Below are 144,179 nucleotides of genomic sequence, written 5' to 3'. Positions count from 1 at the left end.
GCTGAGGTAACTACATTGGCAGGTAGGGCATTCCACGCCCTTACCACAATCTGAGTAAAGAACCTGCCTCTGACATTTGTCTTAAATCTATCACTCCTCAATTTGTAGTTATGCCCCCTCGTACAAGATGACATCATCATCCTAGGAAAAATACTCTCACTGTCTACCCTATCTAATCCTCTGATCATCTTGTATGTCTCTATCAAATCCCCTTTCAGCCTTTTCTTTGCAATGAGAACAGGCCCAAGTCTCTCAGCCTTTCCTCATAAGACCTTAATACAGCATGGAAACAGACCTTTCAGTTCAACTCGTCCATTATGACCAGGTTTTCCAAACTAAATAGTCTCATTTGGCTCATATCCCTCTAAATCTTTCCGATTCATGTACCTGTCCAAATTTAAATTTTGGAACTGCACCTGCATTTAAAACTTCCTCTGGCAGTTCCTTACACGTCCAAACCACTTTCTGTGTGAAAAGGTTGCCCCTAGGTCCTTCTTAAATCTTTCCCTCTCACTTTAAAATTATGCTAGCTAGTTTTGAACTCGCCTACCTTTGGGAAAAACATCTTGCTAGTCACCTTATCTATGTTAAAAATCACACAACACCAGGTTATAGTCCAGCAGGTTTATTTGGAAGCACTAGCTTTTGGAGTGTTGCTCCAAGTGGTAGTCTGGCGCACTGACCTCTACACCGCTGAAGCCAAACGTCAACTCGAGGACATCTCTTCCTACTGCCCCCTTGACCATGACCCCACCCCCCATCACCAAACCATCATCTCCCAGACCATACAGAACCTCATCACCTCAGGAGATCTCCCACCCACAGCTTCGAACCTCATAGCCCGGGAAACCCACACTGCCCGGTTCTACCTCTTTCCCAAGATCCACAAGCCTGACCACCCTGGCCGACCCATTGTCTCAGCATGCTCCTGCCCCACTGAACTCATCTCTACCTACCTCGACACTGTCCTATCCCCCCTAGACCAGGAACTCCCCACATACGTTCGAGACACCACCCACGTCCTCCACTTCCTCCAAGACTTCCGTTTCCATGGCCCCCAACGCCTCATCTTCACCATGGATATCCAATCCCTCTACACCTCCATCCGCCATGACCAGGGCCTCCAAGCCCTCCGTTTTTTCCTCTCCAGACGTCCCCAACAGTACCCTTCCACCGACACTCTCATTCGTTTGGCCAAACTGGTCCTCACCCTTAACAATTTCTCCTTTGAATCCTCCCATTTCCTCCAGACCAAAGGGGTAGCCATGGGCACACATTTGGGCCCCAGCTATGCCTGTCTCTTTGTTGGCTATGTAGAGCAGTTGATCTTCCGTAATTACACCGGCACCACTCCCCACCTCTTCCTCCGCTACATTGATGACTGCATTGGCGCCACCTCGTGCTCCCGCAAGGAGGTTGAGCAATTCATCAACTTCACCAACACATTCCACCCTAACCTTAAATTTACCTGGACCATGTCTGACACCTCCCTCCCCTTCCTGGACCTCTCCATCTCCATTAATGACGACCGACTTGACACTGACATTTTTTACAAACCCACCGACTCCCACAGCTACCTGGATTACACCTCTTCCCACCCTACCTCTTGCAAAAATGCCATCCCGTATTCCCAATTTCTCCGCCTCCGCCGTATCTGCTCCCAGGAGGACCAGTTCCACCACAGAACACACCAGATGGCCTCCTTCTTTAGAGACCGCAATTTCCCTTCCCACGTGGTTAAAGATGCCCTCCAACGCATCTCGTCTACATGCCGCACCTCCGCCCTCAGACCCCACCCCTCCAACCGTAACAAGGACAGAACACTCCTGGTGCTCACCTTCCACCCTACCAACCTTTGCATAAACCATATCATCTGCCGACATTTCCGCCACCTCCAAACAGACCCCACTACCAGGGATATATTTCCCTCCCCACCCCTTTCCGCCTTCCACAAAGACCATTCCCTCTGCGACTACCTCGTCAGGTCCACGCCCCCAAACAACCCACCATCCCATTCTGGCACTTTCCCCTGCCACCACAGGAACTGTAAAACCTGTGCCCACACCTCCTCCCTCACCTCTATCCAAGGCCCTAAAGGAGCCTTCCACATCCATCAAAGTTTTACTTGCACATCCACTAATATCATTTATTGTATCCGTTGCTCCCGATGCGGTCTCCTCTACATTGGGGAGACTGGGCGCCTCCTAGCAGAGCGCTTTAGGGAACATCTCCGGGACACCCGCATCAATCAACCACACCGCCCCGTGGCCCAACATTTCAACTCCCCCTCCCACTCTGCCGAGGACATGGAGGTCCTGGGCCTCCTTCACCGCCGCTCCCTCACCACCAGACGCCTGGAGGAAGAACGCCTCATCTTCTGCCTCGGAACACTTCAACCCCAAGGCATCAATGTGGACTTCAACAGTTTCCTCATTTCCCCTTCCCCCACCTCACCCTAGTTCTAAACTTCCAGCTCAGTAACTGTCCCCATGACTTGTCCGGACCTGTCCTACCTGCCTATCTTCTTTTCCACCTATCCACTCCACCCTCTCCTCCTTGACCTATCACCTTCATCCCCTCCCCCACTCACCCATTGTACTCTATGCTACTTTCTCCCCACCCCCACCCTCCTCTAGCTTATCTCTCCACGCTTCAGGCTCACTGCCTTTATTCCTAATGAAGGGCTTTTGCTCGAAACGTCGATTTCGAAGCTACTTGGATGCTGCCTGAACTGCTGTGCTCTTCCAGCACCACTAATCCAGAATCTGGTTTCCAGCATCTGCAGTCATTGTTTTTACCCTTCATCACAACCACCTAATGAAGGAGCAGCGCTTTGAAAACTAGTGTTTCCAAATAAGCCTGCTGGACTATAACCTGGTGTTGTGTGATTTTTAACTTTCTACACCCCAGTCCAACACCAGCACCTCGAAATCATCACCTTATCTATGTTCCTCATGATTTATGAACCTCTGTAAGGTCACTGCTCAACTTCCTACATTCCAGGGAAAAAAAGTCCCAGCCTCCCAAATCATCCAGCCCGGATAACATCCTTGTAAACCTTTTCTGCACCCCTTTCAACATAATATTATGCTTCCAATAGCAGGAAGGATGCACAGGACTCTACACTGTGCTCCAAAAGTGACCTCACCAATATCCTATACCACCACAACATGATGTCTCAATGGAGAAAGTGATGAAGACCTTCTGTTCGAAACATCGTGTCTCCTGCTCCTCGGATGCTGTTCGACCTGCTGTGCTTCTCGAGTGCCACATCTCTTGACTCCCGTTCTCAATGCTCTGACTAATGAAAGCAAACATGTTCTTCAGCACCTGTGATGGCACTTTCAATTAAATATATACCTACACCTTCTGGTCTCTCTGTTTGAAAACATACCCAGAGTCCTGTCATTTACTGTGTAAGTCCTGCCCTTGTTTGTCTTAACAAAATATAATATTTTGCTTTTATCTGAATTTAAACTCCACTTTACTCTCCTCTGCCCAGCTGTTCAAGATCCCATTGTACTCTGAGATATTCTTCTTCAGCATCCACTATTCTAGCAACTTTACTGTCATCTGCAAACTTCCTAAGTCATATATATTCCTCATCCCTCTGGAACACAGTTGGTCACAGGCTTCCGGTCCAAAACAAAACCTCCACCATTACCTTCTGTCTCCTACTGTTAAACCAATTTTGAATCCAATTGGCTCGCGCTCTCTGGCTCCTATGTGATCTAACTTTGCTAATCAGTCTACTGTACAGAACCTTGTCAATGGCCTTGCAAAAGCCATGTAGACAATATCTACAAATCTACCCTTATTTATCTTCTTGGTCACATCCTCAAAAAAACTCAAGCAAGTTTGTGAGACATGATCTCCCATGCACAAAACCAAACTGACTCTCCCAAATCAGTTCTTGCCTCTCCAACTGCATATAAATCCTGTCTCTCAGAGTCCCCACTAACAATGTTCCCACAACTGACATCAGACTCACCAGTCGCTAGTTCTCAAGCTTTTCCTTGCAGCCTTTCTTAAATAAAGGCATAACATTAGCCACCTCCAGTCTTCTGGCACTTTACCCATGACTGTAGATGAAACAAATATCTCTACTCGGGCTGCCGCAATTTCCTCCCTAGCTTCCCACAATGTCCTGGGATACTCGGGATTGTGGGATCAGGTCCCACAAATTTATCTACTTTTATGCTTTCTAAGAAATCCAGTACCTCCTCTTCTATAATGTGGATTGTTATCAAGGTATCGATGTTTATTTCCCCAAGTTCCTTGCTTCCATATCCTTCTCCACAGTAAATACTGATGTGAAATATTCATTTTGTACCTTTCCTATCGCTGCTGTTTCCAAACATAGACAGCCTCATTGATCTTTAAGGGACCCTATTCTCTCCTTAGTTGTTCTTTTGCCAATAATGTATTGTATGGATTCTCTTTAACCATATCTAGGTGAAGGTGAGGACTGCAGATGCAGTATTAAAAGTATTAAACAATCAAGAAAGGGAGGAAGTAAAGACAAAAACTGTCATAAGAGAAAAAGTATTAGGGAAACTAATGGGGCTTAAGACCAGTACATCCATTGCATTTCCTAGGATACATCCGAGGATATTCAAGGAATTAGCTACAGAGATAGTGGATGTAGTGGTCATAATCTTTCAAGAATCTCAAGATTCTGAAAAAGTCCCAGAGGATTGGAAAACTGACAATTTAACACCTTTATTTGAAAGGGGAAGGAGACAAAAATGATAGGGTAATTAGCTTAATGTTTGTTATTTAGAAAAGGTGAATGTTTATTTCAAAGGATGCAATAGCAGAGTATTTGGAAAAAATTAATATAATCAAGCAGAGTCAGCATAGCTTAATAAAGGAGAAATCATACCTAACAAATGTATTTGATTTCTTTGAGGTGATAACACCCAGGATAGATAAAGGAGAATTAGTGGTATTTAATAAGTTATTGCATTTTTGGCTACATAATAAGAGTCCACAGTGTTGGAAGTAGTACAGTAGTACAGTACAGCGCAGGAACAGGCTCTTTGACCCACTATTTCTGCACTGACCATGATACTATTCCAAACTAATTCCATCTGCCTGTCCAGAATATAGAGTCATAGGGTCACACAGTGTGGATACTAGCTCTTATGTCCAACTCATTCACGCTAACCACGTCTCCCAAACTAAACTAGTCCCTCTATGTACCTCTTATTTCCTGCCTGTTCATGTATCTGTCTAAATGCCTTTTAAACATTGCTATCATATCTCCTTCTACCACCTCCCTTGGCAGCATGTTACAGGCACCTACCACCACCTGTGTAAAAACCTTGCTTCACACATGTCCTATAAAGGTATCCCCTCTCACTTAAACCTGTGCCCCATAGTATTTGACATTTTACCTTGGAAATTGGTAAAGGATTCTAAATATCGATCCTATCCACATAATTTTATATGCATCTATCAGGTGGCCCTTCAAACCCCAATGCTCTAGTAGGAGATGATCTAAGTTTGTCCAACCTTTCCTTATAGCTATTGTGTCCCAATCTAGGCAACATCCTGGCAAACCTTTATGTCACCCTTGCTAAACCCTCCAAATCCTTTCGATAATGTGGCAGACGGAACTGGACACAATACTTCAAATGTGGCCTAACTGAAGTTTTATACAGCTGAACATGGCTTGCCAACTTTTAATACTCAATTCCCAATTGATGAAGGCAAGGCAATACTCTTTAGGGTCCTGCCATTTACCGTTTATTTTCCTCTTGCATTTAACCTCCTATTTGCATGATAGCCAATTTCCTGGATGACATAAAAATATATGGGAAGGCAAGTAGTAAGGATGACACACCATCTGCAGAAGGATTATATACAGGTTAAGAGAGTGAGCAGAAACTTGGTAGATGGAATATAATTTAGCAAATTTGACATTACACATTTTGACAGGAAGAATAGAGGAGCTGAATGTTATTTAATTGGGGAATGCTGCACCACAGAGGGGTTTGGGACTTATGGGATCATAATGCAGTACAGCATGGAAACAGACCCTTCGGACCAACTTGTCCATACCGACCAGACATCCCAATTTGACCTAATCCCATTTGTGAGCATGTGACCCATATGCCTCTAAACTCTTCCAGATGTCTTTGAAAATGTGTAATTATACCTGTCTCTACCACTTCCTCTGGCAGCTCCATCCATATATGCATCACCCTCTGCATGAAAAAGTCCTTTTTAAATTTTTCCCAGCTTAAACCAATGCTGTCGAGTTTTGGATTCCCCCGCACTAGGAAAAAAACATTGGCTATTCACTCTATTAATGCCCTTCATGATTTTATAAACCTTTACTCGGTCACCCCTCAGCCTCTGATGGTCCAAGGAAAAAAAACTACAGCCTATTCAGCGTCTCCCAATAATTCAAAACCTCCAGTCCAGGCAACATCCTTGTAACTCTTATCTGCACCCTCTCAAGTTTAGCTACATCTTTCCTAGAGATGGGAATTTGTGCATAAATCACAACATGTTAGTATACAAGTTCAGCAGGGAAATGGGAAGGTAACTAGAATATTGGCTTTCATGTCAAAGGCAATGGAGTATGAAAGTAGGGAGGTTTCAGTAAAACTACACAAGACATTAGTCAGACCACAGCTGGAATGCTGTTTTGATCCCCTTGTCTAAGGAAAGATGCACTGGCACTCAGGGCAAATCAGGTTCACTCGGCTGATCGTGGATATTGAGGGAATTTTTTTTGATGAGGGATTGAATAGATTGGGCCTAATTTAGAAATATTAAAGATGATCTGTTAAAACATATAAGATTCTTAAGGAGACTTGACAAGATAGGGATGGAATGGTTGTTTCCCTCAGTGGGAGAGTTTAGGATCAGAAGGCATAATCTCAGAGTGAGGGGTTGCACATTTAAAATACAGATAAAAGGAATTTCTTCTCTCAGAGAGCAGTGAATCTATGGGATTCTTTACTACAGGGGGTTATCAAAGCTGTGTTCTTAAGTATATTCAGGGCAGAGATAGGCAGAGCTCTTATTACTAAGGGAATTAGGGTTTACGGAGAAAAGGTAAGAAAGTGGAGATGAGATCAGCTATGGTGGAGCTATTGAATGGTGGAGCAGATTCGACAAGCCGAATGTCCTACTTCAGCTCCTTTGAGGTATTCTCTTATCATCTTATTGCGAGGCAAAAATCTGGTACTGAAAAGCTGGCCCAGCAACATTAGATCTTTTAGTAGGCCCTCTTTCCTATCATTTTCTATCCCATTGCTCCAGCCACAGAAAATTGCAACTGTTTAAAAAGGGCGGTAAAGACAAGCCAGGGAACTATAGACCAGTGAGCCTGACCTCAGTGGTGGGCAAGTTGTTGGAGGGAATCCTGAGGGACAGGATGTACATTTATTTGGAAAGGCTGATTTGGGATAGTCAACAGGGGTTTGTGCGTGGGAAGTCATGTCTCACAAACATGATTTAGTTTTTTGAAGAAGTAACAAAGAAGATTGATGAGGGCAGAGCAGTAGATGTGATCTGTATGGACTTCAGTAAGGTGTTCGATAAGGTTCCCCATGGGCGACTGATTAGCAAGGTTAGATCTCATGGAAGACAGGGAAAAGCAGCCATTTGGATACAAAACTGGCTCAAAGGTAGAAGACATTTAAAATACAGGTGGTGGTGGAGGGTTGTTTTTCAGACTGGAGGCCTGTGACCAATGGAGTGCCACAAAGATAGGTGCTGGGCCCTCTACTTTTTGTCATTTACATAAATGATTTGGATGCGAGCATAAGGGGTACAGTTAGTAAGTTTGTAGATGACACCAAAATTGGAAGTGCAGTGGACAGCGAAGAGGGTTACCTCAGATTACAACAGGATCTTGACCAAATAGGCCAATGGGCTGAGAAGTGGCAGATGGAGTTTAATTCAGATAAATGCGAGGTGCTGCATTTTGGGAAAGCAAATCTTAGCAGGACTTATACACTTAATGGTAAGGTCCTAGGGAGTGTTGCTGAACAAAGAGACCTTGGAGTGTAGGTTCATAGCTCCTTGAAAGTGGAGTCGCAGGTAGATAGGATAGTGAAGAAGATGTTTGGTATGCTTTCCTTTATTGGTCAGAGTATTGAGTACAGGAGTTGGGAGGTCATGTTGCGGCTGTACAGGACACTGGTGAAGCTACTGTTGGAATATTGTGTGCAGTTCTGGTCTCCTTCTTATCGGAAAGATGTTGTGAAACTTGAAAGGGTTCAGGAAATATTTACAAGGATTTTGCCAGGATTGGAGGATCTGAGCTACAGGGAGATGCTGAACAGGCTGGGGCTGTTTTCCCTGGAGCGTCGGAGGCTGAGGGGTGACCTTATAGAGGTTTACAAAATAATGAGGGGCATGGATAGGATAAATAGATAAAGTTTTTTCCCTGGGGTCAGGGAGTCCAGAACTAGAAGGCATAGGTTTAGGGTGAGAAGGGAAAGATATAAAAGAGACCTAAGGGGCAACTTTTTCACACAGAGGGTGGTACGTGTATGGAATGAGCTGCCAGAGGATGTGGTGCAGGCTGGTACAATTGCAACATTTAAGAGGCATTTGGATGGATATATGAATAGGAAGGGTTTGGAGGGATATGGACCGGGTGCTGGCAGGTGGGACTAGATTGGGTTGGGATATCTGGTCAGCATGGACGGTTGGACCGAAGGGTCTATATCCATGCTGTACATCTCTATGACTCTGTGACTAGATCATTTCCCAAACTCCTCTCAATATTGTTTTCCAGTGAAATTGAGATATCATTTACCATTGTATTTCTTTTTCAACATACCCTATATCATGCATATAATGGTACCTGTTCCCTAATCCCATTCCACAAATGTAAATTTGTCCTACCAAGGTAAAATCTGGTTAGTGTCCAGTAACATTTCATTTGAAAATAAACAAAGTGTGAGATCCCAGCTTCTTTTTTAAGACAATAAAGAGATAAGGTTGTAAGCAAAAGATAATAAATATTATGTTACAAAGTTAGAAAAGTAAAACAATCTGTGTTGACACAATTCATATTCTAATATGAACTTGACATGACATAACTATGAAAAGTGACAACTTTGATCAAACATTATACTGAGCAGAACAACTAGCAAATGAAGTTCAGACAGATCTCGCAGATTCCTAATCAAACACTGCACCCAAATATTATTGACAATATGGGTCATCAAATCTCATTAAATTTTTCCAATAAATTCAACTTCCTTAATTTTTGAAAACATTTAGCTTCGGAAATTCCTCAAAAGCTACAACATCTTGCATTATCTTAATGACTGTTCACATTCCAATACTTCACTCTCCTTTCCTAAGACTATCGTTCCATATTTTCTTGAACCTGAACTCTGGTAAATACTTGTAGAATTCAAGATTCTTCAAAGACAGCTAACTTTATCAAGTTGATCCTGTTCCTATTTTTCTCCAATCACTTGTGCAGTACAGTTGTGCAGTACAAAGACTGCTTACTTCACTCTTGCTGTCAGTTGCACAGAGCTAATATGGACACATAGATTCTCTGAACCTCCACATTCCTCAGGCTTTTTCCTGATCTCAAGCACTAATATTTAGCTGCACCTTTTGGCTTCAAGTACTTCTCCTGAATCTTAATTGCTTGAAGTTTTCTGCAGCAGCAACATTTATGAATGGATCCTCTTCATCCTGCTCCTAGATAAATGACTGACTAGCAAACCCAAAGGTAGCAACCTTCTCTTCTAACTGCCCCAATCCAAATGATTAAAACTGACTGTTCAGTCATCCTTGACCTGTTCTACATGACCTACTGAAATCCTCATAATAAAACCTATCCTTATTCCTGCCAGCCCTGAATTTTGCAGGAAAACCCAGTTTCTGGACTATAATAAAATTCAGACTCTTGGTTGACTCAATACAAATGGATGCAAAAGTAATGAATTGCATCACACCTGCATCACACCTTGCATCATCCCCACCTGTTGGTGGGGCTTTCTCTAATAATCACACTTCTCTTAATGGGGGGGAGGAACAGCAAGAAGGAGCAAATAGATTTGGAGTTGGCAGGAACAGAAATTGAAAGATGATTCACAGAACTTTACTATATTATTTTAATAAAAATCAAAAATAAAATAACTAATATTTTCTGAAGAAAGTACATGGGTAAGATGATGACCATGTTGGTGTTATCCTATAAGATTGAATCAATCTGCACATGGAATAAGGGCAAGTGGGAATGTCTGGTGGGTGGAATTAAGGTCCGTTTCTTAAATCATAAGAAGTTGGAGAGTATTAATGTCCAAAGAGACCAGGGTGTCCTTGCCCAAATGTCAACTCACATTTATGTGATTGAATTCCATTTGCCACTGATCAGTAAATCTATATCTTCCTGTAATCTAAAGCTACCTCCTCACTGTTTACCACTCCAACAATTTTTGGACCATGTGCAAACTTACTGATTGAACCTCCTACATTCAAATCTAAATAATTTATTAGTATCGTAAACATCAAAGGTCCCAACACTGACCCCATGGGATGCAAATGAATACAGACTGCTGGTCAGTAAATGATCCTTCAATCATTACCCTTTGCTTCCTGCCACTCAGCCAATTGTGTATCCAGTTTACCAAATTTTTGGATCGCATGGGCTCTTACTTTTGTTATCGTTCTCCCTTATCAAAAGCATTGTTGAAATTTGAGTGGGTTATATGAAAAGTATTGCCCTCCCCTAGACACTATTAACCTTCAAAAAATTCAAACAGGTTGGTCCAACATGACTCCTTTACAAAACCATTTTGACTGTTCTTGATTAATACCTACCTCTCAAAATTTAGATAAATTCTGTGCCTCAGAAATGCTTCCAGAGTTTGTCTGCCACCAAGGTTAAACTGACTGGCCTTTAGTTTCCTAGTTTGTCCTTTGGATTTCCTTCAGTCCTCTGGCACCTTAGCTGCACTTAATGGCAGTTCTCTATTTCTTAAACTCAGCTTATGTTCTGACACCAAATTTGGCATTGGATCAAAGCTTATGAGGATGGAGCAGATTTGTTGTCAAATGCTTTTGCTATTGCATGGCAATTGTTGGTGAGAATCTGTGAGAGAGCAAATTATATTCTACAGTTAAAATGAAGAGTTACCATACCATATTCTCTGATACAAGATAGAAGAAATACTCAAATCCAGAGACTCTGTGGCACCTGTGGGAGAAGTTTCAGTTGTCTTGCCAGGTTGATATTGAGAACAGGGTGATAGACATTTGATGTAATCACTTGCTCAATGGTAGACTAAAGAGTTTTAATTCCTGTTGGCAAAGAATTCTTCCATGCAGCAGAATCCAGCAGAATTCGAAAGTTCTCTCAGAGAAATGCAATGCTTTCAGCAATTGCTAGTGCAGAGAGATGTTCTTACCTTTAAATGCTGCAACCTTGAATTGGAAGCTCTGTCCTCTTCAGCAGAGATGTAATGAAAGCTACTCTTATTGCTGACTATGCTTGCTGCTATTAACTTGTACTTGGTCAATCCTTAAGCACAGTTTTCTGGAGCTCGCTATTTAAGTTACAGAGGAGGATTTATTTTCTTTACTGTAGGCCTACAAAGTGAAAAAGAAGGCTGAGAGAGATTTGATAGAGATCTTCAAAATAAGTTAGTTAGGGTTAAGGTATTCCTGATCATAAGAGAAACAAGAATGAGACAGCATAAATTTAAGGTGATGTGCAAACAAAACAAGGATATTATAATTAAAATGTGTTCACTCTGTGAGTAGTTAGAATATGGTGCAATGGATGTATTAGTTGTAAATGTGATGGAGGTATTTCAGTTGTGGCACTCAAGAGGATACTGGATGATTACTTGTGCAGAAATGATATGGAGAGATATGAGGAAAAGCCAGGAGGAGCCAGTGCAGGCATGATGGAACAATAGCCTCTTCTGCACCATCACAAATCTGTGTTTCTGTTCAATGGCATCAGGAGTTGCCTCATATATCTCTCTGCAATTGGTCACCAAGCCACAAAATTGCCAAGAGAAATGTGAAAGGGATCCAAGTGAGAGTGTAAATTGCTGAAGTGTACAGCTAAAAAGACAGGCAATATTTCATCAATATCAGCACTCCTGCTTGTTGGAGCTTCTTATAAGCAAATTGAGTGCTGATTTTCATATGTTACAGCAGTGACATTTCGAATACACTTGCTAGTTTTCTGCTTGGAAATGAAGATAACCCCCAAATCCCTCCAGCTATCTCTCTGTTTGAGACATTTTTATCAGTTTGTCCATGTTTTTTCCAACAGTTGCAGATGGAGTTACAACTTTGTTCATGGATGTTGATCCTTACTTGAGAATTCTTTAGACAGCAGGCATTGCCTCAGGCAGAATATCATATTTGTACTGTCTATTGATTGGAGATGCTAAAAGTCAACATTTTAGTCGTGTGCCTTTTAAATTCCACATTTGGTCTTTTAATCCTATGGCTTTATTTTACTGAACAGATAGAATTCCATCTATGATTGGTGTAGTCCAATCTCCGGGGAATTCTCAGGACAGAACACAGAGTGCAGTGAGCCGCAAAAGCCTCATCTTTACACAACAGAATCTCAGTAAAATCTCATCTGCAAGACTGTAGCACATTCCAGAGGAAATTGATTGACATAAATCTGGCATAATTTGGCTTAAGCTGGTACATGCACATGCCACCCTTTCGCCCTGAAAGGAGCTTCTAAAATAAAGGCTGGAATGAGTTTGACAACTCTAGACATCACGAATTTCGCTGCGCAAACTTCAAAGTGGCGGCAACAGGCTGGAAAAGCCGATGTGGATTGCGCGCTCAGGTGCCTGTTTAGCGCCGCAAAATTGAGGGGTATTGGAGAGAGCTGTCTTCGTGTTCTGGGGCAGTCCGTCTGATGCAGGAACAACCATAATACTGTGGCAGAGGCAGTTCGTGAGGCGTCTGAAAGAGAAATTTTCCGAGGGCGTTATTCGGCACCGTTTGATAGCTGGCACAAAACACATTATAATAACCAACTGCCATTAATTCATCCTCAATCCAGTTTCCAAAAACTTCAAATCTCTGCGCTTCCTCTGTGTTTGATATTCACGTGATGTTGTGGAGTCAGTTCCATGCAAATATGTGTTTCCGACAATGTGCCATCTGCAAATCAACAGCTTTTCTGTTTCCTTTCTGATTAAGTTATTGAAAATTATTTGTCACCTCATTTTACTGCAGTGCAGTTGACATTTGATATTAGAGTACATGTCATTAATGTGATTAACTTTAATAAACAATCTGGAGTGAGCAAGTTGTTTTGTTGGTAATTGCACGGTAAAGTGAGTTTGTAGCAAAAATAGAAATTGTTGGAGTAAAGCGGAGTCAACGTTTCGGGTCCAGTAACTAACCCAGTGTTCTCCAGCAGTTTTCCGTATTGTTTCAGATTTCCAGCCCGGGGACTTCGAAATCATTTCAAATATGTTTGAGCTAGTTGGAGCCGCGTAAAGTTTTTTTTTCAACTTGACGTGAAACCGAATATGCAGTTGTGTTTAGAATATGATGTGACTGGATAAGGCATTCCATAGGGGACGGTATCTAGGTGTGTAAATCAAATATATGTATTAACATATTTGCATGTGCAATATGTTGGTGTGTCCTTTTCAACTTTAACCTGGGTATATGCTCACTTTGTAAAACTGCAGGATGGTTTTGCAAATGGGGACACATACATTTCTGTGGACCATGCCTTCAACAAGGGTCATGTGAACTGTTGCTGGGCGTGACCCCACAGGTCTCCTGCTGTATGCTGCACGGTTTAAATATTGCTGAAACTAAATACCGAATGCTCAGAGCCCACCGTTTTCGAGCTGTGCGAGATCAGCCCGTATCAATCCCCAAACTGTGTCCCAGGATCCCAGCAACCAGTGAGTTTGAAGTTCAAATTGCCTTTACATCGGCAAGGTGCCAAACTAATGGTGGTGAAATTAACTTCGAGGAGGTGTTCGGTTGGAAAGCGCTATGTTTCCAGTTGTGGTTTGTGTGTTGTTTGTTCGGGCTTTTGGAATTAATTTATTTTGTCTTAAAAATAAACTTGCTTGCGGAAGTGTGGGAAACCAAGTGCAGGAGCGGGCGCGACAGATTTTTGATTGCGAGATAATGCATCGTTTGCAGTGAAGTAAAATTAACTGAATTACCACCCCTTCCCCCTCCCCACACCACCGTCCTTTCATTCAAACCAAATGTATTGTTTTCTTTAAAACAGGTGAGCAATGGGTGATTGGAGTTTCCTTGGGAATATTTTGGAGGAAGTGAATGAGCACTCCACTGTGATCGGGAGAGTGTGGCTGACAGTGTTGTTTATTTTCCGCATCCTTATCCTTGGCACGGCGGCCGAGTTCGTGTGGGGGGATGAGCAGTCTGACTTCGTTTGCAACACTCAGCAGCCGGGCTGTGAAAACGTCTGCTACGATGAAGCGTTCCCCATCTCGCACATCCGCCTCTGGGTACTGCAGATCATTTTCGTATCCACGCCGTCCCTGGTGTATGTGGGCCATGCGGTGCACCATGTCAGGATGGAAGAGAAGAGAAAGGACAGGGAAGAAGGGGACAGACAGCAGCACATGAACACTGAAAGGCTCCTCTTAGCTCCTGAAGAGGCTCTGAAAGACATCGGCAAGACCAACAAGAGATTTCGCCTGGAGGGGACCCTGCTGAGGACCTATATCTGCCACATCATTTTCAAAACCATCTTTGAGGTGGGTTTTGTGGTTGGTCAGTACTTCCTGTACGGGTTCCGCATCTTGCCCCTGTATCGCTGCGAAAGGTGGCCTTGCCCCAACTTTGTTGACTGCTTTGTCTCCAGGCCAACGGAGAAGACGATCTTTGTGATTTTCATGCTGGCCGTAGCCTCGGTGTCCCTCTTCCTGAATTTCGTGGAGGTAAGTCACCTGGGCTGGAAGAAGATCAGGTTTGCTTTCCGAGAGCCTGGCCAGCAGCCTGAAGCCTACCCAGAACCCAAGCCATACCATTCCATTGATGTTGCTTCGGTACCGAAAGCGAAAGGGTACAAGCTCCTGCAAGAGGACAAACCTACTCCCGCTTTCTTCCAACTGACAGCAGCTGGGGTAGACCTGAGCTCGGTGCCGTCCATCACCTATCCGGAGAAAGCAAAGGGTGTTGGCCCGGTAGATAACCTGGTAAAGATTCATAACGAGACTTTGCTGTCCTACCAACAACATGAAGATGCTGATCCCGAGCAGCAGGCTGAACCGGCGGTACAGGCTGAGCCCGAGCCCGAGCCCGATCCCGAGCCCGAGCCTGTCCCGCTCGCAGAACCCGAGGAAGAGGGAGAGAAGAGCGAATTGGAACCTCTGACAGCAGCCAATGAGAGCCTGGCGGATACACGGCCCCTCAGCAGATTGAGCAAAAGCAGCAGTCGAGCTCGCTCTGATGATTTAACTGTATGAGGTAAATACCCCTCCCCTACCAAGAGTGTTCGAGGAACCTCAGTGTAAAAACCACCGGGGAAACTGATAACCGGCCTGGACGAATTCTGCGAAGTCTTGAGAACAGATGCAATGAGCTCAAGACGGAAAAAAATGTTCAACTTTTCAGCCTTCGTTTTCACTGAATGGCATCGCAACAGTTACACAATAAGAAACCTTTAACGTCTTTAGAAGAACCAACAGGACCCCGGTGTTTTTGTTTTTTTTTAGATATTCTCGATGTTTAGTATCAAAAGTGTTCAAAGTATTTGCAACTACATGTATATTAACCAGACCGCTAACTCCCAAATCGATCTGGATCCGAATTCTCACACGTTGAGGTGTGTCATTGGGATGCAAAAGTGCCATTTGAAAGATCAGAGAATTTTAGGCTTTAATGATGTGTTCTCAGTTATTCTCGGTCTTTCATGACTGTGCAGTTAAACCTTTCATTCAGAAACTTGACCAACCCTTCAGCTGTGGAGTGTAGCAACCTTGTGATGACGATCATTTTGAGGAGAGTGGGGAGGGTGTCGCTTCGTAGCATCGGCAAATTCCTAGCCTCAGCAGAAATGCGACTCTCCTGTTGTTTTATAGAAAGGTCTTGGTTATTTAGGTAAATGTTTCCACACTAATACCCATTGCCAATCCACCCCACCCCTCCCCCTTCTTTGAATGGGAGTTTTGAACCATTTATGTACCGATAATTCGAATAAACTATAATAATTCAAGAAAGCAGTTCACCACCACTTTCTCCAGGGCAACTAGGGGCGGACAGTAAACGCACACATCCATTAATGATTTTTATTTTTAAAAAACACGCGTTTGTAGATTTCATTATAAAGTATCCCGCCCCGCACTCAGTGTCTATGCGTAGACATGTCTGGTACATTTACTGGAATTTACATTGCTTGCAGTATCCGCAAAAAAGCACACTTCACGTTTTTTCAAATATAATCAGCAATATCCGAGAAAACAGTCAAAAACCGAAATCTAGCTTGTCTACGGAGAGGGAGGGTTATCTGCCCTTTTTCCCTCATCCGTACAATATTTAAAAAGATGTAAATGTAACTGGCCCTGAAATCTACTCAACGGGTAGATTGCATCAAATTTGGACACAATTAGTTATGGCGCAAAATGTTCACATTCGAGTGCGAATGGTAATTTAGAAATGTTCAATATGTGAACAGTCAGCTGAACTTCGTCTCTACTAATACTTGAATTTTGGAGCTTTACAATCACTAGAATATTGAACAATAACTAAACTAATCCAAATCCTGGTGTTCTGGAATATTAGAACATCTTTATCATTGGATTCTACTGTAGCACTCAAATTGCTTAGACAAGGGCTAATGGTGCAGCTGCATCAAGTTGGTATAGTTAAGTGCTTCATTGAGGCACTAATGCAGTCTATGAACCTCAACTCATCTGAAAGGAACCTGGATTTGGACCTGAAGTACTGTAATCAGCAAAAGTAGGAGGCAGGTGCTGAAAAATGGACACAATGGGTAGAATGGCCTCCTTCTAAATTGTAAAATTCTATGCCAAATGGCCTATTTCTGTTCTGGAATATTTCTATAAATAGAAAAATGTGAACAGCATTTATAAGATGCAATCTCTTTTCACAAGAATATGGATGATTCTAATCCCAAAGAGGAATCAAGATTCCTGGGTGAAAGCAACAGATTGGGGATTGATGGAGTCAAGTGAATGCAGTACTCTGAGCTTTCATTGTGCAATACCCAACAGTGGCAATGATAAATAATCAGAAAAAGTCAGCTATCCTAGTTGAAAGACGTAAGTATACCCACAGTGCAACAGCAGGCTATTCAGCCCATTAAGTCCACACTGCCCCTCCAAAAAGCATCACACCCCACCTCTGTAACCCTGCATTTGCTATGGCTAATCCACCTAGCCTGCACATCCCAGCATACTGTGGGAAATTTCACATAACCAATCCACCTAGCCTGCCCATTTTTGGATTGAGGGAGGAAACTGGAGCACCCAGGGGAAACCCACACAGATACAGAATGTGCAAACTCCACAGAGTCAGTCACTCCAATCTGAAATCAAACCCAGGTCCCTGGTACTGTGAGGCAGTAGTGCTAACTGCTGAGCCATCATGCTGCCATAATAGTCACAACTATGATTGTTTATTAAATATTTGAGTAAACCTTTGATTTACTTTATTACCTCTCTGTCTAGTAATAATTCATCTTGTTTAACACTAAGAACTAAATTTTCACTAGTTCTTTGGATATTTAGATCATTGAGAGATTATTATTATGTACATTTCATCTTTGTCTGCCATCAAATGTTATATGCTCAAAACTTGCAAGAATGATATGCTCCAAATAAAGCATCATAAAAATGCAAAATACATGTTACAAATTGTGCTACCAATAACATAAGGTTTACAACTTGAGCTCTTTAGCCTGCTTTTAGTCATGTTATAACTTTAAATTTATAAATCAATCATGTTCAAAATAAAAAGTACATAATTTGTCTTATTACTACATTTAAAAATATACCCATTGTTGCCTTCATTACCTAAGTGCGTATGATAGACATTGGCATACAAAACCTACTTTTAAGACAGTCACAGTGTTACCTTCAAGGATGAGAGAGGCTCTTGTGGTGCACTGATGTTGTCCAGAAAATCTGTGTACAAATCTCACATTCCTCGGAGATAGAGGTTACAATGTGACTGCATAGGTTAATTCTATAATTTTATATCTGCGGACTTGAAGTGGCAATACTACACAGGCTTAAAAAGACTAACAAGGTTTATTGAAATATTGGATGTTTACATATTTGTATCTATAGTTTGCCTGGGGGTAATGATTGCTGCTTGGTAGCAGTAATATAGAATTAGATGTCCACTTCCAGGGACATAGGAAAAGAGCAGGGGAGTAACTTGAATTGGTAGTTCTTTCTGATAACCAGAGTTAACACAATGGACTGACTCATATTCTTTGTTGAATTTATCATGAATTTATTAAATACACAATTCTTTAGATGCTTGAGGTTCATTTAAATTTGCTATAGGAGGGAATAGTGGACAACAGCTGGGAACTCAAATCATTTTTGGTAGTCCCACCATCAGGAACAGCAGCATTCAAACTTTGGGACCCTTTAAGGTAAAGTTATCATAGTCACCATGTAAAGTTTTTTTTTCTTGCAACTCATGAAAATATTGGTTAGTGTTTTATTAAACTTTACAGGCACCATTAATATATTTGAAAACATCCTTATTCACAGTTATAGTTTGTCAACTCAGAATATAGGATTAGGCATAAAACAAATTTATACAAAATATACAAATGTTAAGTGCAAACTTGGCTGTTTTAGAAATTTGGATGGATGTAATGGGGATGCACTGTAGGTGTGGGATGATATGGGAGTTGGGAGGGGGGAGAAAGTCCAAAGATTACACAAGACTATAAGTGCAAGGTAGGCAACATGCCAAACTCACAGTAACTGTTTTCTGAAATTATTCAAGTGTGCAACTAGTACTGCCTTTCATTGCCTGCATGCATGTTCAGGGATTTGATGAAGGAAAGATATGCAACTAACACCTTTGGAAGAAATAGATACTACAAGCACGGCCTGTTGGACTACCACTTAAAATGGAAATGGCTGAAACCAGGAAGAAATGTTGCAGCTGTGGTGGTGTGTTTGAAAATGGGACCAGTGTGCAATCAGGCAAAAGGGCATCAACTCAACAGTGACTTGTACTCTCACCCCTAAGAAGTTTTTACCAAAGCTGAGTTATCAAGCCGTCCACTTGACAGCTTTAAGTAGATAATTTGAGTAACTAAGTGGACAGATTGGGACAGCAACAAGATCACCCTGGCATCACATGAGGCCCTCAAAAACCTTGGCACATGCCCAAAAATGACTTCCTGCTAGATTGCTGGGTGCATGGAAATATCATGACATCTTTCAGTCACCATTCCTTGGAAGTGGTTGCCAGTCCTCCTTCCTTGCCAGACTTGCACCCAGTGTCTTAACTGGTGTCACTCAGCCAGGAGCGCAGACTATTGCAGTCTTCATTCAGGATCCTGTCAGATGGAGAAGACCCAGACCTGCTGGAGGGAATATAATAGCCTCAGCAGTTTTTTCTTCTACAATCAGACAGTCATATCAGTACAGAGCACAGAAACAGGCCCTTCAGCCTAACTCATGTATGTTAACCAGGCTTCCTAAATTGACTTAATCCTAATTGTCTCACATCCCTCTAAACCTTTCCCAAATGTGTACCTGTTCTCTCTCTCTCTCTCTCACACACACATACACATCTTAAACCTGTAGTTTACCTGTAGTTTAGACTCCCCAATCATGGGGAAAACATTTTTGTTATTAGTCCTGACTGAAATGAGGTCAGCCAGGTGGATCTTATCGATTATGAGTTCCCTCATTGGGCCTGACAGATATAAACAGGAGTGTCAGTGGTTCTGCTTACTTAAGAAGCTGACTCTGAACTAGTTGGGTCAGTGTCATATATTGTGCACATCTGGAGAAAGGGTGACTTGGCAACAGGTTACTGGCCTTCATGGAGTTATTTCAATGGCATTGAGAAAGAAACATGACCCTCAAGAAATTTACTCGCAACAGTTGTCTTTGAGTTAGAATACGCATTTCTGCCATCATGACTCTATTTAGAAAGCTTGACTGATTCAATTCTGCTTTTGAAGACTGGACCCATTATGTGGAAAGAATGTGTTGTTTTGTACAGGCAAATGACAATGGGGCAGGTGGAAAGCAATGAGTAATCATTCTGACTGCTTGCAGAACTGCAGCATTTTGATAAAAGGGCTTAACGTTTCCAGAGGCACCAGAAACTAAAACCTTAAGAGTTGATGGTTTTAACTAAGGATTATTATGAACCCAATAAGCTTACTCTAATTCTGAGATGTTATCAGTTTTACTTGGTAGTTTGAGAACGAGGGAATCTGCACCTGGGATTTTTGTCGGGGTTAAGATAACTGGCAGAGGGATGTGATTTTTTTTGTTTAACTGGAAGTGAGTTGCTGAAAGGCTGTGTAGTATGTGGGATTAATGATGTGATCATGCAAGAGTGCCTATTAGCTGAAAACTGACTGGACTTCAATCAAGCACTACAACTGGCTTTATCATTAGGAAATGTGACAAGTGAGTTATGAGTTGTCACGAGTTATGCAAGTTGTTATGAGTTACAAGATATTTCAACAGAAGTGGACACCTTCTTCAGGGCAATTGAGCTTGTGGAATACCACTTGAGTGAACACAATTACATAGCCTCAATCAGATCATACCCTGAACAGGGGAATGCCAGATCAGCTCACAGTAAAACCCCATAACAAAGCCAAGGCTTGGCAAAATGGTAAAAATTTTCTTCAGGATCCAGATGGCAGACAATTGATTTGCTATCAGTATGTGCATTCCAGACAGCAAGAGAGTCCCATTTGGTCTGATCTGAGTAAGACAGCTCATAGCCTGATACACATCCTGTGAGTGTAACCTGTATGCTGTCCAAGGTATTTCTTTCACCCAATGATCTGTATTTCCTTGCATATTATGATCAGCTTATACTGCTTACAAACAAATTCTTTTCACTGTATTTAGGTGCACAGGACAATAAATCAAATCAAATCAAATCAAACGTTTGTGGTCTTTACCAAAATTTGCTCTGATGTCCAACCCTTAAGTTTTCATAAACCTCAGTCAGGCTGAGATATACTGGGGAACCCCTACAGCTTAATGATACAACTTCGGTTCTGGTCTCGTATGAGAAGCAGCAGCTTCAATTACCACTGATTGTAGTAAAAGACTCAGGTCCAAACATCCTCATAAAACTTTTCTGCACCCTCTCCAAAGTGTCCACATCCTTTTGTAATTGGATAACCAGAACTGTACATAGTATTCTAAATGCAGCTAAAGCAAAGTCTTGTACAATTTTAACATAACCTGCCAGTTCTTATACTCAATGCCACGTTCAATGAAGGCAAGCATAACATATGCTTTCTTGACAACTCTATCCACCTGTGGACCCACCTTCAGGGTACTATGGACCTGAACTCCCACATCTCTCTGCTCATCAATGTTTCCCAAGACTCTTCCATTTACAGTGTAATTCAATGAATTAGACCTCCCAAAATGTATCACTTCACATTCCTGGATTGACCTCCATCTGTCACTTCTCTGCCCAACTCACCAGTCTATCTATATTCTCCTGTATTATTTGACAGTCCCCTATGCTTTCTGCTACTCCACCAATCTTCGTGTCATCCGCAAACTTACTAACCAGACGACCACCAGATCATTTATGTATATCACAAACAACAGTGGCCCTAGCACTGATCCCTGTGGAACACCACTGGTCACCTTTCTCCATTTTGAGAAACTCCCTTCAACTACTACTCTCTGTCTCCTTTTGTTCAACCAGTTCTTTATCCACCGAGCTTGCATACCATGTGACTTCACTTTCTCCATTAGTTTACCATGGGGAACCTTATCAAATGCCAAAGATGTTCGTGTATATGACATCTACAGCCTTTCCTTCATTTATCAACTTGGTCACTTCCTCAAAGAACTCTGTTAAGTTGGTAAGGCACGATCTCCCCCACACAAAACAGTGTTGCCTATCACTGATAACCCCATTCCCTTCCAAATATAAATAGATCCTATCCTTCAGTACCCTCTCCAGCAACTTTGCCACCACTGACATCAGGCTTACTGGTCTGCAGTTACCTGGAATATCCCTACTACCCTTCTTGAACAGAGGGATCAACATTAGCAACTCTTCAGTCCTCGGCACTTCACCTGTGTTTAAGGATGCGACAAAGATATGTGTCAGGACCCCAGCTATTTCCTCTCTCGCTTCCCTCAGCAACCTGGGATGGATTCCATCTGGCCTTAATATCTACCTTAATATCCTTTATATTAAGGATTTATCTACCTTAATATCCTTTAGCCTACCCAACACATCCTCCCTCCTTATGTCAACGTGATCCAGAGTTAACAAACTTCTATTTCTAATCTCAACATTTATCATGTTCCTCTCCTCAGTGAACACAGATGCAAAGTAATCATTGAGAATCTCACCCATTTTCTCAGGTTCAATACACAACCCTCCTTCCTTATTCTTTAGTGGACCAACCCTTTTGCTTTTTATATATGAATAAAAGGCCTTGGGATTCTCCTTAATTCTGCTTGCTAAAGCTATTTCACGACTCCTTTTAGCCCACTTGATTCTTCATTTAAGATTGGTCCTACTCTCACAATATTCCTCCAAGGCCTGTTCTGTTCTTAGCTGCCTGGACTTTAAGTAAGCTTCCCTTTTTCTCTTGGCTAGTCGCACAATTTCTCCTGTCATCTACACTTCACAAATCTTGCCTTTCCTATGCCTTTTTTTCAAAGGGTCATGCCTATCCTGTACTATCTTCGATCTATCTTCGAAAGCCTCTCACATATCAAATGTGGATTTCCCTTCGAATAGCTGCCCCCACTCCACATCTCCCAGCTCCTGCCAAATTTTGACATTATTGGCCTTGGCCCATTTAGTACTCTTCCCGGGGGACCACGCTCATCTTTGTCTACGAGTATTCTAAAACTTACAGAATTGTGTTCACTATTCCCAAAGAAATCCCCCACAGCAAATTCTACCACCTGGCCTGGCATATTCCCCAACACCAGGTCCAATATGGCCCCTTACTACTCTAAAAAACTTTCCTGGATGCTCCTTACAAATTCTGTCCCAACCAGACCTTTGACATTAAGTGTATCTCAGTCAATGTTGGGAAAATTAAAATCTCCCAACATCACCACCCTGTTGCTTCTATATTTTTTCCATAATCTGTTCACTTATTTGTTTGTCATGCTCATTGTTGGGTGGCCTGTAGTACAGCCCCAACAATATAACTGTACTGTAACTCCATAGTGTCCTCCTTTAGCACAGCCATGATATTATCCATGACCAGCAATGCAACTCCTCCCTCCCTTTTACTTCCCTCCATGTCCTGTCAGAAGCATCTGCATCCTGGAACATTTAGTTGCCAATCATGCCCTTCCTTCAAGCAAGTCTCTGTGATCACAATAACATCATACTTCCAGGCACCAATCCAAGCCCTGAGTTCATCGACCTTACCAATTATACTGCTTGCATTAAAGCATATGCACCTCAGACCACCAGTTCCTTTGCATTCATCTGCTCTCTGCCTACTCTTCCCCTTGGTAATGCTAACTTCATGATCCTGTTCCTTACGGTCTCTCATTTTCACCTCACTGTTTACTAGTCTTCTCTTCTGGTTCCCAGCCCCCTACTACATTAGTTTAAACCCTTTCTAACAGCAGTAGCAAAAACTCTCCCAAACACGTTATTCCAGTCTGGTTCAAGTGTAGACCATCCAATTTGTAATAACCCCACCTTCCCTTCCCCAGAACCATCCCAATATCCCATGAATCTGAAACCCTCCCTCCTATTTCATCCCTCAAGCCATGTGTTCATCCTGCCTATTCTTTCACTTCTACCCTGGCTAGCATGTGGCACTGGGAGACATGTACAGCATGGAAACAGAGCCTTCAGTTCAACATGTCCATGCCGACCAGATATCCTAAAATAATTTAGTCTCATTTGCCAGCAATTTATCCATATCCCTCCAACCCTTCTTATTCACATACCCTTCCAGATGTCTTTTAAATGTTGGAATTTTACCAGCCTCTACCACTTTCAATGACAGCTCATTCCATACATGCACCACCACCTGCATGAAAATGTTGCTCCTCAAATCCCTTTTAAATCTTTCCCCTCTCCACCTAAACCTATGCCCTCTAATTTTGAACTCCCCTATCCTGGGGAAAAAACATTGGCTATTCACACTACACATATCCCTCATGATTTTATAAACTTCTGTAAGGTCATCCCTCAGCCTGTGGTGCTCCAGAGAAAATAGCCTCAGCCTATAACTAAAACCCTCCAACCCTGGCAACATCCTTGTAAATCTTTTCTGAACCCGTTCAAGTTTCACAACATTCTTCCTATTTAATTCCCTGAGACTAGAATTGAATGCAGTATTCCAAAAGTGACCTAACATAATGTCTTGTACAACCCTCAATTGACCTCCTAACTCCTACACTCTGACTAATAAACTATCCTGTCTACCTGCAACTCCACTTTTGAGGAAATATGAACCTGCTCTCCAAGGTCCCTTTGTTAGGCAACACTCCCCAGGAGCTCATCATTGATTGTGTAAGTTCTGTCCTGATTTGCCCTATCCAAAATGTAGACCCTCACATTTTGTCTAGACTAAACTCCATCTGCCACTCCTCGACCCATCAGCCCATCTGATCAAGATCCTATTGTACTCTGAGGTAGCATTCTCCACTGTCCACGACAACACCAATGTTGGTGTCATCTGCAAATTTACTAACCAAACTGCCTTTATTCACATCCAAGTCATTTATATAGAAGACAAAAAGCAGTGGACCCAGCACTGAACTCTGCGGCATACTGCTGGTCACAGGCTTCCAGTCTGAAAAGCATCCCTCCACCACCAACCTCTGTCTTCTACATCTGACCACTTTTGTATCTAGATGGCTAGTTCTCCCTGTATTCTATGTGATCTAACCTTGTTAACCAATTTATCATGCAGAACCTTGTTGGACACCTTACTGAACTACATATAGACAACGTCCATTGCTCTACCCTCATCATTCCTCTTCATCGCTTCTTTAAAAAAACTCAAGTTAGTGATAGACAAAGCCATGTTGACTATCCCTAATCAGTCCTTGCCTTTTCAAATACATGTAAACCCTGTGCCTCAGAATCCCCTCCAACAATTTGCCTACCACTGATGTCAGGCTCACTGGTCTATAATGCCCTGACTTTTCATTACCACCTTTCTTAAATAATTGCACCACATTAGTCAACCTCCAGTCCTCCGGCATCTCACCTATGGTTATCGGTGATACAAATATATCTCAGCAAGGGGCCCAGCAATCACTTTCCCTCCTTCCCACAAAGTTATAAGGTACACCTGATCAGGTTCTGGGTATTAATCCACTAATATGCATTTTAAGCCACCCAACACCACCTCCTCTGTAATATGGACACTTTTGAAGATAGAACATAGAACATAGAACATAGAAGAATACAGCGCAGTACAGGCCCTTCGGCCCTCGATGTTGCGCCGATCAAAGCCCACCTAACCTACACTAACCCACTATCCTCCATATACCTATCCAATGCCCGCTTAAATACCCATAAAGAGGGAGAGTCCACCACTGCTACTGGCAGGGCATTCCATGAACTCACAACCCGCTGAGTGAAGAACCTACCCCTAACATCAGTCCTATATCTACCCCCCCTTAATTTAAAGCTATGCCCCCTTGTAATAGCTGACTCCATACATGGAAAAAGGTTCTCACTGTCAACCCTATCTAACCCCCTGATCATCTTGTACACCTCTATCAAGTCACCCCGAAACCTTCTTTTCTCCAATGAAAACAACCCCAAATGCCTCAGCCTTTCCTCATAGGATCTTCCTACCATACCAGGCAACATCCTGGTAAACTTCCTCTGCACCCGTTCCAGTGCCTCCACATCCTTCCTATAGTATGGCGACCAAAACTGTACACAATATTCCAGATGCGGCCGCACCAGAGTCTTATACAACTGCTGCATGACCTCAGGACTCCGGAACTCAATTCCTCTACCAATAAAAGCCAGTACGCCATATGCCTTCTTCACTGCACTATTTACCTGGGTGGCAACTTTCAGAGATCTGTGTACATGGACACCAAGATCCCTCTGCTCTTCCACACTACCAAGTATCCGACCATTAGCCCAGTACCCCATCTTTTTGTTACTCTTACCAAAGTGAATCACCTCACACTTAGCTACATTGAACTCCATTTGCCACCTTTCTGCCCAGCTCTGCAGCTTCTCTATATCCCGCTGTAACCTGCCATATCCTTCCTCACTGTCAACAACTCCACCGACTTTCGTATCATCCACAAACTTGCTCACCAAACCTTTTAACCCTTCCTCCAGGTCATTTATAAAAATGACAAACAGCAATGGTGCCAAAACAGATCCTTGCAGAACACCGCTAGTGACGGCACTCCAAGATGAACCTTTGCCATCAACTACTACCCTCTGTCTTCTTCCAGCCAGCCAATTCCTAATCCAAACCTCTAACTCACCCTCAATGCCATATCTCTGTATTTTCTGCAGTAGCCTACCATGGGGTACCTTATCAAACGCCTTACTAAAATCCATATATACCACATCTACCGCTTTCCCCTCATCTACCTCCTTAGTCACCTTCTCAAAGAATTCAATAAGGTTTGTGAGGCACGACCTGCCCTTCACAAAACCATGCTGACTATCCTTGATCACATTCTTATCCAGATGTGCATAAATCCTATCCCTTACAATTCTCTCTAAGACTTTGCCCACAACAGAAGTGAGACTCACTGGCCTATAGTTACTAGGATTATCCCTACTCCCCTTCTTGAACAAGGGAACCACGTTTGCTAGCCTCCAGTCCTCTGGCACTACTCCTGTAGACAAAGAGGACACAAAAATCAAGGCCAATGGCTCTGCAATCTCCTCCCTTGCTTCCCAGAGAATCCTAGGATAAATGCCATCAGGCCCAGGGGACTTATCTATTTTCACCCTTGCCAGAATTTCCAACACCTCTTCTCTACATATCTCAAAGCCATCCATTCTACTTATTCGTGCCTCAGTATTCATATCGACAACAATGTCCTGTTCCTGAGTGAATACTGACGAAAAGTATTCATTCAGTGCCTTCCCAATCTCTTCAGCCTCCACACGCAACTTCCCATTACTATCCTTGATTGGACCTATTCCTACCCTAGTCATTCTTTTATTCCTAACATACCTATAGAAAGCCTTAGGGTTTTCCCTAATCCTACCAACTAAGGACCTTTCATGTCCCCTCCTTGCTGCTCTTAGCTCTCTCTTCAGGTCCTTCCGGGCTACCTTATAACTCTCAATCGCCCCTATTGAACCTTCACGCCTCATCTTTACAAAGGCCGCCCTCTTTCATTTAACAAGGGATTCCAATTCCTTATTAAACCACGGCTCCCTCACACGACCCTTTCCTCCCTGCCTGATAGGTACGTACTTATCAAGGACACTCAATAGTTGCTCCTTGAACAAGTTCCACATATCAATTACGCTCTTGCCTTGGAATCTACTTTTCCAATCCACACCTCCTAAGTCATGCCTCACCGCATCATAATTTCCTTGCCCCCAGCTATAACTCTTGCCCTGTAGTACACACTTATCCCTCTCCATCACTAGAATAAAAATCACCGAATTGTGGTCACTGTCCCCAAAGTGCTCACCGACCTCTAGTTCTAATACCTAGCCTGGTTCGTTACCCAGAACCAAATCCAGTATGGCCTCACCTCTTGTTGGCTTATCTACATATTGTGTCAGGAAACTCTCCTGCACACATTGGACAAACACTGACCCATCTAACGAACTTGAGCTATAGCTTTCCCAATCAATATCAGGAAAGTTAAAGTCCCCCATAATAACCACCCTATTACTGTCACTCTTCTCCTGAATCATCTTCGCAATCCTTTCTTCAACGATTCTAGGACTATTAGGAGGCCTGTAAAAGACTCCTAACAGGGTGACCTCACCTCTCCTATTCCTAACCTCAACCCAAACTACCTCAGATGGCAAATCTTCGTCCATCTTCCTTTCCACCGCTGTAATACTATCTTTGACAAGCAAAGCCACACCCCCCCCTCTTTTACCCCCACCTCTGACCCTACTAAAACATTTAAACCCTGTAACCTGCAACAGCCAATCCTGTCCCTGATCTAGCCATGTCTCCGTAATAGCCACAACATCGAAGTCCCAGGTACCAACCCACGCTGCAAGTTCACCTACCTTATTTCGTATACTTCTGGCATTAAAGTATACACACTTCAAGCCACTCTTCTGTTTACAGGCACCCTCCTTTAAGATTGATGCCATATTCCTAACCTCCCTACACTCCAGGTCCTGCACCCTAAAGCTACAGTCTGGGTTCCCATGCCCCTGCAGAGTTAGTTTAAACCACCCCCAGGAGCACTAGCAAACCTCCCCCCAAGGATACTGGTGCCCCTCAGGTTCAGGTGCAGACCATCCTGTTTATAGAGGTCCCACCTTCCCCAGAAAGAACCCCAGTTATCCAAGTACCGAAATCCCTCCCTCCTGCACCATCCCTGTAGCCACGCATTTAACTGTTCTCTCTCCCTATTCCTCGACTCTCTATCACGTGGCACGGGTAACAAACCAGAGACAACAACTCTGTTCGTTCTAACTCTGAGCTTCCAACCTAGCTCCCTAAAAGCCTGTCTAACATCCTCAGCACTCCTCCTACCTATGTCATTGGTGCCAATATGGACCACGACTTCAGGCTGCTCCCCCTCCCCCTTAAGGACCCGGAAAACACGATCAGAGACATCACGTACCCTTGCACCTGGGAGGCAACATACCAAACGTGAGTCTCTCTCGTTCCCACAAAACCGCCTATCTGTGCCCCGAACTATCGAGTCCCCAATTATTATTGCTCTGCTCTTCTCCACCCTTCCCTTCTGAGTAGCGGGGACAGGCTCCGTGCCAGAGGCCTGATCCCCGTCACTTACCCCTGGTAAGTCGTCCCCCCCACAAGTATCCAAAACGGTATACTTGTTCTTGAGGGGAACGGCCGCAGGGGGTCCCTGCACTGGCTGCTTCCTCACAGTCCCCCTCACTGTCACCCATCTATCTGCCATCTTTGGAGTTACTACTTCCCTATAGCTCCGATCTATGACCCCCTCTGCCTCCCGAATGATCCGAAGCTCATCCAACTCCAGCTCCAGTTCCCTAACACAGTCTTGGAGGAGCTGGAGATAGGTGCACTTCCTGCAAGTGTAATCAGCAGGGATGTCCATGGCATCCCTCACCTCATACATGTTGCAGGAGGAACATTGCACTGCCTTCACTGCCATCCCTCTAAAGCTAACCTTTATTTTAAAACAAAACTGGGTCTAAAGAATACAACAAGCAAAATTCAGCACTTACCTACTTACCACAACGGATCTTATTATTAGGTTAGAGGAGGAGGGCGGGTGGGAGGCACTACCTCCGTAGTGCCTCGGGTTCTTCAGCTGCGCGCTTTTAAAGGGGAAACAAACCTACCCAGATAAGCTTACGCTCTACCTGCTTCCGGGTCTCGGCTGCCTCTCTGGTCGTCGTCACTTCCCCCTGCTGCTCCCGCTCTTTCTGTGAAGACAGAGTGAAAAAAAAACACCGCTGCCCGCTACCGGTCAGTACTTTTAAAACAAACAGTCTTACCTTAGCTGCTGCTCGCACTCAAAGATATCATTATTTAATTCCCCAAGCTCTCTAGCTTTCATATCCTTCTCCACTCAATGTAAGGTCATGAAGAGTTCCACAGTTTTGACCCAGTAACCGCTGAATAAATGGTGATATATATTTTGAGTCAGGATAGTTGTGACCTGAAATAAAATTTTCAGCTGGTTGCATTCCAATATACACTGCTGGAAAGTGCTGTCTTGGGGGTTAGTGAGTTGCTGTAGTGCACACTTTAGGTAGTACATACTACTGTCACTATGCATCAGCGGTGAAGGGAGTGGATATTAAAGGTGATGGATGAGGTGCCAATCAAGTGACTGCTTTGTTTTGGATGGCATTGAGCTTCTTGAGTCTTTTTGCTGGAGGTTACATATTGCACTCCTGACTCATATCTTTCGGAATGTACTGAGCAATGTGTCAAGAGATTCTTTGCAGGATACCCTACCTCAGGCCTGGATTTCCAGTCACAGTTTTGTTCTGATTAATTCATGGGCTTTGGGTGTCACTGATAATTTATTGCCCATCTCTAATTGTCCAGAGGGGAGTCAACTAAATTGCTGTGTGTCTGGAGTCACATGTTGCTGGACAAGGTAAGGACAACAATTTCTTTCACTGAAGAACACTAGTGAACCATAGAGTCACAGAGTCATAGAGATATACAGCATGGAAACAGACCATTCAGTCCAACCTGTCCATGCTGACCAGATATCCCAACCCAATCTAGTCCCACCTGCCAGCACCTGGCCCTTATCCCACCAAACCCTTCCTATTCATATACCCATCCAAATGCCTCTTAAATGTTGCAATTGTACCAGTCTCCACCACATCCTCTGGCAGCTCATTCCATACCCATACCACCCTCTGTGTGAAAATGTTGCCCCTTAGGTCTCTTTTATATCTTTCCCCTCTCACCCTACACTTATGCCCTCTAGTTCTGGACCCCCCGACCCCAGGGAAAAGACTTTGCCTATTTATTCTATCCATGCCCCTCATAATTTTGTAAACCTCTATCACCCCTCAACCTCTGATACTTCAGGGAAAACAGCCCCCAGCCTGTTCAGTCTCTCCCTATAGCTCAAATTCTCCAACCCTGCCACCATCCTTGTAAATCTTTTCTGAACCCTTTCAAGTTTCACAACATCTTTCCGATAGGAAGGAGACCAGAATTGCACACAATATTCCAACAGTGGCCTAACCAATGTCCTGTACAGGAGCAACATGACCTCTCAACTCCTGTACTCAATACTCAGACCAATAAAAGAAAGCATACCAAACGCCTTCATCACTATCCTATCTACCTGTGACTCCACTTTCAAGGAGCTATGAACCTGCACTCCAAGGTCTCTTTGTTCAGCAACACTCCCTAGGACCTTACCATTAAGTGTATAAGTCCTGCTAAGATTTGCTTTCCCAAAAAGCACCATCTCGCACTTATCTGAATTAAACTCCATCTGCCACTTCTCAGCCCATTGGCCCATCTGGTCCAGATCCTATTGTAATCTAAGGCAACCTTCTTTGCTGTCCACTACACCTCCAATTTTGGTGTCATCTGCAAACTTACTAACTGTACCTCTTATGCTCACATCCAAATCATTTATGTAAATGACAAAAAGTAGAGGACCCAGCACCAATCCTTGTGGCACTCCACTGGCCACAGGCCTCCAATCTGAAAAACAATCCTCCGCCACCACCCTCTGTCTTCTACCTTTGAGCCAGTTCTGTTATCAAATGGCTAGTTTTCCCTGTATTCCATGAGATCTAACCTTGCTAATCAGTCTCCCATGGGGAACCTTGCCAAACGCCTTACTGAACTCCATATAGATCACATCTACTGCTCTGCCCTCATCAATCATCTTTGTTACTTCTTCAAAAAACTCAATCAAGTTTGTGAGACATGATTTCCCACGCACAAAGCCATGGTGACTATCCCTAATCAGTCATTGCCTTTCCAAAAACGTGTACATCCTGTCCCTCAGGATTCCCTCCAACAACTTGCCCACCACCGACGTCAGGCTCACTGGTCTATAGTTCCCTGGCTTTTCCTTACTACCCTTCTTAAACATTGGCACCACGTTTGCCAACCTCCAGTCTTCCAGCACCTCACGGTGATTATCGATGATACAAGTATCTCAGCAAGAGGCCCAGCAATCACTTCTCTAGCTTCCCACAGAGTTTTCAGGTACACCACCTGATCAGGTCCTGGGGACTTATCCACCTTTACCTGTTTCAAGAAATCCAGCACTTCCTGCTCTGTAATCTGGATATTTTGCAAGAAGTCACCATCTATTTCCCTACATTCTATATCTTCCCTATCCTTTTCCACAGTAAATACTGATACAAAATACTCATTTAGTATCTCCCCCATTTTCTGCAGCTCCACACAAAGGCCGCCTTGCTGATCTTTGAGGGGCCCTATTCTCTCCCTCGTTACCCTTTCATCCTTAATGTATTTGTAAAAACCCTTTAGATTCTCCTTAATTGACACTGGATTTGTAGTTGTCTTTAGATGATAATTCCAGATTTTAAAAATTGAATTCAAATTCAAACATTACAAAGCTCAGAGGCATAGAAGGATCTTGGGTTCTTGTCTGTAGATCCCTGAAAGTTGTACAACAGGTTAATGGAGTAATTCTAATGGCATATAGAATGCTTGCCGTTATCAGTTGTCATGATGTGGAGGTGCTAGTGTTGGATTGGGGTGGACAAAGTTAAAAATCACACACACCAGGCTATAATCCAACAGGTTTATTTGAAAGTATGAGCTTTCGGAGTGCTGCTCCTTCATCAAGTAGCTGTGGAGCAGGACTATCAGACACAGAATTTATCGCAAAAGATTGGTGTAATTCAACTGAAATTATATCAACTGAAATGATATATTGAACAAACCTAGATTGCTGTTAAGTCATTCATCTTTTAGGATGGGTTGCAGGTTTCGGTTTATTAATATGTAAATTCCAGAACTTCTTTTAAGTCATATTCTTGAGACAACTTAAGGTTTTATTAAAAAAAGGTGACATCTCAGCTCAGACATTGCATTAAAAGTGTAAGGTTAGACTTTGTCTGTATCCTAACCTGAGTCAGACTGGTTCTATTTCCAATGTAGGAATTGATAAAATGTCACATGGACTGACTGCCTACAGATTGTGTGCTGTTTTTATCAGTAGTGGCATTGATATTAAAAACAAGGAAGTCATATTAGAGCTGTACAGAACTTTGGTTTGGCTAAAGTTGCAATACTGTGTGCAGTTCTGCACACAGGATAGGAAGGATGTGATTGCTCTGGAGCACGCACAGGAGATTTACTAGGATGTTGACTGGACAAGCTTATGTTGATTTCTCTGGAGCAGAGAATGTTGAGGTGTATATAATTATGAGGAGCATGGACAAGGTGAATAGAAAGCAGCTGGTCCCCTGAGTAAAAGGGTGCTGTCTGGAACAGGGTGTCTCTAAAAACCTGCAGACTCCTCGACCAATGTACGCAGAATTACTTTACACAAGTATCGGGAAGGGACTACACCACATGAGTCTGCAGTCAGTAAACCATGTGACAACTTTATTTGAAATCATCAAAGATTAAAAGTTAAACTTTATATTTTTAATAACCCTATATCAAACTATCCAATTCTTTAGAAACCTAAAGTGTGTCCCAGATGTTCGTAACTTGTGATGGTATGTCAAATTGTTCAATCTTTTCCTCTCTTACGGGTTGACTATCTCCCTGGTTGGACAGTAAGCTGCTCTAATCACTGCTGTATCCCAATGTACCTTTAGATAGGCTGGAGATTGGGGTACCCCAAGTCCTGCTGAGCTGGGTTCTTACACCCTCCTAGCTAACTTTTGGAACTTTCTAAGAACTTGACCAATCAGAGGTATCAAATTAATTGGTCTTATCACTTTGTAATGCTGCTAATGGCTCTCAATGTCTTGCTATACAGTGATCCCTTGATGTGTCTGCTCTTGGTCCTGGAAGTCTGGTTTTGTCCCAAATATACATCCGGTCTTGGCCTTACTGAGACATGTCTGCCCCAAGCATCTTGTGTTGCTTGTCAGGAAGGGTTAAATTGCCTTTTTATATTTCCTAATGTTTTCTGTTGCCTCTCTGGTTTCAATTGTCTGGGATTGAATCTTACAAGGACATGTCCTGAGGTGGAATTGTCTCATGTGCCTACCTTGACTCAGACATTCCCATCATACTTTGCTTTTTGGCCAATTTTGTAATCCTGTTTATTTCAGTTACTGTGCCTGTATTTCTGGCCGCCTTTCTTCACAATTTTTATTTCATTTGAGCAGTCCTAGGCTGCTACAAGGGTCAATAGCAAGGGGCATAATTTTAAAGAGAAAGGCAGGAGCTTTAGAGAGGATTTGAGGAAACTTTTTTTTTTGAAAGTCAGAAATGCACTGCCAAGGGGGGTAGTTCTACTGGGTTTCCTCACAATCTTTAAAAAGTATTTGGATGAGCAATTGAGGTGTCATAACATTTAAAACTATGGGCCTAGTGCAGGAAAGAAAATCAAGTGTAGGCTGCATAGCTATGTTGGCAGTACAGACTTGATTGGCTGAAAAATCTTCTGTATGATCACATGAAATTCTGCTGTCCATACAACAGGATAGGATTGGATGCTGAGTCCCAGAAAATTAGCTGGTTTTCCAAATGAATAGTTCAATGTTAATATCATTAGACCATCACCTTCCCCTAGTGTAAATTAACCAGCTGGTCCAGTGAAAGTTCTGGACAATACAGTCCCCAGTATTTTGATATTTTGTTAAATGCTAATGGCATTGATTTTTAAGAATTAATTCATGGGATGTTAGCATCTATTACATGGCCAACATCTATTACTTATCCTTGAATTGTCCGTAGGCCAGTTAAGAATTGTAGCATCCCTATAGTGCAGATGGCGACTATTTAGCCTACCTAGCCTGCACTCTATAAGGCAACTTAGCATAGCCAACCCACATGTAGTCTAGACCAGGTAAGGACAGCAATTTGTTTCCCTAAAGAACATTCTTCAATCAGAAGGAGTTTCCCCATCAATTGACAATCATTTTATGATCATTAGGTTCTTAATTCCAGATATTATTGAAATTAAATTCCACCATCTCCAATGGCATGATTTGTATTTGGGTCCCCAAACTATTATCTAAGTCTCTGGATTAATAGTCTGGCAATAATGCCACTGGACATTCCCAGTTGACCTCTCCTGTTAAACATGATCATTGTCTGACACGTGTGTGGTACAGATGTTATCTGCCAATTATCAGCCTGAGTCTGAATGTTGGCAATGTTTTGTTATAGGCTGGCATGAACTGCCCTGATATTCTTAGAGTTCTGGGTGGAACTGAACATTGTGAGCATTTCCATTTCTGATCTTATGATAGAGGTAAGATCATTGAGGAAGCAACTGAAGATGGTTGGGCCTGGGACACCTTCCTGGGGAGCTCCTGCAATGATCTCCTGGAATTGAGATGACTGATTCCCAAAAACCAGATCCACCTTTTTCTGTGCTTGATACCACACTCAGGTCAAAGTCCTATCATGTTGTGAACTGTCACATACACCTCACCTCTGGAAATTAACTCTTTCTTCCAAGGCTGCATTGATATCTGTAGCCAAATTGTCCTTGTGAATGCTAAACTGAGTCGTGTTAAGGTAGTGTTGCTTGAGAGCACACTTAGGAATATCATCCAACACTTTGCTGGTGAGATTGAATTGGTTACATCCTGCTTACTGGAAGAAGTCTTCTGCACTGTCAAATTGTTGCTCTGTTTCAACTGTCATAGAACTGATTGACAAGATGTGCAATTAGTTCAGGACTGCAAGCCTTTGATATATCAGTGTCTTCAATATTTCTTGCAGAAGTCTGAGATGGATCGTCCTTTTGCTACTTCTGGCTCATGATAGTTGTAAATATTTTAACTTTTTTTGTCATAAGGTGCTGGACTACTGAATCATGGAGGATGGGGATGTTTGTGGACTGTCCTACTTGGGAAAGTTGTTTAGTTGTCCACCATCAGCCCCAGTGCACATGGCAGGACGTTAGATGTTTGATTTGATAGGTTGGGTTGTGGGATCACTAGCTCTGAGCATTTTCTGCTTATACTGTTGTTTAGCATAGAAGATAACCCTGTGTGGAGTTTTGCCAGCTTGGTAGTCTGTTTTTCAATATGATATTTTTTGCCATTTTCAGTTTTTTGCAAGATATTGGGTATTATGGTTTGTATCAAACTGCATCTATTGCAGCAGTTTGATGCAGTGATTAGTATGCTGGATCATTCAAAGGGTTGTTAAGAGTTGAACTTATTACTTTGTGTCTGGAGTCACAAGTAGGCTAGATCATGTCAGGCTGGCTGATTTCCTTCCCCACAGGATATTTGTGAACCAGATGCATTTTTACAATTATCATTGCCATTACTGATGTTAGCTTTTTAATCAAGATTTATTTGGAAAGATTGGAGGCTTTGTTAATTAATGATGATATTAGTACAATAGAAAGGGATGTCCTAAATTCAGGAAACCAAGACATAGAAGCAGTCTAGGTAGAGATGAGGAATTATAAAGACAAGGTCACTTGTGAGAGTTGTGTACAGTAACCACATAGTAGGACAGGTGTTTATCATGGAGGATTATTGCCTATATGTAAACTGGCTACGTTTCATTTGGTTTTCACCATCAAGATAAGTTTAGTTACTGATCTCATAGTGAAAGCACGTTTGGGTAGCAGTGACCATGACATGTTTTACATAAAATTTAAGGGAGAGGTCTGTGGGTCCAAGACAACCATTTTGAATATAAACCAGGGAAATTATGAGGGCATGAAAGCAGAATACGCAAAAGTGATTTAGGTTAAGGGATAGGTCAGTAGATATGCAGTGGCATAACTTGAAGGGATATTCCAGAGAGAGCTGAATGTATTTACATTCCAGTAAATAAGAAAAATTCAAAGGGATGGATCCGTCATACATGGTTAACTAAAAAGGTCAAAGATAATATCAAACTCAAAGAAAAAACATATTATTGTGCAAAGATAGGAAGGTCAGGAGATTTGATTGAATATAATAATTAGTAAAGAATTACTAGAAGATTAATAAGCATGAAAAATATTAAAGAAAGTGAGTCAAAAATAAATCTTTAAATCAGTAACTGAAAGGCAAATAGGAACTCAAGAAAATTAGTTTCCAGGAAAGTAGTACTGAGTAAACTGTTGGAACTGCAAGTTGACAAAATGTCCTGATGTTGATAGATTTCAACCAAGGGTCTGAAAAGAAATAGCTAGTGGAACAGTTGATGAATTGGTTTTAATTTTCCAAAACTCATAAGATTCATAGTTGTGCTTTCAGATTGGAAACGAGCTAATTATTCAAAGTATTATTCTTTTATTCACAAACAGAGGAAGCAGAAAGCAATAATTTACAGGTCAGTTTGCTTAACGTTTGTCATAGGGAAAGCGTCAGAAGCTATTATTAAAGAAGTTATAACAGGTCACTTGGAGGGGTTCAAGTGCACAGATCCCTGAAAATTGCCACCCAGGTTGATAGGGTTGTTAAGAAGGCATACAGTGCGTTAGCTCTTATTGGTAGAGGGATTGAGTTTCAGAGCCATGAGGTTATGTTGCATTGTACAAAACTCTGGTGCGGGCGCATTTGGAGTATTACATACAGTTCTTGTCGTCACATTATAGGAAGGACATGGAAGCATTGGAAGGGTGCAGAGAGGATTTACCAGGATGTTGCCTGGTATGGAGGGACGGTCTTATGAGGAAAGGCTGAGGGACCTGAGGCTGTTTTCATTTGAGAGAAGAAGGTGAAGAGGTGGCTTAATAGAGACATATAAGATGATCAGAGGATTAGATAGGGTGGACAGTGAGAACCTTTTTCCTTGAATGGCTAGCATGAGGGGACATAGCTTTAAACTGAGGGGTGATAGAAAGTGGATAGATGTCAGAGATAGGTTCTTCACTCAGAGTAGTAGAAAGCCCTGCCTGCAACAGTAGTAGACTCGCCAACTTTAAGGGCATTTAAATGGTCATTGGATAAATATATGGATGATAATGGAATAGTGTTGGTTAGATGAGCTTCAGATCAGTTTCACATGTTGACGCAATGTCGAGGGCCAAAGAGCCTGAACTGCACTGTATTCTATGATCAAGGTAATCAGGCAGAGCTAACATTGTTTTGTAAAAGGGAAATTATGTTTCATGAATTCATTGCAATTTTTTGAAGAAGTGACTTGTGCTGTACTTAGAGAAACCAGCTGATACATTGTGTTTTGATTTCCACAATGCCTTTTATAGGCAACAAGGAATAAGATTTGGCCATTCAGCCCATCAAGCCTGCTCCACCATTCAATAAGATCATGGATGAACTGGTTTTAACCTCATAATTATATATCTGCATATGTCTGATAATCCTTTATCCATTTGGTAATCAAAAATCTATCTACCGCTGCATTAAAAATATTTAAAGAATCTGGATCCTTTTGAGGAAAGGAATTCCAAAGAATCACAACGTATTGAGATTTTCTTTCCGCTTATCTCTCTCTTAAATGGGTGACCACTTATTTTTAAATTACAACCCATTGTTCTAGATTCTCTCACAATTGGTAACAATCTTTCTACATCCACCCAGTCAAATCTTCTCAGCATCTGATTGTTTCAATCATCCCTCACTCTTTTAAACTCTAGATAACACAAGCCTTGCTTGTCTCGCCTTTCCTCGTAAGGCAAACCACTCATTCCAGGTATTAGTTTAGTGAACCTTCTCTGAACTGCTTCCAATGTGTTAACATCCTTCTGAAAATATGGTGACCATTACTGTATCCAATACTCCAGATATATAAAAAGAACAAGAGAGGTCAGAGTGAACATAGGCCCCTTAGAAAATGAATCTGTGTTGATAATTATGGTGAACAAGAAAATTGCAAAGGATTTAAACAGACATTTTGCACCAGTCTTTATGGTGGAAGATACTTCAAACATCCCATTAATACTAAACAATATGGGGAAGAAATTAAGTATCACCATCACTAGAGAAATCTTGTTAGACAAACTAATGGGCTAAAGGCAGATGACTTCCTCGGCCCTGAAGGCTTGCATCCTGGGGTTACAGACAAAGTAGCAAGAGTGATAGTGATTTGATTTATTGTTGGTATATGTACCTAAGTACAGTGAAAAGGTTTTGTTTTGCGAGTACAGGCAGATCATAACATACAAAGACATACAGATCAGAGGGTATTTACACAGAGCGAGGCACACAAGGTTATGGCTGCAAGGAAGGTGCACAAATGCAAGATCAACATTAACTTTCAAATTAGAGAGGTCCATTCAGCAGTCTAATAACAGCAGGGATGAAGTCCTTGAGGCTAATGATACATATGTTTAAGTTTCTGCATCTTCTGCCTGATAGCAGAGGTTGGAAGAGAGTATTACTGGGGTGGGAGGGGTCTTTGATGATGTTGACAACTTTTCCATGGCAACAAGAAGTATAGATTGAGTCCATGGATGGGAGGTAGGTTTGCATCGTGGTCTGGACTGTGTACACAAGCTTCTATAGTTTCTTATGGTCCTCGGCAGAGCAGTTGCTGTACCAAGCAGCTATGGACCCAGATGGAATGCTTTCTATGGTGCATCTGTAAAAGTTGGTAGTGGTTGCATTGTATTCCAAAAAACAATTCGATTCTGGAAAAGTACTGGAGAATTGGCAGAAAGCAGAAAGTAGGCTAACTAACTTAACATCGATTGTTGGAAAAACGTTGAAATGAATTATAACAGAAGTAGTAGCAGCACATTTGGAAAATCATAATTTAATGAATTAAAGTCATCATGAAAGGGAAATTGCATCTAATTAACTTATTATAGTTTTTTTGAGGAAGCCTCAACCAGAGGGGAAAGAGGGGAAGTAGTATTGTATCACGGAACCTCGATTATCTGAAGGACAGGAGCAGGGAGTATTTCATTCAGGTAATTGAATGCTGGGTAACATTGTTAGCCAAGCATTGGGACTTTACGATCTTGTTCAGATAATCTGAATTTCCATTAAATCGAATGCCGGATAATTGAGGTGCCTCTGTATTTGAACCTCAAGAAAGTATTTGACAAGGTACCTAATTGAAGGTGAAGTCATAAGTTAGGAGCCGAGGGTTTTGGAGGTAATATATTGGTATAGATAGCAAATTAGATAATGGGAAGGACATAGTGAGTAGTGATCAGGGGTCCTTTTTAAAGATTGGTAAACTGTAACCAGTGGAGTTCCACAGAGCGCAGTACTGGGACCACAACCATGTACAATGTATATTTGAGTCACCTTCGTCTCACCAGACCACAGGATTGTTCCCTCATTAAAGAGAGACAATTAGTGGTGATTTAACCTGAGGGCCACTACACCTTAGGCAAAGGGAGAGGTTGAGAAGGAGAGTCCTTCATAGTAACCTCAGCCAGTGAAAAGAATTGAACGCCATTCTGTTAGAATTTCACTGCTTTGCAAACCAACCATCCAGCCATCTGAGCTAAAACTCGCAATGACTTGGAGAAAGACAGCAATTGTACTGTAGCCAAATTTGCAGACACCATAAAAATAGGTGGAAAAAGCAAGTTGCAAAAGGGATGCAAACAATTTACTGTGAAATTGATAGGTTAAGTGAGCAAAAGGTCAGCAAATGGCATATAATGTGGGAAAATGTGCATTTTTCCATTTTTAAAAGGGAGAACAAAAGAGCAAAACATTACTTGAATTGATAAAATATTACAAAAAGTTCTAACAGAAAAAGTCAAAGCTGGCACATAGGTGCAAGATGTAATCAGGAAGGCTAAGGGAATGTTTGCCATTATTTCAGTTAGGTTAGAATATAGGAACATCTTGCTGCAATTTTACAATTGCAGTTGGGGAGACCATATGGAGTCATAGAATGATATAGCATGGAAACAGACCCTTCAGTCCAACCAGTCCATGCCGATCATAATCCTAAAGCAAACTAATCTCACCTGCTTGTTCCTGACCCATATTCCTCTAAACTTTTCCTATTAACATATCAATCCAAAAGTCCTTTAGGTGTTGTAATTGTACCCATGCTCACCACTTTCTCAGGAACGTCATTCCACACATGAACCACCCTCTGTGTAAACAATTTGCCCCTTATATCATCGTTAAGTCTTCTCCTCTCACCTTAAAAATGTGCCCCCGAGTCTTGAAATTCCCTATCCTAAGGAAAAGACAACTGTCATCAGCTCTAGCTATCCTTGTCATTGTTTTATAAACTTCTATCAGAACCTCATACGCTCCAGAGAAAAAAGTCCCAGACTATCCAGCCTTTTTTTATAACTCAAATCTTCCATACTCAACAACATTCTGGTAAATCTCTTCTGAACTCCCTCCAGCTTAATAATATCCTTCCTATAATTGGGAGAAATTGAGGACTGCAGATGCTGGAGCTCAGAGCTGAAAATGTGTTGCTGGAAAAGCGCAGCAGGTCAGGCGGCACCCAAGGAGCAGGTGAATCGACGTTTCGGCCATGAGCCCTTCTTCAGGAATGAGGTAAGTGTGCCAAGCAGGCTAAGATAAAAGGTAGGGAGGAGGGACTTGGGGGAGGGGCATTAGAAATGCGATAGGTGGAAGGAGGTTAAGGTGAGGGTGATAGGCCAGAGTTGGGCTGTGGGCGGAGAGGTCAGGAAGAAGACTGCAGGTTAGGAAGGTGGTGCTGAGTTCGAGGGTTGGGACTGAGACAAGGTGGGGGGAGAGGAAATGAGGAAACTGGAGAAATCTGAGTTCATTCCTTGTGGTTGGAGGGTTCCAAGGCAGAAGATGAGGCGCTGTCCCTCCAACCGTCGTGTTGCTATAGTCTGGCAATAGAGGAGTCCAAGGACCTGCATGTTCTTGGTGGAGTGGGAGGGGGAGTTGAAGTGTTGATGCCAGGGGGTGGTTGGGTTGGTTGGTCCCAGAGGTGTTCTCTGAAATGTTCTGCAAATAGGCAGCCGGATTCTCCAATATAGAGGAGGCCACATCGGGTGCAGCGGATGCAGTAAATGATGTGTGTGGAGATGCAGGTGAATTTGTGGTGGATATGGAAGGATCCCTTGGGGCCTTGGAGGGAAGTAAGGGGGGAGGTGTGGGCGCAAGTTTTGCATTTCTTGCAGTTGCAGGGGAAGGTGCCGGGAGTGGAGGTTGAGTTGGTGGGGGATGTGGACCTGACAAGGGAGTCACGGAGGGAGTGGTCTTTTCGGAACGCCTAGGAACCCTCCAACAACAAGGGATGAACTCAGATTTCTCCAGTTTCCTCATTTCTCCACCCCCCACCTTTTCTCAGTCCCAACCCTCGAACTCAGCACCACCTTCCTAACCTGCAGTCTTCTTCCTGACCTCTCCGCCCCCACCCCCACTCCGGCCTATCACCCTCACCTTAACCTCCTTCCACCTATCGCATTCTCCATGCCCCTCCCCCAAGTCCCTCCTCCCTACCTTTTATCTTAGCCTGCTTGGCACACTTTCCTCCTTCCTATAACTGGTCTGGAATACTGTGAGCAGTTTTGGCTCCCTTATCAAGGAAAAATATCATTTCGGTGGAGGCAGTTCAAAAATTGTACACTAGATGGAGCTCACTTATGAGCAGAGGCTAAACAGGTTGGGAATCGACTCATGAAAGGTTAAAAGAATGAGAGGCAATCTTATTGAAATACATAGGATTCTGACGGTAGTTGTCAGGATAAATGCTAAGAAGATGGTTCCTCTTATGGGAGAGTCTAGGACCAGTGGTTATAATCTTAGAATAAAGCCACGTCTACATAAAACTGAGATGAGGAGGAGTTTCTTCTCTCAGAGGGTTGGGAGTCTTTGGAATTCCTCGCCACAGTGAGCTGTGGGAGCAGATATTGTTAAGTTTGAGAGATTCTTGATCAATAGGGAATCAAGAGTTAATGGGAAAAAGCAGTGCAATTATATTCTTCACATAGTATCATGACCAGAACTGCATACAGTACTCCAGCTGTGACCTAATCAAAATTCTGTACAGCACAGTATAAACTAGATTGTAACATCTGGGCAGGACCGGGACTGATGTCTTAAGGCATATATTTGCTGGTGTGATTGTGACAGGCTTAAACTAGACTGGCAGGGGGAAGTGAACATAAACAGGGCAATGAGGGAAATAGAAAGAAATAAAGGAAAGAACAGCAACATGCAAAAATGGTAAACAAGGCAATGAGAGAAATAGGTCCAAATTGCAAAGAAAAGTTAGGATGATTAAAAATGGTGTAAGGCAAGTGTAGGAGTGAGACCTCCCCCCCAATACCACCAATTCAGGGACAAAGCCTCAGGAGGGAGACAGGATTCAGGCACATGGCAGACTTATATTCAAGCAAAAATTGGTGAATGCAGGGAGTGGGCCAAAGGCTCTTCCATGAATCTGGCTTTGACATGAGAACTCAATTGTTCCATTAATCTGCAACTCAGATCGGAAGACAGATCATTGACACACTCTGATGTTTACGACAAAAAAACAGTATTTTACAAATTTTGTGTTACAATGATCATAGACATTGTTGTTACTGTGCCCTCTCCTTCCCCTTTAGTGGACCAATAACGTAAAACACATGATCAATGATGGGCATTCCTATAGACAATCCTAGGTTCTCTTAGTCTTTAAACAATTACTGTAACCTCTAAGTTTGGGATCTTTCCATGTTGCATTTCAAAGTTACTGGCTGTTCTCTTTTGGTCATGACCTTGACTTGTTATCTCTGAGGACCGCTTGAATTCTATTGTTCATTGTACTAGCTATCTCTATCAAACTCCATTACTTTTTCTCTAAAAGACTGTTGCTTCTATTATAGAATTGGTAATATTCATTTTATTATTAACTTTACAATTAGTCCAACTATTATCACTCTTTAGCTAATGAAAGAAGATATGCCTGGCTTCTCTTTAATGTTTTCCCTTCATACTTTCATTACAAAGTTTTATAATTACATTGAAATCGATCTGTGTGATTATTTAAAGAACATTTAACTAGAACCTATTAATATTTTAAATAATTTCAAAGAAACGGCTAATTTCTGAGAGTTAACTTCAGCGGCTGTTTTTAAGGCTGGATAACATTCATCCCTTAATCAACTAGAATTAATTACTTTTTGTTGTTCAGTGATATTTCAAAGTTTTTTGATTTGAATCTCCTTATTGTGCTGACTCTGCATTGTTTGGAATCTTGCTGTCCAAAGGCACTATTGTTTCACTAAAAAGCTGAAGTAGGCTTTTTAAAATTTCAGCCATTTTGTGCCTTATTAAAACAGACAGTTCTAGCAGGCTTTTATTTAAATTCTGGCCATTTTGCATCTCTTAAAAATAGGGGCAGCTCCAACAGCAAACTTAAAGGCTTTGTATCTTAATGCATTAAGCATTTGGAATAAGGTAGATAAACTGTAGGTGCAAATTGAAGTACATGGGTTTGATCTCATAGCCATTGTAAATGTAGAATGGTTTCAATGAGATCAAACTGGGCATTTAGCATTCAGGGATTTTTGTCCTTTCAGAAAGGCAGGAGGAACAGAAAAGGTGGTGAAGTAGTACTGTTAATAAAAGATGAAATGAGGACAGTTGTGAGATAAGCTAAGCTCGTATGATGTATTGGATAGAAGTGATCAAGGCTCGGATCATCCAATGGTCGAAGGTAAAGGAGACACAGGTAGGAGTAGGACACTCAAATAGTCATCACACTGTAGGAAGCAGCATGATTAATTAATAATTGGAGTATGTAAATAGAAAATTGCAATAATTACAAATGACTTCAATCTTCATGTTGTCTGGTTAATTAAGTTGGATAGGGTAGCTATGACAACAAAATTACAGAATGCTTTAGAGATGGTTTCCTTGAGCAATATGTCGTGGAATCAACTAAGGAGCAGGCAGGCTAAGTTGGATTTGGTAATGAGTATTGAGGCAGGTTTAGTAAATGACCTCAAAGTAAAAAAGTCTGCGAGGAAGTAGTGACCAGGGGTCACAGGTCAGTGCACAGTGTGCATTTCAGTCTGTAGTAGCGGAACATCCACCTCAATGCCATCTTCTCAACTTTGCCTGACCATTTTTTCAATTGTTACTTTCCTCGTCTTAAGTGGTCATAAAAATACCACGAGTATACAGTCCTCATTGCTTTCACTGCTAGAGACCCTCTATTTCCCAAGGGCAAGAGCAATGTTTTTCGTGGAAGTCTCGGGGGATTGGGTAGGAATTCTGTGTGGGGTTGGGAATGGGTTTGAAGCAACTGACAGGACTATTATTACATCCTTCAATTTCTTGTTCTCTTTTTCAAGCTCCTGATTTTTAAGGTGAGCTGTTTCCTGTTTGGATCCATCTTGCTGCAGTTGTTCATACATTGCTTTTAATTGCTCTTTAAGTTGGGTTACTTCATGGTCATGGCATGATCAGGATATGACTTAATTTCGCTGGTGAACTTGTCCCATTAATGCAAGGGACCATTTAATTCTGTCTTTATTTTTCTGTTGGGTAGTTTCTCCCCAGACCCGTCTCATGTCATCTAGGGTCCACTGTCCTTGGGGCATATTATACTTCTGCCCGATTTTGGTTAGGGTCTTCCCTAATGAGAACTGTACCTCAAGGTAGATTTGTAACTACTGCAGCATGTTTTCCTCAGTTATGTCAGGAGGGGCTAGCCTGCCTCTGGATGTTGTAGGCAGTTTCCCAGAGTCACTCATGATCACCCTACTTCACGCATTGTGGGCAATTTCCTGCCATAGACTATGTCAGCCAATCTGAGGTCTGGGCGCAGGGGATTCAAAATAAAATAGAAAACTCACAAAAGGTTCAGGATCGTGTTCAAGGACTAGATCATGACCTAAGAAGGAAGCTTTTTACTCTAGAAGAACTGTCAGTCACCAGTCAGCTTAGACAGTGTCACCAATGATCCTCCCAACTATGCCAAGTTGTGGGATCATGTTCAAATAATGACTAAAATCAGTGAGTGGTAAAAATAGCCTCTTATATTCAGCAATCACAGCACAAGTTCAAGGCAGCAATAAAATCCCAAAATACAGTTCTTACATATATCAAAATTCCATTCCTTTGCTGTTACATTTTTTTTCTCGAGTATACAAAGGTTTGAAGGACTTCTGTCCTGGGAGACAGGAGATGGGTTAAAATACGTAGGCAAAAGTGAGGACTGCAGATGCTGGAAATCAGAGTCTAGATTAGAGTGGTGCTGGAAAGGCACAACAGGTCAGGCAGCATCCAAGGAGCAGGAAAATCGACGTTTCGGGCAAAAGCCCTTCATCAAGAATGAAGGTTAAAACATGTGTTAAGTGCTGGCTGCTACTTTTGATGGGATGTTTGTCTTATCTTGTTGCCTAATTCGGACGTGTTAGTCCTCTTGCCTTTTAAGTTAGTAAATATTAGTAAAAATGCTCGACCTATATGCCTAAAATAAGTTAAGAATTGCATCTATACTTAATAAAAGAATAAAGGACATCAAACTGATTACTGCAGCTGGCTTGCGAGATTTATTTACTATTTGCTAGTATGATTTTCATTCATTCGTGCAATTTCATGGAACCACTTAAAGGGACAATGGCCCAGTTAAAAGGTGTTTAACTGGTACTCAATCTATTCACGTACAGGAGATAGTTGGAAACGGCTGATTAATATTATAATGCTTCGTGGAGATTTGTTGAGGATGGTTTTGTTCTGTATGCTGCATTTATTCAGAGGGAAACACTGCTTGTAGGAAGGGGCTGATAAGGTATGGAAATGTGGTAACCGGTTTGAAAGGTTTGTTTTTAAATTTGGATACCACAGAACCAAAGTTTCATGAATGAATGAATGAATGAAACCGTGTTATAATAAATGATGGGTTAGTAAAAGCTTAAGAATGAATAAACGAGAACCCAGTATTAATGAATGTAGCAAGCTGGTGAGTGAGTCATTAAAGATAGCCTATAACACAATATCTCACGAGATCATAACAGGACAAAATGGATGGCAGGACACAAGAAAGCTCAGAGGAACAGATGAATCTTGGGTTGCTTGTCCACAGATCCCTGAAAGTGATAGGACAAGTTAATAGGCCAGTTAAGAAGGCATTTGTGATGCTTTGTCAGCCATGGTATTGAAAGGGGGTGGATAAGTTTGGAAAGGTTTGGAGGGATATGGACCAGGAGCAGGTATGTGGGAATGGTTTAGTTTGGGAATATATTCGGCATGGATTGGTTGGACCTAAGGGTCTGTTTCTGTTCTGTATGACTCCATGACATCTGGTTATAGTCCAACAGATTTATTTGAAATCACAAGCTTTCGGACCATTGTCAGGTGAAGTGAAGGAACAGCGCTCTGAAAGCTTCTGATTTTAAATAAACCTGTTGGACAATAACCTGATGCCGTGTGACTTCTGACCTTTATCAGTCGTGGCATAGATCATAAAATGTCAGTTTGGAGCTGATTGGTTAGGCCACAGCTGGAATGCTGTGTGCAATTCTGATCACCACATGACAGGAAAAATATAATTGCACCGAAGGGGATTCAGAGGAAGTTCACCATGACATTGTCCGGGGTGGAGCATTTCAGCTAAGAAGACAGTCTGAATAAGCTCGGATTGCTTTCTTTGAAGCAGAGAATGTTGAGGGAGTACCTTATAGCAGTATATAAGATTATGAAGATTATGAAGGGTAGGGGTACAGTGAATAAAAAGGGGCAGCACAGTAGCTCAGTGGTTAGCACTGCTGCCTCACAGCACCAGGGACCTGGGTTCGATTTCCGCCTTGGGTGACTGTCTGTGTGGAGTTTGCACATTCTCTCTGTCTCTGTGTGTGTTTCCTCCCACAATCCAAAGACATGCAGGTCAGGTGAACTGGTCATTCTAAATTGCCCAAAAATGTTATGTGCATTAGTCAGGGGTGGGCAAATGGGCTTGGGTGGGCTGCTCTTCGGAGGGTTGGTGTAGACTTGTTGGGCCGAAGGGCCTGTTTCCCTACTGTAGGGAATCTAATCTAAAAACTGTTCTCCTTAGCTGAAAGGTCAATAACAAGAGGTCTTAATTTTAAAATTAAATGCTGGAGTTTTAGAAAAGGGCCTGAAATACATTGACTGGGAGGATATTTGAGGTTGGAAACCTCACAACATTAAAAAAAAAGTACTTGGATGAGCACTTGAAGTGGGAAAACATTCAAGACTATTGCTGGAAAGTGTGACTCCTGTAGGTAGTACCATATTTTTGGAAGTACAGACATGATAGGCTGAAGGACCTCTTCTATACTGAATGTTTTTACAATTATAGAGTGACAAAGTCATACAGCATGGAAACTGACTCTTTGGTCAACGTGTTTACACCAACCAGATATCCCAAACTGACCTAGCCCCATTTGCCAACATTTGGCCCATATCCTTCTTAACCCTGTCTTCAAAATATTGTAATTGTACCCATTTCCACCACCACCTCTGGCAACTTGTTCCATACACGCACCACCCTCTGCATGTAAAAGCTGCCCCTCAGGTCTCTTTTAAGTCTTTCTCCTGTCACCTTAAACCTCTGCCCTCCAATTTTAAACTCTCCTATGCTGGGAAAAAGACTTTATAAACCTTGATAAGGTCACCTCTCAGTGTCCAACACTACAGAGAATAAAGCCCCATCTACAGAAACAAGACAAGTCAGGATAAGTGCAGGAAGGACGTTTCCAATTATCAGAGACTCCAGAACCAAGTCACAGGATGCAGATAAGCCATGTAGAATTCTCTGCCACAGAATGTGGTTGTAGTCAAAGTATTGAATGTTTTCAAGAAAGAATATGGTTCTTCAGGCTAAAGGAACAAAGGGTAGGAGAAAGCCGGAATGGAATACTGAGTTGGATGATCAGCCATGATTGTTCTGAATGGTGGACCAGGCTCAGAGGGTCAAATAGCCTACTTCTGTTCTCAATTTCAATGTTTCAATGCTGATTGAATGGAATCAGAGCAGCTGGAATTAACCAATAATACTGGTTCCCAAACTGGATGGTCAACTAGACTCTATATAGAGTATAGAGAGATAAATGCAGTCATGAAGACAGATTTGTACCCAATTCTATGGTTGGAAGACTACATTGATAGGAATCTAAGAGTGATCTATTGAAGGAGTAGTAGTGCTGACATCAAAGGCAAAAGACTTTTGTTATACCAATGGATAACAATGTTGATTGAAGAATGCCCCAGCTACATTGCAGAAGCCTATGAATTGATGTTATAGCATACAGTAGCACATGGGAAAAGCATTTAAGGTGAGTAGAAGACCTGTTTAAGCAATTACAGTCATCTGACCAAGTAACAAATTTAACCAAAGGTGAATTTGGGAAAACAAGACTAACTTAACTAGGATACATTGTAGAAAAAGAACAAGTGCTGTCAAAGACAGTGAAAGTGAAAGTTCTAATATAAATCATAATTAATCAAATTAAATCATATCAAATCCCTGTTCCTAAAGGTAAATGAACTATAAAATAAACCACCGCTCCATTCACCACCAACATTTTGGGAAATCAGACATAAGGCTGTGTTCCTTCCCCTGGCTTATAAGCAGAAATTGAAGTGTGGGGGTCTGGTGCAGAAAATCATATCATAATGGTCTGAGGTAATGAATGAGCTCCTCTGTGACTGCTTGGAGTCGGTAGACTGGTCCATATTCAAGAACTTAGTGGCCAAACTAAATGAGAATGACACTACAATCACAGACTTCCTTAGTAAGTGTAGAGAGGACTGTGCATGAAAGAAGTTAATATGAGTGCTCCCAACTGGAAACCATAGATAAACCAGGAGATCACTTCCGACTCAAGTCCAGGTCTGAGGTGTTCAAGTCAGGTGACCATGACCTTTCCAGGAAATCTAGGTACAATCTTCACAAAGCCATCAGGGATGTCAAGAGGCAATTCCAGTCTAAACTAGAATCCCAGACTAACCACGCAAATACATGTTGATAGTGGCAAGGCTTCCACGATATAATGGGCTACAAAGCAAAGTTGAATAGAATTGCTGACAATAATGCATCCCTCTCTGATGATCTCAATGCATTCTATGCTCATTTTGAACAGAAAGTCAGTGAAATGATGTTACCTGCCCTGACAAACTGCAGGTCCACCTGTACCCACAGTCATCACACATACAGATGTCAGATCGGCCTTCCTGAGAATGAACTCAGAAATTGATTTGCTTGGATGGATTCCACAGTCGTGCATTCAGATCCTGTGTGGACCAGCTGGCAGGAATATTCAGACATCTTTACCTCTGCTTACTCTAATGTGAGGTTTGCACCTGCTCTAAGAAGACTACTATCACCCCAGTGCCAAAGAAAATTTCGGCAACATGCCTTAATGCCTACCATCTGGTGGCTCTGATATCTATTATTATGAAGTGCTTTGAGAGGTTAAGTAATGGCACACACCAACTCCAGCCTTCCAGATTGCCTTGTTCCACTACAATTCGCTTAGTGTTACAATAGATCCATGGCAGACACCATCTCCCTGCTGACACTCATGCCTGGAACATCTGGGTAATAAATACACCTATGTCAGACTACTGTTTATTCTTTAGCTTCACCTTCAACACCATAGCTCCAATTCATCTCCAAATTCTGGAGATCTAGGACTCTGCTTTCCGCCTTTGCAATTGTATCCTTGACTTCCTGACCTGCAGACAGCACCTCCTCCATGATAGTCCTCAACATCTGTATCCTGCAAGGCTGTTATCTCAGCCCCTTAATGTACTCTTTATCCACTTTTTATTGTGTGGCCAAATTAAGCTCTAACTCCATTTACAAATTTGCTGATGACACCACTGTCATGGGTTGGCTCTCAATGATGAGACAGAGCACAGGAAAGAGTTAGCGATCTTAGTAGCAATGTGTAAAGATAACAACCTTTCTTTCAATGTCAGTAAAATGAAGAAGCTGGTTATCAACTTTAGAAAGCAGAGTGGAGGACACGGCCCTGTCCATACCAATGGTGATGAAGTGGAGATGATCGAGAGTTTCAAGTTCTGAGCAGAAAATATCACCAACAATTTGTCCTGGTCCATCCCTACTGACGCTATATCCAAGAAAGCACGTCGATGCCTCTACTGCTTGAGAAGACTGAAGAAATTTGGCATTTCCACAATGCCGCTTACCAATTTTTACCGATGCAGCATAGAAAACATCCTACTCAAATGCATCACAGCTTGATATAGTAACTGCTCTCGACAATCAATTACAGAAAGCTGTGAACACAGACCACTCCATTATGAAAACCAGCTTTTCTTCCATTGACTCCATCTATACTTCCTACTATCTGTAAAGATGAGGCGTGAAGGTTCAATAGGGGCAATTGAGAGTTATAAGGTAGCCCGGAAGGACCTGAAGAGAGAGCTAAGAGCAGCAAGGAGGGGACATGAAAGGTCCTTAGTTGGTAGGATTAGGGAAAACCCTAAGGCTTTCTATAGGTATGTTAGGAATAAAAGAATGACTAGGGAAGGAATAGGTCCAATCAAGGATAGTAATGGGAAGTTGCGTGTGGAGGCTGAAGAGATTGGGGAGGCGCTGAATGAATACTTTTCGTCAGTATTCACTCAGGAACAGGACATTGTTGTCGATATGAATACTGAGGCACGAATAAGTAGAATGGATGGCTTTGAGATATGTAGAGAAGAGGTGTTGGAAATTCTGGCAAGGGTGAAAATAGATAAGTCCCCTGGGCCTGATGGTATTTATCCTAGGATTCTCTGGGAAGCAAGGGAGGAGATTGCAGAGCCATTGGCCTTGATTTTTGTGTCCTCTTTGTCGACAGGAGTAGTGCCAGAGGACTGGAGGCTAGCAAACGTGGTTCCCTTGTTCAAGAAGGGGAGTAGGGATAATCCTAGTAACTATAGGCCAGTGAGTCTCACTTCTGTTGTGGGCAAAGTCTTAGAGAGAATTGTAAGGGATAGGATTTATGCACATCTGGATAAGAGTGATGTGATCAAGGATAGTCAGCATGGTTTTGTGAAGGGCAGGTCGTGCCTCACAAACCTTATTGAATTCTTTGAGAAGGTGACTAAGGAGGTAGATGAGGGGAAAGCGGTAGATGTGGTATATATGGATTTTAGTAAGGCGTTTGATAAGGTCCCCCATGGTAGGCTACTGCAGAAAATACAGAGATATGGCATTGAAGGTGAGTTGGAGGTTTGGATTAGGAATTGGCTCTCTGGAAGAAGATAGAGGGTGGTAGTTGATGGCAAAGGTTCATCTTGGAGTGCCGTCACTAGCGGTGTTCCGCAAGGATCTGTTTTGGGACCATTGCTGTTTGTCATTTTTATAAATGACCTGGAGGAAGGGTTAGAAGGTTGGGTGAGCAAGTTTGCGGATGATACGAAAGTCGGAGGAGTTGTAGACAGTGAGGAAGGATATGGCAGGTTACAGCGGGATATAGAGAAGCTGCAGAGCTGGGCAGAAAGGTGGCAAATGGAGTTCAATGTAGCTAAGTGTGAAGTGATTCACTTTGGTAAGAGTAATAAAAAGATGGATTACTGGGCTAATGGTAGACTACTTGGTAGTGTGGAAGAGCAGAGGGATCTTGGTGTCCATGTACACAGATCTCTGAAAGTTGCCACCCAGGTAAATAGTGCAGTGAAGAAGGCATATGGCGTACTGGCTTTTATTGGTAGAGGAATTGAGTTCTGGAGTCCTGAGGTCATGCTGCAGTTGTATAAGGCTCTGGTGCGGCCGCATCTGGAATATTGTGTGCAGTTTTGGTCGCCATACTATAGGAAGGATGTGGAGGCACTGGAACGGGTGCAGAGGAAGTTTACCAGGATGTTGCCTGGTATGGTAGGAAAATCCTATGAGGAAAGGCTGAGGCACTTGGGGTTGTTTTCATTGGAGAAAAGAAGGTTTAGGGGTGATTTGATAGAGGTGTACAAGATGATTAGGGGGTTAGATCGGGTTGACAGTGAGAACCTTTTTCCACGTATGGAGTCAGCTATTACAAGGGGGCATAGCTTTAAATTAAGGGGGGGTAGATATAGGACTGATGTTAGGGGTAGGTTCTTCACTCAGCGAGTCGTAAGTTCATGGAATGCCCTGCCAGTAGCAGTAGTGGACTCTCCCTCTTTATGGGTATTTAAGCGGGCATTGGATAGGTATATGCAGGATAGTGGCTTAGTGTAGGTTAGGGGTGCTTTGATCGGCGCAACATCGAGGGCCGAAGGGCCTGTACTGCGCTGTAATGTTCTATGTTCTATGTTCTATGTTCTATCTTGGGAAAGTAGCCAACATAATGAAAGCCCCTCCCACCCAAGTCATACTCTCTTCCACCCTCTTCCATCTAGCAGAAGATACAAAAATTTGAAAACATACACCTTTAGATTCATAGACAGCTTCTTCCCTGCTGTTAACAGACTAATGAAAAGACTTTTCATACATTACAATTGATCTTTCGCTGCACTTTCACTGTAGCTGTAACACTATTCTGCATTCTGTTCTATTACTCATATGTACTAATGGAAAGTACGATTTGTCTGGATAGCACGCAAAATAATACTTATCATTATGACTGTACATGTGACAATAATTGATCAAATCAAATCAAAATGGGAAGTTTATTCAAACCGAATGCAGTGTTCCTGTCTATTTAATGATCAAGCCCGTGCTTGACCTCTTCTAACATCATAAATCATGTTTGTCCCTTTAACAATCTGCTCCACGGTTCGTGCGTTACACTTTACTGTCGCCGCCTTTTAATTCGTCATGTCGTCGCCGCGCCTTTAATGTCGGATAAGCTCCTCCCCGTTCGAGTTCGGGTCATTGCCATAGTGACGCCGCCATCATGCTCAGTAAGAAGTTGGTTCTGTCGCGAGCTCGGGCTCCCGATTTGGACACAGTCCGGAGACTGAACCTTTGGTCAGTACAGAGGCGGACAGGGGTGGTTAGGGAAGGGACGGGGTGTGTAGAGAGTGAGACGAAGAGGTAACCTTAACCTTAACCTGTAATGTTCACCACCCTAGACAGTAACTACTGTAACCAGTGAATAACCAGCAGAAAACCCAGAGGAATTTGTACGACCTCACTACAACTGGCTTAACCAGGGTTTCAAGGGATTTTGCCCGAAACATCGATTTTCCTGCTCCTCGGATGCTGCCTGACCTGCTGTGCTTTTCCAGCAACACTCAAATCTTGACTCTGATCTCCAGCATCTGCAGTCCTCACTTTCGCCTAGTTGATTTTAACTGTTACTGTCAGTCCAAGCTACTGTATTCTTGGCTAGTACCCAGGAGGCATTGTGTTGATGTAACCTTGGTCTATTCACTTCTTTTGAGCATCTTCTGTTTTCCTCCCTCTTTGTCTTGACTTTAAAATGCTATCTACTACCTACTTGACTTAGTAATAAACATCTTCCCCGCTTTCTGCCTACACCATCAGCTTGAAATGATTTCTCAGTCACTGTGATTATATCCTCCATCAACTAATTTTGCTTTCCTTCCACTCATTGCTCATTATCTTTTTTCAATCCCTCTGTTCCACATAAACTCACTGGGTAATTTTTGCAACTATTCTATGACCTCACTATCTCGCACAGCCTCACTACTTACATAATTTTAGTGACAAATTTGGCCATCTCTGATTACTGCCAACCAGTCTGCTCAGACATCCTGTTCACCCCTCCTTTTTCTCTGTGCTGCTCCTTGAAAAAAACTCTCCAAGTTCCAACACTCAGGCTGGAATCATTTGTTTATTGCATTATTTCTGTTGCTATTGATTTGCACAACTACTCCACCATATTTGGTAATATGGAATGTGACTTTGTTACCCTACTTGCACCCCTAGTACAACCTATGCCTTTGCTTCCTTTAGTCCAACGTAAGTAGGCTTAATGAGGTGTGGTGTATCATAGGTTTAGTCAATTCACAGCTAGGTTTGGCTGCACCACACAGTGCACTATTTGACTATGGTGTCCTCTGCCCATACAGCCAGCTCACTATTGCAGACTATCTTTTTCATTTGCTGCAAATTGTATTCTTAAACTTCCTGCCCCCTTTTTAGGAAGTGGGATGAAATCATAGATCTGATAGCTTACCATTGAAGATTAAAGCTACCTAATTAGTTCCGTCTGCTATTTCTTTTTTTTTTCCAACCTTCACCACTAGGGTCATGTGTCGAGAGCGTGTTGCTGGAAAAGCACAGCAGGTCAGGCAGCATCCGAGGAGCAGGAGAATCAATGTTTCGGGTCAGAGCCCTTCTTCATTTCTGCCTGAAACGTCAATTCTCCTGCTCCTTGGATGCTGCCTGACCTGCTGTGCTTTTCCAGCAACACTCACTCGACTCTGATCTCCAGCATCTGCAGACCTCACTTTATCACTGGGGTCACGTCCCTTGCCCTAGCCATGATTTCACAATATGCTGTACTTTGTCTAGTCTTTCTCCCACTTTCTCTGACCCATTCTCGAACCATTCACTGTTTACAATACAGAGGGACGTCACTCAGCCTGTCATGACCATGCCAGTGCTGTAGGTGTTATTTACTCAAGCCACATCCTTGCTTTCTGCCTGTCACCCTGCACGTTGTTCCTTTTCTGTTGATGATCCAATTCCCTTGTGAAAGCTTAAATTAAATCTGCCTCCAGTGTGCTCTTGGGCAGTGCATTCCAGACTACAATCATACTCAGTGCATGGAAATGCTTCTCCTCTGTCACCATTACTGCTTCTGATAAATTACTTTAACTCTGTTCTCTCTGCTTCCATCAATGAGAATAGTTTCTCCTGATCCACTGTGTCCAGGCTATTCATGCTTAGAAACACAAATCACAGTGATGGGCCGGGTGGTTGCAGGAGTATATAAATGGGTTGGTCAGATGGGAAAATAGTGGCAGAAGAAATTTAACCCTGAGAAGTTTGAGGAGTTGCTCTTTAGAAAAAAAAGCATAGTTGGTGAATGGCAGGATACAAGGAAGCTCAGAGGAACAAAGGGATCTTCGAGTGTTTGACAATAGATCCCTTAAGGTGGCAGGGCAGGTTAATAAGGTAGTTACGATATATGGACACATCTTTGTCAGTTGAGGCAAACGTAAGAACGGAGAGATTATTCTGTACATACAAAAGTTTGACCACCTCTACTATGTGCAGATCTGGTCTCCATGCATTTGGAAGATTGGTTGCACTCTAGGGGGAGGAAATGCTTCAGAATATTGCCTGGGATGGAGCACTTTAGCCATGAAGAGAGGCTGTATAATAGGTTTGGGTGAAGAGTCATCTACCGATTCCAGCATCTGCAGTACTTTGCTTCTCGATAAGTTTGGATTGTTTTTTTTTGGAGCAGAGAAGGTTGTGGGGGACCTGATAGAGGTGTCTAAGGTTATGAAGGGCATGGAGAGGGTGAATAGAAAGCAGCTATTCCCCTTAGTCAACAACAAGGGGACATAATTTTAAGGTGAAGGGCAGGAAGTTTATGCAGGATTTGAGGAAAGGGTGTAAAGAAGTGAGGGTTCTGAATGCACTGTCTGGGAGGGTAAGTAAAGCAGTTTAAAAACTACTTGGATGAGCACTTGAAACATTATAACGCTCAAGGCTTATGAGGCTTAGTGAGGGCAAGTGGCATTAGTGTAGATTTAGCACTTTCGGCAGTACAGACTTGATCGGCTGAAGTGTCTTTTCTGTATTGTATTTTTCTATGATCCCAATAAGGTTTCTAAATTTACAGTTTGATTAACACCTCAGAGATTAGTAGTTGTTGGAATGTGTGGAAATAAGCATACATTTTTTTCATAAGAGATTTTAAAATAGGCTTTCATGAATGGGAGCTATTTTAATGTAGTAAAATTGTAATAGATGTTTTAAACTTAATCATCCAGTCACATAGACCAAAGGGCCTCTTCTGTGCTATCAAGTCTGCGCTGACCTATCCAACCTAATCTGATTTTCCAGCCCTTTACCAGCCTGCCAGTGCCATCTGTGCCCATGAAAAGATTGCCTCCTTGATCCCTAGAAGGCCCTACCCTTCCTATGGTTATCCTCTTTGCATATCGAATATCTTTGGTTTCTCCCTAATTTTACTTACCAATGTTTTCTCATCCCCCTTCTTTGTTCTCCAAATTGCTTTTTTAAGTTATACCCTGCATTTACTATATTCCATTAGGTCCTCTATTGATTTGCTCCCTTTGCACTTGCTAAAAGCCTGCCTTTCCTTATTCAGTCCTGAATATTCCTACATATCCAGGAATCAGGAATGTCCCAACATAGTGCCTGAGGCACACCAGTGGAACATACTTGCTATGTCAGTATGTAGGATCTTCAAGGTCATTGAGTAGGTTACTATGAGTTGGTATGGGATTGTGGAGGTTTGTATGCAAAGTCCTGAGGGGATTTTGGGGTTGTGTGGGGAGAATAGGTTAGCATGAGTAGAACATCAAGTGTGAGAACTAGAGAGCTTAATAAGAGTCTCATCAAAAAGAATAGTACAGTAAATTTCTTGGTAGTGTAGTTGAGCAGAGATCTCAGTGTGCATGTACATAGAACCCTGAAAGTTGCCACCCAGGTTCCTAGGGTTGTCAAGAAGGCATACGCTGTGTTGTTAGCTTTTGTTGAGGTCATGATGCAGCTGTACAAAACTCTCATGTGGCTACACTTGTAGTATTGCGTGCAGTTCTGGTCACCGCATTGTAAAAAGGATGTGAAAGTTTTAGATTAGATTAGATTAGATTAGATTACTTACAGTGTGGAAACAGGCCCTTCGGCCCAACAAGTCCACACCGCCCCGCCGAAGCGGAACCCACCCATACCCCTACATTTACCCCTTACCTAACACTACGGGCAATTTAGCATGGCCAATTCACCTGACCTGCACATCTTTGGACTGTGGGAGGAAACCGGAGCACCCGGAGGAAACCCACGCAGACACGGGGAGAACGTGCAAACTCCACACAGTCAGTCGCCTGAGGCGGGAATTGAACCCAGGTCTCTGGTGCTGTGAGGCAGCAGTGCTAACCACTGTGCCACCATGCCGCCCAAAAGGTTCAGAGGAGATTTACCATGATGTTGCCTGGTATGGAGGGAAGATTTTACAAGGAAAGATTGAGGGACTTGAAGCTGTTTTTATTAAAGTGAAGAAGGTTGAAAGGTGACTTAATTGAGACATATAAGATAATCAGAGCATTAGATCAGGAGGATAGTGAGAGCCTTTTTCCAAGAACGGTGATGGCTAACACGAGGGGGCATAACTTTAAACTGAGGGGTGATGGATGTAGGACAAATGTCAAAGATAGTTTCTTTACTCAGAGTAGTAGGGGCGTGGAACACACTGCCTGCAATAGTTGTCGACTCACCAACCTTATGGGCATTGAAATGGTCATTGGAGAGGCATATGGACGAGAATGGAATACTATAGATAGATTAGATTACATTACAGCGTGGAAACAGGCCCTTCAGCCCAACAAGTCCACACCGACCCACCCATGCCCCTACATTTACCCCTTACCTAACACTACGGGAAATTGTAGCATGGCCAATTCACCAACCTGCACATCTTTGGACTGTGGGAGGAAACCGGAGCACCCGGAGGAAACCCACGCAGACAGTCACCTGAGGCGGGAATTGAATGTGGGTCTCAGGCGCTGTGAGATGTTAAATGGGCTTCAGGTCGGTTTCACAGGGCAGTGCAACATCAAGGGCCGAAGGGCCTATACAGAGCTGTTATGTTCTATGTTCTAATAGGATTCAAAGCTATTTATTGGCTTTTATAGGAATTACATTCACACTTCTTACCCATGATTAGATTAGTGTTTGGTATCATACTTCAGATCCACAGCGAGAATTAACGTGTTCCAGGTTTTTGCAATAATAGGTTAATGTGTGATCAGGCTGTCAAATTCTAACTCACTTCCTAAATCTTACACTTATGTGAGACTCCATGGATTTCAATGATATCTCTTCTGATTGCTCCCATAACTTAAATTCTGGCCCTACCTTATCGTACCTCAACTGTTGATTTAATTTGAGATCCAGGAGTTGACACTTGCTTCATGCAAATGCGTCCTTGGTGTTTGTTTTGCAGGTGATGGCTGAGATAAGCATCTGTCTGTTAACTTCAAATTCCCATTGAATGTTTTAATGCAATTAAAACGGATATTTTCAGCCTTTGAACAGAAACTTGATGGAGAAATGTCGATATATAAACTTTATTAACTCCTTTCAAGCAAAAGAGCTGAAATTGAGAGGATATAGAGAATTTAAACCCGAATTTGGGGCTAAAAGAAAACCAGTGAGAAATATTGGATTGAGAGAAGGAAAAATAAGGGAGAAAGTATTCAATTTAAATTTTGATCTTTTTAAGACCACCAACAATTCGCAACCTGACTGGATGTGATGCTTACTGAGAGTGAGAGATTGATATGGGGGATGATAGTATTGAAATGTCAGATTTTGAAGGGTTTGACAAGGCGGATGTTGAGAGGGTGATTCCCCTCATGACAGAGTCTACAAAAATGGGGCACAGTTTCAAAATATATGATCTCCCATTTTAGATGGTGGTAAATAAGAATTTTGTCTCATTGGTGGTTTGTTAGTTTTTGGAATTCTCTTTCCCAGAGAGCAGGGGCAGCTAGGTCACTGAATATATTCAAGTCTGAGTTAGAGACTTGACCCATAAAGAGGCGATGTCATTGAGATCAAGAAAGAAAGTTAAGTTAAAGCCATAATCAGATCAGCTATGACCTTATTGAATGGCTGAGCAGGTTTAAGGGTCCCATGTGTACAATAGGTGTCAGTGATCAGTAGTCATTTTAAATAATGATACAACAATTGCTGCATGGAATTGACTTTATTCGATTGAATTATTTAGAATAAGACGTAAATACAAAGACTTGTACTTATGAAGCATGTTCATAACCATTCAATACCATTATGGTAGTGTGAGGAATGACAAAGATCGCCTAAGTGAAAGAACATAGAACATAGAAAAGTACAGCACAGAACAGGCCCTTTGGCCCCGATGTTGTGCTGAGATTTAATCCAAATGTAAACTATAATAACTTAACCTACACACCCCTCAATTCACTACTATCCATTTGCATGTCCAACAGTCGCTTAAATGTCCCTAGTGACTCTGCTTCCATCACCACAGCTGGCAACACATTCCATGCATTCACAACTCTCTGCATACAGAACCTAGCTCTGACGTCTCCTTTATACCTTCCTCCTAATATCTTCAAACTATGACTTCTTGTACCAGTCACTCCTGCCCTGGGGAAAAGTCTCTGGCTATTGACTCTATCTATTCCTCTCATTATTTTGTACACCTCAATCAGGTCTCCACTCTTCCTCCTTCTCTCCAGAGAGAAAAGTCCGAGCTTCTTCAACCTTTCTTCATAAGGCAAGCCCTCCAGTCCAGGCAGCATCCTGGTAAACCTGCTTTGCATTCTCTCCAAAGCCTCTGTATTTTTCCTATAGTAGGGCGACCAGAGCTGGACACAATACTCCAAGTGTGGTCTCACCAGGGTCTTGTAGAGCTGCAACAAAACCTTGCGGCTCTTAAACTCGATCCCCCTGTTAATGAAAGCCAAAACACCATATGCTTTCTTAACAACCCTATCCACTTGGGTGGCAACTTTGAGGGATCTGTGTACTTGCACACCCAGATCCTTCTGTTCCTCCACACTGCCAAGAATCCTGTCTTTAATCCTATATTCAGCATTTGAGTTCGACCTTCCAAGCTGCATCACTTCACATTTATCCAGGTTGAACTCCAGCTGCCATTTCTCAGCCCAGCTCTGCATCCTGTCTGTCGCGCTGCAGTCTGCAGTAGCCCTCGATACTATCGTCGACACCTCCAACCTTTGTGTCATCTGCAAATTTACTAACCCACCCCTCAACCTCCTCATCCAAGTCACTTATAAAAACTACAAAGAGGCCCAAGGACAGAGCCCTGCGGGACCCCACTCAACACTGACCTCCAGGCAGAATACTTTCCATCTACAACCACACTCTGCCTTCTGTCAACCAGCCAATTCTGAATCCAGATAGCCAAATCTTCCTGTATCCCATAGTTCCTGACTTTATGAATGAGCCTACCATGGGGAACCGTATCAAATGCCTTGCTGAAGTCCATATACGCCATGTCCAGTACTCAACTGTCATCGACCTGTCTTGACACCTCAAAGAACTGGAAAGAGAAAGGAATTTGGAAATTAAATGTTTGGCCAACAGCTTTTGCTCAAAATAATGCTAAACGTGCAATTCTCCTTTCTTTGGTAGCCTCTAAGGAGATTACATGGACTGGAACTGTTTACCCAGCTCTAGGTTGGGAGGGCAGTTCAATTAGAATATAGAACATAGAGCTGTACAGCACAGGAACAGGTACACGATATTGTGTTGAACATGATGCCAAATGAAGCTACTCCCTTCTGCCTGCCCTTGGTCCATATCCCTCCATTCTTGTGCATATCTAAAATTCCCTTAAATGCCCTTATTGTATCTGCCTCCACCACTACCCCAGCAGTGTGCTCTAGACTCCTACCCCACTGTGTTTATTTTTAAAAACGCCTGTCCCTCCTATTTCCTTTGAACTTTTTCCCCCTCTCACCTTAAATGCATGCTCCCTGATATTAGACATTTCAGTTCTGGGGGGGAATGAATCTGATTGTCAACTCTATCTATGCATCTCATAATTTTATGAACTTCTGTCAGGTCTCCTCTCAGCCAGTTGTATGTAATCAGAATTTATTACATTGTTTCAGAGGATACTGATGTTGATAATTGCTAAGGTTTACTTTCTGTGGCGAGTTTGACAAGCAAGTAATGCATAAATGCAGTAACTCCTTGAATCTTCTGGAGTTTGGGCATGAGGTGTTATTTTGGTGAGACGAGTGAAGGAGGAACATACAACATCCAGCAACTTCATAAACCTTTTATAGTTCCCTCACTGGAGTATTTGCAAATTATTGACAGTGAGCATTGTCTACATACTCAGTCTTATGTCATTTGCAGACTTGCAGTTGAAATTTGATGTACTTCTGGATCTTTGAAAGGTCATTATTTTTAAACCAATTTTGGGGTTGACTATCCAGCTATAATGAGTATCAACAAGCAATGAGAATTATACTCCTCATTTTAGGGATTTAAAAATTGGGAGTAGTGTTGTGTGCAGTTCTGATCGCTGTGCTTTAGGAAGGATGTGGAAGCTTTGGCGAAGTTGCAAAAGAGGATATTGCATGGATCGGAGGGTATTAGCTTTACGGATAGATTGGACCACCTTGGATTATTTTTGCTAGAGAGTTGGAAGCTTGGTGGGGAGCAACATGGATAGTATGAATCTTTTTTTCAGGGTATAAATGTCAAAACCTAGGGTGTATAAGTTTAAGGTGAAAGGGGTAATGTTTAAAGGAGATTTGAAAGGCAAGTTTTGAAGCAGATACAATAGCAACATTTAAGATATGTTTGAATAGAGACATGAACAGGCAGGAAATAGGGTAGCTGGGATTAGTTTAGAATGGCATCATGGCTGATACAGACTTGATGGGCCAAAGGGCTTGATCTTATGCTGTACTGTCAATATTCTATTTCTATGTCCATTCATCTGCTGGGCAAGAGGCATAAAGCAAGCATTTGTGCTCATGAGCGATGACCTCTGGTGGATCATTCCATGTCAAGTTCTATATGATCTTAGAACAAAATGTAGCTTTTTGATAAACCATGGATACCTCCGAAAGGCGCTGAGAACAACATTTTGTTGCACCAGGCAAATTTATTTTATCATGATGCTTCTAAATCACTTATCAGTTCAAGTTAGGAGATGAGTTCTAAATTTTGAGGCAGTTGTGTGGTAAGGAAGTAACCACGATCTATATCTTGATGTCCTGTTGGCACAAAAGCTGGACTGATGTGTCCCCATCAGTTTTAGCTCATTCAGCTTTTTTATATATAAGTATAATGATCACTTGGGAGTATTTAGATTTGTTGGATTCACTCTGGGTTTCTCTCTTAATAAAGGTACAGCTACTCTTGTGTAGCATGACCTTTCTCCCTTAACTGACATTCCCTGAACTGACATAGAAATATTTTGCTAAATTCCCAGTTTACCAATGATAGATTGAAGGTATATACTAAGGTTAAAAAGCACTCTGTAACATTAGAAACTTGAAACTAGAAACAAGATGTTGTGACTTTGATGTTGTAGCCATTTTGGAGACATGGATAGAGCAGGGTGAGGAATGGATGTTGCAGGTTCCAGGGTTTAGATCTTTCATTAAAAACAGGCAAGGTGGTAAAAGAGGGGGAGGTGTGGCCCTGTTAGTCAAAGATAGTGTAACGGTGGCTGAGAGAACTTTTGATGAGGACTCGTCTACTGAGGTAGTGTGGGCTGAGGTTAGAAACAGGAGAAGAGAGATCACACTGCTTGGAGTTTTTTTTATAGGCCTCTGCAAAGTTCCAGGGAGGTAGAAGAGAGGATTAGCAACATTATCCTGGGTAGGAGTGAAAGGAACAGGGTGGTCATTATGGGGGACTTTAACTTCCCCAACATTGACTGGAAATGTTATAGCTGTAGTATGTAGGATGGATCAGTTTTTGTCCAATGTGTACAGGAGGGTTTCCTGACACAGTATGTCGAAGGGCCGACAAGAGGGGAGGCCACACTGGATCTGGTGCTTGGTAATGAACCTGGCCAGGTGTTTGATTTGGTTGTAGGTGAGCACTTTGGAGAGAGTGACCATAATTCAGTTACGTTTAGTTTAGCGATGGAAAGGGATAGGGATATGCCATAGGTCAAGAGTTATCGACGGTGTAAGGGCAATTATAATGCGATTAGGCAAGAATTAGGATACATAGAATGGGGTAGCAAAATGCAGGGGATGCAGATAATCGAAATGCGGAGCTGGTTTAAGGAACAGATATTGCGTGTCCTTGATAGGTATGTCCCTGTCAGGCAGAGATGAAGTGATAAGATAAGGGAACCGTGGTTTACTACAGAAATTGCATCTCTTGTTAAGAAGAAGGAAGCTTATGTTTTGATGAGGCAAGATGCTACAGATGAGGTGATGGAGAGTTACAGATCAGCTAGGAAGGATTTAAAGAGAGAGTTAAGAAGAGCAAAAAGAGGACACGAGCAGTCTTTAGCAAATAGAATAAAGCTTTCTATAGGTATGTGAGGAATAAAAGGATGATTAGGGTAGGAATAGGGCCAGTCAAAGACAGAAGTGGGAAGTTGAGTGTGGACCCTGTAGAGATCGGAGAGGTGCTAAATGAACATTTCTCATCGGTGTTCACTCAGGAAAAGGAAAATATTGGAGAGGAGAAGAATGAGGTACGAGATATTAGACGAGAAAGGATCAAGGTTAGTTATTCACAGGTGTTATCAATTCTAGAAGGAGTGGAAGTAGACAAGTTACCTGGGCCAGATGGGATTTATCCGAGGATTCTCTGGGAAGCTAGGGAGGAGATAGCAGAGCCTTTGGCTTTGATATTTGAGTTGTTATTGTCTACGGGTTTAGTACCTGAGGACTGGAGGATTGCAAATGTTGTGCCCTTGTTTAAGAAGGGCAGCAGAGATGACCCAGGTAATTATAGACCAGTGAGCCTTACTTCTGTTGTAGGAAAGGTTTTGGAAAGGATTATAAGAGAGAAGATTTATAATCATCTAGCAAGCAACAATTTGACTTCAGATAGTCAACATGGTTTCGTCAAGGGCAGGTTATGTCTCACAAACCTCATTAAGCTTTTTGAGAAGGTGACCAAGCATGTGGATGAAGGTAAGGCAGTTGACATGGTATACTTGGACTTCAGTAAAGCCTTTGATAAGGTTCCACATGGTAGGCTCATGGAGAAAATACAGTGGCATGGAATTGAGGGTGATTTAGCAGTTTGGATTAGAAACTGGCTTTCTGGAAGAAGGCAGTGAGTGGTCGTTAATGGAAAATATTCAGCCTGCAGTCTGGTTACTAGTGGTGTTTCACAAGGATTTGTTTTGGATCCACTGCTGTTTGTCATTTTTATAAATGACTTAGATGCAGGTTTAGGTGGATGGATTCGTAAATTTGCTGGCAACACTAAAGTCGGTGGAGTAGTGGACAATTTGGAAGAATGTTATAGGTTGCAGGGGGACTTGGATAAACTGCAGAATTGGGCTAAGAGGTGGCAAATGGAGTTCAGTGCAGCTAAATGTGAGGTGATGCATTTTGGGAAGAATAACGGGATGGCAGGGTACTTGGTCAATGGAAAGATTCTTGGTAGTGTGGATGTGCAGAGGGATCTTGGAGTCCATGTGCATAGATCTCTGAAAGTTGCTGTCCAGGTAGATAGTGCTGTTAAGAATGCATACGGTGTGTTAGGTTTCATTGGTAGAGGGATTGAGTTCCAGAACCACAATATGCAGCTATACAAAATGCTGATGCGGCCACACTTGGGATATTGTGTACAGTTCTGGTCGCCCCATTACAGAAAGGATGTGGAAGCATTGGAAAAGGTGCAGAGGAGATATACCAGGATGTTGCCTGGTCTGGACGGAAGGAGAAAGTGAGGACTGCAGATGCTGGAGATCAGAGCTGAAAATGTGTTGCTGGAAAAGCGCATCAGGTCAGGCAGCACCCAAGGAGCAGGAGAATCGACGTTTCGGGCATGAGCCCTTCTTCAGGAATGAGGAAAGTGTGCCAAGCGGGCTAAGATAAAAGGTAGGGAGGAAGGAATTGGGGGAGGGGCGTTAGAAATGCAATAGGTGGAAGGAGGTTAAGGTGAGGGTGATAGGCCGGAGTGGGGGCGGAGAGGTCAGGAAGAAGATTGTAGGTTAGGAAGGTGGTGCTGAGTTCGAGAGTTGGGACTGAGACAAGGTGGGGGGAGGGGAAATGAGGAAACTGGAGAAATCTGAGTTCATTCCTTGTGGTTGGAGGGTTCCTAGGCGGAAGATGAGGCGCTCTTCCTCCAGCCTTCGTGTTGCTATAGTCTGGCGATGGAGGAGTCCAAGGACCTGCATGTCCTTGGTGGAGTGGGAGGGGGAGTTGAATTGTTGATGCCACTGGGTGGTTGGGTTGGTCCGGGTGTCCCAGAGGTGTTCTCTGAAACGTTTCGCAAGTAGGCGGTGTAGGGGGACGAGCTGAGAAAAGTTCACAGGTTGGCGCAACATCGAGTGCCGAAGGGCTTTTTCTGCGTTCTGTGTTCTATAAGATTCACAGTTCTAGAAAAAGAAAGTATAATGATACAAATGACCCTCTCAACAATTCTGTGTTGCGTGTTTGATTCTTTAATGAACTTTCAGTAGTTTCAAAAACATTTCACCAGTTTTCTGTTATCAAGCTCAAGAATCTCTCTGTTAATCCTCTGTATTTAACTAAGAAGAGATACTCAGATTCTTATAATATCTCGTTTGTGCCATCTGGTTGAAAAGTGGTTAAAAAGGCTGCATGGTGCCCTCCTCAGCATGTTCCTTCTCTTAGTAGAGACTGACATCAGTGTCAAAGAGTGTGGTGCTGGAAAAGCATAGCTGTTCAGGCAGCATCCAAGGAGCAGGAGAGTCAACCTTTCAAGCATAAGCTCGCCATCATTCCTGATGAAGGGTTTATCCTCAAAATGTTGATTCTGCTGTTTCTTGGCTGCTGTCTGACCAACTATGCTTTTCCAGCACCACACTCTTTGACATTGATCTCCAAGAGACTGACATCAGTTCTTCAGACCCATTCAAGTGTGGGTAAGTTCTCTATTTCTTCAGTTAAAATGGAAGTGAACACATAATCCAAAATAGACCTAAATAGGGATAAAGTTTAGAATTCCTTCAGCTATATGAGACCACAAAACGTTGGAGCAGGTTTAGATAATTCGGCCCATTGTGTCTTCTCTGCCATTCGATCACCTTTTCTCTGTAACCCTTGATCCTCTTACCAATCAAGAACCTATTTATCTCTGTCTTAAATACCCTCGATGACTTTGCCTCCTCTCTGTGGTAATGAAGATTTACCAGCTTCTGACTGAAGAAATTCTTCCTCATCTTGGTTCTAAATCGTTGTCCCTTCACTCTGAGGCTGTGTCCTTGGGTCACAGTCTTTCCTACTTGTGGAAACATCTTCTCCATGTCCACTCAATCCAGGTTTCTCAATATTCTGTAAGTTTCAATGAGATTCCAACCCTCCCGCCCCATCCTTCTAAACTCAACTCTTCATCCCCAGGATCATTCTTGTAAACCTGTTCTGGACCTTTTACAAGGCCAGCACATCCTTTCTTAGATATAAAACTGCTTGCAATATTCCAAATGCAGTCTGACGTAAGCCTTATACAGCCTCAGCAGTACATTTCTGCTGTTGTGTTCTAGCCGCCTTGCATTGCATTTGCCTACCTAGCTGCCAATTGATACTGCACATAAACTTTAAGATAATCCTGAACAAAATCCCTTTGTGTGTCAGATTTCCGAAGCCTTTTCCCATTTAGAAAATAGTCCATATCACTCTTCTTCCAAAGTGCATAACCTCACACTTTCCCACATTTCTTTGCCCACTCTCCTTGCCTGGCCATGTCCTTCTGCAGTCTCTCCATTTACTCAATACTACCTGCCCCTCTACCTATCTTTGTGTGATCTGCAAGCAACATGTACTTTTTTATTGATATGTAATCTAGTGATTATTCTATCACCTTAACATTTGCATTTTATTGTTTGGAACATTGTGCAAACTACTGAATCTAGTTGCTCGTTCCTAGCTGAATGGTAATGCAAGTTATGTTATGTCTCTTGCAATTCTGTCTATGACTGCATCATTTCCTTTAAATTTGATTTTTGTTTTTTGTTACAGGGGAAGTAATCTGAAAGATGTAAGTATATTTTCTTCTTGTATTTCCCTTGATTGGTACTGTTTAAGAAAGATGAATATGTTTAGAAATCACAGGAAATGAATCTTTGCAAAAAGAGGTTAGAATGTAAGGGTGCCAAACATTCACCTAAACCTGTACAGGGATTGATAAGTTCTTTGGGAAAGTATAACCATAAATCAGAACTGAGCATATGGGGCCCTGCTGCTATTCATGACACCAGAACAATTCTTTGGAGTAATTTAGAAATATTCCTGAATTACTGAATCCTTTATCCTAAATGTTCATGAAATCTTTCAGTAAGATGGTAGGTAGAGTAGGGTTCTGAGCCTGGGACTCATCTGCTCAGTTCGCTTTTCGTTTCTTTTTTTCTCTCCTCTCGTTTCATTTTAATTTTTTTTCTTTTTATAAATTTTACTTTTTAAGGATCCCAGTCTGGGCTTGAGTGGGCCCAGCGTGGACAATGGCGGGGACATCGGAGGGAGGTTTGGGTTCCTGGCAGCTTCTGTATTGATGAGGCAGTCCAAGCACTGATGCATGTTTGACACAGTGGAGGCCATTTTGGCTTCCTGAGTCTATCCAATGCAGATTCATGGAGTTAGCAGCGGAGGTGAGTTTGGGCCCTGTATGAGAACTAGCAGCATCGGCAGTGACTGCATCAGCAAAGTGAACCCAAAACTGGCCCATGGCAGTGGTGTCACAAAGTCATAGAGATGTACAGCACGGAAACAGACCCTTCAGTCCAACTTGTCCATGCTGACCATATATCCTAACATAATCAAGTCCCATTTGCCAGCACTTGGCCCATATCCCTCTAAACCCTTCCTATTCATATACCCATCCAGGGCCTTTTAAATGCTGTAATTGTAACAACCTCCACCACTTCCTCTGGCAGCTCATTCCAAACACACACCACCCTCTGCATGAAAACATTTTCCCCTTAGGTCCCTTTTATACGTTTTCCATCTTGCCCTAAACTATGCCCATTAGTTCTGGACTCCCTGCATCTCACGGAAAATGTCTATTTATTCTATCCATGCTCCTCATGATGGAAGAGAAAAATTTCTGGCTGTAACAGCTGCTTTTTTTTTGAGGTATTTTAGGTGCTGGAGGTGATTTCCTCGAATTGCAGGAGCAGCAATTACTGTTTCATATGCTGTTGCATTGTTTTGGAACTTTGGGGGAAAAAATGTCAAAACAACAGCAGTTTTGAAAGGGAGAAGAACAGACAAAGGAAACACATGGTGAGGTCACTGCAGGGGAGAGAGAGAGAGAGAACCTGTGCAGTTACTGCCTTTGATGTTTGAATTCATATATCGCTGGACATTGGAGTGCATCTGGGAAAATGATCAAACAGTGAAATTCGCAACTGATCTTGGAGGAGCTGTTGGGCAAAGTTCACAGCACAGAATCAGATAAGTTAAGCATTGTTTTAAGTGTGGCCTACAGAGAATCTGCAGTAGTGAGTGGAGTAGGTTCTTTCTTGATTATGTTTTTGGAGATATGTCTCTTGATTAAACTTAAAGTATAAGCCATAACTATTAATGTAACCTGGGGCAGTGTTTATAGAGGAATAAGACAGTGTTATTTTCTGGGTCTGTGGATTGTGAAGGGCCAAAAATGGCCTTTAGTACAGTGATATGTACTACTTGTCAGATGTGGGGGTTTAAAGAGTTTAAGGGTTACTGTGGATTATATCTGCCATAAATGTTGCTGGCTGCGAATCTTATCAGATCAATTGGATCGGTTGGAGATACAGTTAGAAGCAGTGAGGAATTTGCAACAGCAACAGTATGTGATAGAGGGCAGTTATAGGAAGGGGGGGGAAAATCTCAGACACCGTCACGTAGATGGGTTAACTCCAAGAGAGGTAGGTAGCTAGTGCAGGAGTCTTTTGTAGATATATCCATTTCAAACAGGTATGCCGTCTTGGAAAATGTAGGGGTGATGGATTCTCAGGGGAACATAGCACGAACACCCAAGTTTCTGGTACTGAGACTGGCTCTAATGCAACGAGGGGTACGTCGGGTTCCAAGAAATCAATTGTGTTAGAGGATTCTTTAGTTCGAGGTACAGTTAGATGTATCTGTGGCCAGCAGCGAAAAAGCAGGATGATGTGTTGCTTCCCTGATGCCAGGATCAAGAATGTCTCTGAGAGGGTGCACAATGTTCTCATGGGGGAGAGGGGCAAGCAAGAGTCATTGTCCACATTGGAACTAACAACATCGAAAGGGAAAAGGTTGAGAGTCTGAAAGGAGATTACAGAGAGTTAGGCAGAAATTTTAAAAAGGAGGTCCTCGAGTAGTAATATCTGGATTACTCCTGGTGCTACGAGTTATTGAGGGCAGGAATAGGAGGATACAGCAGATGAATGCATGGCTGAGGAGCTGGTGTATGAGGGAAAGATTCACATTTTTTGAACCATTGGAATCTCTTGAGGTAGAAGTGACCTGTACAAGAAGGACGGATTGCACCTAAATTGGAAGGGGACTAATATACTGGCAGACAGATTTGTGAGAGCTGCTCAGGAAGATTTAAACTAGAAAGGTGACGGGGTGGGACCCAGGGAGATGGTGAGGAAAGAGATCAATCTGAGACTGGTACAGTTGAGAACAGAAGCGAGTCAAACAGTCAGGGCAGGCATGGACAAGGTAGGGCTAATAAATTAAACTGCATTTATTTCAATGCAAGGGGCCTAACCGGGAAGGCAGATGAACTCGGGACATGATTAGGAATATGAGACTGAGATATCATAGCAATTACAGAAACATGGCTCAGGGATGGGCAGGACTGGCAGCTTAATGTTCCAGGATACAAATGTGATAGGAAGGATAGAAAGGGAGGCAAAAGAGGGTGGGGGTGGGGCGGTGTCATTTTTGGTAAGGGATAGCATTGCAGCTGTGCTGAGGGAGGATATTCCTGAAATACATCCAGGGAAGTTATTTGGGTAGAACTGAGAAATAAGAAAGGGATGATCACCTTATTGGGATTGTATTATAGACCCCCGAAAAGTCAGAGGGAAATTGAGAAACAAACTTGTAAGGACATCTCCGCTATTTGCAAGAAAGATAGGGTGGTTATGGTAGGGGATTTTAACTTTCCAAACATAGACTGGGACTGCCACAGTGTTAAGGGTTGAGATGGAGAGGAATTTCTTAAGTGTGTACAAGACAATTTTCTGATTCAGTATGTGGATGTACCTACTAGAGAAGGTGCAAAACTTGACTTACTCTTGGGAAATAAGGTAGGGCAGGTGACTGAGGTGTCAGTGGGGGAGCACTCTGGGGCCAGCGACCATAATTCTATTCGTTTTAAAATAGTGATGGAAAAGGATAGACCAGATCTAAAAGTTGAAGTTCTAAATTGGAGAAAGGCCAATTTTGAAGGTATTAGGCAAGAACTTTCGAAAGCTGATTGGGAGCAGATGTTTGCATGTAAAGTAACGGCTGGAAAATAGGAAGCCTTCAGAAATGAGATAACGAGAATCCAGAGAAATTATATTCCTGTTAGGGTGAAAGGAAAGGCTGGTAGGTATAAGGAATGTTGGATGACTAAAGAAATTGAGGGTTTGGTTAAGAAAAAGAAGGAAGCATATGTCAGCTATAGACAGGATAGATAGAGTGAATCCTTAGAATATAAAGAAGGTAGGAGTATACTTCAGATGGAAATCAGGAGGGCAAAAAAGGGGACATGAGATAGCTTTGGCAAATAGAATCAAGGACAAAAGGGTAACTAGGGAGAGAATAAGGCCCCTCAAAGATCAGCAGGTGGCCTTTGTGTGGAGCCGCAGAAAGTGGGGGAGAGACTTAATGAGGATATTGCATCGGTATTTATGGTTGCAAGGATATGGAAAATATAGACTGTAGGGAAATAGATTGTGACATTTTGAAAAATGTCCATATTACAGAGGAAGAAGTGCTGGATGTCTTGAAACGGGTAAAGGTGGATAAATCCCCAGGACCTGATCGGGTGTACCCTAGAACTCTGTGGGAAGCCAGAGAAGTGATTGCTGGGCCTCTTGCTGAAGTATTTGTGTCATCGATAGTCACAGGTGAGGTGCCGGAAAACTGTAGGTTGGCTAACATGGTGGCACTGTTTAAGAAGGGTGGTAAGGACAAGCCAGGGAGCTATAGACCAGTGAGCCTGACGTCGGTGGTGGGCAAGTTGTTAGAGGGAATCCTGAGGGACAGGATGTACATGTATTTGGAAAGGCAAGGACTGATCAGGGATAGTCAACATGGCTTTGAGCATGGGAAATCATGTCTCTCAAACTTCATTGAGTTTTTTGAGGAAATAACAAAGAGGATTGATGAGGGCAGAATGGTAGATGTGATCTATATGGACTTAGGTAAAGCGTTCGACAAGGTTCCCATGGGAGACTGATTAGCAAGGTTAGATCTCATGAAATACAGGGAGAACTAGCCATTTGGATCCAGAACTGGCTCAAAGGTAGAAGACAGAGGGTGGTGGTGGAGGGTTGTTTTTCAGGCTGGAGGCCTGTGACCAATGGAGTGCCATAAGGATGGGTGCTGGGTCCTCTACTTATTGTCATTTACATAGATGATTTGGATGCGAGCATAAGTGGTAAAGTTAGAAAGTTTGCAGTTGGCTGCAAAATTGGAGGTGTAGTGGTCGGCGAAGAGGGTTACCTCAGATTACAACAGGATCTTGACCAGATGGGCTAATGGGCTGAGAAGTGGCAGATGGAGTTTAATTCAGATAAATGTGAGATGCTGCATTTTGGGAAATCAAATCTTAGCAGGACTTATGCACTCAATGGTCAGGTCGTAGGGAGTGTTGCTGAACAAAGAGACCTTGGAGTGCAGGTTCATAGCTCCTTGAAAGTGGAGTCGCAGGTAGATAGGATAGTGAAGAAGGTGTTTGGTATGCTTTCCTTTTATTGGTCAGAGTATTGAGTACAGGAGTTGGGAGGTCATGTTACGACTGTGCAGGACATTGTTGAGGCCATTGTTGGAATATTGTGTGCAATTCTGGTCTCCTTCCTATCGGAAAGATGTTGTGAAACTTGAAAGGCTTCAGAAAAGGTTCACAAGAATATTACCAGGGTTGGAGGATTTGAGCCATAGGGAGAGGCTGAACAGGCTGGGGCTGTTTTCCTTGGAACGTCGGAGGCTGAGGGGTGATCTTATAGAGGTTTACAAAATTGCGACATCCTTCGGCACTACCCACAACTCCACCGACCTTCGTGTCATTGGCAAATTTACACACCTATCCTTCAACCCCCTCATCCAGGTCGTTTATAAAAATGACGAACAGCAGTGGCCCCAAAAAAGTTCCTTGCGGTACACCACTAGTAACTGAAATTCAGGATAAACATTTCCCATCAACCACTTTTCTTTCAGCTCACCAACTTCTGATCCAAACCACGAAATCACACTCATTCCCATACCTCTGTATTTTGTGCAATAACCTACTGTGGGGAACCTTATCAAATGCCTAACTGAAATCTATATACACCATATCAATCGCTTTATTCCTGTATTCCTGATGAAGGGCTTTTGCCCGAAACTTGATTTTACTGCTTCTCGGATGCTGCCTGAACTGCTGTGCTTTTCCAGCACCATTCTAATCTAGACTCTGGTTTCCAGCATCTGCAGTCATTGTTTTTACCTCATCCACCTGTTTGGTAACCTTCTCAATGAACTCTAGAAGGTTAGTGAAGCATGACCTATCCTTAACAAAACTATGTTGACTCTCCCTAATGAACTTATTCCTTTCTCGATGATTATAAATCCTCTTATCCCCTTTTCCAACACTTTACCAACAACCGAAGTAAGGCTCACTAGTCTGTAATTACCAGGGTTGTCTCTCCTCCCCTTCTTGAACAAGGGAACAACATTTGCTATCCTCCAGTCTTCTGGCACTATTCCTGTAGACAATGACGACATAAAGATCAAAGGCAAAGGCTCTGCAATCTCCTTCCTGGCTTCCTAGAGAACCTGAGGATAAATCCCATCCAACTCGGGGGACTTATCTATTTTCACACTCTACAGAATAGCTAACGTCTCCTCCTTGCGAACCTCAATCCCGTCTAGTTTAGTAGCCTAAATCTCAATATTCTCCTCAACAAAATTGTCGTCTTCAATTGTGCATATCTCCTGCAGTTTCCTTCCCTCTTCTGCATCTAAATCTTGCCTAATGACATTATAATTGCCTTTTCCCCAGCTTTAATTCTCGCCCTGCAGTATATACCTATTCCTTCCCATTGCTAAAGTAAACATAACTGAATTGTGGTCACTATTGCCAAAGTGCTCACCTACCTCCAAATCTAACACCCTGATCAGGTTCATTCCCCAGTACCAAATCCAATGTGGCCTTGCCCCTTGTTGGTCTGTCTACGTACTGTCTGGAAACCCTCCTGCACACATTGGACAAAAACTGACCCATCTAAAGTACTCGAACTATAGTATTTCCAGTCAATATTAGGAAAGTTAAAGTCCCCCATAACAAGTAGCCTGTTACACTCACTCCTATCCAGAATCATCTTTGCTAGCCTTTCCTCTACATTGATTTGGAGGCCTATAGAAAACTCCCAATAGGGTGACCTCTCCTTTCCTGTTTCTAACTTCAACCCATACTTCCTCAAATATCCTTTCTGCCATAGTAATACTGTCCTTAACGAGCAGCACCACACCTGACCCTCTTTCACCATCTTCGCTGTTCTTACTGAAACATCTGATGTCATTAGGCAAGATACTGGAACCTGCAACAAACATTCCTATCCCTGCTTTATCCATTGAAGTCCCAGATCCCAACCCAAGTTCACCCACCTTATTCTGAATGCTCCTGGCATTGAAGTGCACACACTTCAAACCACCTTCCTGCTTGGTGGTGCTTGTGACCTTAAAATCTTATTTTTGATCTCTCTACTCTCAACTTCTTAGACACTGGAATAGGTTCCCACTCCCCTGTTGAATTAGTTTAAACCCTCCTGAAGAGCATTAGCAAAGCGTCCTCTTTCTCTTCCCCCAAAGATGTGATACCCCTCTGCTTCAGGTGTAGACCATCCTATTTGTAGAGGTCCCACCTACTTGAGAATGACCCTCAATTATCTAGGCATCTGAAACCCTCCCTCATGCATCATCCCTGTAGTCACGTGTTCACACTACTCTCTCCCAATTCTTCACCTCACTAGCATGTGGCAAGGTAACAAACCAGAGATATCAACTGTGTTTGTTCTAGCTCTAAGCTTCCACCCTAGCTCCTTGAATTTCTGCCTTAAATCCCCATCCCTTTTCCTACCTCTGTTGTTGGTACCTATGTGGACTACAACTTGTGGCTGCTCCGTCTTTCCCCCCTCAAGAAACCTGAAAATACGAGCTGAGACATCACTAGATTTGGCCCCTGGGAGGCAACGCGCCAATGGTGAGTGTCTCTTGTTCCCACAGAACCTTTTACCTGTCCCCCTAACTTTAGAAACCCCAATGATTTAATGCTCTGCTTCTCTCCTCCCTTCCCTTTTGAGCAACAGGGACAGTCTCTGTGCCTGAGACCTGTACTCCATGGCTTACTCCCCCCACCCATCCCCCAAACAATGTCCTAAATGTTATACTTGTTATTGAGGGGAACGGCCACAGGGGATCCCTGCAGTATCTGCCAGTTCTCTTTCCGTCCCCGACTGTAACCCATCTGCCTTGTTCTTGTACCTGAGGTGTGACTACCTCCCTGTAACTCCTCTCAGTAGCCCTCTGCGTCCCGAATGGTCCGAAGTTCGTCCAGTTTCAGTTCCCTAATGTGTTTTTTGAGGAGCTTCCTGCAGATACACTTCCTGCAGATGAAGTCAGCAGGGGCACTAGTGGTGACCCTTACCTCCTAAATTTTGCAAGAGGAACATTCAACTGTCCTAATCTCTATTCCTACTATTCTAACATGAAATTTACTCAAACATCAGTCCGTTTTCAATCCATGGTTGCTAGTCCCTCTGACCCTCATCCCTAAGACCACTCAAACTCCCAACCATTCCCAACTTAGCATCTTTTGGGCACAGAATTCATAAGCCATATGAATTCTGGTACGACTTTGAAGTGCTCATAGAATTTTTTAAAAATAGGCATTCAGCATTGATTTTTAACATTTTCCCTCTTGCATTTAAAATGACTGCACTATATGTAACAGTGAAAGTCTCATTGAAGAAACTTTAAATCCTCTTATTACCTCTTAATCTTACGTAAATAAATAAACTGGTATCAAGGAAAGAGCAACTTGGCAGGTCAGAAAACTCTATTAAACAAAACCAGCAATCCATGTCAAGCTCTCTAAACAGCCACCCACCAGCCTACTCACCTGCCTGACAGTACTGGTTGACATGTTGTCTTAACACTTTGGTTAACACTGCCTCAAGGACCTGGCTTCGATTCCAGTCATGTGTAGAGTTGACATGGGTTTCTTCCCATAGTCTAAATATTTGCGGTTTAGGTGGATTGGCCATGTTAAATTGCCCATAGTGTCCAAGAATGTGCAGGGTGGGTAGATTATCCATGGGAAATGCACAGTTACAGAGATAGGGATAAGGTTGTGGTTGTTCTGGGTGGAATGCTCTTTGGAGGGTTGGTGTGGACTCTATAGGCCAAATGGCTTGCTTCCACATCTAGAGATTCCATGATTCAGTGAATGTGTTCGCAAGATATGGAGCTCGGCTAACCATGTGTAATCAAACTACAGGGTCAACTACTGTGATATATGATCACTGCTGATGTTAGTATCAGACAAGTTAAATCCCAGACTCAAGCCTGGTTTGATAGCTCATATTTTGTTAATGAAGTGATTTCTGGCTGAAACATAAGCCTTCAAAATCAACGTTTCGGGCAAAAGCCCTTCATCAGGAATAAAGGCAGTGAGCCTGAAGCGTGGAGAGATAAGCTAGAGGAGGGTGGGGGTGGGGAGAAAGTAGCATAGAGTACAATGGGTGAGTGGGGGAGGGGATGAAGGTGATAGGTCAGGGAGGAGAGGGTGGAGTGGATAGGTGGAAAAGGAGATAGGCAGGTAGGACAAGTCATGGGGACAGTGCTGAGCTGGAAGTTTAGAACTAGGGTGAGGTGGGGGAAGGGGAAATGAGGAAACTGTTGAAGTCCACATTGATGCCCTGGGGTTGAAGGGTTCCGAGGCGGAAGATGAGGCGTTCTTCCTCCAGGCGTCTGGTGGTGAGAGACTGGTGGTGAAGGAGGCCCAGGACCTCCATGTTCTTGGCAGAGTGGGAGGGGGAGTTGAAATGTTGGGCCACGGGGCGGTGTGGTTGATTGGTGCGGGTGTCTCTGAGATGTTCCCTAAAGCACTCTGCTAGGAGGTACCCAGTCTCCCCAATGTAGAGGAGACCGCATTGGGAGCAACGGATACAATAAATGATATTAGTGGATGTGCAGGTAAAACTTTGATGGAGGTGGAAGGCTCCTTTAGGGCCTTGGATAGAGGTGAGGGAGGAGGTGTGGGCGCAGATTTTACAGTTCCTGTGGTGGCAGGGAAAAGTGCCAGGATTGGAGGGTGAGTTGTAGGGGGGCGTGGCAGAGTTGTGGACAGTGTAGAGGGCTGTTGTCAGTTGCAACGGGACATTGACAGGATGCAGAATTGGGCTGATAAGTGGCAGATGGAGTTCAACCTGGAAAAGTGTGAAGTGTTTCATTTTGGAAGGTCAAATTTTGAATGCAGAATACAGGATTAAAGCTCAGATTCTTGGCAGTGTGGTGGAACAGAGGCATCTTGGGGTCCATGTCTATAGATCCCTCAAAGTTGCCATTCAAATTGATAGAGTTGTAAAGCATATAGTGTGTTGGCTTTCATTAGCAGGGGGATTGGGTTTAAGGACCGTGAGGTTATGCTGTGGCTCTATAGAGCCCTGGTTAGACCAAACTTGGAATATTGTGTTCAGTTCTGGTCACATCATTATAGGAAGGATGTGGAAGCTTTAGAGAGGGTGCAGAGGAGATTTACCAGGATGCTGCCTGGACTGGAGGGCATGTCTGATGAAGAAAGGTTGAGGGACCTGAGGCTTTTCTCATTGGAGTGAGAGGTGACTTGATAGAGGTGTACAAGATGATGAGAGGCATAGAGAAAGTATATAGTCAGAGACTTTTTCCTGGGACAGAAATGGCTATCACGAGGGCATAATTTTAAAGTGAGGATTAAAAATTGTGTTGCTGGCAAAGCATGGCTGGTCAGGCAGCATCTGAGGAGCAGGAGGGTCGATGTTTCGAGCATAAGTTCTTCATCAGGAATGAGAAGCATAGAATCACATTTCTGATGAAGAGCTTATGCTCGAAACATTGACTCTTCTGCTCCTCTGTACTGCCTGACTGGCTGTGCTTTTCCAGCACCACACTTTTTGACGCTGATCACCAGTGTCTGGAGTCCTTGCTTTCTCCCACATAACTGTAAGGTAATTGGAGGAAGGTTTAGGTGAGGTATTAGAGGTTGGCTCTTCTCACAGAGTTGTGGGTGTGTGGCATGCACTGCCTGTGGTGATGGTAGAGTCAGATACATTAGGGACATTTAAACGACTCTTGGATAGCCACATAGTTGAAAGTAAAATGAAGGATATGTAGTTAGTTGATCTTAGAGTAGGATAAAGTTTGGCACAACTTCACAGGCAGAAGGGCCTGTACTATGCTGAACTGTTCAATATTCATTCACCATGAGCCTCCTACCAAAATTTGATTTTCCAAAATGCAAGACCTAGCACTTATCTATTGTAACCTTCATTTTGCCATTTCTCGACCCACTTCCCCAGCTGATCAAGGTCTGATTTCTGATAACTTTTCTCACTGTCCATGATGCTACCTATTTTAGTCTCCTGTAAACTTACTAATCATGCCTTGTACATTCTCATCCAAATCATTTGTTATAGATAACAAACAGCAAAGGGCCCAGCACCAACCCCTGAAGCACACCACTAGTCACAGGCCTCCACTCTGACAAGCATCCTTCTGTTATTTCCCTCTACTTTCTGCCATCAAGTCAATTGTATATTTAGTTTGCCAGCTTCCCCTGGATTGCATGCAATCTGACCACCCAGAGCAGCCTACCATGTCGAACCTTATCAAAGCCCTTATTGAAAATACATATAGACTATATCCACCACCCTACCCTCCTCAACCTTCCTGGCCCCTTCATCAAAACTCTGACAATTGTTTGAGGCATGATCTCCCATGCACAAAGCCATGTTGAATTACTCTGGCTTTTGCCCGAAACATCGATTTTCCTGCTCCTCAGATGCTGCCTGATTTTGCTGTGTTTTTCCAGCACCACTCTAATCTAAACTCTGGTTTCCAGCATCTGCAGTCCTCGCGTTTGCCTACTCCTAATCAAACCCTATCTTTCCAAATGCATATATATCTTATTTCTTTGAAACTTCTGAAGTGACTTACTGACCAAAGATGTTCGGCTTACTGATCTATCATTCCCAGGTTTTTCTTTATAGCCTTTCTTGAATAAGTCTACAATATTCGCTACCCTCCAGTTTTCTGGGACCTCACCCGTGGTTAACAATGATGCAAAAGTATCAGCCAGGGCCCCTTTGGCCTTTGGTCTTTTGCAGTGTTCTTGGATATATCTGGTCAGGACCAGGTGAATTATCCAGCCTCCTATATTCTACTACATCAAACACCACCTCTACTATGATATGGACTGTTCCCAAGATATTGTCACTTACTTCCACAGGTTCCCAAGTCGTCTTGTCTTGTCTTCATAGGAAACACACACAATTCAAACAGATTTGTCAAACATGATTTCCCTTCATAAATAGATTCAAGGATTTTTCCAAATTGATCTAATGGCGGTGGTGAAAAGTATGCTTGAACTATTGCACACTATTTGGTGCAGATATACCCACCATGCTGAGAGAGAATCTTTTCTGTGGTACATTGGTACAACTGAAAGATTTGGTCTGCCAATTCAGAGGTCAGTTGAGAGCCAACCATATTCTGCATGTTGAGAGTTGCATGTTGGCCAGGTCAGATTAGGATGGCAGTTTTACTTTTCTAAAGAGGGTTATTGACCCAGAAAGATTTTTATAGCAATCAATGGTGGTCTCAGTAATGGTACCATGAAACTAGCTTCGATTTTCGATTTATTAAATTGATTAGTTGCAATTTAATTTCCACCAGTTTTCCTGATGGGATTTGAACCCTTGTCCCCTGATAATTAGGCTGAGCTTCTGCATCACTAATCCATCAATGTTGCCACTATATCACCTTAATACAGGATCAGAGGAGATGGTGGGTTGGTGGAATTGAGGGATTTGGAAAGAATGTGGAGTAGCAAGTAATGGTTAGTACGTTAAGCTTAGGAAACCATGTGCTAGGTTGAGACACTGAGGGGATTTTGGTAGTTGTGATTGTGGTTATAGTTTAAAGGTGTGGTTGACTCAAAGGGTTTGGTGAGATGCAGGAATGAATAGTTTGTGGTGGTGTTTGTAGTTGAAGGATATGTTCAGAACCTGATGTGTTTTGGGATGCTGAAGAATGTTGTGAGAGATTTGGTGAGAATGAGGAGTGGATAGATAAGACCCAGCTGGATCATTAATTTCCAAGAGTGAAGAAAACCATCTAATGATTCCCAGTCTGGCCTAAATAAAGGTTATCCAGAGGTGTGTGCAGTATCAGCATGAAGCACTAGAGAGAGGCCAAAGAACAGGAAAGATGAAAATTGTGAGAAGCATAGATTCCCTACAGTGTGGAAACAGGCCCTTCAGCCCAACAAGTTTTCACTGACCCTTCAGAGAGTAACCCCCCCCCCCCCCCCCCAGACCCATCACCCTACCCTATATTTATCCCTGACTTTATCCCAGCATCCTACACATCCCTAAACACTATGGCCAATTTAGCATGGTCAATTCACCTAACCTGCACATCTTTGGATTGTGGGAGCAGTAGTTCAGAAATCCAGGTTGACCAGATGGTGGCACAATCGGATGCTTCAACTGGAGCTCCAACCACTCTTCTTTTTCTTCTCCTTTTCTTCCTCCTCATGCTTGTTTTCTTTTCCTATTTTCCATTCGATTCCTAGTGAGCGATGATCCCCGGTGGTGGCTCCCAGCCTGGCACAGCAGGCTCCCACTGTGGCCTCCCTGTGTGGCATTGTGACCTCTCGGCCTCTTTCATCCATCTTCTGGCATTGACATGATGGCATGTCAGCATTACGTGGCATGGCAACCTCCTGACCTAGCACAGTAGCCTCCTGGCGAGGCGTGGCGACCGCCCAACCTGGTGCAGCAGTCTCCTGGCATGGTGACCTCCCTTCCTGGTGCACTGGCCTCCCGCAGCAGCCTTCCGGCATGGTATAGTGACCCTCTGGCGTCCTGCAGCAGTCTTCCGGCATGGCATGTTGCTGACACGCTGGTGGAGACAGGGCTTGGTGCAGACTGGAAGCTAGGTGGCAGCGTGGTCTGCTTTACTGAACTTTTTTTTTCTCTCTCTCTCTGTAATGCAGGACATTTTATTTCTGTTTTATCTTCAAATCTTGCAACTAAAGAATCTGTGCCTAAGTACTTTTTTGTATCTAAATCAGCATTCTAGTTGGTGACATATAAACCTTTCACTGTACTCATTGAGTATATATGACAACAAAGGCTATTCTCTGTTTTGGTTCTCTGTTCTTTAGACATTCGGAGAACGTGCCAACCAAGGATTCGGAGATGTTTCTCCAGCGATGAAGATTTTTCAGTAGTTTCCACAAGGGAATGAGAGACTTTTGATAAATGGGATTTCTTATATAATGGAGAACTGCAGAAGGGATGAGAGATAAAGACCGTACACAGAAATAGTGTAGCAATAACAGTAGCATAAGAGGAATGTAAAGTGGTTTTGGAATACAAATAATAAAAAAGATTTGAACTGATTTGGGAGCAGAAGGTAGGACAAAAAGTGTGGATGAAGATCAAAATGAATAGTGTCTGAGAGGGAGAGGAACTAAACTTCAGAACCTCAAGCCGATATTTGGGGACATGAATTTGAAACCCACCATGGTAGATGGTGAAATTTGAAATCTGTAAAAATCTGAAATAAAGAACTGGCCTAATGGCAATAATGTAATCAAATTTAATTGCTTTTTTTATTTCGAAAAACTGGTTCTTTAATGCCCTGTACAGTAGGAGATTCATTATCCCTATCTGGTCTTATCTACATGTGTCTCTGGACCTATGATGTGATTAACTCTGGCCCAGACAATGACACTCACAGCTGTGTAGGAAGTAGAAAAAAATGCATCCCTAGTTAAAAAGTGATGAGGAATGAACCTAGCAAGTACAGCAATCTATAAAAATGTAAAATGCAGGGTGCATTTGCTGAATCACTCTGGTTGTGATGGCGTGATGATTTATGCAATCTTTAGCATTGGATGTTTTTAAAGTATAAGTTCCCTGCAACTATCCTAACTGTTCATATGTTTATTCCACAGGTCTCCATATTAAGGGAGATGTCCAACATAGAAGTGATTACATTAAGGTAATAAAGCTTAGGGAAGATGGCATTAGGCAGGCATCTTCCTCCTTTTTTTTGTATCCATTGCCTCATGTAAAGTTGAGTTGTCTGATAGAATTCGTTGGCTTGTTACAGGTGTTGCTACAGCAATGCCACTCTTGCCGCATGGCCTCATTTTGGTACCAAACGTATGTGTGATAGGAATGGAATTGTACAAACATACAAACAATAAGAATAGGGCACTTGGGCTTTTTGAGGCTGCATAGCCATTGAGCAAGATCAACTCTGCATTGCTGCGTATCTCTGATAATCTTTCATCCCCTTGATAATTAACTGTCTATCAATCTCCACCTTTAGGGGAAAAAAAACTTTAAAATGTTGCATTCTCTGCCTTTAGAGCACAGGAATTCCAAAAACTGTACCCTTGGAGAAGGAAAAAAATTTTTCTCACCTCTGTTTAAATACCAGCCCACCCTCCCTGCTAATGTTTAAACTATGACCCCTTAGATTGAACCTTAAGAGGAAACATCCTTTAGGGTTTTACACATTTAAATTGAATCACCTCTGACTCTTCTGAACTCTAGGTTACAGGCCAAGCCTTGTCAGGCAATCTGCTCATTTCAGGTATTAGTTCAGTAAACTTGCTTTGAACTACTTCCAGCACATTAACGTTATTACTGTAAGTACAGTGACAGTGCTGTACATAGTACTCCAGATGCAGCCTCACCAATGCTCTGTATAACGGAAGCATAGCTTCCCTGCTCTTGCAGTCAACTCGCCTTGCAATAAACATTATATTCTATCAGTTTTCCTGATTAATTGTTTTTCCTGCATATTGACCTTCTATGATTCATGCACTAGAACACCCAGATCTCTTTGCAACCTCTTTACCATTTAGGTAACATACTTTGTTTTATTCTTTCTGTCAAAATGAACACTTTGACTCTTTGTTGCATTGTATTTAATTTGTCAGACCTTTGCCTACTCACTTAACCTGGCTATACTCCTTTATAGGCTCCTAACGTTCTCTCCACAACTCCTATTCCAACCTGTCTTTGTGTTAACAATAAAATTTAGCTTCCTTACCTTCGGTCCTTCACCGAAATCATTTATTCAGACTGTAAGAAGTTAGGCCCCAGCACCAACCAACACCACTCATGGCATTCTGCCAGCTTGAAGAAAAAAACATTTATTGCGGATTTCTGCTTCCTATTAGCCAGCCAATTCATGACAAAGTGTTATTTTCTACATCATGAGCTTTTATTTTCTGCAATAAGCTTGATGTGGCACTTTAACCACCCTGTCTACTTTGGCACCACTTTCAACGAACTATGTACCTGTACCCCTAGATCTCTCTGTTCAACAAAACTCCCCAGGCCGCTACCATTAACTGTGTGAGTGCTTCTCTGATTTGTTTTATCAAAATGTAACACCTTGCGTTTATCTGAATTAAACTCGCTTATCTGCCATTCCTTGGCCCACTGGCCCAGTTGATCAAGATCCCATTGTACTTATAGATAGCCTTCTACCTTGTGCACTCTACCACCAATTTTGGTGTCATCTACAAACTTACTAACTATGCCTCCTATATTCTTGTCCAAATTGTTTGCATAAGTGACAAACCAAAGTGGATTCACTGCTGCTCCTTGTGGCACACCACTGGTCACAGACCTCTAAGCCTGAACCACCAACACTCTGTTGCCTACCATTAAGCCAGGTTTGTGTCCAATTGATCCTGTGTAATTTAGCTTTACTAACAGGTCTACCATACATATCATGTTGATGGCTTTGCTCAAGTCCATGCACACAATATCTATTGCAACACCTTATCTTGGTCAGTGCTTCAAAAAAGCTCAATCAAATTTGTGAGATATGATTTCCCATGCTCAAAGCCACACTGACTACCTTTAATCAGTCCTTGCCTTTTCAAATGCAAGTTGATCCTGGCAGCACTGATATTAGCCTCAGTGGTCTGTAATTTCCTGGCATTTTCTTGCAGCCTTTGTCAACATTAGCCACTCTCTAGTCTTACAGCACCTCCCTGTGGCTGTGAGTGATACACATGTTTCCGCTAGGTGCACCACAATTTCTTCCCTAGCTTCTCTCAATGCCCTGGGATCCTGGGGATAATTCAATCATTTGCGTTTTAAGATCTCCGCATCACCTCTTATGTAATGTGGATTCTTTCTGAAGCATCATTATTTATTTGCCAATGTTCCCTCGCTTTCATGTCTTTCTCCATGGTAAATACTGATGAGAAATGCTCATTTTGGATCTGACCCATCTGTGACTCCACATGATTACCTTGCTGATCTTTTAGAGGCCCTATTCTTTCCCAAGTTACTCTTTTTCTTTTGCCCTTGATCTGTTTAGAGTATTAGAGCTGTAAAACATGGACAGTCTAACTTATCCATGCCGATCGGACATCCTAAGTTAATCTAGTCCCATTTATAGAGTCTTAGAGCTGGACAGCATGGCAACAGACCTTCTGGTCCAACTCATCCATACCTATCAGATATCCTAAATTAATCTTGTTCCATTTGCCAGCATTTGGTCCAAATTCATCTAATCCTTTCCTGTCCATATACCCATCCAGATGCTTTTTAAATGTTGCAATTGTACCAGGTTGCACTACTTCCTCTGGCAGTTCATTCCATACATGCACTGCTCCCTGTGTGATAAAGTTGCCCCTTAGGTCCCTTTTTAAATCTTTCTGCTCTCACCTGAAACTTATGCCCTCTCCAGTTTTGGCCCCCCACACCCCCACAACAGGGAAGAGTTTGTCTATTTGCCCTATCTATGCCCCTTGTGATTTGATAGACTTCTATAAGACTCTAAGGAAAATAGCCCCAACCTATTCAACCTCTTCCTTTAGCTCAAACCCTCCAACCTTGGCAACATCCTTGTCAATCTTTGCTGAATCCTTTCAAGTTTCACAACATCCTCTCTATAGCACAGAAGCAAAAATTGGAAGCAATAATCCAAAAGTGGCCTAAGCGATGCCCTGTACAGCCGCAACAAGACCTTCAACTCCTGTACTCAAAGCACTGACCAATAAAGGCAAGCATAGCAAAAGCTTGTCGAATCTGTTGAAGTCTCCTTTTATCTTATCTGCCAAAGCTATCTCGTGTCCCTGTTTTGCTCTCCTGATTTCCATCTTAAGTATACTTCTATACCTTCTTTGCTCCTCAAGGGACTTGATCGCAGCTGCTCCCGCTTTAGATGTACATCATTTTTCTCAATAACTCTAGTCATCCATTGTTCCCTACTGCCAGCCTTGTCCTTCACAGTAACAGGAACATGCTAGCCCTGAACTCTTGTTAACTTGCTTTTCAAAGCCTCCCATTTTCCAAACGTCCCTTTACCTGCAAACAGCCTCCCCCAGTCAATGTTTGGAAGTTCCTATCTAATACCATCAAAATTGGCCTTGCCCCAGTTTAGCACTTTAAATTGTGGACCAGACCTATCCTTTCTCGTAACTATTTTGAAACTATTAGAATTATGGTCACTGGTCCCAAAGTCACTTGCCCTGCCTTATTTCCCAAAAGGAGCTCTGGTTTTGCCCCTTCTCTGACTGAGCCGTTTATGTAGTGATTAAGAGTTTTCCCAAACGCGCACAACAAATGCCTTCTCGATTTATTGTCACTTAAGTACAGTGAAAAGCTTTGTCTACAAGCAATACAGCCAGGTCATAGTAAGCAAGGACATATGGGTGAAAGATGGCTTGGACAGAAGCACAAAGCTACATTGCACAGGGCATGTGCTAACCAGGATCAACATTATTTGAAGTTAGAGAGTCCATTTATTAGTCTAATGACAGCAGAGAAGAATCTGTTCTTCAGCCTGCTCGTGCATGTGCTCAAGGTTCTTGTTTCTTTCACCTAACGGAAGAAGTTATAGGAGAGCTTTGCTGGGATGCAATGAGTCTTTGATGTTGGCAGCCTTTCCGTGACAATAAGCCATGTAAATTAAATCAGTGGGTGGAAGGTTGGTTTCCATGATCTGGGCTGTACACAAAACGTTCTGTAATTTCTTACAGTCCTGGGCAGAGCACCTGCCATACCAGGCTGTTATGCACCTGGACAGTATGTGCATCTGTAAATGTTGGTGAGGGACTTGTGGATATGTCAAATTTTCTGAGCTACATGATGTGTTGTTGTGCTTTCTTAACCATTGCATCTGCATGGCAAGTCCAGGTTGTCGGTTGTCATCACTCCTAGGAACTTGACGGTCTTCGCCCTCGACACATCAACTCCGTTAACGTAGATGAGGCGTGTTCTCCTTTCTTTCTAAAGTCTGTGATCAGTTCTTTAGTTTTACCAACATTGAGAGAGAAGTTGTTCTCATAACACCATGTCAGCAACTATTTATTTTCTGTATTCTGACTCCTCATTGTTTGATATCCATCCTACCACGGTGCCATCGTTACCAAACATGGAGATGCCATTCATTCAGAATTTAGCAACACAGTCATGGGTGTACAATGAGTCCTGAGAATGCATCTTTATGGGGGCTCCAGTATAGGGTATTATCATGGAGGAGGTGCAGTTATCTGTCTTCACTGATGGTGGTCTATGGGTCAGAAAGCTGAGAAACCAGTTGCAGATGGCAGAGCTGCGACCTAGGTCTTACAGTTTTGATTGATTACAGCTCCGCCTTTAATGCTATGAGCAGGAGTCTGATGTAAGTGACCTTATTGTCCAGATGTTGCAAGGATGAGTGCAGGGTTAGGGAAATGGCATCAGTGTGGACCTTTTTTGACGATAGGCAAATTGTGGAGGACCAAGGCAGCCTGGAAGACTAGAGTTGATGTGGACTATGACCAGCCTCTCAAAGCACTTCATGATTATTGAGATCACAGCCACTGGGCAGTAGTCACTGGGGCACAATGTATGTGCTTTCTTAAGTACTGGGCTAATGGTGGTCTTGAAGCAGTTGGGAACTTTGGCTTGTCAGAGGGAGAGGTTGAAGATGTCAGTGAATACTGCTGTCAGTTGGTCCATGTAGAATCTAAGTGTTTGGCCAGGGACTTGGTCTGGGCCTGTCACTTTCATTGGGTTGACTCCCCAGAAAATCGATCTGATGTCTGCAGCAGTGACAGTGGGCAGGAGTCTGTATATTTGGTTTGGCTCTCTAAATTGGTCAGGTACTGCCGCTTGGCGTCCCCTGATAGCTTTGTGGAGGTCACATCTGGATTTTCTGTATGGGTCTGCGTTATCCAATTTGAATACCGCATATCTAGTGTTCAGTAAGGAGTGCATTTCTTGGTTCGTCTGAGGTTTCCAGGAGGAGAACAGCTGGATTGACTTCTTTGGTACAGAGTCCTACACACATTTGCTAATGAAGTCAGTGACAGTGGTAGGATACTAGTCTATATTTTCCATTGAGTACTTGAATGCTGTCTGGTCCACCAATTCCAGGCAGTCCCAGTGATGGTCTTCTGTTGCCTTGGATCAACATTGTACTTCATTTTGTGAAGGATTCTCCCATTTTAGCTTCTGCTTGTGAGCTGGGCATTGTGATCTGATTTTTCTGAAGTGTGGGCGGGGAATGGAGCAGTAGGTGTCTTTAGTTGTGTGGCAGTGGTCCAGGATGTTTGGTCCTCCAGTGAGGCAGGCGATGTATTGATGGTACTTTGGCAGCACTTTCTTGAAGTTGGCTTGGTTGAAGTTACCAGCCATGATGAATAAGGCTCATCCAAACCCTTAATTGTGGCAGTCCCAGTCTATGTTTGGAAAATTAAAAACCCTTATATTACAACCCTATTAATCTTACAGCTATCTGCAATCTTCCTACATATTTTTTCCTTGCGTTCCCACTGACTGTTGGGGTGGCCTTTACTACAATCACATCAAAGTGATCATTCCCATATTTCGTAGCTCCATCGACCATAGCCTCACTGAGTAATCCTTCAGGAATATCCTAAATACTGTTGTGACTACTTTCCTAATCAAAAATGCCACTTTCACCCCTTTTCTTATGGAGTCATAGAGATGTACAACACAGAAACAGACCCTTTAGTCCAACTTGTCCATGCTGACCAGATATCCTAAATTAATCTAGTCTCATTTGCCAGCACTTGGTCTATATATCTTTTAACCCCTTCCAGATGCCTTTTACATGCTGTAATTGTACCAGCCTCCTCCACATCCTCTGGCAACTCATTCCATACACGCAGCACCCTCTGTGTGAAGATGTTGCCCCTTAGGTCCCTTTTTATATCTTTCCCCTCTCACTCTAAACCTCTGCCCTCTTGTTCTGGACTTCCCCCAACCCATGGAAAAGACCTTGTCTATTTATCCTATCCATGCCCCTCATGATTTTATAAACCTAATAAGATCACGCCTCAGCCTCCGATGCTCCAGGGAAAACAGCCCTAGTCTCTTCAGTCTCTCCCTATAGCTCAAATCCTCCAGCCCTGGCAACATCCTTGTAAATCGTTTCTGAACCCTTTCAGGTTTCACAACATCCTTCTGATAGGAAGGAGACCAGAATTGCATGCAATGTTCCAAAAGTATACATAGTCCTATTCATCTGCCTTACTTGTCAGGCTTCTTGCATTGAGAGAAATACAGTTTAATTCATCAGGTTTCCCTTCTTCCTTGCTATGCTCTTGCCTGCCTTGTCTATTTAACTAACTTCCTTGAATTCTATACAAGCCTCAATCTTCTCTTTTGTCTCACTACTGTTTATGGTCCCACCACCCCCTCAAGCAGTTCTAGCAAATCTCCCCCTGAAGATTCGTCCTTTATCATGATCATCACAACATTTTAGAAGTATTTAGGTAAATGTTGAAATGTAATAGCATACAAAGTTAAGGGCTATGACATTAGGGGTATGGGTAGGGTAAATAGACAAGGTCTTTTCCCTGGGATGGGGGAGTCCAGAACTAGAGAGCATAGGTTTAAGGTGAGAAATGAAAGATTTAAAAGGGACCCGAGGGGCAACTTTTTCATGCAGAGGGTGGTGCATCCGTGGAATGAGCTGCCAGAAGAAGTTGTGGAGGCTGGTACAATTACGACATTTAAAAAGCATTTGGATGAGTATATGAATAGGAAGGATTTAAAGGGATATAGGCCAAGTGCTGGCAAATGGGACTAGAGTAATTTAGGATATCTAGTCAGCATAGACAAATTGGACCGAAGGGTCTGTTTCCGTGCTGTACATCTGTATGACTCTATAACTAGAAAATGGGATTAGAATAGATGCTTAATGATTAGTGTGGCCAAAAGACTCCTTTCAGTACTGTAAAACTGATTCTGTGACTTTTTGGTTACTGAAGGAGTGATCATGGTACAGTTCATGTCAGTCTGCTTCCCCACCACCCCTCAAAAGGAAGAGTGAGTAAAAAGATACGTGATGGAGATTTTTTTTTCTCTTGACAGAGATAACAATTGGAGTATGGGAGAGTAGGAAATCAACCAAGATTTTAGGTGTGGATCACTCTCAGAATCATTGTGAAAAACAAAAATGGGTTTGACTGAAAGGTCCTTCACAGTTGTGTAATGGCTGCTTAATTGTAGAAAAAACGGGTACTTTGATTGAAGTGCCATAGAGCTACTGAAACTGTAGTGGAACCAGCCTCTAGCAAGTTCATAGAGATGTTTCACTTACTGGGTTTTCTCTGTGGGTTTTCTTAGGTAAACACTGAGAAATTTGTTTTTTTTTCTGTGCAGTGCGAACAACATCTCCTCTCTAGTAGATTTCCAGTACTGTCAGAATATTAGTGAGCTTTACCTCCGCAAGAACAATATTCAGAAACTGGCAGAGATCTGCTACCTGAAGGAACTGCATCGCCTCAGAGTACTGTGGTTATCGGAAAATCCTTGTTGTGGGGCAGACCCTCACAAGTACAGAATGACTGTCCTGCGCAACCTGCCACACCTACAGAAGCTGGATAACCAAGGTACAGAAGAATTCTGTTTCTGTCCCAGATTTGGAGATATTTAGAATTGTTTTGTCTTGGAGATCTAAAGCACAGAAAAAGGCCTTTCAGCCCATTGTGTCCATGCTGGACAAAAAACCACCTTACTATTCTCATCCCATTTTTCAGCACTTGGCCCATACCCTTGTAATCCTTAGCATCGTAAGTGCACATCGAAATACTTCTTAAATGTTCTGATGTTTTCTGCCTGTTCTGCACTTAAAGGTATTTCAGATTCCCACCACCCTCTGGATGAAAGTTTTCATTCATATCTCTTCTAAGCACTCTGTGCTCACCTTAAATCATTGATCCCTCTCCAAGGAGAAAAGCTTTTTCTTTTCTACCATATCTATGCCCCTAATCATTTTAAGCATGTCAGTTATGTCCCCTCTCAATCTCCTTTGCTCTAAGAAAAGCAACCTTAGTCCGTCTCTTCTCTCTTCATTACTGAAATCAGGATTTGTTTGTAGGACCTAAATATTTTGTTTAGGAATGGGGACAGGCATTACTGACTCCTGAGTCACTGCAGTACATTTTAGGACTAAAGTTACTAAAACATTTCAGGGAGTCTCCTTACCTGAGACTCCACACTATACTGATAAAACTATATTTAAAGTTTACAGTAAGTTAAAATATTTACCCTGTTCAAACATTGTTGCAAGCTGTGGGAATTATTCAAATGGTCCAACCAATATCAAGATATAGTTGCATTGTCTTACCAGACCATTGGACTGCTCTCTAATGAGAGAGAGAGAGATGGCTGGTGGTCGATTAATGTGAACATCACCATGCTTCAGGTGAGGAGAAGGAGAGTCCTCCATGATAATTTCAGCTGGTGCAGAAATTGAACCAACACTGTTTGCATCACTGCATCACAAACCAGTAGTCAAGCCAACTGAGTTAACTGACCCCCAACCGATATATTGAATTGGTAAAATGTGATTCACTCTAAAAAATAATGTAACTACGCTGGGAGTGTTGACAAGACTTTGCAATGGAATCTGTTTGCATCTAATGGTGACCATAATATAATGCACTTAAACATGATAGTGAAAATGATGAGCAGCAAGTTAATACAGCTGTTTTTGAGGAAATTTGATAGAAATATAGTTTAAAGAAGATTTGTAGCTCTGGATGTAGGTTTGGTCGCTGAGCTGGAAGGTTCACTTTTTCAGAAGTTTCGTCACCATGCTAGGTAACAGCTTCAGTGAGTCTCCAGACGAAGCACTGCTGGTGTTTCGTGTTTTCTATTTATATGTTTGGGTTTCCTACAGTTGGTGATGTCATTTCCCGTTCTTTTCTCAGGGGGTGGTAAATGGGGTCCAAGTCAGTGTGTTTGTTGGTAGAGTTTGGTTGGAATGCCATCCTTCTAGGAATTCTCATGCGTGTCCCTGTTTGGCTTGTCCTAGGATGGATGTGTTCTCCCAATCGAAGTAGGGAGAACACATCCTTATCTGTATGTAAGTTCTTTGTCTGGAGGCTCGCTGAAGATGTTACCTAGTGTGGTGACGAAAAGTCTGAAAATGAACCTACATCCAGAAATATAGTACATATCAAAGCAGAATTATGGAAGGTCAGTTAGCTCACTTAGCTGATTTGTGATAGTAATTAGAACAGCACTGGCTGAGGTTACCATGAACGACTCTCCTTCTCAACCTGTTCCCTCACCAGAGGCGTAATGACCCTCAGGTTAAAGCACCACCAATGTCTCGCTAATGAGAGAGCTGCCATATGATTCTAGTAGGATGATGACGATTTTATCATAAGACTATAACAGAGGAATAGGCCATTATGTTCCTTAAGCCTATTTTGCCATTCAGTAGGATCATGGTTGATCTGGCATTCTTCCCATTCACTCTTTTGCATTTCACTGTGGAGCATCCGTGACACTGAATAAACCATGGATAACATGTTCAGTGAGATGGTCACACTACAGATGTAGATTGAGTAGGTAGGAAGGATGGCCACCAGATAGCGTAGAAGAAAGCAGGATAGTGCAGATGTTCCCTGTTGCCATCCACCTGTCTAACAGATATAACGTTTTGGATAGTATTGAGAGAGATCATAATACAGGGGAAAACAATGGAGGCTAACTTAATGGCACTACGCATGGGTCTGCTGCACAAGAGGTGAGGAACAGGAATGGCAGGGCTATAGTGGTGGGAGGTTCTGTTGTGGGAAGAGACAGGTATTTCTATGACCACAAAAACTTTCCAGGATGATCTGTTTCCTACCTGCTAAGTGCAGGCACATTGCTAAATAGCTGCAAAACATTATGAAGATGGAGGGCAGATAGACAAGAGATTGTGTCCACAAGTCCCTCGCCAACATTTACAGATGCACCATTGAACACATACTGTCCAGGTGCATAACGGCCTCATATGGCTGCTGCTCTGCCCAGGACTGTAAGAAATAAGAGTTTTGTGCACAGCTCAGATGATCACAGTAGTTTTGATCTCAGAAGTTTCATTACCATGCTGGGTAACATCAGTGAACCTCCATTGAAGCACTGGTGTTGTGTCCAGCTTTCTATTTGCTTCTTGGTCATTTAAGGTGGGTGATTTTTCTGGTTCTTTTTCTCAGAGGTTGGTAAATGGGGTCCTTATACACTGATGAAGGAGGGCACCACTTCAACTGGGACAATACATCCGTCCTAGGACAGACTAAACAAAGATATGCATGGGAATTCTGAGAGCCTGGCATTTAAATCTGAACGCCATCAATAAACGCATTGATTTGGACCCCATTTATCAACCTCTGAGAAAAAGAACGAGAAATTATATCACCCATCTTAACAGACCAAGACATATAAACAGAAAGCAGGACAGAACACAAGTGTGGCCCAAACCAAAGTCTTATAAAGCTGCAACATGACATCCTGACTCTTGTACTCAATACCCTGACCAATTAAAGCAAGCATTCCAGCTGCAGATGAATCTGTCCTTTTCAGTATCCGTATCAGTGACCACTGCACAGTCCTTGTGGAGACTAAAGTCCTGCCTTCGCATTCAGAATAATCTCCATTGTGTGGTGTGGCACTATCACTGTGCTAAATGGGACAGTTATGTCTTCTGGGACCCAAGTAGTACTGCTGAGCTACTTTTGGTGGTGGAGATTGAAACTCCTCCCCCCTCCCAGAGTACATTTTGTGTCGTTGCCATCCTCCGTGCTTCCTCTAAGTGTTGTTCAACATGGAGGTATACCAGTTCACCAGCTGAGGGAGGATGGTACGTAGTAATCAGTAGGAGGTTTCCTTGCCCACATTTAACCTAAAGCCATTAGATTTGATGGGTTTTGAAGTCAATGTTGAGGACTTCCAGAGCAATTCCCTCCTGACCATACACCATCGTGCCAGTACCTCTGCTGGGTCTGCCCTGCTGGTGAGGCAGGATGGTGATGGTGCTGTCTGGGACATAGTCATGCTCACAGAATCATACCTTGCAGACAATGTCAGTCTGTTGCTTGACTAGTCTGAAAGACTGCTCTCCCAATTTCACTACTAGCCCCCAAACGTAAGCGAGGAAGACTTTGCAGGGTTGACAGGGCCGTTTCTGCCATATCATCAGTAGAGTGAAGAAAGGTTCATCAACAGTGCTATCAAGTAGCACCTGCTCAGTGATCCCATGTTTGGGTTCTGCTGGGGCGACTCAGCCCCTGACCTCATTACAGCCTTGGTTCAAGCATGGACAAAAGAGCTGAATTTCAACTGTTGCACTCAGCCATGTGTAGTGTCAAGGAGCCCTAGCAAAACTGGAAACAATGGGTATCGGGGGAAAACTCTCTGGTGGTTAAAGTTATACCTGGCATGTAGGAAAGTGGTTGTGGTTGTAGGAGGTCAGTCATCTCAGCTCCAAGATATTTCTGCTGGAGTTTCTCAGGGTAGTGTCCTAGGGCCAACCATAGAAGAACATAGAACATAGAACAATACAGCACAGAACAGGCCCTTCGGCCCACGATGTTGTGCCGAACATCTAACCTAGATTAAGCACCCATCCATGTACCTATCCAAATGCCTCTTAAAGGTCGCCAATGACTCTGACTCTACCACTCCCACGGGCAGCGCATTCCATGCCCCCACCACTCTCTGGGTAAAGAACCCACCCCTGACATCTCCCTATCTTCAACCATCTTCAACTGCTTCATCAGTGATCTTCACTCCATCATAAGGTCCAAAGTGAGGATATTTGCCAATGAGTACAATCAATGTTCAGCATTTGTGATGACTCAGACACTGAAGCAGTCTGTGTCCAAATGCAACAATATCTGGACAATATCCAGGTTTCGGCAGACAACTGGCAAGTAACAGTCGTGCCACACAAATGCCAAGCCAAGACCATCATCAACAAGAGATGCTACTTTCAGTGGTGTTACTGTCACATTTACCCTCACTGTCAACATCCTGGGAGTTATCATTGATCAGCAGCTCAACTGGACTCACCATATAAATGCAGTGGCCACAAAAGCATGTCAGAGGCTAGGCATACTGTGGTGAATAACTCTCACCTCCTGACTCCCAAAAGCTGTCCACCACAAGTCAGTAGGATGATGGACTTGCCTGGATGAATGCAACCCCAACAATACTGAAGAAGATTGACACCATCCACGGCAAAGCTGCCTGCTTGATTGGTACTCCATCCACAAGCATCCACTCCCTTCACTACTGATGCTCAATAACAGCAATGTGTACTATCTACAAGATGCACTACAGAAATTCACCGAAGATCCTCAGACAGCACCTTCCAAACCCATGACCACTTCCATTGAGAAGGACAAGGACACCAGATATATGGAAACATCACCACCTTGAAGTTCCCCTTCAAGCCACTATGTTGGAAATATACCACTGTTCCTTCACTGTCACTGAGTCAAAAATTCTGGAATTCTCTCCCTAATGGCATTGTGAGTCAATCCACAGTAGCTGGACTGCAGCATAGAACATAGAACATAGAACATAGAACAATACAGCGCAGTACAGGCCCTTCGGCCCTCGTTGTTGCGCCGATCAAAGCCCACCTAACCTACACTAACCCACTATCCTCCATATACCTATCCAATGCCCGCTTAAATACCCATAAAGAGGGAGAGTCCACTACTGCTACTGGCAGGGCATTCCATGATCTTACGACTCGCTGAGTGAAGAACCTACCCCTAACATCAGTCCTATATCTACCCCCCCTTAATTTAAAGCTATGCCCCCTTGTAATAGCTGACTCTATACGCGGAAAAAGGTTCTCACTGTCAACCCTATCTAACCCCCTAATCATCTTGTACACCTCTATCAAATCACCCCTAAACCTTCTTTTCTCCAAAGAAAACAACCCCAAGTGCCTCAGCCTTTCCTCATAGGATCTTCCTACCATACCAGGCAACATCCTGGTAAACCTCCTCTGCACCCGTTCCAGTGCCTCCACATCCTTCCTATAGTATGGCGACCAAAACTGCACACAATATTCCAGAAGCGGCCGCACCAGAGTCTTATACAACTGCAGCATGACCTCAGGACTCCGGAACTCAATTCCTCTACCAATAAAAGCAAGTACGCCATATGCCTTCTTCACTGCACTATTTACCTGGGTGGCAACTTTCAGAGATCTGTGTACATGGACACCAAGATCCCTCTGCTCTTCCACACTACCAAGTAGTCTACCATTAGCCCAGTAATCCATCTTTTTATTACTCTTACCAAAGTGAATCACTTCACACTTAGCTACATTGAACTCCATTTGCCACCTTTCTGCCCAGCTCTGCAGCTTCTCTATATCCCGCTGTAACCTGCCATATCCTTCCTCACTGTCTACAACTCCTCCGACTTTCGTATCATCCGCAAACTTGCTCACCCAACCTTCTAACCCTTCCTCCAGGTCATTTATAAAAATGACAAACAGCAATGGTCCCAAAACAGATCCTTGCGGAACACCACTAGTGACGGCACTCCAAGATGAATCTTTGCCATCAACTACTACCCTCTGTCTTCTTCCAGAGAGCCAATTCCTAATCCAAACCTCCAACTCACCCTCAATGCCATATCTCTGTATTTTCTGCAGTAGCCTACCATGGGGGACCTTATCAAACGCCTTACTAAAATCCATATATACTACATCTACCGCTTTCCCCTCATCTACCTCCTTCGTCACCTTCTCAAAGAATTCAATAAGGTTTGTGAGGCACGACCTGCCCTTCACAAAACCATGCTGACTATCCTTGATCACATCATTCTTATCCAGATGTGCATAAATCCTATCCCTTATAATTCTCTCTAAGACTTTGCCCACAACAGAAGTGAGACTCACTGGCCTATAGTTACTAGGATTATCCCTACTCCCCTTCTTGAACAAGGGAACCACGTTTGCTAGCCTCCAGTCCTCTGGCACTACTCCTGTAGACAAAGAGGACACAAAAATCAAGGCCAATGGCTCTGCAATCTCCTCCCTTGCTTCCCAGAGAATCCTAGGATAAATGCAATCAGGCCCAGGGGACTTATCTATTTTCACCCTTGCCAGAATTTCCAACACCTCTTCTCTACATATCTCAAAGCCATCCATTCTACTTATTCGTGCCTCAGTATTCATATCGACAACAATGTCCTGTTCCTGAGTGAATACTGACGAAAAGTATTCATTCAGCGCCTCCCCAATCTCTTCAGCCTCCACACGCAACTTCCCATTACTATCCTTGATTGGACCTATTCCTTCCCTAGTCATTCTTTTATTCCTAACATACCTATAGAAAGCCTTAGGGTTTTCCCTAATCCTACCAACTAAGGACCTTTCATGTCCCCTCCTTGCTGCTCTTAGCTCTCTCTTCAGGTCCTTCCGGGCTACCTTATAACTCTCAATCGCCCCTATTGAACCTTCACGCCTCATCTTTACAAAGGCCGCCCTCTTCCATTTAACAAGGGATTCCAACTCCTTATTAAACCACGGCTCCTTCACACGACCCTTTCCTCCCTGCCTGATAGGTACGTACTTATCAAGGACACTCAATAGTTGCTCCTTGAACAAGTTCCACATATCAATTACGCTCTTGCCTTGGAATCTACTTTTCCAATCCACACATCCTAAGTCATGCCTCAACGCATCATAATTTCCCTGCCCCCAGCTATAACTCTTGCCCTGTAGTACACACTTATCCCTCTCCATCACTAGAGTAAAAATCACCGAATTGTGGTCACTGTCCCCAAAGTGCTCACCTACCTCTAGTTCTAATACCTGGCCTGGTTCGTTACCCAGAACCAAATCCAGTATGGCCTCACCTCTTGTTGGCTTATCTACATATTGTGTCAGGAAACTCTCCTGCACACATTGCACAAACACTGACCCATCTAACGAACTTGAGCTATAGCTTTCCCAATCAATATCAGGAAAGTTAAAGTCTCCCATAACAATCACCCTATTACTGTCACTCTTCTCCTGAATCATCTTCGCAATCCTTTCTTCAACGATTCTAGGACTATTAGGAGGCCTGTAAAAGACTCCTAACAGGGTGACCTCACCTCTCCTATTCCTAACCTCAACCCAAACTACCTCAGATGGCAAATCTTCATCCATCTTCCTTTCCACCGCTGTAATACTATCTTTGACAAGCAAAGCCACACCCCCCCCTCTTTTACCCCCACCTCTGACCCTACTAAAACATTTAAACCCTGGAACCTGCAACAGCCAATCCTGTCCCTGATCTAGCCATGTCTCCGTAATAGCCACAACATCGAAGTCCCAGGTACCAACCCACGCTGCGAGTTCACCTACCTTATTTCGTATACTTCTGGCATTAAAGTATACACACTTCAAGCCACTCTTCTGTTTACAGGCACGATCCTTTAAGATTGATACCATATTCCTACCCTCCCTACACTCCAGGTCCTGCACCCTAAAGTTACAGTCTGGGTTCCCATGCCCCTGCAGAGTTAGTTTAACCCCCCCCCAAGAGCACTAGCAAACCTCCCCCCAAGGATACTGGTGCCCCTCAGGTTCAGGTGCAGACCATCCTGTCTATAGAGGTCCCACCTTCCCCAGAAAGAACCCCAGTTATCCAAATACCGAAATCCCTCCCTCCTGCACCATCCCTGTAGCCACGCATTTAACTCTTCTCTCTCCCTATTCCTCGACTCTCTATCACGTGGCACGGGTAACAAACCAGAGACAACAACTCTGTTCGTTCTAACTCTGAGCTTCCAACCTAGCTCCCTAAAAGCCTGTCTAACATCCTCAGCACTCCTACCTATGTCATTGGTGCCAATATGGACCACGACTTCAGGCTGCTCCCCCTCCCCCTTAAGGACCCGGAAAACACGATCAGAGACATCACGTACCCTTGCACCTGGGAGGCAACATACCAAACGTGAGTCTCTCTCGTTCCCACAAAACCGCCTATCTGTGCCCCGAACTATCGAGTCCCCAATTATTATTGCTCTGCTCTTCTCCACCCTTCCCTTCTGAGTAGCGGGGACAGGCTCCGTGCCAGAGGCCTGAGCCCCGTTACTTACCCCTGGTAAGTCGTCCCCCCCACAAGTATCCAAAACGGTATACTTGTTCTTGAGGGGAACGACCACAGGGGGTCCCTGCACTGGCTGCTTCCTCCCAGTCCCCCTCACTGTCACCCATCTATCTGCCATCTTTGGAGTTACTACTTCCCTATAGCTCCGATCTATGACCCCCTCTGCCTCCCGAATGATCCGAAGTTCATCCAACTCCAGCTCCAGTTCCCTAACACGGTCTTGGAGGAGCTGGAGATGGGTGCACTTCCTGCAAGTGTAATCAGCAGGGATGTCCATGGCATCCCTCACCTCATACATGTTGCAGGAGGAACATTGCACTGCCTTCACTGCCATCCCTCTAAAGCTAACCTTTATTTAAAAAAACTGTTCAGGAAGGCAGCTCACCACCACCTTCTCAAGGGCAACTAGGGATGGGCAATAAATACTGGCCAGCCAGTGACTCCCACATCACACACAATTAATACTTTTTAAAAAAAAATGTACTCTGCCTTTACCACCCTATGTACCTGTGTGGCCACTTTCAAGGAGCTATGAACTTTGTTGCTGTTCAGAGTTCTGCCCTTAATTGGATACTTTTCCTTAACATTTGATCTCCCAAAGTGCAGCACCCAGATTAAACTCCATCTGCCATTTCTCCACCCATATCTGCAACTAATCTGCATCCCACTGTAAGACATGACCTGTCCTGCACAAAGCCATGCAAACTGTCCTTAATTAGGCATGCTTTTCCAAATGTGCATAAATCCTATCCCGAAGAATTCTCTCCAGTAGCTTCCCAACAACTGTTGTGAGACTGAACAGGTCCACACTTTCCTGGAATGTCCCTATTTCTCTTCTTGAACAGAGGAACACCATTAGCTATTCACCAGTCCTGCGGGTCCTGTGGCTAGCAATGATATAAAGATCTTGGTTAGTATCCCAGTAACCTCCTCATTTGCCTCTCTCTGTAACCTGAGGTTGATACTTTTGGGCCCTGGGGACTTATCCACCTTAATGCTCTTCAATTGATCCAACACCACTTCTTGATTTCAAAATGCCTGAGCATATTACAATGTTCCACACAAATCTCACTATCCTCCATATCCTTCATCTGGGTGAATGCCGATGCAAAGTACTAATTTCGGATCTCGCCCATGTCTTCTGCCTCCAAGGACAAGTTCCCTCCTTTTATCCTTGAGTGGTTCTATGTTCTCCCTACTTATCCTCTTCTTTTTAATGTATCTAAAGAATGCCCTGGGATTCTCTTTAAGGTCTTGCTAAGGTCATTTAATGGACCCTTTTTGCATTCCTACTTTCCTGCTCAAGTACTTTCCTGCTTTCCTTACTGGCCCTGTTAGATTTTAACTTCCTACACCTTGCATGTGTTTCTTTTTTTTAAATTATTAAATTCACAACCTTGTTATCCAAAGGTTCCTTACTCTTGCCATCCTTGTCCTTTCTCCTTACTTGAACATGCCAGTCCTGACCTCTCATCAGCCAGTCTTTAAACAATTTTCACACGTCAAGTGTGGACTTGCCTGTTAACAGCTCTTCCCAATTAACATTCCTTAGTCCCTGCCTGATACTGGGATAATTTGCTGTCTGCAGGTGCTAACTTATCTTTATCCATAGTTATCTTAAAATTCAAGGAGTTGTGATCACTGTTTCCAAAACACTGTCCCACTGAAAGGTCAGTCACCTGGCCAGGCTAAGTAGCCAATACAAGGTCCAATATGGCTCCTACTCTAGTTGGACCATCCAAATATTGTTTCAAAAAACCCTCTTGGATGTACTTAACAAATCCTGCCCCATCTAAGTCCTTTCCTCTCAGTCCCAGTCAATATTGGCGAAGTTAAAATCACCCAATTTGACAACTCTATTTTTATTGCATCTTTCCATAATCTGTCCACATTTGTTCCTTAATGACTCGGTGACTGTTGGAGGACCTTCAGTATAATCCTATCAGAGTGATTGCACCATTGTTGTGGTTCTGTTCGCCAAGCTGGGAATTTGTGTTGCAGATGTTTCGTCCCCTGTCTAGGTGACATCCTCAGTGCTTGGGAGCCTCCTGTGAAGCGCTTCTGTGATCTTTCCTCCGGCATTTATAGTGGTTTGAATCTGTCGCTTCCGGTTGTCAGTTCCAGCTGTCCGCTGCAGTGGCCGGTATATTGGGTCCAGATCGATGTGCTTATTGATTGAATCTGTGGATGAGTGCCATGCCTCTAGGAATTCCCTGGCTGTTCTGTTTGGCTTGTCCTATAATAGTAATGTTGTCCCAGTCGAATTCATGTTGCTTTTCATCTGCGTGTGGCTACTAAGGGTAGCTGGACATGTCGTTTCGTCGCTAGTTGGTGTTCATGGATGCGGATCATTAGCTGTCTTCCGGTTTGTCCTATGTAGTGTTTTGTGCAGTCCTTGCATGGGATTTTGTACACTACATTGCTCATGAGCAAAATCAATGTAGTGTATAAAATCCCATGCAAGGACTGCACAAAACACTACATAGGACAAACCGGAAGACAGCTAACGATCCGCATCCATGAACACCAACTAGCGACGAAACGACATGTCCAGCTATCCTTAGTAGCCACACGCAGATGACAAGCAACATGAATTCGACTGGGACAACATTACTATTATAGGACAAGCCAAACAGAACAGCCAGGGAATTCCTAGAGGCATGGCACTCATCCACAGATTCAATCAATAAGCACATCGATCTGGACCCAATATACCGGCCACTGCAGCGGACAGCTGGAACTGACAACCGGAAGCGACAGATTCAAACCACTATAAATGCTGGAGGAAAGATCACAGAAGCGCTTCACAGGAGGCTCCCAAGCACTGAGGATGTCACCTAGACAGGGGACGAAACATCTGCAACACAAATTCCCAGCTCGGCGAATAGAACCTCAACAACAAGCACCTGAGCTACAAATCTTCTCGCAAACTGTGATTGCACCATCTTATTTTTGAGCTTGACCAATATTGCCTTAGTGGCTGAGTCCTCCAGTATGTCCTTTCTGATGGCATACATAACATTCTCCCAGATGAGTAATACAACTGCTCCACCTCATTTACCTTTGTCTCTATCTCATCTAAAACAATGAAACTCTGGAGCATTGAGTAGCCAGTCATGTCCCCCTCTCAACCAAGTCTCTGTTATGGCCACAACATCATAGTCCCATGTACTGATCCAGGCCATAAGCTCATTGCCATACCTATAATACTCCTTACATTGAAATATGTACACTTCAGCTCATTAGTACCATCATGTTCATTTACCTGTCTCTACTTGTCCTTTTTTTTTCTAATTCACTTGTCCCAAAATCTGTTTCCCCGCAATCCCTCTACTTGCTGATCTGCTGGTCTGGTTCCTAGCCTCCTGCCACTCTAGTTTAAACTTTCCCTAGTAGCACTAGCGAACTTCCCTGCAAGGTGTAGATAGATTTTTAGATTTAGATTCCCTACAGTGTAGAAACAGGCCCTTCGGTCCAACAAGTCCACACCGACCCTCCAAAGAGCAATCCAGCCAGACCCATTCCCCTACATTCACCCTGACTAATGTACCTAACACTACAGGCAACTTTTAGCATGGCCAATTCATCTAACCTGCACATCTTTGGACTGGGGGGGGGAAACCGGAGCACCCGGGAGGAAACCTACGCAGATACTGGGAGAATGTGCAAACTTCACATAGTCACCCGAGGCGGGAATTGAACCCGGGTCTGTGGCGCTGTGAGGCAGCAGTACTAACCACCATGCCGCCCTGTAGGGGTAACAAAGTATCAATGGGGTGGAGCACTTTAAGGACAGCAGTCATAACAATCATAAATGTTGTGGAGGTATGGAAAAGGACAAGGCTATGTCAAAAATCAAAGTTCTCACCTGGGGAATGGTTGATTTTCATAAGATCCGATATGATTTGGCTAGAGTGGACTGGGAGTAGATACTTTTGGGGTAAATCTGTCTCAGAACAGTAGGATGTATTGCAAGAAGAAAATATGGAGAGTATAGGGTCTTCATATTCCAATAAGGAAACAACAAGTGGGACAGTACACCAGTGCTTCATCGGAGGCCCAGCATGGTGACATAAAGTCTGAGAACAAATCTTCTAGTTCAGCAAGCAAACTTACAATCTCTTAAGTCTCTTTATGTACGTATTTTTTGGAAATGCAAATATATTCACCTGCCAGTTCCCCCTTATCCTGTCTCAAAGAATTCTAATAAATCCCTTTTAATGAAGCCATCCTGACTCTGCTTGCTTATATTATGTTTTTTCGAAATGCTCTGCTATTGCATCAATTATCATACATTTTAACATTTTCTCACTGACATTTTTTTTTCTCCCTCTCTTTTTGAATAAGGCTGTTACAATCCCTTAGACCTAGCCCAAATGTAGGAATTATTCGGTGTTTAGTATCATTGCATCCATCATCTCAGGTGTTTAAAAGTTGCAACTACAATCAGCCTCTGAACCCATAGTTTCCCTCATTAATTTTCAGTACTGTTAGTTGCTGAGTTTATTCAATCATCTCTCAGCTACCCCATCCTCTGCTATGAAGATTGATGTAAAGTACTTAACCGTAATTCTAAGTTTATTGTCACATTAATCAAGTACAGAGATACAGGAATACAGTGAAAAGTTTACAAAGTCTCCATCTTTTTCAACTCCTCTAAATTTTTTTTGGTTCACCATTATTATTTCCCTAGCCTCATAATTGATGGCCCCCTCCGTTCTTTTATATTTAAAGAGACTCTCATTTTTATGTGATTTGCTAGTTTCCTTCATAGTTTACTTTTTTCCTTTTTATTACTTTTTGGATCATTTTATATTGGCTTTTTTTCTATTTCCCGCTAACCTCTTCCCAAATTATATACTTTTTCGTTCAATTTGATGTTGTCCTGAACTTCCTTGGTTTCCCATAGGCAGTTTTCTCCATTCCTGGAATAGTTCTTCCTCACCGGAATATACAGTTGTGAAATGGAGACAGACAGCCTAATCAAATCAGATTCCTTATCTCTATTCACAATACAGTAAAATGAAAACCTTCAAAGACACTAAAAGTTTGACTCCAGTAATACCTGCCAGTCCTTTTTGAAGAACCAATCCTAGAATTTGTGAATATTTAAAAACCGGTGCCATGTTTATAGTTTAAACAACAGACTTACTAATATATTAACCAAATAGTAACTTTAACAGAGCAAACTTAACAAAGTAATCTAATGAATGTCTGTGATTTTAAACTTAATAACCTTTGTTTTCAGTCCATTCACACAAAAGCCTAGATAGACAAACACAATTAAGGGATAATTTAGAAAAAATGTAAAAATAGCAAAACTGGCCAAACTACTTCCAAAAGATGATAGCAGGAAGTTAGGCAGGGACGTCTCAAAACGTCCGGCACGGTGGCACAGTGGTTAGCACTGCTGCCTCACAGCGCCAGAGACCCGGGTTCATTTCCCGCCTCAGGCGACTGACTGTGTGGAGTTTGCACGTTCTCCCTGTATCTGCGTGGGTTTCCTTCGAGTGCTCCGGTTTCCTCCCACAGTCCAAAGATGTGCAGGTCAGGTGAATTGGCCATGCTAAATTGCCCGTAGTGTTAGGTAGGGGGTAGATGTAGGGGTATGGGTGGGTTGCGCTTCGGCGGGGCGGTGTGGACTTGTTGGGCCGAAGGGCCTGTTTCCACACTGTAAGGAATCTAATCTAATCTAATCTAATCTAAAGTAACATCAACAATCAAATCTCTCAAACTCGTCGTTAAAAACAATTTAGAAAAAGCCCTGGACATATCTCTGTTTGATCGTCATGTTTTCTCTCACGCTAGCTGATGCTACTTCCCATGTGCTGACCTCATTAATCTGCCATCTGATTATACATACTATCACTGTGGCGTAGAAGAGTCTATAAAATTTAGGGTGGCACGGTGGCTCAGTGGTTAGCACTGCTGCCTCACAGCACTAGGGACCTGGGTTTGATTCCAGTCTCTAGCGACTGTGTGGAGTTTGCACATTCTCCCTGTGTCTGCGTGTGTTTCTTCCGGGTGCTCCAGTTTCCTCCCACAGTCCAGAGATGTGCAGGTTAGGCGAGTTTGCCTTGCTAAATTGACCCAAGTGTTCAGGGATGTGTGGTTTAGCTGCATTACTAAGGTGTAAATTATAGTATTAGGGTAGGGATCTGGGTGGGTTACTCTTCAGAGAGTCAGTGTGGACTTGTTGGGCCATATGGCCTGTTTCCACACTGTAGGGATTCTATTCTATTCAAAATTATTTGATCAATTCTTTAAGCAATCTGCATTTAACTGTAGCCTTTGTCTCAGAACCAAACATCAGCTTAGATCAAAGGTCACCTCTCAACTCCCAGTTCACAGCTCTGAACCAAAAATGATTTTTAAAAAAATACAGTAATGAAATATCAGTGAGGATTCTAATATGCCTCCACTTTCAAAAACATGAAACACCATTTTAAGTACACTTAAGTGACAAACAAACACAAAACTCTGTCATTCGTTCTTTCTCCCACCAGATTACTCCTGTCCATCCAACATTTTGTCATGTTCTTAAATTTTCAACAGTTTATATTCTGGATAAAGCATCAGGAGTTACATTTTCTTTCCCTGATGTAAGTACAGTTTCTATGAGAAACATCTGCAAGATTAAGCTGTATAAAAATAGTCTTGGAGTTTTAACTTTCATTGAAAGATTCAAAACTACCTGATTTTAGTGAGAGAGTCATAAAATGCAGAAACAGACTCACTGGCCTGCCATGAGTATGTCGACCAACAAACACCAAACTACACTAATTACACTAATTCCAATTACATGCACTTGGACCCTAGCCTACTATGCTCTGGCAGTTTAATTACTCATCCAGAGTTGTCTTAAATACCGTGAGAGTACCAACCTCCACCACCCTCTCAGGCAACAGTTTCATATTTCTACCACATTCCTCTCAACACTTACTCTGACATAGCCCATATCTGTGCCGACTGATAGGATTAGTTTAAATCACATCTGCCTGCACGTGGTCTGTATTCCTCTATTCTCTGCCTGTTCATGTATCTACCTAAATGCCTCTTAAGCTTTACTATATCTGTTTGCACTAACTCCCTTGGCAGCATGTTCCTGGTCCCTACTGCCCTCAATTTAAAATAAAATTCTTGCACATCTCTTGTTAGCAATCCCCCTCTTTCAGTCTATTCTGTCTATGCCTCTCACAATTCTGTCTACCTCAGTCAGATCACCTTTAGTCTCCTCCGCCCAAGGAGAACAAATCCAGCCTATCTGATCTCTCCTCATAATTGAGAATTTTTGTCTCGGACAGTATTTGGGTGAATCTCCTCTGCTCCTTGTCCAATGCAATTGTGTCTTTCTGGCAACTAGAAATGCACACAGTATTCCATCTGTGGCCTAATTTTATAAAGTTTTAACAAGATTTCCTTGCTCCTACATTCTCCATCCCAGCTAATAAAGGCAAGCATCCCGAATGCCACCTTCATCACCCTGTATATTTGTGCTAACATCTTCAGGAATCTGTGGAGTTGTACACAAATGCCCTTTTGTTCCTCAGTACTTCCAACGGACCTGTCTTTCATTGTGGACATCCTTCCCCTATTGAGTGTCCCAAAATGTAATAGCTCATACTAATCAGGATTAAGTACCATCTACCATTGCTCTGACCAGATTGTCACCTGATTAATATCGCTCTGTAATCTGGAACCATCCTCCTCACTATCAACACCACCACCAATTTTCATGTTATCTGCAAACTTAATATACATAATAAACAGCAATGGTCCTAACTCTGATTCTTGTGTTATAGTACAATCAGCAAAACATCCCTCCCTTTGCCTTCTGTTTGTAAGCCAATTTTGGATCCAGTTTGACAACTTGCCTTGGATCCCATGTGCTCTTAACTTTTGGACCATTCCATGGGGAATTGTGTTAAAGACCTTATTAAAGTCCATGTAAATGTAAATATTTAGTAACCTTTTGAAAAAAACTCCATTAAATTTGTCAGACAGAATCTCCTACCATCAAATTTGTGCTGATTGTCCCTGATCAATCTGTACCTTTCCAAGTGTTGACTAATCCTGTTCTTTGGAGCCTTTTCTCTTAGTTTCCCTACCACTGACATCAAATTAACTGACCTATAATTACCTGGCCTATTCTTGCTGCCCTTCTTGAAAATACTAACCACATTAGCTATCCTCCAGTCATCTGTCACTTCACCTGTGGCCAGCAAAGTATTAAATATCTCTATCAGATCCCAAGCAATCTCCTCCTTTGCCTCTATAGCAGCCTGGGAAACATCTCATCAGGCCCTGGGATTTATGCATCTTTATGCCTGCTAAAACATCTAATACCACCTCCTCATTAATTTTAACATGGTCTATAATCTCATTCCTGTACAAGGGCTTATGCCCGAAACGTCGATTTTCCTGCTCCTTGGATGCTGCCTGACCTGCTGCGCTTTTCCAGCAACACATTTTCAGCTCTGATCTCCAGCATCTGCAGTCCTCACTTTCTCCTATAATCTCATTATCCTAGCTAAAAGCCTACGATGTCTTTTGCTTCTGTGAATACGTATATGTTAATTTAAGACCTCCCCCATGTCACTGGCTCCAAGCAATGGTTGCCCCTTTGATCTCTAAGAGGTTCCACTTTTTCTCTTCTAAAATGGTTTGGGATTTTTTTTTTGGTACTATGTACCAGAAATATTTTGTGGTCTACATTTGCCCTCCTCTAATTTCCTTTTAAAGCAACTCCCTACGCTGTATATTTTTGAGTGGTCTCCCCTGTTTTTAATATTCTGTACCTGCCATATGCTTCTGTCTTCTTTATCAAACTCTCAATATCCCTTGATGTCCAGGGTTCCCTGGACTTGCTTCCCTGCCACTCGCTTTTAGAGAAACATGCTGGTGCTGAACTCTCACTGCACTATTTTTAAAAGATTTCTACTTTCCAAATTTGGACTTAACTGCAAATAGTCAGTCCCAATCAATGTTTGCCAGATACTGTCTAATGATACTGAAGTTAGCCTTATCTGAATTTAGATGTTAACTTCTGCACCATCTTTAACTCTTTCCATAATGACTTTGAAAATTATGGTTACCATAGCCAAATTGCTTGCCTAGTGAAACTTTAACTGCTTCATCAGTATCATTAAGTAGGATTAGGCTTAGCACTGCCCTGTCTGGAGTAGGCCTATAGGTATCCCCTGCTTTTCGAAAGTTTGTTTTACACCACTTTGCTTTTACAAAAGACCCACATTAGTAGCTGTTTTCGCTAACCGAAGGAAATCTGAAAAGGATTTTCGCTTTTATGAAGCAAGGTAAATTTTTTCCCATATAAATTAATGTTTCTTCACTTTACACCATTTCAGCTTACGAAAAGTTTCATAGAAACTCTCCACTTTCAGATAGCAGTATGGATAGGCACTAAAATGTCTCCTGTTTGCACTTTAAAAGTTCCATCCCGTCTAATCCTTTCAAAGAAAGGCAATCCCAGTTAATGTTAACAAAGTTGAAATCCCCTACATCTTTGTTTCTTTTGCAGCTTTCTGTGATTTACCCACATGTCTATTCCTCTACCTCCCTCTGACTGTTGGGAGACCTATGATGTAATCCCAACATAGTAATCATCCCATCTTTATTTCTAAGCTCTACTCAGATGGTAGGCCTCTCATCTATGATATCCTCCCTCATTACTGTGATGATGGTTTCCATTATCAATAGTGCAATGCCCCACATGTCTTGTAAGCACTGTATGTCATGCCGTAAGCTTCTGTACCCTAGAATGTTAAGTTGCCAGTCCTGTCCTTCCTCAAGCATGTCTCAATGATTGGAACAATGTCATATTTTCACGTCCTGCTCAATGGTCCAACTTCATCTGTTTTACGAGTCAAACTCCTTGCATTAAAATAGATGCATCTTAGCTTTCTGGACCACCTATGTGCCTTCTGCCCTTATCCGAGCATTCCTTCTGTATCTGTGTCAGAGAATTGAGCCCAGTGGGTCAGAGACCACAAATGAGGATCATAGTGAAATTAACAAACGGTTTATTAAACAAAGTAATATTGCGGAAGGGCAGTTAACCAGGCTGATACAGAACTGATTCTGTGCACAGATGGCCAAATGCTCTTCCCAGAACAGAAAGTGCAGGTATATTTTATAGGGGTACAACACAAAGGTGATAATTGTAAAGCAGTTACAGTATAATGGTGAAAATTGTAAAGAGATTAGATTAGTTACTGTTACAGTGTGGAAACAGGCCCTTCGGCCCAACAAGTACACACCGACCCACCGAAGCGCAACCCACCCAGAACAAGGGGGCATAGCTTTAAATTAAGGGGGGGTAGATATAGGACAGATGTTAGGGGTAGGTTCTTCACTCAGCGAGTCGTAAGTTCATGGAATGCCCTGCCAGTAGCAGTAGTGGACTCTCCCTCTTTATGGGTATTTAAGCGGGCATTGGATAGGTATATGCAGGATAGTGGCTTAGTGTAGGTTAGGTGTGCTTTGATCGGCGCAACATCTAGGGCCGAAGGGCCTGTACTGCGCTGTAATGTTCTATGTTCTATGTTCTATGTTCTAACCCATTCTCCTACATTTACCCCTTCACCTAACACTACGGGCAATTTCGCTCAGCCAGTTCACCTAACCTGCACACTTTTGGCCTGTGGGAGGAAACCGGAGGAAACCCATGCAGACACGGGGGGAATGTGCAAACTCCACGCAATTCCTGAGGCAGGAATTGAACCCGGATCTCTGGCGCTGTGAGGCAGCAGTGCTAACCACTGTGCCACCTTGCTGCCCACAAAACAAGATTAAAACAAGAAAAAACTGAATGGAAGTCAGCCAAGCATTTGGCAGTGGCAATTCATTTGTAATTGACACAGGAGTGGGTGAGAATGTCTTCTAGAAGATTCTTCATTGTATTTCCCATCTGTGTGAATACGTGTAAATGTTACTTCTCCAGGCATCCAGGTCTATCCATTGTGTTCCTCCTGTGAGCGAAGTATTCCAGGGTCTCCCGGTCTGCCTCGTTTGTTTATGCGGTATCAGTTTCAATGGGAAAGGAACCTTCCCCTTAGGATGTTGGGACTGCAGTGCTAATCTGGGCTAGAGCTGCTTATGAAACCTGTTTTAGGAAGTGTATTCTCTGGTCTGGGGATGGCTTGGCCATGTCTGGTTTTTATTTGCCTTTTTTGCCAAGACTAGGGTACTCTGCATAGTTTCTGTATGTGTTGGCAGGCTTGATTACTGTGTTTTGCAGGCCAGCTTCTGTGTTTTTTTTATGTGATCATGCTGTGGATTGGCAGGGTGGTATATCTTTTTCCCACAATCTGATTGAACCTTGCTCCCAGCTTGCATCTATGGATCCCCCTGCTAAATTAGTTTAAAATCTCCCAGGCAAGGGTAGTGGACCCATTCCAGCTCAGGTGTAACCTATCCAGCTTGTACATGTCCCAACTACCCTTTACCTTACTTTCTCTCAATTCCTCTTGCAGTACCTGTTTCTTTTTTCACTCATGTTTTGGTACTAACATATACTACGATTGTCCTTCCCTTTTCAAATGCTTTGCAGCTGCTCTAAGACATCTGTCACCTTAGCACGGGGAGACAAAATACAATTCGAGAATGTTGTTTGCTACCTCAGAACCACCTGTCAGTTCCCCCTACGATCAACTTCCCTCTGACTAATGCTCTCCGAGTCTTTTTCCTCCCCTGCTGTGCAACAGAGTCAAGTGGTGCCACAAACATGGATGAAGTCCAATACTCACCCACCACACTCCACCCACCAAAAGTATCCAACACAGTATATATGTTTGAGAGGGGAAATAGCCACAGGGAACTCCTGCACTCCCTGTCTATGATTACTAGTTTTCCTGGTTGTCACCCAATGCTTTTTTGCCTGTGTAGCCCTTACTTGTAATGTGACCAGCACACTTGGCATGCTACCTATGACATCCGCAGCATCAATAATGCTCCATACTGAGTCCAGGTGTAGCTTCAGCTACCTCATGACGCCAAACTGGAGTTATGGTTGGACATTCTTAGTAATATATTAAAGTAATCCTGGAACATTTCTGTTTCATTCTAATTTCATGCTGATCTGTACTGTGAAAGAATTGAACTTCCCAAATGGCCCCAATGGAAGAAACCAATCAAAAAGATATTAATGCTTCAAACAATTAAACTAAAACTAACAGACTAAAGCTGAAAGTAACCGGGAAATATTATTCAATCAAAGTCCTGAATTGCTCTTTAAATACCTGCTTCTGGTCGGTCTGATTTTTTGGGCCATACACAAAAATGTGTAGCACCACATGCAGTCCCAGTGTCTCTTTTGACTATCTTTCTTCAGTAATGTTCAACTACTCTCCTAAAAATCCGGTGCTCGGAAAGCCTCAGGTTTTTTTTCTGAGCTCCACAGGTATGAACATGCAGGTGTAGCAGGTGGTAAAGAAGTAAAATGGTATGTTGGCCTGAATAGCAAGCGAATTTGAGTTCAGGAGCAGGCATGTCTTGCTACAATTAGTCAAGCCTGTGGTGAGATCACACTCTAATATTGTATGCAGTTTTGGTCTCCTTATCTGAGGAAGGATGCTCTTGTTATTGAGGGTGTGTAGTGAAGTTTTACCAGATTAATTCCTGGAATGGCAGAACTGATGTATGAGGAGGGATTGGAGTTAGGATTATGTTTGCTGGAGTTCAGAAGAATGAGGAGGTTCTTCTAGAAATCTATAAAATTCTAAAAGGACCAGACAGGATAGGTGGAAAAGGCCCTTCGGCCCAACAAGTTTCTACACTGTAAGTAATCTATTCTAAAAAGAAATGTACAAAGGATGTTCCTGATTGCTGGTGAGTCCAGAGCAGGGGTCACAGTCTAAGGATTCAGGGTAGCTATTTAGAACAGAGATAAGAGAGATTTATTTTTTAACTCAGGGAGTGGTGAACCTGTGGAATTCACTATCATAAAAAGCAGTCAAGACCAAAACACTGATTTCAAGGAGGAGTTGGAATTAGCACTTTGGGACAAAAGGGATCAAAGGATAAGGGAGGGGGTGGGAGAGAAAGCAAAATTGGCAATTGAGTTGGATAATCCACCACAATGAATGGCGGAGCAGACTCAAAAGTTTAAATGGCCTATTCCTGGTCCTACTGTCTCTGTTTCTAGGATGATCTCTCATCAAGTACACTTGTGAATCCCTCTCATTGCTCAATAATATTCTGGAACTCTAGTAAGAATCACACAGTTATTTAACTTCAGAAGCAAAAAGAGAAATTGCTGGAAAAGCTCAGTGGGTCAAGCATCATCTATGCAGAGAAATCACAGTTTACGTTTTAGGTCATGACCATTCCTCAGAGGAAGGGTCACTCGACCCGAAACATTAACTCTGATGTCTCTCCACAGATGCTAGACCTGCTGAGCTTTTCCACAACTTCTGTTTTTGTTTCTGATTTACAGCATCCACAGTTCTTTGTTATTTATCAAGCCTGGGTAGCTCAGACGGCTTTCTTTTGATTTCAGCTTATTCAGCAACACATGCACCTTTATAGCCACACTTCTGCTCACTTTCTGTTGAGAAATAAAATTAGATTTTCAGCGTTTTTATGTCTGTTCTGATCACGGACTAAAAAGTACTTTCTAAATCTTAATTATTAATCCCAAGTAGCTTTCACTTCCATCCCATTTCTTTAAAGATTGCTAGCGGTGGAAATCCAATTAACAAACTGAGAACCTGAGTTTTTGGGCTTCTGTTTCCGCTCCGGACATCTCAGAAACAAAATACTGTGTTTAAAATAACAGAATTTGTTAGCTCTTTCACAATAGTGTGTGTGTCTATTTTTAAAAACCAGGTGCAGTCTCTGCTTTAGAAACCAAAAAATGCAATGGGGTGAGAGGTAATACCAACCAATTCCTATTTGATGCTGTGAGCTACATTGGAAAAGATGGCTTGTAAGGAAGGTTCACTCAATTAATGCATGAGGAAAATTTGGACAGGCTGGTCCTGTTTCTATTAGAGTGCAGAAGAATAAGAGATGAATTTATGATCCTAAGGTGACTTGACATGGTCAATGCTGAAAGGGCATTTCCCCTTGTGGGAGAGTTTAGAAATATAAGACATTAATTATCACTATTTCACATTTAAGACTAAGGTAATGAAGTTATTTGGAATAGATTGACATTTGGAACCATACTCCAGTCAGCCATGGTCATATTGGATGGTGGAAAAGAATCAAGGGGTTTATTGACTTTCTCTTATTCCCTAATTTGTATCTAAGAGTCACACAGAATACAAATCTCCAGGATTTGATTCTTGACCTGTTAAAATTTTCTGGTTTCTTGGTAGTTGGGAAATCTGGATAGTTGTGGCTAGATATTCCCTGGAATTGGTGAGCTTAGCAAGTAGAAAACCTGTCAATTGTTTGGAGGGAGGGAATCTGCATATTAAATTCTCTTATTGGTCAGGCCAGCAGTTAAGTGTCATCAACCTTGAATTATCATGGAGAGTGTTAGGAGACTATCTTAATTTAAAACAGTTTATGTTTTCGAAATACTATTCCTCAAGTGGTAGGTGAGACCAGACATTTGTGTATTCAAAAACGGATCAATACCAGTACATAAATGATTGACAAATGGCCTCCTCCCTGTGCATGTAACACATGTTTGGTGGTTTCACTGTTGGCTGTGATCTGGTCTAAGATATTTTTGTATCTTTGTTAGCATAGGATCTGATACAGCTGTGATCCACTAATTGTCTTGGGTCATACAAATGCAAAGTGGCTGAGGATCAGAACGAACTGAGTTAGACAGAGGTGCTGAAAAGGAACATTATTCTGCAGTTAATGCACGTTTATAAAATTGCTCTTGCTGAAATGTTCTCATTGATCTGTTACAGTTGTGACAGAGGAGGAAGTGGCTCAGGCTGTAGAGGATGGAGAAGAGATGGTGGCCATGCACAGCAAAGAGCCCATGGAGCCAATAAGGAACTGCTCGAGAAGAGAAGTCAGCACCTCTGAATCAAGCACTCAAATGGAAAGTGATGTCTTGAGTTTCAGGATGGAAGAGACAAAGTGAGGAGGGGGACAGTATCAGCTTTCTGTTTGAATTTAATCAGGAGGGTCAGTTCACAATTTCCCTGTCACTCATCCCTGTTTAGAGATGAGTATTTAACAGTGAGCTAACAGGACTGAATGGCCACTCAGTAATCTAATTGAAAAGTTTCTTGCCATATCTCTATGGAAGGGTTTTTTGTCTGTCTTAGATTTTATACAAGAGGTGTCATGTTCATTTCTGAAAGGGATCTTGATGCTTGTGAATGTTCTATTCTCCGTTTGGACATAACTGACCTCAAGCAGGGTGAATACAATATTCTTAAATTCTACTTTCCTGTTCCCCCCCATTACATCAGTGGAAATTCCTTATTAGGGGACAATATGGTCTCTTTAAGGATTGTACTGGATTTAACAGAGTGGTGGGGCAGTCAGCCCCAAATAAACTTGTAGCCTATTCCACAGCAATAACACATTGAGGGTGGCAGCATAAACAGGCTGAGGGTCAGACTTCCTCCTCTCATTGATAGGAAGTCCAGCCTTGTGAGCCAATGGCCATGGCATGACCAGCTGGGACTGCAAGGAGTCCCTGGGAAGAAGGTCATGGTGGCAGGTGCAACATTGATGGCCTAGTTGGTTAGTGACCCAGCCCTCTTTTTCTGGGGCACAGGTTGGAGCTGAGTGGAAAAGGAATTGGGCTTTACGTGCCACAAAGACTGCCGCCCAGACTGTAAGATTCAGCCGATTGAATCCTAGAGCACAAGAAGTCATTTAGCTCAACTTGCCTATACTGCCTCCATGAAAGAGAATTGAACCCACTCTTCCCCATTATCCCTATCACTATTCCATTTCTAGAAATTGATCTAATTTTGTTTTGGACGTCTGCTACCTTTCATGTAGATTGTCCTATCTCATAGTTGGAAAACACCTCATCTGTCTCACTCTGGCCTTTTGTCACTTCCTGGCCCAATATTTAACCATTTATCTGAACTTAGAGGTATCTGGTTGCTGAGCCTTCTTTCTTATTCTCAAACAATGCCACGTGGGATCCAAACAGTTAGGTGGTCGCTTTTGAAAAGCGCAAATGTAATGGGCCAAAGGGCTTTTTTCTGTGTTGACAACGATGTAATGGGACTGAATTGCGTGTTGAGGCCATTGATTATTTTGGTGCTCAATTTCATACTGAATATTCACAGCTCTTAAAGGGGACCGTCATTGCATCGGTTTGGACTGGATTTGCAAAACAATTGTCTCTTCATACACAAGAGAGCCTGAGGCAATTAACAGCCAACTCAGGACACCAGAAAAGAATGAAGAATTGTTGGTTAAACCAAGTCCCATAGATAAAAGTCAGTCTCTCATTCCCTGCTGCCCAGATAGCAACCTGATTTGTAATGTTTATAACATTGAAAATGGAAGGAAAAGTCTCAAGTATATTGAAAATTTGGTAACATCAGAAACTGCTTGTAGGCAGTATTATTTTACCTTTCAGAAGCTGTTCTGGATAATATTCACACTTGCAAATATCTGTTCTTATTCTATGCAGTATGCTTCATTCTATATCTAATCTTACACTTTCTGTGAATGTTTGGTGGGCAGTGTAGGAGTCGGGAGTGTGGTGCTGGAAAAGCACAGCAGGTCAGGCAGCATCCAAGGATTAGGAGAATCAATGTTTTGGACATAAGCCCTTCCTGATGAAAGCCTTAAGCCCAAAACGTCGATTCTCCTGCTCCTTGGATGCTGCCTGACCTGCTGTGCTTTTCCAGCACCACACCCTTGCCTCTGATCTCAAGCATCTGCAGTGCTCACTTTCTTCTGGGCAGTGTAGAAGGAATGTTGCAATGTACCTTCAGCTGTGCCTGCCTTATGAGTATTTATGGGACAATATAGAGTGAAATTTACTTAATGTATTTAACCTGGCTTGTACCTTCTCTAAGGAGTAATTGATGGGATAGTGTAAATGTCTTTACATGCTATATTTAACTGTGGTGTAGCTGACTCACTGTAAATCAACATAAACTTAAAAAGACAAAAAGGGAGAAAATAAACTTTGAAGGTAAACTAGCAAGTAATATCAAAATGGACAGCAAACACTTTAAGTATATAAAAAAAAGAAGAGAGAGGCCAAGTGAACAGAGGCTGCTTAAAGAATGATGCTGAAAGAACAATTAGCACCCAGGAAGTAGCAGAGTTCAAGAAAAACTTTGCCCTCCTGGTGGAAGACACGAATCACATTCCAGAATTACTAAATAATCAAAGGAAAGAAGTATAGTAATTTCAAGAGAGGAAAAGTATTGGGCCCAAAGTCCAAATTGTCCCCTCTACCATGATGGGTTCCATCTTAGGTCTTATAAGAAGTATCTACAGAGATAATGGATGCATTGGTAGTAATTTGTCAAACAAACTTAGATTCTGTAAAAGTCTGAGATGTTTAGGAAACTGTCAATTCAAACACCCTTATTCAAAAAAATGAAGGAGGCAAAAATAGGTAAGTATTAGCTTAACATCTGTTATTGGAAAAATGTTAGCCTCTGTTATGAATGATTTAATAGTAGAGCATTTAGAAAAATATAATACAAGCAAGCAGAGTCAATTTAGCTTCATGAAGGGAAGTTTATTAGAAATCTTTGAGGAAGTAAAAAGTAGGATAGATAAAAAGAAACTAATATCTTTAAAATATTTGATTTCCTTAAAATAACGTACCAAACATCAGGCTGGTATTGGGCTACTGTGTTAGCAGGGATGGAGAACTGGCTAACTGACAGGGAATTGGGATAGAATGGCATTTTCATGGCAACTTGAAATTGTGCCACAAGGATGGGCTGATTCTTATCACTGATTCCAATCAAGCCTACAGTTAGATGTGATTTAAAGACAGTGAGTTTGAGAGTCATTCATACAGGAGACCGATCCAGAGTGTGTGTGTATCGACCATAGAGTTATCCGCCGAATAACTTATTTTATGGACAATGATGGCAAAACCAAATCCCTGAAAGAAATACAGTATGGAATCTCTCATGTTTGTATATCAGACAGATTAGGCCACAGAAGTGTATGATTTCAGGGTCACATTTATTGATTAAACTGGGTTTCCCTCTAGTAAAATCCGTGAAGAACTTGGAATGAAACCGCTGGGAAGAGACAAATTTTTCTCCTCTGTTGGAGTGAAGGACCGAAATTCCTGCAATGGCACCCAAAGGGTGAGTGAAGTATCTGTTATGTACCATTTGATAGAGCTATCCCTATTCTTTCTATGAAATAGCTGCCAATAAGTCCCACTGCTTTGTAAAATTTTGCTGTTCAAGTTCCTTTTTGTGAATTATTATTGACTTCTATTACTGATACACTCCTCTTTCCAGGCAGCTCACTTCTATATCAAAACCATTCACTCCTTCACGCAGGGTCACATATGGTTTTTGTTATTTTGATCAGAGTTCGTCTGGTGACCTAATTTGCCACAATGACTTCTCCCCAGTTTCTTGGAAGTCCTTCATGATAATGAAAACTTATTAAATCTGCATTGTAACCTTCCTTGTTGTAAGGAGAACAACCCTGTGTTTCTCCAATATCTCCAAAGTCCCTCTATCCACGACACCGTACAGGGAAAGTCCTTCTGCACCCTTTCAAACGCTGCGACATCTTTCCTGAAGTGTGGTGCTTAGACTTGACACAATAATGAAGTTGTAAATCTTGAAATAAAACAAAGTACTGGAGAGATTCAGCAGGTTTGTCACCATCTGTGGAGAGAGAAACAAAGTTAATGTTTCAAGCCCGATATGATTCTCCAGCTTGATATTTCAGCTTAGGCCTATATCAAGGATTCCCTATGCCGCTTTCTTGTACTGGCAGGTTCATCTGTTCGTTCACTGTTCTCCTTTCTCTTGCATGCTTCCATTTATACTGCCTGTTCTTATGCTGCTTTCAGAGGAAACCATTTCATACACCTTGGAATTAATGTGGTCTGAAAGTGTTTGTCTATTTCACCAGCATTATGACAATCACTCCATAAGACATAGGGTAGAAATTAGGCTATTCAGCCCATCAAGTCTACTCCACCATTCAATCATGGCTGATATGTTTCTCAACCCCGTTTTCTCACTTTCTCCCCGTACACCTGGATCCTCCTCATTAGCTCACTTGGGTGGATGGTTGTTTTATGAAGCAGAGTGCATTTATCAGATTCACTTACTGTACCACCTGAGCTTAACATGAAGGTCCTACTTTCCTAATCATGTCGATCGCCTGAAGCATGGTGACCCTTAGATTAAACTCAATGCCACTTATCTCTCTGTAATGAGTGGGTGACACTATAGTGACTTTACCTTACTTTTTTTTTAACTGCATTTTCCAGCTTCATGTCACCTACAAAATTTCAGTTTTTGCACTGTCCACCAAATTCCAAAATAAACATGTCTCTAAGTCCAGAGCACTAAGCACTGGGGGACCTGAATCTGAATTTCCTTCTTGTCTGAAAAACAAAAGTTCAACATTACTCTGCTTTCTGACTCTTTCTCAATATGCAATGACTGCACTGATATTCCAATGGATTTTAGTTTTGCCAGCAAGCCAGGAGAAGTTAACCTTTATCACAGTGGCACGGTGGCACAGTGGTTTACGCTGCTGCCTCACAGTGCAGGAGACCCGGGTTCAATTCCCGCCTCAGGCGACTGACTGTGGAGTTTGCACATTTTCCCAGTGTCTGTGTGGGTTTCCTCTGGGTGCTCCGGTTTCCTCCCACAGCCCAAAGATGTGCAGGTTAGGTGAATTGGCCAAGCTAAATTGCCCATAGTGTTAGGTGAAGGGGTAAATGTTGGGGAATGGATCTGGGTGAGTTGCTCTTTGGAGGGTAGGTGTGGACTTGTTGGACCAAAGGGCCTTGTTTCCACACAGTAAGTAATCTAATCTAATACATCATTGCTATGGGAAAAAGTCCGAATTTTAGAGTTCTTATCTGCCACCTGCTTCATTCTATGCTGTCCCCTCTTCAGGTGCCGTTTAGCTAATTCCTCTACCCGATTTAATCTGTCCCTTGCCTCAGACACATAATCCAAATGTGAGATCTCCAACTTCAGTCCTATCAATCTTTCTTCAATTAACTTCAAAGACCCTCTCATTTCATGTCCAAATATTAACTCAAAGGGTGTAAACTGAGTAGATTCATTTGGGAAATCTCTAATGGCAAACAACACGAATGGGATAACTTCATGCCAATCATTTGATAATCCTGACAGTACGCTCTTCACATTGTCTTCAGGGTCTGATGCCACCTTTCCAAAGCTCCGTGGGGTATCCATGACTTCCTTAAACAGCCTAGCAGTAAAAGTAGACCCTTGGTCTGACTGAATGTCTTTTGATGGCCCATACTAGGTAAAGAAAGCTACAAACTCCTTCAGAACCCTTTTTACCTTAATACTCTGTAATGGAACTGCCTCCAGAAATCTTGTATTCACATCAAGTATGGTTAGCAAATATTAGTTTCCACTTTTAATTTTAGGGAGGGGACCTACACAATCAATCATAACCCACATGAAACATTTTCAAATGTGAGAATTGGCAAGAAAGGTGCTGGTTTTATTACTGCCTGTGACTTACCGTTTGGCACATATGACATGTACGGCAAACTTTAACCATATCCTTATGCAGTCCAGGCCATTAGAAGTGCTTTTGCACCTTAACCTGAAATTTCCTCACACCTTGAAGACCTCCTAATGGTAATTCACGTTCTATCCATAATATTTCCTGTCTGTATTCTACCGGCAACACAGTTCCACCCATTTCTCCTCTGCACTAAGCTGCCATGATCTTCATTTTCATCTTAGGATTCTATTCTTGAAGTAATAACCCTCAAGAGTTCAGTGTGATTCCTTTTCTGAGTATGCATCAACATCTTTTATTGTCTCTCCTTTCTGTTGCAAGTCTATTAGCCTCTCAGGACTAAACACCTCTGCCTGACCCACTCTTCAGGTTTATCCTGCACTATTACATCAAAGAAGGTGTCAGTTAACTGAACTTCAACTCCTTCATCTTTCTCTTTAGGTTTTCCTTCTTACTGTAACTTATGACTGTTGGATCTTGTCACTACACAATCTGGGAAAATTCCAGGGTATTTTTCTTTTAACTCCTCCGTTCCCTGGTCTTCCTTTGGCTTATCTGTCACAAGTGGTGTCACCCCTGCCTTGGATCCTGCTAGGTTGTTCCCAAGAACAAACTATTCGTGGAACTGGCAATCTGTCAATCACTCTCACTGTTACTTCCCCAGTCTTGATTTGGCTCTCTAACCTGATCTTGAACATGAAACCTAACCTGAACATGAAATTTTTGTCCATCTATTCTACAAATTATTACCTTCTCAGGTAACATGTCAAAGTGTGCAAATACATTTGTCTCTTACTATTAGAGTCTGAGCAGATCCCATATCTCTCAAAATTGTAACTTCTTTTCCTTCTTGCCCTGTTCTTCCTGGGTTAACTTTATCCACAGAGGTGAAGTCCTTATAGAGATGGGGCACTAACTCTAGACCCAGCCCCTGTCTAGGCTGTGCACTCCCCTGCAGCTCCTTGACTGTTCTCAGGGTTTCCTTTACTACTTTCACTAATACCATTGCCTTATCCTCTTTTACCACATTTTTTCCCATGGTGCCTTTGTTTAACCATCAGTATGGTGACTTTCCGTGTCCCACCTTACCACAGTGGAAACACCTGAGGCCTTTCACCTCCTTTCCATCATCTTGGGCTTCTTTCTTTTACTGGTAAGCTGATGTGCTCTACTCTTTGCTTTGTAGTGAAGGGTCTCACTCTCTCCCAATTTCTATTCCTCAGAGGATGAAATTCCTGTCGGACGCTAAATTTCACCTTGTGCACCAATGCATATTCATCTCTCATCTCTGCCACTCTTCTCACTTCTTGAACTTTCTGTTCTCTTATCATGTCTGGAAGTGGGTTTTTAGGCTCCTCCAGCAGAATAACCTCTCTTAGAGCCTCATAGGTCTTGTCTATTTTTAAGGCCTGCAAACAGCTATCAAAATTATGTTTAATTCTTTCGAACTCAACATAAGTCTGACCTGGTTCCTCCTTTATGTTTCTGAACCACTGTCTATACGCTTCTCCTACCAATTCATGGGCACTCAAAATAGCCTTTTTGACATCTGCATAATATTTTGACACCTCATGTGACATGCTACAAATATCTCACTCGCTCTGCCTACCAGCTTAGCCTGAACTAGCATTACCCACAAGGACCACTCCGTCTGCCTAGCCAATTTTTCAAATGAAATAAAAAAGACGTTGACATCTTTCTTGTTGAAATGTGGCAGTATTTTAACATATTTGTGTATATCCCTACCTTCTCTCTTCAATTCCAACCTGTTAACTTGACTTTCCCAATTAATTTGCAACTTCTGAAGTTCAAATGCTCTCTCCCTTTCTCTTTGCTCAGCCAAGAATCTTTTCTCCCTCTTTATCTTCTAACATGGCTGTTCTTTCCCTTTCTTTATCTTCTAACTCCATTTGCCTCAATTGCAATTTAAGCTTTTCTAACTCTACTGCGCTTTTCTGTTTCTCTGATACACCTACGTGCTTGACCAACTCCATTACAATTTCAGCTTTCCATTTGTCCCTGCTTAAATTCTAACCTATTTGTTAATTCTAAAAGTATATCCTTCCTCTGTCTTAACTTTCTTGGCAAATTTGGGAAGTATCTTCAAACCCCAGAACCTCTTTAGCAATGTTAAGAGCAGTTTTCTTCACTTTTAATTTAACCAACCACAAGTAACCAAAATTAAACAGATTTTTTCATTTAAGTTTTATTTAAAGATCAAGGACACTTATTGCCGAGTGTTTAAATCTGCTGGGACCTTTTGGACCCCACATCTGTCCGAATCCCTGACTGGATCTGTGTAAACATGTTCAGATCTGTCTAAATCCAGGATGACGAGCACCAAACTATTGCAACATGGAGTTGAACCCCTCTATTAATTAAAACCAAACAGCTCGCCTTACCTCGTAATCTGTTAAAATATGTGAGAACCCCTAAATTCCACTTCTTAAAGAAAAATAACAATTTATTTTTTTTCTAATCTAATCATGAATGTTAAACAAAAAAATCATGAATGTTAAACAAAAAAACTATTCATAAATCCAAGCCCTCCACCTTTTCTTAATTACTTACTGTCTGACTCCAACTCCCTAAAATAATATGCTGTTCCAATAACACAGTTATTAAACATTACATCAACTTAATCTCAAGACTGCAGTCTCTGTCATCTTCAGTGTTTTCACTCTTCTGGGTGCTGGTCTCCCTGGGTCATTGTCTTTCTTATTTAATGCAAGTATGTTTCATATGGAAAGTACCTTTGATAGAGAGCATTTTGTAATTTCTTTGACAGCAAGATATTTGTTGCTGTCCAGCTCTGCTCAATGGCAATTGCCGTCCTAATTTTCAAAATATCAGGTTAATATACCCGGCCCAATGACACATTAAATTTTTATAATTTAATCGTCAAAACAATAAAATTCAAATTCTATTGGTTCTGATATCTTGGGCATAATTTAAACTAATTGATTAAATTTGGATTGTTGTCCAAACAACAACCAAAATTCAGGTATCCATTTAACAGCCAATTGTTACATTTGAAACAGCTCGACCTTTAGCTGGTAGCTGTGGCTATACTTTAAATTCAGAAAAGCACTTTCTATCTTACATGCTTTCTCCTTCATAACACTGTAGACTGACAGTATCCTCCTCACTATCAATAATACCACCAATGTATTTTTCTCTTTCCAGTGCACTTCCAATGTCCTGAGTGCTGTTCTTTTGCTCTTGAAAGAGCTCGATGGAGATGGGCTGGAAATTGTATACAGAATGACAGAGCAAAAACTCCGAATATTGCACAGCAAAGAGACTGAACAGGACCAATGAGCTATGACCAACCAAGCTCACAGACAGTGCAAGTTGATTTTGACTCATGGGAGCTGTATAAAAATTCAAGGAAATGCCAGAGAAAATTAAAACTGTGACTTGTAGAGTTGAGGTGAAGCGACTTCACTGAAGTGTTACCATCATAGACCTAGAAGGTATCCATCCCATTTATTTATCCTCCCTAACAGGAACTGCTTTTCGTAACTATTGAGGTAGCTGCATAAATATTTCCATTCTTGTAATCACCACTGAAGAGTCCAAATTCACCAGTTAACCCTCAAATTAATGCAAATCTGATTGGGAGACTGGTTGTGTTACTGTATAAAAGATAGCAGCACAATAAAAGGGAACATTTGCAAGGAAAATTAATCTCATATTTCCTCTCTAAAGTTTTAAAGATTTAATATTGCTTGTTAGAACTTCTTTGTCCTCCTATCCATGCAACCAGTACTTAGGCATCCATTTTTGCCTCAAGTAATGATCTGAATAAAAATCTACTATGAAAATGCTTTCTATCATCAGTGCATCAATGTGCAGAGCATGGACCTTGACAAGAGCAATGCCGAGAAAGTCCTGTGTTTGTATTAGCCACAAATTTTGTTGTCCAGTCACTCACTATCTGAAGACTTCTGATGTTTTATTAATTAAGCTGGTGTTATCCCTCCTGTTTGAACAGCCATCACCACCAGCTTTTGCATGGACAAACATGACCACGGAGCAAGTAAGCAAGTGTAAGTGTTAATGGAGGAGGGACTAGAGGAAAACCTGCGATCAAATTCAGATCCCAGTGTAGTAAAACACATGAATTTATTTATTTAGACCACAGGTTTTATGAATTTGCTGCACTTTCCTATCTCTAGCTTGCTGTCTGGACCAAGATAAGAATGCAGTAGCCTCATTATTTCCAAGTATGTTATAGCATCCTCTGAAAGACTCCTGGCTGTAATGTATGTAAACACTTGTGTTTTTGTTTTCAGAGCGATAAACTGGTGTATAATTGAGTAGTGCATGTAGGTTAACTATGTTATGTCACAGAGATCAAACCCCTCTGCTAATTAAAACTAACACCCCAGAAAAGCTCACCTTGCCTCATAATCTGCTAAAAATGTGAGTGAAAGAAAACCTCTGATTTCCACTGTTTAAAGAAAAAACTAACAATTTATTTTCATAACTCTTAACAGTGAATACTAAACTGAAGGGTCTGTTTCCATGCTGTACATCTGACTCGATAAAACCTCGAGCCCCCTTTTTTCTTAACTAATCACTATCTGATTCCAATTCTGTAAAAATGCTGCTCAAATAATGCTAAATGTTAAACTAAATCTGTTAAAGTCTATACCGTCCCTCACGCTGTCTTCCTTCTGGTCTTGTAACTCTGCTGCTTTCTTCCGTCCTTCTAAATTGGCTGTTTCCTTCCATCCTTCCGATCCTGCTGTCTTCTCTCTGGATCGTCTTCTATGATTTTTTTTTACTACCAGTATCCTTGTATAAAATTTCTTGTAACCTTTAATAGATGATGCGTTTTGAGAGATTTCTTTGAGAGCGTTGAGATCTTTGTTTCTTCGCATGGCTGTTGGCTCTGACTAATTTTCAAAATGCCCTTCTATTCCCCAAGATTCATACCCTCTCGATGTTGTCAGTACAATCAAATTTAGTTGGTTTTTGATATCCTGGGCATAATTTAAATAATTGGTTAAATTCAAATCTGTTTGCCTTCATATCAAAACAACCTCAAGCTGATAGTTACATATTATCAATTCTCTGCACACCCTGCACCTGTTAGTTGGTCACAGATATGTGCTATCACAATGCTCTTTTGATTTCATAACAAATAAATATAAAAAGCAATTATTCTATAATTGCATTTTTCAAGCTTCATGTTTGAAACATGGAAATGTATTTTAGAGTTAAATTCTTTGAGATGTTTAATTTTATTGGATTTCATCTTCGATAGGGAGGGGGTGAACAGGTCTAGTTGGCATCACCACTGAATGTAGTGAAATGGTGGAGGATGATTTGCTATATACAGAGGATGACACGGTGGAAGGTACAGATGAGGGGAATCCTTTCATGGTTATAGAAAGGAGTGTAAGGGGTGACAGCTGATGGTGAGAAATGAGTTTTACATTCAACTACTAAAGAATGAGTGGTGGGCAGGTGGAGGAGTTATTAAAGATGAAAGATAACATTACAGAAGTATTGTTATTGAAAATTGCATTATGTGACCAGAGGCGATGGTAACAGAAGAATTGGGAGTAGCGGAATAGAGCCTTCACATGACATCAGAGCATGAGGAAGTTACTTAAGGGAATAGTGGAATTCTGCACATGTGATAATCTTCACTAGAAGTAGAGATAGAGAAGTAAAGATTGAAGAGTCGAGCATAGACCCTGTCGAACCAAGTAAAGTGTGGATGTGGGAAGCAGAAAGTGACAGTGATACAGAATTCAGTGTACCTAATTAGAGTTGAGGGATGGTCCCCTGAATGTGAATGTGACATGTTTGATACGTCCTACAGAAGGAAGACAGCTGGCACCCATGCAGTATCCAAATTTGAAAGAAGTTGAGTTGAAGGAGAGTTAGTTCAGAGAGAGAGGACAAGTCGAGCTGGGTGCAGAAAGATGGGTTGAATGGCACTGCTTGGACATCTTTTTGAGGAAGGTACGATAGAGTCTTCAAACTATCCCAATGAGATTTAAGCTGTAGAGAGAATAAACAGACATGATATAGAGAGAGTTAGGGACAGGAAATTGGAAATGTTTAAAATAATGGAAAGCATCATGAGAGTCAAAAAAGCAGAGAAATTGTTCAACCTTTATAAATCTCTGAGTAGGTCACACGTTAAATATTGCATCTCATTCTGAAGCATCAACTGTCTGAAAGTTGAGAATGGTTGTGAAGGTTTAGAGGAGATTCACAGATATTTCAAGATCTGAAGGGATTTAACTGCAACACAAGGATGTAAAAAAGTTCTCTGGATAAAGGAGTTTGAGGGGCAGTCTGATAGAGACTGGTTTAAATGCCACGATATTCAGGAATTCCATTCAGAACTTTTAAAAAACAGCACAATAATCTACAATCCTGTCTGTGCATGGATTCCACTTGGAATCTGTTCTTGAAATTTAATTCCACTAAAACAAAGGGTATGCATGAAGTAATGAGACAATGGCTGACAACTGAGGCTTGGAAAGTTTCACATTATCGTTTCACTGTCCCTGGTGGTATCATGGCCGAATAGTTAGAGGCACCGAGTAGTGCAAAGACTGTAGGCTCTAACAATACTCTGACAATAGTACTGAAGACTGGTGTTCCAGAACTTGCTGCTCCCCTAGTCAGTACAGTTACAACATGAGTATTTCCCTGACAAAATAGCCCAGGAACATCCTGTACACAAAAAGCAAGTCAAATCCAACCCAACCAATTACTATCCCATCAGTCTACTCTTGATGTAGTGGTAGAAGGTATGCTCAACAGTGCTATTGAGTACCATCTGCTCAGCAATAACCTGCTCATTGATACCCAGTTAGGTTTCAGCTCATGACCTCATTACAGCCTTTGTTCAAACATGGACAAAAGAGCTGAATTGCTGAGGTGAGGTGAGTGACGACCCTTGACATCAAGGCTGTATGCGATTGAGTGTAGCATCAAGCAAATTAGGATCAGTTGGTATGAGGGGCAAACTGTCTGCTGGTTGGAGTCGTGGCTGAGAAATGGGAAGATCGTTATTCTTGTTGGAAGTCAGCTCCAGGACATTGCTGCAGGAGTTATGGCTATGCAAGGAATTGAGACATATGGACCAATGGCAGGCAGAAAGGATTAGTTTCATTTGGTGTCATGTTCAGCACAACATTGTGGGCCAAAGGACCCATTCCTTTGCTGTACAGTTCTTTGCTCTATGACCTCAAGGTAATGTCCTCAGCCCAACCATCTTCAACTGTTTCATCAATGACCTTTCCTCCATCATAAAGTCAGAAGTGAGGATGTTTGAAACTGATTGTACAACGTTCACAACATCTCTGAAGCAGTCCAATTCAAATGCAAAAAGATGTAGACAGTATCTGGGTTTGGGCTGACAAATGGCAAGTAACATTCACGCCACACCAGTGTTGGGTTTTGAGCATTTCCCTTCAGAAATAATCTAGCCACCGCTCTCGACACTCAAAGTTGTTATCATCACTGAATTCCCCTCACTATCAACATCCTTGGAGTTCAATTCAGTTGGACTCCCCATATAAACACAGTGTCTGCAAGAGCAGATTCGATCCAAGACAAGGCATACTGCAGCGAGTAACTCCACTTCCTGACTCTCCAAAGACTATCCAAATCTGGAGTGTGATGGAATACTCCCGACTAGCCCGGATGGGTGCAGCTTCAACAATTCTCAAGAAGCTTGAGATCCAGGATAAAATCAACTGCTACACATTATTTCACCTCCACAAGGATCCGCTCCTTCCATCACCTACGCTCAGCAGCAGCAGTCCTATCTACAAGATGCACTGCAGAAATTCACCAAAGATCCTTGCAGCAGCACCATCCAAACCTACAACCATAGCTAGCAAGGGCAGCAATACTGGGAACATCACCACATGCAAGTTCCCCTCCAAGTGACTCCATCCTAAGTTGGAAATGTGTCATGGTACCTGGAATTCCCTCCTTATTGTAGACTGCAGCGGTTCAAGAAAGCAGCTCAAAAACACGTTCTCAAGGGCAACTACGGATGGACAATAAACGCCGGCTAGGTACAACTCACTCTGACACACTCCAAATCACACAACCTTACTCCCATTCACTTCAACTGATTGCAATTCACTCTTCACTTGATTTCACTCCAGTTTACTTGATCACACTCCAACACACTGTGACACATGTCACATTGCTCTATCTACATCATACCAATTTCCAGTCACTCCAACACACTCCTCTTCATTCGATTTCCCCCCTCCAATTTACTCGAAGGATGGCTCAGTGGTCCTCACAGACCTGGGACCTGAGTTTTATTCCAGCCTCAGGCAACTGTCTGCATGGTAATTGCACATTTGCCACCTGTCTGCATGGATTACCACTGGATACTTCTGTTTCCTCCCACAGTCCAAAGGTGTGCAGGATAGGTGGGTTAGCCTCTGAACTGCAGGGTTACAGGACTGGAGTAGGGGAATGAATCTGAGTTGGATGCTCTTCGGAGAGGCCGTGTGGACTCAATGGGCTAAATGGCCTGCTTTCACATTGCAGGGAGGCTATGATTCTATTATCTCACTACATATCACTCTACTTCACTCCAATTTTCTAGTTTAATCCAGCTCACTCTTCCTCATTTCAAATCACACAAACTTACTCCATCACACACCAACACTACAACTCAACCCAACTCACCCAACGCACCCAAACTCCATCCAAAGCACTCAATCTCTCTCCAACTCAATCCATCTCTTCCTATTCACTCTAATTCATTTTAGCACACTTCAAATCACTCTACATCACTCCAAATTACTCCACCTCAATCCATCATTTCTTAACCTAATCTACTTCACTCTAATAAAGTTGATCTAACTCACTCCCACTTACTGCAAAGCACTCCCATTCATTCCCTTTCACTCTACCTCAGTTCAACCAAATGTACCGCACACCAAATGTTTTTCCTTCTCCCAACTCACACTGATACAATTCAAATTGGCTTGAGGGTCGGAAAATACTAACTCCAAACCAATCTAACTCTTTATTCCTTCCTCCAGTTCATTACATCCCATGTCAACTCTCACTAATTTACTCCAACTAACTCCACCTCACTCCAATCCACTCTATCTCTCCAACTGAATCTACTTCACTCCAACTTAGTCTAATTCACTTGAACTCACACTAGCACACTCCAAATTATTAAACCTTACACTCACTTTCAATCACTCCAATTTGCTTGACCTCACTCTAATTTATCTCAGTCCAATTCACTCTACTTCACTCGAACTCAACCTGACTCATTCCAAATCTCTGTACCTCTGTCCCTCACATTCCATGTCACTCAAACTTACTCAACCTTACTCCGAATCACTTCAACTAATTCCACACCATACCAATTCACCCCAACCCACTCCACTTAAGTCCAACTCATTTTACCTTGCAATAATATACTCCATCTCTCTACAACTCACACAACCTCACTTGAAATCACACACCTTATTCCAGATCAATCAACCGCAATCCACTTGCTCTGCACACTCCAACTTTCACTTTCTCACTGCAATTCATTCCCATTCACTCTATCTTACTTAAAACTCACACAAATTCACACTTTCTCACTCCAACACTGCCTAACTCAATCTAACAATTCATCTCATTCTACCTCACACTAATTCATCTGCCTCACTCTAACTCATACTACTGCTCTCCAACACATTCAACCTCGCTCCAACTCACTCTGCTTCACTCCACCTCACTAACTCACTCTGACACACTTCAAGTGGCTCTACCACATTCCCACGTACTACAGTTCATTTCAATTCCCTCTATATTACTCAAGCTTAACTCACACAAATTCACTCTTCCTCACTCCAACATTCTTCAACTCAATCCAACTCACTTAATCATACTCTGCCACATTCCAATTCTTCCCCAGTTTACACCACACTCCAAATCAATCAATCTCCCTTCCATTCCTTCCAACACACTCTATCTCACACCAAGTCACACCACCTCAGTCCAATACATTGAATGTCCTATCAAATCATTCTACTGCACTCCTATTACTCCAACTCTCTTCAAATCATTCAAATTTATTCTGCCTCTCTTCAATTCACACCAGTTCACTCTGACACAGTTCAAGTCAGTTTAACTTAATTCCACTCACTCCAAATCACACTTCCTGGGATAAACTTGCATGATTTCCCTCTTCCTCTCTACAGCACTCCAACATATTCCATTTCACTCTTCCTCCCACAAACTCATTTTAATTCACTGTTACATTGACACCCTCCAAATTGCTCTGCAATTCACTCCACTTGACTTTATTTTCTCACTCTATCTCATTTCATCTTGCACATCTTTATTCTTCTTCACTTCTTAAACTCTTTAATTTTAGAATTAAGGAGAATCCAAAGAGTTTTTACAAATACATTAAGGACAAAAGGGTAACGAGGGAGAGAATAGAGCCCCTCAAAGATCAGCAAGGTGGTCTTTGTGTGGCGCCACAGAAAACGGGGGAGATACTAAATGGGTATTTACTGTGGAAAAGGATAAGAAAGATAAAGACTGTAGGGAAATAGGTGGTGACATCTTGCAAAATATCCAAATTACAGAGGAGGAAGTGCTGGATGTCTTGAAATGGGTAAAGGTGGATAAATCACCAGGACCTGATCAGACGTACCCGAGAACTCTGTGGGAAGCTAGAGAAGTGATTGCTGGGCCTCTTGCTGAGATACTTGTATCATCGATAGTCACAGGTGAGGTGCTGGAAGACTGGAGGTTGGCAAACGTGGTGCCACTGTTTAAGAAGGGCGGTAAGGACAAGCCAGGGAACTATAGACCAGTGAGCCTGACGTCGGTGGTGGGCAAGTTGTTGGAGGGAATCCTGAGGGCCAGGATGTACATGTATTTGGAAAGGCAAGGACTGATTCGGGATAGTCAACATGGCTTTGTGCGTTGGAAATCATGTCTCACAAACTTGATTGGGTTTTTTGAAGTAACAAAGATGATTGATGAGGGCGGAGCAGTCGATGTGATCTATATGGAGTTCAGTAAGGCGTTCGACAAGGTTCCCCATGGGAAACTGATTGGGAAGGTTAGATCTCATGGAATACAGGGAGAACTAGCCATTTGGATACAGAACTGGCTCAAAGGTAGAAGACAGAGAGTGGTTGTGGAGGGTTGTTTTTCAGACTGGAGGCCTGTGACCAATGGAGTGCCACAAGGATCGGTGCTGGGTCCTCTACTTTTTGTCGTTTACATAAATGATTTGTATGCGAGCATAAAAGGTACAGTCAGTAAGTTTGCAGATGACAACAAAATCAGTGCTGTAGTGGACAGCGAAGAGGATTACCTCAGATTACAGCAGGATCTTGACCAGATGGGCCAATGGGCTGAGAAGTGGCAGATGGATTTTAATTCAGATAAACACGAGGTGCTGCATTTTGGGAAAGCAAATCTTAGCAGGACTTATATACTTAATGGTAAGGTCCTAGGGAGTGTTGCTGAACAAACAGTGCAGGTTCATAGCTCCTTGAAAGTGGAGTCGCAGGTAGATAGGATAGTGAAGATAGTGAAGAATCTAATAAGTCACTCCAACAAGAGAATGATCAGAATGAGGGAACAAAACAGCTTCCCAGCCATCAAGACTCATTCTTATCAGAAAGATGTTGTGAAACTTGAAAGGGTGCAGAAGAGATTTACAAGGGTGTTGCCAGGGTTGGAGGATCTGAGCTATAGGGAGAGGCTGAACAGGCTGGGGCTGTTTTCCCTGGAGCGTCGGAGGCTGAGGGGTGACCTTATAGAGGTTTACAAAATAATGAGGGCCATGGATCAGGTAAATAGGCAAAGTTCTTTTCCCTGGGGTCGGGGAGTCCAGAACTAGAGGCCATAGGTTTAGGGTGAGTGCGGAAAGATTTAAAAGAGACCTAAGGGGCAACTTTTTCACACAGTGTGGTATGGGTATAGAATGGGCTGCCAGAGGAAGTGGTGGAGGCTGGTACAATTGTAACATGTAAGAGGCATTTGGTTGGTTATATGAATAGGAAGGGTTTAGAGGGATATGTGCTGGGTGCTGGCAGGTGGGACTAGATTGGGTTGGCATGGATGGGTTGGACCGATGGGTCTGTTTCCATGCTGTACATTTCTATGACTCTATGACTCTAATTCAATCCAACTCACTCAGCCTCACTCCAATTCCCTCCAGCTCACACCATCATACACGAAATCACTCTATCTCACATCCACTCAAATGCCCCACACCAAATCACACCACCTCAGTCCAACATACTCAACCTCCCTCCAACTCATTCTACCTCATTTTCACTCAATCCTAATTGCTCCACCACTCTCCAAATTATCCCAACTCAATCGGCCTGTCTCTAACTAACACTACTTCATTCCAAATTACTCTGACACACTCCAAATCAACCTAAGTCATTCCTACTCATTCCATTCACTCCTATTACCTTTCCTTCACTCTACCTCATTCTCACTCACTCCACTTCACTTTAACTCAGTCCCACTAACTCTGACAAACTTCAAAACGTTCTACCTTATTCCGACACACTGAAATTCACTCCTCAGTTGCTGCTCACACAAACTACCTTGTCACACCCAGTTATTTGAACACACTCTACCTCACACTAACTCAGACTACCTCAGTCCAACACACCCCAACTTCCCTCCATTCAACCACCAATTCATCCATTTCACACCACCATATTCCAAGTCAGTCTGCTTCACAACAGCTCCACATTAGGCCAAAACCCACACATTCCCTCCAACTCAATCTGCCTCTATCCAACTTGCTCTACTTCACTCCAAATAATTCGAACACACTAGAAATCTAATAAGTCACTCCTACAAGAGAATGATCAGAATGAGGGAACAAAACAGCTTCCCAGCCATCAAGACTCTTCTTGATTGAAGGGTTTATGCCAAAATGTTGATTCTCCTGCTCCTTGGATGCTGCCTGACCTGCTGTGCTTTTTCAGCACCACACTCTCAAGCATGAGGGTAGGGCTGATCAAGGATAGTGGAGAGAATTTGTGCCTGGAATCGGAGGATGTCAGGGAGGTCCTTACTGAATATTTTGAGTATTCACTAGTGAGATAGACCTTGTCATTTGTGAGGACAGTGTGAAACAGGCTGATATGCTCAAGCAGATTGATGTCAAGAAGGAGGATGTGCTGGAAATTTTGTAAAGCATGAGGAAAAATAAGTCCACTGGGCCAGACAGCATATACCAAAGGTTACTACAGGAAGCAAGGGAAGAGATGGCTGCACTGTTGGCAATGATCTTTGTCTCCTCAATGGCTACTGGAGTGGTGCCAGAAGATTGGAGGGTGGCATATGTTATTTCCTTGTTCAAGAAAAGGAATAAGGATAATCCTGGGAATTATAGGCCATTCAGTCTTAACGTCGGTAGTGGGAAAATTATTGGAGAGGTTTCTGAGAGACAAGATTTATAATTATTTGGAAAAGCACCACTTGATTAGAGATAGTCAGCATGAGGGACAGATCATGCCTCACTAGCCGTATTGAATTCTTGAGGATGTGACAAAACACATTGATGAAGGTAGACCAGTGGATGCGGTGTAAATGGATTATAGCAAGGTGTTTTGATAAGGTTCTCCATGGTAGCTCATTCAGAAAGAAAGGAGGCATGGGATACAGAGAAATTTGGCTATCTAGGTATAGAATTGGTGGGTCCATAGAAGACAGAAGGTGGTAGTAGATGGAAAGTACTCAGCCTAGATCTCGTTGATCTGTAGTGTTCCACAGGGATCTGTTCTGCAACTGCTGGTCTTTGTGATTTTTTATAAATGACTTGAATGAGGAAGTGGAAGTGTGAATTATTACGTTTGCTGATAACACAAAGATTGGTGGAGTTGTGGATAGTGTGGAGGGCTGTTGTGGGTTGCAGCAGGATGCAGAGCTGGGCTGGGAAGTGGCAGATGGAGTTAAAACTGGAAAAGTATGAAGTGATTCATTTTGGAAGGTCAAATTTGAATGCAGATTACAGGGTTAAAGGCAGGATTCTTGAATGGAAGGAGACCAGAATTGCACGCAATATTCCAACAGTGGCCTAACCAATGTCCTGTACAGCCGCAACATGACCTCCCAACTCCTGTACTCAATACTCTGACCAATAAAAGAAAGCATACCAAGGTGAACAAGATGACAAGAGGCATAGCCAGAGACTTTTTCCCAGGGCAGAAATGACTATCATGAGGGGGGCATTATTTTAAGGTTTATGGAAGATATCACAGGAAGGTTCTTTACACAGAGAGTTGTGGGCGCATGGAATGCACTGCCAGCAGTGGTGGTAGTCTGATGCATTAGGGAGATTTAAATGTCTCTTGGATAGGCACATGGATAAAATGTAAGGTCGTATGTTAGTTTGATTTTAGAGAAGGATCAATGTTTGGCACAACATCGAAGGCTAAAGTGTGTACTGTGCTGTACTGTTCTATGTTCTTAAAATCTAATGAGGATCATAGTAAACTGCATATCTCAGTGAAACAAGCAACTTTAAACACCAAAACATTCAATTAATCAAATGTTTTCAAGTCTAATACTAAACTGCATATATCAGCATAATAAACAGCAAACATCCAATTCAATCTACATTTTTAAAATGTGATGCAGACCTTCTAACAGTGCATATCTCAGTGTGGTAAACACCTCAGCACATCAAAATCACCATTATTAATAAAGTTCTTTGAACCTGATGGTGATGTTCCCTGAGTGTGATAAGTACATTGGCACATCAAACTCACAAAGTCAATTAAACTTTTATAAAAATCTAATGCAGGTCATTTTAAAGTACATATCTCAATGAAATGAGCAAATTTGAACCACAAAATATCCAGTGCAGTCAAACCTCTTAAATTCTAATGTGCGTCATTCTAAACTGCATATCTCAATGAGATAAGCAAATTTCAACAGTGAACCATCCAATTCAGTCAAATACCTTAAAATCTAATGAACATCATACTAAAGTGTAAATCTCAGTGAGATAAGCCATTTTGAACGGCAAACTATCAAATTCAATCAAACTTTTTCAAATTTGATGTCGATCATATTAAAGTGCATATTTCAGAAAGGTTGGCACCTCAAAATCCGTAAGTCCATCAAACTTCATGAAATCTGATGGAGATCATACCAAAGTGCATATGTCAGTGAGATAAACAGCTTTGAACAGAAAAATATCCAATTAATTAAAACTTCTTAAAAGCCAATGAGGATCATACTAAAGTCTACATTTCAGTGAGATAAGCAATGTTGAACAGTAAAGCATCCAATTCAATTGAGTGTTTTAAAATCTATTGCAGATGCTCCCATAATGCATTTCTCAGGGAGTAAACAAATTTGGCACATCAAAATCTTCATTACCAAACCAACTTCTTTAAACCTGATACTAATTTGCCCGCTATGCAAATTAGCACACTAGCACATCAAATCTCTAAATCAATCAAACTTGTTAAAACCTGATTCAGAATGTCCTAATAGACATAATCAAGTGAAATAACCAATGTTCAATAGCATAATATCCAATTTAATCAAGCATTTTAAAATCTGATGTAAATGCCCCTACAGTGTATGTCTCAGTGAGATAAGCAACATTGAACAGTGAAAATTACAGTGCAATCAAATGTGTTACAATCCGATGAGGATCATAGTAAAGTGGATATCTCTGTGAGAAAAGCTATTTTGAACAGCAAAATATCAAATTCTATAAAACTTTTTAAAACCTGATGTGGATGCTCTTCTAGTACATATCTCAGTGGGATATGCACTTTGCACATCAGAATCTCCAGGTCCATCAAACTTCGTAAAATTTGATGTAGATCATACTAAAGTGCATATCTCAATGGAATAACCAAGGCATCCAATTCAGTGTATTTCTCAGTGGGATAAGCACATTGGCATATTAAAATCTCTAACTCAATCAAACTTCTTAAAACATAATATAGATCATACTAACCTGCGCACTCGGTCAGGTAAGCGCATTGACACGTCAAAATCTCTTTCTGATGCAGATCATTCTAAAGTGCATGTCTCATGAGATTTAGAACTTTGAAGAGAAACATCTCCAATTCAATCAAACTTCTTAGCATCTAATGCAGATGCTCCCACAGTGCATACCTGAGTGTGATAAATACATTGGCACATCAAACTTACAAAGTCAATTAAGCTTCTTAAATTCTATTGAGAAACATACTAAACTGCATATCTCAGTAAGATAAGCAACTTTAAACAGCAAAACATTTAAAGCTGTCAAATGTCTTAAAATGCAATGATGATCATAATAAAGTGTAAATCTCGGTGAGATAAGGTATTTTGAACAGCAAAATATCTAATTCAATCAAACTTTTTAAAACTTTACATGAACGCATATCTCAGTAGAATATGCACTTTGCAAAATCTCTTGGTCCATCAAACTTCTTAAAATTTGATACATACCTCTCACTCATAAACACTTTCTCTCTCTCGCACACACATGCACGCGCACACACATGTAACTCTACGGGCTGTTTTCATTTGCATAAATGCAATTGCCAATACTATTTTGTTCAAAAAGCACGCAATCTAAAAGCAGTCAATTTTTGTGACATTTCATTAATTCTTACTTTAGAAGTATACCAATCTGGCTCAAGATTGGGATACAGGCAGACTCTAACCTCACACCTTTAATGCATTGTCTGAGCTGGGATGTCACTCTTTTTTATAAAACCTTAAATTGTCATGAGAATGTGACTGGAAATAAGTTCTGGGATTTACATATTAATGAACCAAAACCTGCAGCCCATTCTAAAAGTTGAAATATTTAACAGGTTTTTCAATATATCATTTCAGTTGCAGCACATTGTGATCTTTTGCTATAAATTCTGTGTCTTATGATCCTGCTCCACCACTACCTGATGAATGAGCAGTGCTCTGAAAGCCAAATAAAGTTGAACTATAACCTGGTGTTATGTAATTTTGAACTTTATCTTGAAAAAGACAGAGTTACCGTCTAGGCTTCCTTCATAGACTTTGTAACAATGTCTTCATACTTAGTTGCTATCATCTAAGTAAACTAAATCTCAAAAAGGGTAATATCAAAGAGTAGTCAACAGACCAGTGGTATCACTCAGATGTGGCAAAACTCACAATCAATGTTGTTATTTTGTCAGTGTCAGTTGGTTTGTAAATTAAATGGGGAAAAAAAATCTTCTGCTGTCTAATCTCCACTCAACATCTGTAAATATTTGACTTACTTGTGATACTAATTAAGTTAATTACATAGGAAAATGAATGAGAATGGAGAAGGAACACTTCAGCTGTGGAATAGAATATTTAATATTGAAAGTGATTAGCCACAATTCATTAATTTAGTCAGAATCACCCAATTAGCATGCTTAACCATGGTTAATTGTTGGCACTAATATATTATCATTGCTTAATTTAGAGCACAAATTACACACTGATTGTAATTACACCGATTACTGCAGAAAAAATGTTCCGTTACAAACGATAAATATGCGGCAACACTAAAGCTTATTTGAGGATTCCAACTACGAATGTTAAACAGTACACTCTATTGTTTGATCTGGTTCCAAAAAAAAATTGGCTAGTTAAAGGAAATTGGAAAAAGACACTGACAAGGTGGAGAATGGGCTAAAATATTTAAGAGAATTTGATATGAATGTGAAGCATGCTTCTTGCTTTCTTTCAAAAAAATATTTTATTCAAATTGAATAAAGTTCAGCACAATAAAGGTGCAGAGAGATAAAGGCAATTAAAACCAAATTATTAGATTGACAAAGCTCCATTTTTTAAAAATCTCCAAGGTATGGAGAATGTAACAGCAAAGAAGTAGCAATGAGCTTGTGTGTAATCATAACAAACTTCAGCTGTAGGATTTTGGTTATTATTAAATTTAAATAAATAAATGATAATAAAATGTTTTAAAGTGTTGAATGCAGTTTCACAGTGATTCACAACCACACACAAATTAAAATGCAAAAACATTAGAAAATGTAATCAGTTCTCATTACAATGCTTATTCAAGCCAAAGTTGAGATCCTCAAGTATCAGAGAGCATGCATTGAAGCATAGCAGGCCTGAGGCAACACTGTAACATAGTGCTTAGCACTTCTGTCTCACAGCATCAGGGACCTATGTTTAATTCCACCTTTGGATGGCTGTCTGTTTGCACATTCTCCATATCTGCATGGGTTTCCTCCACAGTCTAAAGGTGTAAAGTTTAGGTGGATTGGCCTTGCTAAGTCGTCCAGGGTTATATGTGACAAAGCTGCCACCTTAAAAAGATTATTTTGTCCTGGGTCTTTTTTTGAAGATAGGCTGTAAAAGCAGAGGTACCGAACTAGCTACTGAAAATGACTTAAATAAACAAATTAGGAGACCTTTAGGTTTTTTTTAAAAAGGTTGGAACAATGGAAATAGCTTGAACTGGAGTGGCCAGCTCTCACAGACCAGGTTTTCTTTTTTTCAGTTTCAGCAGTCAGAAACTGTTTGGCGTCTCAGAAGAGTTGGAAGCTTCAATGAATGTTTCCTAGTTGCTGCTTTCTCCAAGATCTCTCTTGATGTTGTTTCCTCCTGGACTGGTTAAGGTTTCCAATTGTTAAGTTATTCTAAATTCTTCTTTCTTTCATTTGTATTTTAACTATACTGTTTAAATAAGTTGTGTTTAGCTTAATGTTGAGCAGTTTGACCAGTTGAATCGCATCTGGAGCATGGCATTTCACATCTAGCTTTAAAATAAGAGAATGTTAGGGTCGAGGTGACCTTGTTAAAATATTTTGAGGTGTCTGGTCTGGTCCATAACAAACTGGGGGTTCTTGTCAAGATTGAAATCTATTGTTTCAAATGGGGTTTAACATTTTCAGACTCAAAGGTGACGAGTGATAGGTGTGCGTCTTTTGTTTCGGGGTGTTGAATTCAGTTCAGTCATGAAGAGTTTTTTGGGGATGGAATAAGTGACTTCAGGGGTTTTACAAAAGTGAGCCAAACAAAGCTGCTGGAATTAGCAGACAAGCTGGAGTTGGGGGTGCCTGGATCTACAACAAAAGATGAAATAATTGTAATAATAGCTCGACATTTAAAATTGCCAAAAATACCATCAAAATCTTTGGAAATGGCTAAAGTTTAATTACAACTGAAGCAGTTTGAATTAGAGGCAAAAGATAAGAAGAGTATAGCCCTGAGCCCTGGCACAACAAAAAGGAAGAGAAAAGGAAATGAACAGTTCAAACGATGATTAAAAGCAGAGGAAAAAAAAAGGAATTGAAGGCCTAGCAGGAGAAAGAGAGAGAAGAAAAGCATTTGAACTTCATATGGTGGCAATTAGTGTGGAAAGTTAATTTAAAAGGATGGATGTGAAGGAAGCCTTGGTGAAGAGGATGGTGATGATGAGCAAACCCATCGTAGCCTAAGGACTGGTGGGGATCTGTTTAAAAATGTCCAAGCGTTGCCTAAGTTTGATGAGAAGGATACAGAAGCCTTTTTCATTTAATTTGAGAACGCAGCTAAACAAATGAAGTGGCTGGAGACCATGTGGGTTTTGTTGATTCAAAAAAAGGTTAGTTGGCAGAGCTGGTAAGGTATTTGAATTACTATCAGAGGAACTATCTGGGGAGTATGAAGAGATGAAGAAAGCCATCTTAAGTGCATATAAGCTAGTGCCAGAACCTACATACAACATTTAAGGAATCTAATGAGGGAAACTGGTCAAATGTACAGTAAACGTGAAAGGATCAGACAAAGTAATTTTGATGAGTAGATAAAGTCATTGAAAATAGATTAAAAATTTGATGCTCTTAGAGAGACAATTATTTTGGAGGAGTTCAAAAATTCACTTCCTGGAGTAGTGAGAACCCATGTGGAAGAGCAGAGAGTTAAAATTGCAAGATTAGCAGTTGAAATGGCCAATGATTATGAATCAAACTTTGGCTTCCAACACCAATTTCAATCTGTGAAGAATAGAATTTGGGGAAAAGTGAAATGCTCAGGTGTTAAGGGAAAATATTAATGATTATAAAGACAGTCTATCACAGGGTAAAAAGGAAGCCCATGAAGGGCAAAGAGAAGTTCAAAAGCTCAGCTATTTTAACTGCAATAAAGTAGGCCACATGAAGTTGCAGTGTTGGTGGTTGAGAAAAGGCACTGGAAAGATGGTTGTAGGAAAACAGGATAAACCAGTGAATTGTGTTGAAGTAGTAATGGAAAGCACAGTGAAAGCTAAAACGCTGCACCAGAATGTACAACCTGGTTAGAGGTTAGTTGAGAAGAAAGTGCCAAATCCTCTTAAACAAACAGAGTAGTTTGACCAGTTGCATCACATCTGGAACAGGCACTTTAAAATAAGAAAAAAAGTAGGATCTTGGCTACACTCCTAAATTATTTTGAAGTGGTCTGGTCTGGTCCATAACATATGTGCCCAGGTGGATTAGCCCATTGTAAATGCAGGTTTAAGGGGAAAGGTAGGGGAGTAGCTCTGGATGGTATGTTCTTCAGAGAGTCACTGCAGATTCAATTGGTCAAATGGCTTGCTTCCTCACTGTAGGATTCTATGATTACTTCTGGTAGTTATAAGACTTAGATTTACAGCTCAATAATCACAACTATATTAAAGGTAAGAAATTTAAATAACAACTTCATTGTTATGAGGCTGCAGAAATAATGTCAAGGAATGATGGTGAAGAATATTTAAAATAAGAATGGCCGGGTCAATGAATTAAGGAGGATTGAAAGCACACAAGGTCAAGATGGCTAAATGTGCTTCAGAATATTTGCTGCTGAGGACACCAGTACATGTTGATTGAACTGAATGTTGAATAAGTCCTCAACGTCAATCCACACAGAACATTTTTTGTGTGACATCATAACCCTGATGGCCGATGAAGGTGGTGAGATTTTCTTGCCAGTGGAACTGGATCTATCTTCTTTTAAGGATCGTGAGTCAGCTGATGTGCAACAGCATTCCCACATTAAAAGATGCACAAGGCATCTACCCAGAGGAATTTAACTTTCCCATTAAAAAAGCCATGTGGTGATCAGTGAGAGGTGACTGGGACAGGATTATCAGATCTGGAAGTCCATAGTTTTGGACCAGTATGCAGATGATGAAGTTTGGCTTTGTCATTTTGCTGTTGGAATGAGAACAGGAGAGTGTTTTGGCAGTTTTCTTTATGACTGAACAGCTGTATTCAAGCTCCTGTCCAGCCAGCACAGGGAAGGAGCTAGAAACGGTGCCCTAAAAAATGGCCTATTCTGTTATCAACATGGTAGGAAAACTACATCCAGCAAGCTTATCTTCCTGTGTTCTGAAAACCAAAATCCAACTTAATCTCGGAATATGGAATGTACAAATCCTCATGATTAGTGAGGGGCAAGATGAAATATGGAAAAGGGACCAGAAAAAGGAGTGGTAGTAATCTAAGGCCAAAAAACAAATGCATTTCTTGGAAACATCTAACAAACACATGGTCAGAGACGCAACTCTAGGATTGGATTCATAAGGGCACACAGAATCTGTGACCAGTGACATGGAATTTCTGAGGTGGATAATCAAACTTGTTTGTGAGTGATTGCTGACAACTAATGTTTGACATCCAGGCTTGTGCAGACAAATGTGAAGTAGTCATCCAGCCATGTTAGTATCAAGTGATAGCACTGAACAGGAGAAATCTTGCCTGACTTCCAACTCCTCCACCATTGCCCAATTCCCTATCAGCAATGTCTTCAGTAGTTATCATTAATCAGAAGCTTAACTGGACCAATCATAAGAAGGCGGATTTGCAGATAGGTACTACTGCTGTGGATTCAGATTAGGATCAGATAGCACTAAAAGGTCATGTGCACCAAGATGTTGGTGCATTCGCTTGCTATTTTGCCTCAGCAATCTCCTGTCAATGTCTAGGACCATGAAAGATTCCAGCCCCAACTTGACACAGGAAATGACAGGAGTTAACACTCTGCAATATATTTCTGTCACACTGTAGATCCAAAGGCACTGGCAGTGCTTCCCACATACTTGTTGCAGATTGTGTCACCTACTCATTGAACATCTTTGTGAGGATACGACCCTGTCTGCCAAATGGTCAAAGAAGCTCCAGCAAACCTTCAGACAGTTTGCAGTAGAAATTGTTCCATAACATTTACTTACCTAAAATGAAGATGCCTACTCCTCTAAATCAAGCTACGACAGGGCATATTTTGCAGCTTCACATTTTTTCAGCAGTAGGCAAAACCTATATTGTCTAAGTTTTATAATTGGGGCACTACATTATCCTATTGGGCTATATGATGTAATAGTGCTGTCATTTGAACGTGTCTAGCAGCACTCAAGTGATGCAACAGTTCTCACTAATAGCAATGTGTCACCCAAGTAAATGGGCACTAACATGCCTGCGCTTAGAGAAACCAGTCATAGAAATTTACAGAGTTGTTGGTCCAACTCGTCCATGCTGACCAGATATCCTAACCGAATCTCGTCCCATTGGCCAAGCACTTGGCCTATATCCCTTCTTATTCATATACCCATCCAAACATCTTTTAAATGCTGTAATTGTACCAGCCTCCACCACTCCCTCTGACAGTTCATTCAATAGATGCAGCACCCTCTGCATGAAAAAATTGCCCCCTGAGTCCCTTTTATATCTTTTCCCTCCATCCTGAACCGATGCCCACGAGTTGACAGAGCCAAGTCTTTTAGATAAGCCAACCATGTGAATGGTACTTTTGTATAATAGATTTTGTAAAAAAATTCTATTGAAACAATATTATTACACTACATTTTGTATTTTATTGTAATACAGTATCTTTTTTAAAAATGTCTAAACACACTGCTGCACATGCAACAAGTAATGTGTCATAAAACTGCTGTAATTTATTTTTCTTCTTTGGAATTAAACAGCAAGCAGACCACACTCTGCTCATTCAGTGAACTTTATATCAATAGTCCTGCAACTAAAGTTTTATGACCATCATTTAAAAAAGTGTGGAAGATTAGGAATACCCTGCACTGACCTGGCTGATCCCAGTCACTCAGTGACATTCAGAGTAAATAAAATGGCTACAGTTCATTTACTTCAGCACTATCTTACAGCCGTGAAACGTTACAATGAAACCTCCCATGTCAGTGTCCGACACAAAGTGCAGTTCAACAAATGCAAGTAGTTGTTTAGAACATTATTTGAATTGTTTTTAATATCTGAACTTAGATAAAAATCACACAATACCAAGTTATAGTCGAGAGTGTGGTGCTGGAAAAGCACAGCCGGTCAGGCAGCATCCGAGGAGCAGGAGAATCGACGTTTTGGGCATCAGGAATTCTCCTGCTCCTCGGATGCTGCCTGACCGGCTGTGCTTTTCCAGCACCACACTGTCAACTCTGATCTCCAGCATCTGCAGTCCTCACTAAGACCAGGTTATAGTCCAACAAGTTTATTTGGAAGCACTAGCTTTTGGAGCACTGCTCCTTTATCAGATGGCTGTGGAGCATGACCATAAAACTTTATAGAAAGTGATCACAGTGTCATTCAATTGAAATGATATGTTGAGCAAACCGAGATAGTTATTAAGTCTTTCATCTTTTAGAATGGGTTGCAGGTTTCGGTTCATTAATATGTAAATCCTAGAACTTCTTTTCAGTCATATTCTCGAGATAACTTAAGGTCTTATAAAAAAAGATGACATCTCAGCTCAGACATGCATTAAAAGTGTGAAATTTGAGTCTGTCTGTATCCCAATCTTGAGTCAAATTGGTTCAATGTCCAAAGTGGAATTTATGAATTATTACATGGATTGACTGCCTGCATTGATTGCCTGCAGACTGTGCTTTTTGACCAAAATCTGCAAATATCATTCTGCAAATACAAATTCACTTCATAGACTTATGTGAAAATACAAACAAATTGTTAGAGTAGGCTATTCATATTAAATGTAATGTCAGACAGAATGAAAAAGAATGTGCTTGTGCAAAGACAAGTGCCAGTTCAGAAGATACACACCAAGAATGACCAATAGTTAATAAAGAGAGAAAAGAGAAAGATAGTCAGAAATATAAACATGTGTAATAAGGTTTACTATAAATATTTGAAGAAGAGTTAACTAATTGCTTTGGTTATAGAGCAAGTCAGACTGGAGAATTGTCAATGGAAAATAAAGAAATGGAAGATTAATTAAATAGTCAGTTTGCATTACTTTTCAATATAGTAAACAAAAGTAACATCCCTGAATTAGCAATAAATTAAGCAGTGGGATGAAGGAGAAACTCAGGAAAAACTCAATCATCAGAGAATTGGTACAGAGTGAATCGTTGGAGCTGTGGAATTTTTTCTGGTGTCTTAAAAGAGTGACACTGTTGATGATTAGCCAGACAAACAAAATCAGCCACTTCAGCTGTTTTAACTCTCTGCTCTTCCACATAGGTTCGCACTACTTCAGGCAGTGAATTTTTGAAGTCTTCCAAAATGATTATCTCTCTAAGAGCATCATAGGTTTGCTCAATTTTTAAAGCTCTTATCCATTTAACAAAATTACTCTGCTTGATCCTTTCAAACTCAATATAGGTTTGACCATGGCCCCTACTTAGATTCCTGAAATAGGAACTGGTACAAGCTCATATGACTTTTTTCACCTCCTCATATTCCCCAGATACCTCCTCTGATAGGGATGTGAATACCTCACTAACCATACCTATAAGTTTTGCTTGGATCAATAAAACCCACATTGCCACTGGCCACTGCATTTGTTTAGCCACCTTTTCAAATGAGATAAAAGAGGCTTCCACAATGCTTGAACATACTTCAACAGTTTCTCACTAGGTTTCTGACCACCAGGGGCTTGCTCTTCCTCACTCTCTTCCTCACTAAGCCTACTTTCAGCCTTTATCTCCAGCCTTTTAAGCTGACTTTCCTTTTTAAGTGTCAGTTTTTGAAGTTCAAAAGCTCTCTCTTTTTCTTTATCTTCTGCTGCTCTCTCTTTCTCCCTCTCTTCTGCTTTGAATCGTAACTCAAACTGTTCCATTTCTGCTGCCCTTTCCTTAACTCTCACCTCCAACTCGAAATGCTTCATTTGCAATCAAATTCTTCCCATCTCTATAGATTCTGATGGTTTCTCCAGCAAGTTTAAT

The 144,179-nt window shown here is 42.1% G+C and overlaps 2 protein-coding genes across 4 annotated transcripts; both read left to right on the top strand.

Annotated features, from left to right (window-relative positions):
• Window positions 1-13,502: 13,502 nt before the first annotated feature.
• On the top strand, window positions 13,503-17,968 carry gja8b (gap junction protein alpha 8 paralog b). Of its 3 annotated transcripts, none has more exons than XM_072577871.1 (2): window positions 13,503-13,573; window positions 14,237-17,968. In XM_072577871.1, exon 2 carries the CDS (start codon window positions 14,244-14,246, stop codon window positions 15,438-15,440), a length of 1,197 nt encoding a protein of 398 aa, XP_072433972.1. In that variant the 5' UTR covers window positions 13,503-13,573; window positions 14,237-14,243; the 3' UTR covers window positions 15,441-17,968. The 3 variants fall into 3 exon arrangements, with proteins under 3 accessions (XP_072433972.1, XP_072433970.1, XP_072433971.1); XM_072577869.1 differs by lacking the exon at window positions 13,503-13,573 and adding an exon at window positions 13,799-13,898 and having other exon boundaries at window positions 14,237-17,967; XM_072577870.1 differs by lacking the exon at window positions 13,503-13,573 and adding an exon at window positions 13,952-14,007.
• A 35,614-nt stretch (window positions 17,969-53,582) lies between these two features.
• cfap410 (cilia and flagella associated protein 410) lies at window positions 53,583-124,218 on the top strand. Its single transcript, XM_072577867.1, has 7 exons — window positions 53,583-53,686; window positions 67,540-67,558; window positions 81,962-82,008; window positions 89,661-89,890; window positions 113,290-113,464; window positions 116,544-116,643; window positions 122,225-124,218. The coding sequence occupies exons 1-7, from the start codon at window positions 53,613-53,615 to the stop codon at window positions 122,357-122,359; spliced, it is 780 nt and encodes a 259-aa protein (XP_072433968.1). The 5' UTR covers window positions 53,583-53,612; the 3' UTR covers window positions 122,360-124,218.
• The last annotated feature ends 19,961 nt before the right edge of the window (window positions 124,219-144,179 follow it).

This window comes from Chiloscyllium punctatum, chromosome 9, assembly GCF_047496795.1.
Source record: "Chiloscyllium punctatum isolate Juve2018m chromosome 9, sChiPun1.3, whole genome shotgun sequence".
Classification (NCBI taxonomy): Eukaryota; Metazoa; Chordata; class Chondrichthyes; order Orectolobiformes; family Hemiscylliidae; genus Chiloscyllium; species Chiloscyllium punctatum.
The sequence above is the reverse complement of the archived record's forward strand: the minus strand, read 5'-3'. Positions and strand labels throughout refer to the sequence as shown.

Excerpts from the sequence above, each read along its gene's own strand:
- gja8b (XM_072577871.1), top strand. The coding sequence starts at position 14,244 with ATGGGTGATTGGAGTTTCCTTGGGAATATTTTGGAGGAAGTGAATGAG.
- cfap410 (XM_072577867.1), top strand. The coding sequence starts at position 53,613 with ATGCTCAGTAAGAAGTTGGTTCTGTCGCGAGCTCGGGCTCCCGATTTG. Across the intron at positions 82,009-89,660 it reads ATAGAAGTGATTACATTAAG|TGCGAACAACATCTCCTCTC; the intron begins GTAATAAAGCTT and ends TTTTCTGTGCAG. Across the intron at positions 116,644-122,224 it reads CCTGCAATGGCACCCAAAGG|TGCACTTCCAATGTCCTGAG; the intron begins GTGAGTGAAGTA and ends TTCTCTTTCCAG.